Genomic DNA, 144,179 nt, shown 5'->3' with positions numbered 1-144,179 from the left:
CGTGACCCAGTTCCTTTTGTTTATTCCAGGTCATTGGTAACCAGATGAATTCTTGTTGTATAGAAGGTTTAGTATTTGTGTAGACATGGGTTATGCTTCAGGTCTGAGGCTTTGTTTGAAAGCATTAAGTTTCTCAGCAAAGTAGGTGAAGCCTTGAGGGTTAGTGGGCAACAGGAATACATGTATATTTAACTGTTTGTCCTGGCAAACTTCAACGTGCAGATCTGGCTCTCTTGGCTCCTAGCAATGTGTGGCCAGACTTTTCTTATGCCTGTGATCATATTTGACATTTCATTTATCTCTTGGATGCCTCATTCTCATCACTTCATCCAAGATGGACCTCATATCCAGTTCTTTACTGACAGAACTGACAGAGTGGCTGATAAATCTTCAGTCTAAATGGCAGATTCCAAACAATATAGCCAGAACAAGTACGTCAGAGCTGGAAATATAATATGCTCTCTCGTTCTCAAGGCTCTCTTGTCAAAGGTGGTACACACATACACTGACAGCGGGGCAACTTTTAAGAAACTTGGAGCTCTGCACGAGGAATAAAATGAGACTCTGGGTTTTCTCAGAGGCACTCAGGTATGCCTGAGTCACAGAACAGGCTGCACTCCCGGCTACGCGCAGCCTGTGGCACCCGAATTCTGAAGCTCTCCTAGCTTACTCCTCAATCTGCTTTTCCTGAAGCAATTCTCTCCCTTGAAGGGATCTTTTAATTACCATCCTCTGGACTAGCCAACCAAGCTGCAAAACCCTGAAAGCAGCTGAGAGAGTCCTCATTCCCCGACTGTCGTGCAGCCTCAGCAGGTTTCCCTGCCTATGGAAGCAATTTCTATCAGCCACTTCCTGCCAAAGCACCGAACTGAATGGAGGATGCTGTTTCAGATGCCACTTCGCTACCCATAAGAGCAGGGACCTTTAAAGGGAGCATTTTCAGAATCTGAGAATTGTCACAAGGCTTTTATGTAAAACAAAAACAACAGACACCATAGGCCCTTTTGGGTTAATAATATCCTTTCCTTGTGAGTGGAAATTTCTTTCCTCTCTAGCGTAGTGTGTTACCGTAGGGAAAGCCATACTGTGATTTGTTACGCAGAAGCAACCATAAATTTTGCCTGTTCTAGCGTCGCTCTTGCTGGGCCCTTCCTAAGTCAAGGCATAATACCATTGGAAACGGCAGCGAAATAAAGTAACACTGACCAATATTAAACTTAATCTCCTTAGCACCCTGCGGGGTAACTATCTGAGCAGCAGCCACGTTGCTGTTAACCTCAGATGGATGCAGAAAACATTTGTAAATGAACTTGGATTGTGTGTTTTTCCATGCTTTTGTTGGTACACAATGTTGACACAGAGCCGTATTGTGTACCAGTGAGAACTGGTCAGCAGGGCCCAGTCCAAGTCGCATCTCCGTTAAAGGATTGCACCAATTGCTCGTAGGTTTAAGCTTGGGAAAAGGTTGTGATTACGGTTAGTAATAAGATGAGTCACCACACCAAACTTAGTCATGAAATAGCAGAGCTCGGAGAGGCTTGCAGTCAAGATCCAGCTTTTTTGTCTGTCTCCACGTTAAGTTAATGAAACCATCTAAGGCTACATTTTCCAAGGCATATTTCATGAAACACAAGCCAAGCCATACACTCTGCCAAAAAAAAGAGAGACAAAGAAAAATTCTGGAAAACGTGGAAATTCACAATAACTATGATAATAGTGAAAGCTTTATTATGACCTTCAGTATAGAAAATTTTTTAACTTTGTTTAACCTTGTGTTTCTCAAATGGTTTTGACCACAGAACCCTTTTTATCATGTGACCCCTCTTAACATCCCGTGGAACCACCGTTACATAGAAACATACTCTAAATAACGTTGATCAAATGGTTACAATTGCAGGAAGGTCTCCAGAGAAAATTTTAAATTGTCCTTGAGAGAGTTATGTCATTCTCTGAGAAATATTCAGCATTATTCTTGATTTCAAGGAGAACCTGCCTTATAATAAAGTTGGTCTGAGTATTAAGAAATTGAGGATCCCTGGCTCCTGGTGTTGAGGGGGAGGGGTAATGCTGTTACTCAGCTTCCCCCTATACCCACAGTAAAGATCACTTAGGCTTCCCTTCCTTGGAAGAAGCATGAGAGGAGGGCACTTCCTATCTCTCTCTCTTTGTTTCCACTTTTCTTCTTGGTAAGACTGGAGCAAAATTACTGCTCTCATCTGGCCAGATCTCTTGGTTGTCTCTTTTCGTTGCTACACGTGAGGCTGAGCTGGTGCATAAGTGTCTTGCTTTGTGACCCAACTGTCTCCTTGGTTGGGCTTTGTGTTGAGATTTGTAGAGTTGAGTAGCGGAAACTGAGTGGTGAATGGAGGAAAGAAACTAAGCAAAGTAATAGAAACCTTACCTGGGTCTCAGGCCCAAAGCTGCACCTTTGATGCAAGAAACCACGACTGTTCAGAGTAGTAAAACTGATTCTATCCTTGAATTCTCACTTGGTTGCTTGTGTCTGTTCTCAATTTGGTTCTGGAACTTTGGAAACCGGAAGTGAGGGGGAAAATAATTCATCGGCACCCTCCATCCTGACACCTATTATCCTTATAATACCCTTTCATCAATTGAAAATGATTATGAGGTCACCCTGCAGCAATTTCTTCTCCAGCTCAAATAATTCCAAGTTCTTTTCCCTTTTGTTCCCCATAGGTCCATTTGCCAACACTAATTATTTTTGTTGCTCTTCTCTGGTTCATTTCCAGCTTTCCCAATCACTTAAAAAATATAGAACCCCAAATGGGACAAAGCCTTCTGTTGGCCTGGCTTAGTCTGAGCTTCTAGATGGTTTGCTGGCTACTGCAGCATTTTATGCTTAGTGGTGTATGCAAGCGTATGCCTATGGTGTATGAACTTTCATAACAATAGACTGACACTGATGGCCCCACTCTGGCTTACTATAATTTTACTCCTGTATTGTGAGGGCGCTTTACAACCACAATCTTATGACAATAGCACCAGCTAAGCATTTCTGACTACATATCTATATCGCTTATTTTTCCTAAGTCTCTAAGTACTTCACATTATGTGCTATTCCTAGCAGATCCTAGGGGTTTCTTTTTTTTTTTTTTTGCTGATGAAGATTAGCCCTGAGCTAACATCTGTGCCAGTCTTCCTCTATTTTATATGTGAGCTGCCACCACAGCATGGCTGACGAGTGGCAAGTGGTGTAGGTCTGCACCTGGGATTCGAACTGCAAACCCAAGCCTCTGAAGCAGAGCACACTGAACTTAATCACTAGGCCATGGGGCCAGTCCTATCCTAGTGGGTTTCTTTTTAATTGTATCTCAAAAATATTAATTTTGTTTTGACATTTCCTTTTGGTTTAGTCTAGGAAAGCTTCTCATGCCTTTTAAAACCTCCAGAATATTTGCTAAAATTTACAAATAGTCATTATAATCTCGAGTTTATTATTCAATTCTACATATTGCATTGTTTTGCTAAGGTACACTTAATGCTAAGTACTTTCCATATATAATGTAAGAAATACTTACTTTATAAATACTTACTTTACAGCCTTGCAGTTAGCAAGTTGCTTTCACAATACATCCTCTCCTTTATTCCTTCACTAGACAAATGATTATTGACAGTGTGTCAGGAATTGTGCTGGGCACTGATGGGATAAAGGTGAATACAACGTTATAACTCTCTCAAGAGGCCCACAGTCTTTGGGGGCAACGGAACCCTGCAGAACCCTGTGGTAAGTGCATGGAAGAGGAGGCAGTGCATTTAGATGGGGAGGATGTGAGGAGGGTTTGCAGGGAAAAGAGCAGGTGAGTGAGGTACCCAGTGGTAGAGTCAATAGGCTGCAATAGGGAAGTGGTGGAGAGAAAGCTTAAAACAAAAAGTTTTTGAAGGCACAGATTTCCAAGGCGTTGATATGTTGAGTTCTGACTCACTAGCCTGTGTATTATCATCCAGTTTTACAGAAGACAAATCTATGGACCAGAGAGACACGAATCAAATATTAGAAGAAAGAGAAGTCCTCATCTTTTGACACCTAGACTAATTCTCTTTTACATGAAATGTCTACTATATAAGTGAATGGAAGTAGCCTATACAGAAACTGATATATAATAATGTACACCTGAAATTTACCCAATGTTACAAGCTAATATGACTTCAATAAAATACTTTTGTTAAAAAAGTAAATGGAAGACTGTAAAATGTTTATGATTTTAGTGTCCAATTTTTTTCTAAAGTTTATTTTTTGTTATAGAAATTAAAACAAGTCTATTGTAGGACATTTGCAAAATAGAAAAGAATGACGAATAAATAAAAATCATAAGGTAATAACATTTTGGAATATTTTCTGTCATTTGTATGTATAAATATGCATACATATTTTGTAAAATTGGAACTAATATGCATATATTACATTATATCTTGTTCTTTTCTTTGAACAAATATATTATGAATATTTTCCTCTTGCAAAATACATGCTTCTGTACTATGATTTTTAATGATTTCAAAGTATTCTATTATTTTTAATGGTTGTAGAATGTTCCATTGTATGGTTCTATTGGCACTCATTTGTCCATCTCACTATTGTTGGACATTTAAGCAGTTTCTAATAGTTTGTATTATGAATAGCACTGCTGTGAACACCTTGTTCCCATTTCCTCTTCTTTCTTTAGGATAAGGAATCACTAGGTCAGAAAGTATAGTGCTTGTGACACTTATTGGCAAATTATCCCAGTTTGCAATCCCACTAGAGGTGAGCAAAATGTCAACACTGTTCCTAAGATAAACAACTTCTCTTTGCCAACAAATAGCTTTTGTATTTGGTTCTTTACTAACTTTGGAGGACGTGTATCTCAGAGGTAGCAGGTTTAAGGATAGTATGTTAGGGCCCCAAGGGAGTGGTGGAGTGGCAAACAGGAGAGTGAGGATGCAGGGGATGTATGTGCTTTCCAACTACATTTACATTCAGTGACAAGGGCCCTTTCCATTTGCAGCCATCCTGGGCCACTGTGGGAGATGTCCATTTGGCATAACCATACAGGTACCAAGCAAAGTCTATGTCGTTCACACCAGGCTTGTGACAAGTGAAGCGTCAGAGCGTTAAGTCTTCTCCAGCCTTGTCATATGGCCTGGGGCAGGCAGAGGAAGTCCTTGTTCAAGAGAACACTGTGCTGCCAGAGGCTAGACACTCAAACAAGGCCGTCCCAGCATCCTGTGGCTATCTGCCCACTCAGTCCTCCTGGGCAGATGCAATTTCCTGTGACCATTAATCAGGCTTACCTCCAGCCCCCCGCTATCCACCAGGTCATCTCAGGGCCCACCTCCCCACCTCCCCTCCGCTCCAGAGCGAACACATTAGTCTCCTCTCCATGACATTTAGCAACAGAACTTTAAAAAAATATATCTAAGGAGTTTTAAAATTATGAAACATTTCAAACACACATAAAAGTACTGAGATTGATATAACAAATATCCTTCTACCCACCACCCAGATATAACAAATATTAATATTTTGCAAATGTAATTTGGACATTGCTTTCTTTTCAAGAAATAGAATGTTAAAGATACTGTTGAAGCCCCTTGACACCACTCTTTGTTCTATCCCCTCCCCCCTCTCCTCAGAGAAAACCACAATCTTGAGGTGGTGTGAATCCTTCTATAAATCAGGCAACAGTCAAAGGAAACTGCTTATTCTTTTTCCCTTTTCTGGGTCAATCAGACTTCTTCTCATTTACGTAGTTGAAGATACTGAGTTGGGCACTAAAGAGAAAAGAACTGCTTATTTGGAAGAGAAGCATTGTTTTCTTACTGATATATCGTGTCATCAAAATGAAACGGCCAGAGGAAGCACCTTCATTCTGGTCCTGACCAAATGACAATGGTCAAAGAGACAATAAAGTCATTAAACATTATAAAAATGAAGATCAGGACACAAATGGTTGGTTGGGGTGGCAGACTTATCAGAAATACAAATCTGGAGCAGTCTTCAAAAATTAAATTCTGAATGAAACGTTTAATGTTCAATAATAAAAAAATATGTAAACAAAATATGGTCAATATTTTGATGACATATTACGTGGCTTTAAAATCATGTTTTTGAGGACTACTTAATAAATATAAGAACGTGCCCAAGACACAATGTTGAAATTTTTAGAAAGGAATAAAAAAGGAAAAATGGTGAACTGCATATATAGTATAATCAATATATATGTAAATACATATCCTTATATGCAAATAGACAGACATAAATAGATAGATGGATAGATAAGACAGATAGATAGGAGCTATTTTGTTTACATTTGTGTGTGTGTGTTTATGTTTATGTGTCAGAAAAAAGACTAGGATTAAAAGCAAACTAAAATGTTAGTAGTTGAGTGATAGGATTACAGGTAAATTTTGCCTTTATAATGTGTGTATGTGTGTGCATGTGTAAGAAAGGAGTGAAATTAGAGAAAAGTTTAACTTAGTTCAATATGACAGGCAATTTCGCATTCCTTTGACAATCTTCAAGGAAACCAGTTTACCTGAGAGCTGTACTTCGTGATCTGCAGTCATGAAAGCAAGAGGAATTTTGATAAATTTAAATGAATGAATGCAAAGTTGACCTTTATCCTGGGTTTATATGAAGGAAGATCTATTTGCAAAAAAAGCTGATTTCGTGATTTCAATTATCTTTTCACTGAATCAGGTTGAGTAAGTTACCAATGTGATCCATTGAGCATAACTGAATCGTCAAGATACAAAAAAAGAGAGAGAGAGATTAAACTAAAAGTAATTGATCCAATAGTCACATGTAGACACAGAATCAATTTCAGGGATCGGATACCTGCACACAAAATAGCCCATTTTACCCCAAAACAAGGTAAACACTTGTTTTGTAAAATTTATTCAAATGTGCTTGGGAACAATATGGATACTCTTGATTTTCCATACAGCAAGTACTCTAAAATTTTAAACTATTTGTTTATAATGCTTGGTGACAGATAAAAAAATTTTTTAGACCCCTTCTTTTGACAGTTTTTGTGGTTTTAACTTCATTTCTTCATTTTTGAGTGGTTACACTGCCAATCGCTTCAGAACACACAACATCCCTCCTTTCTTCCTTCCCTCATTACCCAAACCACCAGAAATCTCAGCTGGATCAGTAATGCCGTGTTCTCAAAGAATTTTCTGTGAACAGAGGAGAAATATTGTCCTACATTCTTTCACATTTATTGCTGTTGAAATAATTTTTGCTCACAAAATTTTAATCTCTGATAAATTTAAGTGAAAGACTAGAACAGCTAAAACTGAGTAGAAAGAGTCATTCATAAAATGAAACTTAAGTTGAAAGTCATAATAAAAGGGATCTCACTTTGGGTGAAAATGAAAATACCTCAACAGATGAACACACATAAACTCATTGCCATCCATTAACGTATTAACAGGCATTAGCATGAATTAATAAAATCATAGCATAGACATTACTTACTTCAATTCCCTCCTCATTTTTTTAGGTAAGAAAATAAAGGCCCAAAGAAAACTGACCTCCTCAGATTGTAGCCAAATTTTCCTAAATCTCAATCTACTCTTTTAAAAAGAAAGCAGTCTCTTCCAAATAGTTGCATGTTGCACATTGTCATCTTTTTGTTCAAATTACACATTGTCTTAATCCTGGGCAGCCAGCACCAAGCAGATGCCACATCATACAAACCAGCAGGGCTTAGTGGAACAGACACCTCTCTGAAAGCTCCTGTGACCTGGGGACCTTCTGCCCATCCAGACCATACTGCAACTGACCGAGACAATTTTGTCTGGACAGCAGGTGACTCTGATGATGTAAAAAAAAGAGACACTTAAAAGTCAATTGCTTTCAGAAGGGCTTCTCTAATATTGGAGTCCACTATAAAACTGGTGATTATTGTATGTCATTATAGGAGGCCAATTTTTATGTGAAAGATCTATTTTGTTGATTAAATGAAATTCTTTTTAGTGCCATTGGGTCACACATAACATATGTCCAGTCAATTATTTTAGGAGTAGTTGAAGATTTCTCTTTTCACAGTAATAGTTTTTTTGGCAATCAATAGAGCTTTGAAGAACCATTTTTCTTGATAATGACCTAGATCTTTTTTATAGGAGTTTTTTTCCCCCCGAGATGGATAGAGCTGGGTGATGGAAAAGGGCGCTTAAACATGCTTTATAATAATTTTTCCAGAAAGATCGATGGTTTTGCATTCCAAAATGATAACATTAAACAATAGTTTTTAGTAAGTTGGATGACTGAAAACAAATGTTGGTTTGACTTGACAGATGTCAAATAAAAATATTGATACTAAAGAAATAGCCATCCTTTTTCCAGGAAATCTCATCTCTTTTTATCTTACTTAGATCAATAAGACAAATTTAAGCTATATAGTGGTCAATAATCTAGCCAGGTAGAAAACTCAATATTAGATATTTGGAGATTTAGTTTCAGGTCTAATTCTGACACACTAATTTTCTGTGGAACAATCGTTTAACTATTAATTGCTTCACAAATAAGTTGTTCGTTTTTAGCTACCACTTGCGTTTATGAAAAAAAAGTTACACGTTTACTAAAAGAAACACTTTCATTTGTATATAGTTCTTCGTTTCCAGTTTGTGCTCAGAATAAAATAAACAATTCCAAGGATATGTTGACCTGCTCTTTAGTTCATACTGCAATTGACACTGAATGGTATTTTCTCCTGAATGGGTTGAAGGACTTGTACTGAATGGCTTAACTAGCAATCTCCTGTTGATATAAACAATACTTACATTGACGATTGGGGTTAACGTCTCTGCCAGTTCTGTCTGAGCATCATCACCCGTTCTGTTCATGACCAGAGAAATTTGCCGACCTATCCTATCCCCCTCCTTCCCATTCTCCAAGCAAGATACTTGACTTTGTAGCCTGTCATCAAGGCTGGTACCTACGGACTGTGGCACTAGAGGACAAAACAGAGAGGTTAAAGAGCACCTTCACGCTGTACTCACTGCCCAGGTGAGAAGGGGAAAAATGTGCTATCTTGTGTGCAGGTACCCAATCCAAGAGTCACCAACCCACTGAAGAAGGGAGCAGGCCAGGCCTTCTTTCATATCCTCATCACACCCTAGGTGGACAGGAGAGACAGATGTTCTGCATCCCATGGAATTAAAGCTAGAAGGGACCCACATCCAATTCTGATCCTGAAAGACTCAGGCATCAGATAGCTGCTTTACCCACGCTCTGATCCAGTGGACTCAGCAATTATCCTAAAACCTATCTGTGTTCGTGCCACTGGGCAGGGCCACAGGAGCTGGAGTTGGGAAATCTGATCACACAAACTAGGTGTGGGAAACTATTCTGTGTAGCTGCCTCTGCCCATCACACAGGTTTTTGCTCAAGAAGTGTATTCACTTTGTACATATTTGAAGTCACGTAGATAGAGACACATATTTAAAGCTCATTAAACCCCATAGCATCCCTTTTGGTAAAGAAAAGAAATGTTTGGGGTTTCCCCCCAGGTCTGCCAGAGCCATAACGAGATTCCCTTTGAGGACCATTACCTCTACTTGAACCAACCCTCGGGAGGTCAGGGCCATCTGACTCCATCTGACTTGTGCATCTGCAAGCTGAACCCTTGATCTGAGAGGATGGCAAGTGCAAGACAGTTTTGCAAACTTTGAAATGCACTGTAATTCCATTAAGTGTCTCAACCGTTGATTCTAAGGATTCTGGATCAAATCCAATTATAAATGTTGTCATCCTGATGTGTATCATTGAGCTCCTTTCCACCAGTTCTTGATTGGGACTGTTCTAAACATAATGCAACTATACCATCTCTACACTAATACCGAACATATTGAGAAGTTTGGAAGTAGCATTTTTAGAACAATACAAATATCACTAACTGTGGAAGAGAAGGACAATCAAAGATGGTGAAGAATTCCCGGGATTTTCTAGATATAAACAGTGGTTCATGCCCTACCTTTTCATTCTGACCATGCCAATAAGGACATCCTCAGGAACTGAAATGGGTAATCTGGCTCAGGGATAAGCCTTCAGCGTTCCAGTAGTTGAAAACTGACCCTTATCGAGGCACCACCTAACATTCCACCACAGCCACAGCTGATACTCCAAGAGCATCCTGGTAAGAGAAATCTCAGTGCCCACATCTCTAGAAATTTGGTCCTGCCTGAAATCAACACTGCGTATGAAACAGGAAATTCTGGCAATCGATGCTAAGTTTGAGTCAGGTCTCTAGACAAGTGATGATAAGGCATGTAAACACTGCAGCCTACAAAAGCCAACACCATCAGACTAGACAGGTGACATGAGCTATGTTCTTTAAATGCTTCAGCCTGCACACTGTCTAAATCTTGGGCAGTCAGCACCAAGCTGATACCATTTCACACAAACCAGCATGACTCAGTAGAACAGACACCTCTCAGAAAGCTCCTCTGATCTGAGGACCTTCTGCCTATCCAGACCATACTGCAACTGAGCAAGGCAATCCAGACGGGGCAGGATACAAATGCCTGATCATGTCAGTGCCTAACCGAGGTATTAACTAGAGTCTTTCTCAGACTTTACAGGCTCCCTATTAACTTAGAAAAGCAGCAGCATATCCCAGCAGAACCATTAACAGCAGCTGCTTATTCTAGGCATGTCCTGGATCCCTGCCTAGACCCCGATCTATTGCTCTGCTCTTTGTCTATCTGGCTCCATTTTCTAGCTTTGGTATCTGTTGACCCTTATCATTTGGCAACTTTCCTTTTGGCATTTTGGGCCATGGTTTCCTTCGTATTGTAGAAAAATGAGGGAAGGAAATAAAAAGCAGAATTTAGAATCCCATCTTTCCTTTCAGAGATAATCACTGTAAGCATGTTAGTACTATACTCTTCCAGATGTTTTCTAGGTCTATTAGTACACACACACACACGCAGGATAATTCTCCACGTATATGTACATATGAGATCATACATGAAAGGTATGTATTGCAGTTACTGGCACACAGGAAGCACTCAGTAAACATGAGCTATTTTGTTATTTTTCTAGCTATACTGTTATTTTTCTGATTTGTAACTTGCTTACATCACTCAGCAACATATAGTAAATACGCTCCATATTGATCAATATTTTTTCTATACGTGATTTTAATGGATGCAGAGGATGCATCAGAATTTAATCTTCCATGGTTGGACACACGCTGTTTACAGTATTTTGTTCTTATAAACACAGCTACAATAACTATTATTCTAGCTAAATTTTTATATTCCAGGATAAATTCCTGACAATAGAATTACTGGGTCAAAGAGTTTGCATCGTTAAGATCTTTGATATAAAGTGATAAACTTGCCTTATACCAGTTTATACTCTCATCAGCAGCACATCCAGAATGTCAATTCTTTTATTCAACAAATGAATTTTATGAACTATGATAAATGCTACAGCTACTTTGGGGACCAAACGTACAAGTACCTCGCTCTCCTGGGTGTGCAGTTTAAAAGGGGGAGAATAAACATTAAATAAATGCCACAATGATCAATACAGATATCACAGTGATCGATTACAAAGTTTAAAAAATATCATAACTATAGAAAACAAAGTGCTGTTAGATGTGTATTGGTTTCATATCAATGTGTAACAAATTACCCCAAACCATATTGGTTTAAAACAACACAAATTTATTATCTTACAGTTTCTGTGAGTCAGGAATCTGGTTGCAACTTAGCTATATCCTCTGAAGAAATTTTAATATGTATATTTTAGAGAATGACAAAGCAGGCCTTAGTGAAAGATGAAATGTGAATAAAGCAGAGCAAGAAAGTAGAAGATATTCCCAGGTTCCTGGCTTCAGCAATTGACTATAGGCACTATAGGCTTATTATTACTATTTTATTATTGTTATGGTTATTCGCTTATTCAATAGGTAAAAATTATTTTCTCGTTGGATTTTTATTTTGCATTTCTTTTCATGTGTTTTTTGGTCAACGAGATGTGTTGGTTTAGTTATTTTATGCCTATTATCATAGCAGTTATAATGCTAATTTCCAAATGGTAGAATTCATGTTAGCATCTTGCTCTTCAATGTCCTTCTTAGTAATTTACCATAAGAAACTTTTAACATATATGAATAAGTGAAAAAGTAAGGTACATAACAAAGTGTTTAAAAATGTGTATATAAAAATAAATTTATGTTTGTAGAGGTTCATGTGTTTGCAAAAGCTTAGATTGTCTGTAACAGAATACATATAAAACTGGTATTAGTAGGGATTTCTGGAGAGGAGAGCTGGAAGCTGAAGGACAGAGAGAAACTTCCTTTCCTTGTATATTTCGTCTGTCTTTTAAATTTAGCTCCTCATGCAGATATTATCAATTTTAAAAATTGCGTTCTGCTAATAAATCAATAGGTGTTTACGATGATTTTGTTGAAGCAAATATATGACAGACTTTAGTACCCATTCTATCGTTATCTAATGGCTATTTTACCAAATGAAAAAGATATATCCAAGGGCCTCCAGGAAAATTCATTCTAGAATACCCTGGGTCAAAAACATGGATTGTAGCATTGTCAGAACTGAATATAAAAAGCCATTCGTGGTGCGTGGTAGCTGGTAACCTGAGATCCTTAGTAACAATAGTATTTTGCTCTGTATATCAGTGTCCTCTGTGTATTGTCTACACCAGGTATCAATAATTTAGCCCTCACTATTGAGTTGGCGCATTATCTAGACTCTTTGATTCACGTCCTTAGCTCCTCTGCCACCTGCCTCTTAATCATTTTCCTGCTCATTAACAGCTCCAGTGGGCATGGTCGTAAAGGGGAGGGAAAACTCGAATAAATTTATTTATTATTGTTAATTGTGTATATACAAAGGCTTTATGAGGAAAAGGTTGAGTTGAGGGATTAAAATGAGATTTTTAATAATTGTAATGTATTTTTTTATTTTCATTCTTAATTCTTTCACATCTATGCACTCTACTTCCTACTAAGCACTGGTTTTTCTCTTCTGCTACCAAAAAATATTACCTGCATAAAAGACTACTTAGATGTTTACTGGCCACTCATTCAATATTCCACATTTATCCCAAATCTGTACAATATAAAATGAAGAAACAAATATATTAGCAGGTGTTAAAATGACAAGTTTTAGGATAGTAACCAAAGAAAACAACAACAACAAAATGTAATAGTACACAAAAAGGACAAATTAAAGTGGTGTGGGCATGACGCAAGAATGAATACAGGAAGGCCACATATAAGACCGCTGCTCAGATGCAAACAGTTCCAAAGAAAACAGAGACAGACTGTTTAACGTGCTTGCTAAAAGAACCGGAAAAGGAAAGAGAAATGGAAAATATCCAACGATTGGAAGGAGTAGAATGGATAAGTGACATGGCGCCATAGTGGAGGCGTATCGTTCAGCAGGTGCCCAACATCCGTTCATCCTATTCTGATAACTGCTTTCCAATTTCTCTTTGGGGATCCGTTCCCTCTCCAGTCCCAGTTCTTAAAGTCCCTGATGAGAATATGCTACCCTGACTCCAGAGGTGGCACGTGATCCAGCACTGGCCAATCAAAGCATCACATTTTCCTGGCAACAGTGATTGATTGCCAGTGATCCCATGGCCCAAATCAGGCCAATCAGAGCCAATAACATGGATTTGGGGGAATTTATATTGATCCTTCCAGGAATCAGATTTGTCTTTTTCTAGTGGACTAGGAATTTGGGGAATTTAAAGCCAGGAGATGTTTCCACCAGGTTGTCTATGTGAGTGAAGGTGAGAATGAAGATGAGAATAAAGCAAACACAGCGTGGGTGGAGAACAACATCCTGCCAGGAGGCCTGAGAGAAACCTGTGGGACTCTACTTGAGATCTTGCCTAAACCAGCCAAACCTGACCCCATCCCTACTCCTGGACTTCCCAGGTACATAAGCTAATCAATTCAAGTTTTTACCCTGCTTACAAGAGTCAGGATTGAGTTTTCGTTGTATAGAAAAGAATCCTAAATAATAGGTTTTATTCATATAAGGTGCTGAGAGAAAGAAAGATGATCTTGTTTTTGTCTGACTAACCAGTAGACACAGGTAGGGGTCCCATCCCCTATGGAGAAACTTGCCATTCATTCCCTGAGAAGACCCAACCCAGCTCTGGTGGGGCCATGAGGAACAGCTCTTCTACTGAGCAATAAATGCTAGTGGTTTCACTTTCAAAAATTTGGAAAGTGGGGAACCCCGATGTCGGATCTCTAAGAAAATATTTGACACTGGCTTATCTAAAATTTTGTAGTAGGAACTATTGACCTGCAGAAGAAAGTGATTGGAGACTGAATGAAAAAGTGGATAAAACTGGAGGGCAAAGAGATGGGACAGCGAAATTCAGAGCAGAAAAGTGGGAAATGCAAAATTATTTCTCTCTCTGGTATAACTGACATCTTTGAACGTAGCAGGGTAACTGATGCCTGGGAAACCTGGTAAATTTCAGTGTGTCATTGAAACTTGCTGATTTGAAATACTTTGCTTCCATCACACTTTGAAATCATCATCCTAGACTTCAACTTTTGGGAAAAGTTGAACAAGATCAAAAACTCTGAGTCACTTGTGTGATAGCTCCATGCCAGAAGCGATGACCTCTTCAGAAAAGTGGGACAGTGACAACAGTTTGCATTGGGTCACTAGGTATTGTCCAGGGTGGCCAATTTTTGTGCACTATCCTGTAAAATGCTTCTTGCATGAAATATGAGACTAGAACTCTAATTCTAACAATGTTACAAACAAACCTATGCAATTAAAGCCTGGTGCATGACTGGAAGCAGAGATAAGCTAATAAGATTATGAACCAACTAAATAGATCCTGAAGCCATATGATGACATCATGAAATTTTAGAAGATACAGCTGGCTCCCCGTGGTATTTTTGCAGTTGAAAATATGTAGCATCTGGTCTTTCGTTTATCATTCTTTGCTGAAGTAGTTGTCATCTTAAGTTTCTTTTTATCATGTAGATGTGTTAAGTTTAAAAATAAGGTTGGAAAATTTCAATAGAACATTCCATCCAATTTCAAGTAAAAAAATAAGCAAAAATTAGTTAATTTTTGGTAAACAAATTCTTTGCAAGGATGGGCGGTGCCCTGAGCCTTTGCACCAGCATTAAGCAACTTTGTATTCTTGGAGCACCATTAACCTAGAGAATGATCTTATGCAAGTGTGGAACGCTCAATCATTCATTCTTGCATACTTTAAGTTCAGGGAGGTAGTGTAATATATGGGTGTAGGTTTTTTTGGTTCAAATCCCAGTTTCACTACTTACTAGCTGTGTAACTTTGAACAGGTTATTTACACTAAGTTCTAGTTTACTCGTCTATCAAATAGAAATAATAGTAACTCCTATTAAATAACACAGCGTTTGAAAAGTATTTTGCACCGTGTCTGACATGCATAAGTCCTGAATAAATATAATTTATTATTAGTCACTCACTTAACAAATATTTATTGAGCTCTAAATGTGGGCCAGGCACTGTGTTAATCCGCGGGAACACTGGCCAAGAAGAAAGAAATAGTCTCTGAACAATTAACTGGTGTGTAGGGATGATCTCTGACATTTTAATTGTCTGATACCAATCTGCTCTGGTCCCTGACCTTCAGCTAAGAAGATCCTTGGGAAACCATGTTTCTGGCATCCAGTTAAGAGATGATGAAGGATTCATCCAGAGGAAAAACTTAAGTGACACCTCTATGATAAAATGAATGTGTTCTAAAATTGCATGTTATTATCAAAAACTTAATTGTAGGTGGTAGCAATGGTGTGAGAGGAGGCATGGGAATATTTTCCAGTATCTGAGTCTGCTCCTGATGGACGGACCTGAGGCCAATCTCATCGACTCCTCTTCTGGCTCCACTTCTGTTGCATCTTCTCTGCTTCTTCAACCCCTGCCACTATTATGCCTGCTGGCAACTTTTCCTTTGCCACAGGCCCTGCTACCCTTGCCACGTGTCTTGTCATCTCCATTACACCACCTCAAATGCTGCCTCCAATGACACTGCCTCTAGCTGCTCCCAGATCTGGCAGGGTTCCTGCCTTGCAAGAGTTCGCAGTCTAACGGGTTATAGGGCATTTGGAAATTCAACCACATTCAAGCCTGGATAAAGTAAGTACTAACAAAGGAGTATAAGAAACATACTGTAGACAAAGGAAAGTTTTATGTAGAGAGTGGTATTTGAGCTGACTGTCTTTTGACAGACAAAAAATAAAAGGAAGACCAGCTCAGGCTATGGTAACGGCATAAGCTTCTAAAAAGGTCATCACCTTTGCTGTTCTTTTAATAGTACAAAAACCCAAAGCCAATGAAGGCTTTCAATATGATGATCTAGCCACTTAGATCTTGCAGAAGGGCACATTCAGGTCAGTTTTTCCAAGTATGCGTGTGTGGATGACTCTTCTGGTTTTGCAGATTGCCAGAAGAAGCTGAAAGTATAGCTTTTTTGTTTTGTTTTCATCCACTAGTTACTTGCCTAATGTATTGCAAGTGATAGGTGTTCACACAAAGTTCATTATGATATGTGGAAGGCGGGGAGGGGTGGTGTGTATGTATGTACACACACACAGACATACATATATAAAACTTGAAACAGTAATTTCAAAACAGGAACCACTTTTAATTCTAAAACAATTAGTCTAATTTCTACAAAATAATGGTATATAGTGATAATATGAGTTATTTCTATTTTCTGCTAGGATTAGCTACTAGATTTATTTTGTTTCACATGCCAGAAATAGTGTGCTTTCATTTTAACTACCATAGGCTAATTCAAAAAGCATAAACACAGTATTTGAGCATTAATTACCAACTCTTTTTGTGATAACTTGATTAATATCGCTAATCCTCATTACTCACCTGAGCCTTATAGTCATCGTGCCTTTGATCCATAAAATATAAAGAAACAGGACATGACTAAATGAGACAGTTCAGGCTCATGGTATTTAGATATGTCAAGGAAAAACCTTTCATGCCTTCACAATAACGTTTCTTATCTCTCTTCACCAGAGGAGAACACAACAGAGCATGAGAAATGCATATGCCCAGGTTTTAACAAAGAGCTCATTTCCATATTAGACTTAGTTGTGCTTAGTTAACTCTGAAGGATCAAAATACAGGCAAGTGATCCAATGGGTGCACTTTATTGCCAAATGTTGTCCAAATTAAATAGATTATTTTAGCAAATGTTTCATTAGTGTTTGACTTAACAGACAAACCACTATTTTCCCTGTGAGCGTGTTTTAATCAAAATGGAGAAGGCAACAGATGCTGCTTGATAGTTTTCAAACCTATGGTAAAATTTCTCCCACCATCAAATACATTTCAAGTTCCTTTAAAGGTGATATTAAGAATGCCCGAATTATATAGCTCAGTTCACTTCAGAGCTTTCCTGCTATTTTATGTCAATTCTCTTTCACACATCATTCAAACAGGATTAAATTATACATGCTTTAAACATACAATGCGTTGAAGGAGTGAGAGTCAGTCTGGCTTCCTGCAAAGATTAATTAAGCGCATCAGCTTCTTCCTGGGTAGAAAAAACCTGTAAATTTGGTTCTTTGATGCTGGATTGAGCTACTCCCTCCAAAATGGGTGGGAAAAAAAGTATTGATCACGGGTAGGACTATCCTATAATTAGAATGTCTTGTTCACATTATGTAATTGAAGAAATTTGAGAAAGACTGACTGGCAAAAACTAACCCCTTCTTTGGGCGATGGAGTGTCTCAAATTCCCACTGTTCAATTCACTCCTTGTGAATTTTCTAAGACCTCTTCTGAGAAGTCCAACACAATAGCTAGCCAACTTACTACCAGACATTAGTGGATCTGAGCCACTGGTATATCTATGTCCTTGAAAGAGAGCAGGCTTCCAGTAGAATGAGTGAAATCAAAAGTTTTAGTATTTGTTCAAGAAATGAAAGTCTTGTGGCAAAGCTTTTTTCTTAACACCCTGAAATGTTGCTACCCTAAACAAAAAATGACTGTATGTCTTGTGTAAATTCACTATCATATGAATCAAGGTTCTAGTATGGTCAAATGGTAGCAGAAACTAGGTTTAAACAAGAAATATGAGACAAATTTGGTTTAGAAAACTGGTAGCTGATTTTTCCCCCCTGCAAACTGGAAAAAGATAGTTACGATTTAATTTTGAAAAGCAGGAAATCCTGACACATCATATTTTTCTAGAGCATGGTTTGTGAACTGTTGGATTAAATTTTTCAATGGTTGAGGATAAGTGATGGGTAGGAGGTTGACAATCACAGTGTAGGGCTATGAATATCCAAGAAGCATGATGAGAAGTAGCATGAATAGGTGGAAAGAGACTTGGATTATGAATAAAATGCCCCAGTTCTACCAAACATAGAACCAACTCTACTCCTTATTAACTTTGTCATTGGGGCAAGTTACTTAATTTGGGGGACATTCAGTACTTTACTTGTAAAGTGAGAATCAGTGCTTACCTGACCCATCTTACATTATTTTGATGATACTCAAGAGCACAATATACACAATAACACTTTGGAAGTTATCAAGTAATGCCATATGTCTTTGATTCTATGTCATATACTATTAATTCATCATTTAATGATTTAACATCCCTGAAACGGGCTGTGTCTCACAGTCACTATCTGCGGGGCTCATTTCCGATGCATCTACATTAGAACATGCCCAAGGGAGGTCAGCAGACTGAAAAGAAAATCCCAGAGATAGTAGTGGATCACTTTTTAAAGAAATGCTGCATTGCCAGTCTTCCTATGGAACAAAAGATTAAGTTGTCTTTAAAAAAAAAACCAAAAAAACATTGAGCCAGCCTGATGGTCTAGTGGTTAAAGTTCCTCACTCTCCACTTCAGCAGCCGGGGTTCATTTCCTGGTCGCAGAACCACATCACTCATCTGTCAGTTGCCATGCTGTGGAGGTGGTGCACATAGAAGAACTAGAAGGACTTACACTCAAGATATACAACCATGCACTGGGGCTTGGGAAGAAGAAGAAAACAAAGGAAAAAAAGCATTGGCATCAATGACTGAGTCAAAAAGTGATTCTCGGGAGACAGACTCAATGTGAAAATGTTAGGAAGGTCCTAAAGAATGTATTTCACTTATATTGTCCTTTTATTTATACATAAGAGTGACAATAGATTTTTAAAATCTATACACAAGTAAATTTAAAAGAGTTCTTCCAATAAGTATAAAATTAAATTTTATGTGATAAAAAAAGCATTGTGTCATTATTTGATTTCAATTTTCTCTCTTTGTAGTACATAAAACAATTGATGGTTTGTTGGAAAGAAAATTAGTACATAAATATACAGTGTTATTATGAAGCTGCACTAAAAGCAACTTAGGAAAAGGGCATATGTTGGTATCTAAGGTAAGGTTGGCACATTTCACAACTTGTTTAAGGTTGTCCTCAATACCAATGAAGAGATCATGGAAATAACAACCGCCACCACTGCAAAGAGACCTGAAAAGTTTTGATGTGCATGCAAGCCGTCTGGCTATTAGAAAAACAAACTTTACCCTATGGGAGGAATCTGAATCTGCTTCTAATTGACAAAATACCATTCTAGCCCTATATATTGACTCATTGACAATCAACGAAGCTTCCTGGAAGGATAATAACAACTGTAAAATATGATTTGATGACAGGATATTATAGTAAGTAGCTTTTATAAAAGCTAATTAGTGAAGACCATAAGAAGAAAAGCATGCTGGTAAATTCATCATTCATGACCTATTTCAATAATCTCTTCCTCAAAGGAAGAAACCTTTCCTTGAACCCCCAAATATGAACCAATGCCTCCTTCCCTTATAACACCCATTTTAACCACATCTTTATTAAAGAACATATCAAACTAAATATTAGCTGTCTCTTCCTATGGGTGCCAAAAGCAAGTAACCATGGTTTGTTCATTTTGTATCAAGAGAACTTGTTATAGTGTCCCACATGGTGCCTAGTAGGCAATCAATAAATAATTGGTGAAAGAATGAATATGTTTAATGTATCTTGTATATAAGAATCACAAGCTGTAATTTGCAGGCAGTTTGTAAATAAGATTAATGATGTCATTACAATATTATGTCTTAATTTACATGGCATAAAAGATAATGTCTGTACTAGAAACATTAGTTAATTGATCTACCGCACCTATCTTACCCTTCTAGTTCTACCAACCCTATTTACAGGCTTGGGAATGTCAATCCTTGCGTCCTGAGTGAACTTTCCCTCACCTCCACTCCTAGCTATGGTTGATTAGACCAAGGGTGAATACTTGCCCACATAAGAAGTAGTCCATTGACTGGCCAATAGTCAATCAAATTTTCTCTTTGGAGTATTGGACCAATAGACAGTCTGCACAAATGGAGGCTATCATAGATACATTATTGGTAGACCATCAGGATGAAGGGCTATGGTCTTCTGAGGGCTAGTGGCACAGCATTTTCTTAGATTCCATGTGCTTTATGCCTTAGAAGCCCCTTTTTTCTCAAGTTAATTGGCATAGGTCCCTCTTCCTTAAAACCAAAGATGCCCTATGCAAGCGTAAGTACACTTTTGTATACCATCAAGACCAAGATAGAGTATACTGGTTAACATGGTTGATCAACTTTCCAAGGGCTATAATACACTGAAATATGACTAGTGCAAAATTTACTCAAATTTAATAATTCTTGGATGAATTATTGCTCATTTTACAATCTAAAATACTTCATGTGCTTCAGAAACTTTGGGTGTTGCTATCTACCGGAAATAACCGTTTGACCATTGTGACCAATATTTCAGAATGACACACTAAACACCACTCTAATTTCTTTGTAGCATGCTTTCCTGCGTACTAGACACCGGAAAGCTGAATGTTACACACATTTCTCAGACTCAGAGGAAGTAGAGTTTCACATATGACCTGGTTTCTGTCAACCAGATGTACCTATATAAGACATGAAAGGTGGATATGAATGTCATAAGGCAATGTTGAAAAAGTCATCTGCTTCTGTGACTGAATGTGAAGAAGTTTTAAGCTGGGTCCATGAAACTACAGTCTTAGGAGGAGGTAAGACTCTTGCTTTGTCATAAAGCAACAGTGAAATTGCTGGCAAGAGATGATGAATTGTATTGCTTCCTCATCTAAGCCTGTTATTTCAGATGCTCTCAAGGTAGCCACCATTAATTTAAGGGCTAGAGGGATGAGCAGAACACAGAGTTCAGTAAACAAAAGATGAGAATCTGGAGGCTTAAAAACCGTGTCTGGGCAAGACTTTTGGCTATGGTAGTTTGTACATGGAATAGAATAGAGACAAATCAAGTTTGTTAAATGTTTGAAGGAACTATCTTTCCAAAGGAATCCCAAACTTAATTTACAACAGTCTGTGACTGTTAAAACTTTACAACAATCCCTGTGCCCCAAAAATTCAAAATTCACAAGGTCTCCAAGAAGGGCATCCTCTCCTGGACTCTCCTCAGAGATCTTTGTTGAGGAAAATTGACAAGGATGAAACTCCCAGGAGCAGATCCAGGAGCAACAGAGGACAAGGCATGAAGAAATACGTTCAAGAAAAAGACCCAGGAGCTGCCAGATTGGCCAACCAAGGAACTCCCCGAAATGCTATGGCAGGGAGTCCTGGCCATTCCTGCTTAGCAGGTTTTGATAATTATTATGGACTAGTGACTAATGTGTTTCTCATTCCCCCTTTTCCAAATGGACAAGTTGAGTGCAATGATCCATTCCTCCTCCACCACTGAAAACTCGAATGTGCTGAAGGCTGAAAACACGTCTTTTGTTTCTTGGTTGCCAGCCTATAAGGAGCCCCATCTGGGCTTCTTGGAGAGGGCTGCATATCACCCAGAAATCTTAGTCAGTAGATTTGGTGCAGTAGTGGGGAGGAGACTTAGGTCCCTTGGAGAGATGGTGAGACTGTTCTATGTATAAAAACAAAGGCACGTATGTTGGTTTGGAAAAACAAAAGGGCAGACCATGACAGAAAATGCTAACAGCCTATTGCAGTGGCTTTAAACTATGTCCACAAATTATCTGATACACTTCCCTTCAAGATGACTTTCGCCTTAAAAGAGAAATTAGTTCAGTGACTTACTTCTAATTAATAGAATAAAATGGAAGTATCCTGTGTGAATTAGGGGACCAAGTCATAAAGGACACTGTGACTTCATCATTGCTGTCTCTTGGACAGCTCACTGTCGGAGGAGTTAGCGGCCACATCATTAGGATACTCAAGCAGCTTGTGGAGAGGCTCATGTGAAAGGACCTGAGGCCTCCTGCCAACAGCCATGTGGGGAACCGAGGCCTCCTGCCAACAGCCATGTGAGGAACTGAGGGCTCCTGCCAACAGCCTTCTGAGGGAGCCTTCTTGAAATTGGATCCTCCAGCTCGAGACAAGTCTTCAGATGACTGCAGACCCTGCCAGCATCTTGACTGCAACCATATGAGGGACCTTGTGTCAAAACAATTCAGCTAAACTGTTCCTGAATTCTTTACTCCCAAGAAACTGAGATAATAGTGTTTCTTGTTTTACACTATGAAGTTTTGCTATCCAGCATGAAATGACCAATACCCACTCAATATCAAGTCCCATCTTCTTCCTTAGAAACAAAATCTTGATTTTATTTGAATATTATTCCCAGCTAAAATACTGTATTCCCCACATTCCCTCTGGATACATCCAATGAGATGTTAGCAGGAGTTGTTGGATGGTCTTTTCAGGAAAACTCCTTAAAAAGGAGGTAGGCCACTCACATTCTTCCTGCCTGGAATGCAGACTTGACGACTGGAGCTCTGGTAGCCAACTAACATCATGAGGCAATCTTTAGGTTGAAAACTGAGAGTTACAGTGACAGAACAGAAATAATGTGGATGCCTAATAATGATGGCATTATCAGCTCAGCCCCAGAAATGCATTTGTGGACTTTTTTTACATTGGAGAAAAGCAAACTTCTATCTCTATTAAATCACTGAGTTCTTGTCTCTGTTACTAGCAGCCAAATGCAGCTGATGGAAACTGGAATTAGAATTCTTAGACACCTGGCTTTTAGGAAATATAGTTCACTGAACTACACAACAGGAGTAATTATTTATCTTTGTAGGGATAATTACAACTACAAATTAATAAGTTACGTATCTGGCATAAGCCAGCTTTGTGAGACATGAATGGTATATATTGTTTATCCAGGATTCTCTTCCTTGGTCATGCCTGGAGTTCCATATTGGTATTGCTGAAAGACCACACACACACACACACACACTCAGAATCATGCACACTATTACTGACACTTGGGTTGTCCTGATAACACCATCCTTTACCCTTACTGTCCTATGTCACTCATGAATCACGAATCAAAAAGTTAATTTCCAACATGTAGTTTTCTGGTTTTATAAGCATATACATTATTTTGTTGATTCTTGGCAAATCATATCAAGCAAAAATAATTTTGAATTGTGGCTTTTTTAAACATTTACAGACTTTATTTTCTGATACATGTCAAATTTGTTTTTTTTCAAAATGAGAAGATAGAAAGGCCCTTTAGTGTTTATTTTTTTTTACAATATATAATAGCTTTATTTAAATGTTCACGTACCACACGACTCACCTATGTAAAGTATACAAGTCAATGTTTTTCTAGTATCTACAGAGTTGTGACAACATCCTCACAAGCGATTTTAGAACACTTTTATCACTCCAAAAAGAAATTCAGCACCCATTAACAGTCGATCTCCACATCTTCCCAAACCCCTCCTCAGCTCTAGGTAGTTACTACTCTACTTTCTGTTTCTAGAGATTTGCCTATTGTGGACATTTCATATAAATGGAATCATACAACGTGTGGTCTTCTGTGACTCGGCACACTCTTTCCAAGTTCACTCATGTTGTAGCCTATATCAGTAGTTCATTCCCTTTTCATTGCCGAGTAGTATTCCATTGTAAGGATATACCACCACCTTTTGTTTACCCATTCATCAGTTGATGGATATTTGGGTTGTTTCCCTTTTTTGATATTATGAAGAGTACTGGTATGAAAACTCATGTAAGTTTTTGTGTAGAGATAAAGCTTTCATTTCTCTAGGGTATATACTTAGGAGAGGAATTGCCAGGTCATGCGGTAACTCTATGTTTAACTTTTTGAGGAATTTCCAGACTTTTTTCCAAGGTGGCTGCAACATTTTAAATTTTCACCAGCAGTATATAAGAGTTCCAATTGCTCTACATCCTCGCCAACACTTGTTCTTTGTACTTATTTATTTTTATTATAGCCATTCCTAGTGAGTGTGAAGTGGTATTACATGGTAGTTTTGATTTGCATTTCCCTGGCAGCTAATGATATGGAGCATCTTCTCATGTGTTTAATGTATATCTTCTTTGGAGAAGTGTCTATTCAGTCTAATATACCTAGTTTTCCTTTTTTCATTTGTGCTTTTGGTGTCATTTCTAAGAAGGCTTTGCCTAACCAAGGTCGTAAAGATTTATTGCTATATTTCCTTCTAGGAGTTTTATAGTTTAGTTCTTACACTTAGGTCTATGATCCATTTTGAGTTAATTTTTATGTATAGTGCAAATAAGGTGTCAAATTTCACTCTCTTCCATATGGGATAATCAGTTGCCTTAGCACCATTTACTGAAAAGACTATTCTTTCCCCATTGAATTGTGTGAAATCTTAGGAGTATATATGTATGCGTGTGTGTGTGTGTGTTTGTGTGTGTGTATTTGAGGGTGAAAGTAATTTTAGTTTGGTTTTGTGAAAAGATTATATAAGAATTTTATGATTCTTAAACCAAACAAATCTAAAACAGATATGTCAGAGTCTATGTCTATTTCTTTTGAGGTTCAAACAACTGCACAGATGGTAAACATACATCATGTTTTCTTTATAGCTTTCTCCCCTACAGAACCCTGAGTCATTTGGAAAAGCAGATATGTGCCTTGCTTTAGCTGTAGGTTATCTGAATAAAATCTCTAAAAATTAATAGGATCAAGTTTTATCCAATTGACTTACTATAGGGGTGTATGTTTGTGAAATCACAAAAAGAAATTTTGTATTCATTTATGAAACGACTGCTTAATGAGAGCTACATAACCCATTTCTACATAAAAAGGATTCCGCGTAATATTTACTTTCAATCGTTTAGACATATTAAACTGACATATCGTCAAAACTGACAGGTTTTCCTTAGATTCATTGGGATTTCTTGGCTTTTTGGATCCCTTAACTATGCTAGACACTTCCTTGTTTGGGGAATGAGAAGACATCGTCCACATTTGCATTTCATTGAAGTATCTGCCTTTTGCTTCCACACTTTCAGCTGCTTGTATGCAATCATTTTCAGACTTTTCCTTTAAGATCCAGTTTTCAGGATTCATTTTAGTGTAGCAATTGAGTGCCCTGGTTTTGGCAGTCCTTGGCGCTGAAGCCTCATCGAAAGTAAAAGGGCTCCAATCTTGTTAGAAAAAACTGCGCAGTAACCTGCAGACAGGGTGTGGAAACATCTTCATTGAGCTCTTTAGACCTTCTCAGTACTCAGGTCTCTGCAGCACATCCTTACCACTGCAGCTTCGGGGAGGTACTGCCTCGGACGAAGGCTGGGTGGATTTTATAGTCCACAAGTAACTGGGCATGGAAGAATGGAAAAGCAAAACCCTGGGCTTCCAGGGCCAAGAAGATCCTTGACAGTAACTAGCATGGAGGTAATTCTGTGATCTAGGGAAGCCCTTTTTAAAAGCTTATTCAACTCAAAATTTATAGTGTTTTATTTCTGCCATAAAACTGGTTTACGTTTACAGTCTACCACCAGAACTAATAGAGATAGGAGTAGCTGTAACTACAGTGTGGTTAATGAAGACACACTACATAAAATGTAAACCTTGCTGAGTCTCTAATTGGCATAAAAGCTGAGAGGCAAGAAAGCGGTCTTTATAACGTAGCATAGCTAAACGCCAGTAATCAACACAAATAAAATCTGAGGTTGAACAAGATTTAGATTTTCATCTTAAGAGAATTTCCTTTAATTGTGCTACTAAAGATTTCATCTATTCTCTGGAGGTGTCCTGTCCAATATGGCAGCCATCAGCCACATATGGCCACCGAGCGCCTGAATTTCACTAGTCCAGGTGGAGATGTCCTATGAGTGTAAAAGTCACATTGGAGTTTGAAGACTTAGCGTGAATAATAAAATGTAAAATATCTAATGAATAATTTTTATGTTGTGTACACATTGAAATGATAATATTGTGATACATTGGGTTAAAGAAAGTACATTATTAAAATTAATTTTACCTGTTTCTTTTTGTTTTTTAAAGGTGGCTACTAGAAAATTCAAAAATCCATATGTAGCTCACATTTGTGGCTCGCTTTATACGTTCTTATTGATCAGCGCTTCTCTTGAGATTAAGGGACGGTAACAGCGTAACTACCCTGGCATTTCAGCTGAATACATTTTTGTCAGTTGTAATTTATTAGTCATGAGTTCATAGCGTACAATGTGGGTTCAGTACTTCTCAATATGTATTTTTGTTTCCTTCACACCTCTCTACTGTTAAACGGTCTTTTTCCTCTTCTTAGAACTCCCTTCCCACTTTGCCTATTTGGCAAATTCTTACCTTTTAACAGCCAGCTGAAGCATTATTTTCTCTATAAAATTTTCTCTGAACTCCTCCATCCCACACCCGTACCCCAAATAGAAATAAACACCCTGTCCTCTGGGCTGTGACAGTATCTTGCCTGATATCCTCTGAATGTCTACTGTTTGTGGAGCTCAGGGATATGGACTCTGTGCCTGTAGCACTTGCAATTAGAGTGAGATACAGACAAGTAAACACCATCACAAAATGGTGTGAAAAATGCTATAACAGGAGAGATTCAGGGAGCACACCACAAGCATACCTCTCTTGGACTACTTCTTTGTGGTGGATAAACATCTTGAGCCTGAGCTATAAGTGTCTGACACCATAGGGACCCTTGGTTTATAAAAATACTTTTGTGTTTAAGTATATAAACAGAAGGACATCTTCGTTCACATCACAGTTGGTTAAATAGGAGTTGTGTACAAAATACAAATTACTGAATAGGCCTTCTTATATTACATATATGCCCCAGCATCCTTGCAATGACTCTCTGAGCCAGGAAATTTAGGTATTGATTTTTTAAAAACAAAGAACAACAACAAAATAGCCCCAACACAATTAGCATGATTAAGTAAAAATGAGTTCCACAAAAGGTGTGCAATTTACTTAACACTAATGTACTATCAAAAAGAGTTCAAGGTTTCAACGAGTGGTTTTCTGTGAGGTTGAGAAAACAGATTAATAATAAGAGGTGAGCAGATTTGTTAAGCAATCTAACATATGGTAGTGGACTTTTTAGCACTAGTGTTGCAGGGCAGGACCAGCACTCGGCTTGCTGGGTTAATTGTGTACCTCTTACTTTTTAGGAGGTTCTTCATCTACCAATCTCAATGATACAAACCTAGTTAAGATGTAAAGAGAATGCTTTTCAAAGCAACATTTGAGTAGTCCAAGTACGGGTCCCAAAGTCTGTGCACTAAGGTTCATGTGCCTTACTCCTTGGTGAGCACATCAGTTGCTCACGTGGGACCTATTTACTTTAGACTGAATTGTGACAAGTAAGGCTATCTGGATTCCCATTCCCAGTCTGCACCAGACTAGAAGCTGCCAGTCAGAAAAGGTGGAGGATTTTACAGGCAGGCACACTGGCAACAGAGAGGAAGGACCACAGATTGTCAGTTAGTGAAGGGGGAGAGAGAGAAACTACAAAAGGCAGAGATCATCACTAAGTCACAGTACCCTGGAATCCTTCAGAGCAGCAATTGATGGCTTATATACCTCCTGGGAGCACCCCTGACAACTAGGAAGAAGCCCAATAGAGAATAGGAAGCCGAGGGATCTGCCGAATCCACTACAACCTACAACAATAAATACTTTTTAAATAAAATTAACCCTGACTTTTCAAGAAAAAGCCAAATGAAGTCCAATAAACTACTTAAGAAAACAGAAACATTTTAGAAAATCTTTGTAGAACAGTTAAAAACAGTTTTTTAAAAAAGGAGTTTGTTAAAGGGCCAAGCTCCAATTAGGCTGATCATCCATTAGTTGGAACAGTTCTCTCATTTACCCAATACAGGATAAATGATGGAATATGGAATAGCAGACTTTACTAAGCTGCCTTAAGGAGATTTCAAACTGTGGTATATGCAAATAATAAGTGATCCTATGAAGTTTAAACCATATAAGACGGCAACAGATTGCACAGTTGAATCACTAAGCTGATCTAAAATAATTGTTCGAAAATGCCTCATCACTATTAAGCAAAATATTCCTACCGTGTGCCGAGCACTGTGCTAGGTGCTGGATGTACTAAGCATTAATTTGAAGAATTGCTTTCACTTTTAAGATTGTGAAGGTATTCCAAAACTCTCATTCCTATTTTTAAAGGTTAAATGAAATTTTAAGTGAACAATACAGCCGTTACATAACAGGCATAGAATACTGTTTTATGACTTGGATAGGTTTTTTTTTTTTTTTAAAGTGCGCTGGCAAATCTATTTTCAAATGCTATCAGATTCCTAAGGTTATGAAAACCCACACAGAAGAATGGAGTGCCTCATCCACGCACTTGTTTTGGGTAATAAGTGTTTTAACATAGGCATACCTTTCAGAGTTTAGGGTGAGGCTAAGCTGTACTTTAGCGTTCTCGTTATCAAGCAAAAACAATTTCAGCAACGGCACGCATTTCCCCTGGCAATTTTTTTCATGGCGAGTTACTAAATGCTAGAGGCTGGAGTCAAAAAGAAACCTGACATCTGGGGAGGTGTTGAAGGGGTGTTCATAGTGCTGGTTAGATGTTTGGGGAGCGTTGAGGAAAAGATTTGAAAACAGCAAATACAAGGAGAAGGGGGAAATTCTGGTTTCGTCTGACTCTCTCCTCCCTCCACTTTCCCTCTTCACCAATCCATATCCCCCCCAAGTGAGAGGCGGGTTCAGCGAGATTCGGCTGCAGGAAACCGAGAGGCTCCACAGCGCTGCCTCCCCGCCTCGTGATGTAATTGTTATTTCTTATTTGGACACTGAACCGAGGAGAGCTGCCGAAGAAGTGGCAGCCCTGTTCCTTTCGCCTTGTCTTGTAGGGTCAAATTCTTCCCAGGGAGGATGTCGATTCGCTGACAGGCTCCGCGGGAGACTTCGCAGTGACAAAGCAGCTGACGGGAAACCCTGCTCCTGGGTCCTACGTCCGTCCGAGGAGCTGCCCGGGGCACTCCTCAGGTCTCCCGCCCAGCTGGCCTCTGGAGTCCCTCCACAGTCATTCCTGGGTGCCTACTACGTGCTGGGCGTCGAGTCACAGTGACCTGGAGTTAGTGCCCGTGCCCCCCCGATGAAAGCAGGACACACAGATCACAAGGTGGTGGAAGTTGGGGGTGGGTAAGACGGAGCCCAGGAGGTGACCTGGGAGGAGGGGGGCGCCTAAGGCGCCAGCACCCAGGCGGGGACCCGGGGTGTCCGGGCCCCCAGGCTGTGTCCCCAACGCGAGCCTTTGGCCTGCGTAACCCGCCCGATGCCCGGGCCCCCGGGAGGAGCTGTCCAGGCGCCGAGGGGCCGGCGCGGGCGCTGGGGCCCCTGCTCTCCGGGTGCACGCGGTCCTCCGCTGCCTGGGCCCGGCAGCCCCCGCCCGGTCCTCGGGAGGGCGGGCCGGGAGCACGACCGCGGGACCGAGGGGACCGCTGCGCTCCCGCGGGCTGCCGGGCCCCGAGCGGCTGCCTGTGGCCCCGGTGACAATGGGAGGGCGGGGGAAAAAAGGGTTAAGAAACTTGGCCGAAGAGCTGAATGGCGTGGAGCGCCGAGGGGAGGGACCGGCCGCGGCGGCTCGGCGGCGGAGGGAGGAGCGCGGCGGCGGCGGGCGGGCGGCGAGCGAGGCGCTCAAAGTCAGCCTCGCAGACATTGCAGCAGAGCCCCGAACTCGGGAGGCGGCGGCGGCGGCGGCGGCGAGCGCAGGGACAGCCGGCCCACGCCCGCCCGCCCGTGGCCTGGCGTCCGCCGTGCGCTCGCGGCGCTGCCGCGCGGAGGGACGAGCCGGCCGGGCGCCGGGGAGGACGGGCGGCGGGCGCCTTCGCAGAGGGAGCCGCGCGGAGCGCGCCTCGGAGCCGCGGCGGCCTCGGGTGAGTGGCAGCCGCGGCCGGGGGCTCCGGGGAGCGGCCGCCGGAAACGGCCGGGGAGCGCGGCCCGCGGCGGGGCTGGCGCTGGCGCTGGCGGGCAGGGCCGCGGGGCGTCGGGGCGGCGGGAGCGATCGCGGCCGGCGGGCTGCGCTGGCGGCCGGGAGGAGCCGTCTCCGGGGAGATCCCGCCTCCCCTGTCGCGGCCGGCTGTCCCCGGGAACTCGGGGGCCCGGGCGGCGGGCCGGCCAAGTTGTGGAGTTGGCCCCGGGCTCGCCGATCGTGGGCCGGCCGGCGCGTCCGCGGAGCCGGGCTGGGCGCGGGGGGCCGGCCGGGGTCGCGCCCCGCTCGGCTGCCCCCCTCGGCCGCTCGCCGCGCTGCTCGCGGTCCTGCTGCCCGGGCGTCCTGGGCGGCGCCGGGCGCAGCTCCCCGCCTCTCGCCCGGGGGCCTCCCTGCGCGGTGCTCGCCGGATTCGGGGCCGGGAAAAGTGACTGGGAAAGGGGACCGCGCTCCCGGGCCCCCAAGACCCCCAGGCCCGGCCATCGGGACTTTTCCTCCGCCTCCGGAGGGCGAGGCGCCCTGGACCCGAGGCCTCAACCATCACTTGCTCCCTGAGCCCGAAACCGGGCTCACATTTAGGGTGAGCCCCGTGGAGGTCCTGGGAGGCTTTGGGAGCCTTCTTTTCTCTCCTCTTCTGTCTGTCTTCTTACTACTCGTGAATATTCTTTAGTGAAGGATTTCCCTGGAAAGATCCTACAAACCCTCCCATCCTTTCCAAAGTAGTTTCCAAATTTTAATCAAGAGTTGCTGTTCAGTCTGAAGGAACAAAGGAATCAGCTGTGTCTTCGAGGCGAACAGACTGGGCGGCTGTGACACATGTTGATCTCTGAAGCGTTACAGGAGTTTCTACCTTCTCTCTCGTTAGTGATTTAATTGGGTTCTGAAGATAATCAAAGAACAGAATGAGAAGTACTTTTGCGTTTTTAAAATATTTTGTTGATCGGACGTTTTATTTGGGGAAAAAATGAAGACCTTCCTAGCCACAAGGACTTTTCACTCAGTTGGTGGTGGAGCAGAGTTGGAGTTTGTCTCTGGTGATGTGAATGATTAAATGTGAGGTGGTGTGTGTGGGGGGATTGTCTTTAGAGGAAGAGAGACCGTCGGTAGTCGTCCAAAGTAAAAATGGTTGTCTGTCTGTTTGTATATGATAAGTGCTCTTTGCCTTGGAGGGGGGGCATTTGTGAAGCAAAGGGCTTTGGTAATTCATTCTTTAAAATTATGAATCGCATGGAACCTGCTTATTAGTGAATCACAGGTTTAGCAAGTAGGTGGCATCTTCCTGATGTGATTATTCAATGTTTAATCACCAGTTTGCCACCTTTGTTGAAGAGACACTGAAATAAGTGGACTTCTTAAATAAATGGTGCTTCAACTGCCTGGCACCTAAGTGTGGGTTGCTGCCTGGTGTATGTTGAAATGTTTTTCAGCTTTGAAATTAGTTGCTCTGTTTTTGCCCAGCGGTTTGATCATGTCGAGTGGGTTTAACTGGTTGAGAGAGTAGTGGCTTCATGACCAGTAGTAACTTTTCTCTGCTTGGAATTAGTTCCTAGAGACAAAGAAGAGGCAGTCAGTGGAACAGCTACTACGCTGCAGGCTGTAGGGTTTGTAGTCTAGTCTGTTTCATACACTCTGGTGGAGAAAGACCTCTTTCCATACTTACCCCTGAAAGTGCTCTAGGAGTGTGAGTAGCATATATATTTGGAAAAAAAAAAAGACTGTTCATTGCTGGTTTTAGTCAAATCAGTTCTCTACAGTGCCTTTGAGGTCACTGAAAACCAGGTTTAGTGCCTATGGAAAGACTTGAGTTAGACTCACTTCTTGCATGTGCCTGCACACTGCAGAACTCGCATTTTACTAATGTAAACACCCTAAAATATTATAAGTTTGCAATAAAGAAGCGTCTGTAAAAGAGGCTAAAGGCTCCTCTGACTCTTGCAGTTTTAAGAGCAAAACATCATGATAAAAAATAACCTATACCACCACCTAGAGTCTGTTTGTTAGTTTATTGCTCCTGAAGTTTGCTTTAAATTGACATGTCTCTTGCGGTTCCAGTATAGCCAAAAAATGATTAAAAAGTGCTAGCTTTCAAAAGGCCATCCAAGAGAACCATTATTTGTGTAATAAACAGTAAGTGCCAATTGAAATTATCCTAGCCACCTTTAGAATTGAAAATTCTCACATATCAAGTTGCGTGGGCTTTTCTCCAAAAGATATTAATTCAAAAGAATTTAAAACAGGGAATTTTCAGTTTGTGCTCCAGGGTAGCTCTGATTGCTTAAAGACTTTCTGCATTGTTCCCAGAGATTCAAGAAATCTTACAGATTAAGTGCCATTAGGACTTTTTGAGGTCCAGGTGAAATGAAAACGATGATGAAACAAAAATTTGAAGGAGTGTTAAAACTCCAGAAATTCTGAATGTTCAAAACGTAAGAGAGAATGTGGACTATAGTAGAGTTGTGGTTCAGAGATGTGCAAAGTGAAATCAACATGAAATAAAGTGGTACTCTGTCTTGCTGTGTACAAACTGTACACAGTAGAGCAATCTGTTCAATGGGAGACCTCAGGAAGGCAGCTTTGTTGCCATGTGGCTTATCACCCTGTCAGTGGAGGAAGTAACATTCCTTTAAATGGTGTAACCTGAGAGAAAGATGGCCTCCCAGATCTTTAATTAAATACCAGTTGAACAGAGAGAACTAGAACACTGTATTAATTCTGTCAAACATCACTATTTTAGAACATTGAGGACAACTAAAAATGAATTAACTTATATCTGAAAGCAGAGTTTTATGAAAGGTGACAGATGAGGCAAAATATGTCAATCTAATGGAACAAATAGGGAGGTAAGGAGATATGTCATCCTTGACTCTTTAGAAAGATGAGAGGGAAGAACGTTATTATTAATTGTACAGATTCCATTGAAAACCAACGCTAGAAGACAATGGCATAGAAGTAATTTTAAATCAGAGTGTCTTAGGATATGTGATGGTAAAGGGAGTAGGTTTCTAATTTTAAAACTTTAAGATTATAAGAAACTTGAAAGCTCATATTTTAAGTGTTGTTCTGGAAAAGCATTAGTGGTTTAGTGTATTGGGTTGAAAGATAATTCTGCCCATATTAAGTTCAAAACATCTAATTTTTTTCAAGAAAAATATTGTTCACTTTAAATTGTGAGGGGTTCAGTTTTGCTCTTCAAACTTTAGATTGCCTGATACAGTTAGTTTTTAAAGTGCAGGGTAATGGAGAAGAAGGATTCTAGCTTATCTGTCTACACTGCACCTCTCTCTCCCTTTATTGCTCTCTCACTCTCTCATCCCCTTTTCTGAAATAAATACCTTCTACATCTTTGGATGTTTTCTTCCATGAACATTGCCTTCATTTGTAGCTTCCCTTCTTGGCTGTGATGGGTGAAGGTTCCTTCCTCTTGTGCTTTTTCCATGTGCCCCTTCATGTGGTTAACACACAACCAGGGTGGGTTTCGTTTTCATAGTGATTTACTGTCACATGGATGAAGACTGGAGGAAAAAAGCATTTGCTATCTTACAAAGTCCTTCGTACCCATGTCTTCCAACTGGAGAAATATTGTTATGAAAAGCAACTTTTCATTACTATTGAAAAGTCAAAGAAACATTTTCTGTTGAATATGGGGGGAGGGACCTTTCAAGATAATGAGTTTGAATCTGTGAATTAAATTGTTCAGGGTGCATTTCCTTAAGTTGCGGTTCTTTGAGGGGACTGTCTGGGTGGAAAATGAGCAAGCCTATTCTTTAGTGTTTATGTAAGGTAATTGCTAGAGAAATATAACACCAGAATGGTCACTAGAGTTGAGAAGGTAAAAATCAGGAGTATTAACAGATGAAGCAGCCAATGGAATGGAGCTGAAGATTATGTCCAGAGGTTGGAATGAACAAAAAGTAAATGCAGGAGAGAGATCTTGTTTCTGCATCCTGTTTGCATCTGATGCTGAAGCAAGGACATGAATTGCTTGGTAATGGATTCCCTTTTGTGAGGGCAGCAATATTGTGTAAATAGTGGTTGTTTGAGGAGGAGAAACGACAAATTCCCCACTGGTGTGTGTGCATACTTTGTTTTTGAATGTCTCTTAAGTATATTTAATGTAGAGGATCAAAACTGGTACCAGAATAGAACCAAAGGTTAGAGTCTGTTTGGAAGAAAATGAGTTAGTAACAGGTCACCTTTTCTTTGTTCTTTTAAGATCTGGTGTTTTCCAAGGGTCCTATTGAACATGGAAAACAGAGTGCTGATGTTTGGGTGGTGAACTGGGGAACTCTTTCATGGAATTTCTGATAAAGATAACTTGATGTAAATAACTACAGAAAGAATATTTTTTTTAAGCACATTATCTTATGATTCAAGGGTAAGGGGAGAATTAGGACCAAAGAGACCTCTGAAGTCTTGTCAGGGTTTCTTTACAAACTAAAATATAGAGTCTATCTGGTTTTTTTGTTCCTTGAAATTTAATGTTCAATGTGATGGATATTGAATATTTAGGATTCTGAAAATTAGAGTGCATTTGGAACAGAACTTTCTTTTCATTTTGCTACAGGTATAAAGGGTAGTTTTAATTTTTCATAATAAATATAAGTAGGATGTAATACTAATTGTTGTCACTACTATAGTGCGTACTCTGCATTATGAACCTTGAAATTCAAATTGATTCCTGTACTATCTTGCAAATATTACAGATAAAGCATTATAAGACTTGTGGTATTTTAGCGTATCAATACACCTGAAACATAAGATAATTTTTCTTAAATTCATAAAGCATTAGAAGAACAAGAATGAGGAAAAAAATAAATTTGATCCTTTTTACCATTGTATTAGGATTTTGTTAAAATTAATATCTTGAATGATGCTAGGGATAGCATTTAGCCTGGAACTCCAGAAGTATTATAATGAGAAACAGATTTGAAGAATTTAGACGACAAGCAACTCAAAAGTGTAGAAAAAAGTCACTCTTTGGAGTTATGGGAAAAGGGACTCCACTATGTATACTTCCAAATTTTAAGATATTTTATAAAGGCTATTCCTATTTTGATAAATTGTTCTTGAAGATAACGTTATGGATAATTATCTGTTAAAGAAATTATAATTCATCTGCTTTGGTTTTTGGTCAAAGTAAATTTAAGAAGAACTCCAGAATATGTTGAAACTTTGGCTAGGAATATGCTTGTGATGTCCCTCCATCCCTCCATCCCTCCATGCCTCCATCCCTCCATCCTTCCATCCTTCCATCCCTCCGTCCCTCTGTCCCTCCGTCCCTCCATCCCTCCATCCCTCCATCCTTCCCCATCCCTCCATCCCTCCATCCTTCCCCATCCCTCCATCCCTCCATCCTTCCATCCTTCCATCCTTCCGTCCCTCCGTCCTTCCATCCCTCCATCCCTTCATGCCTCCATCCTTCCATCCCTCCATCCTTCCATCCCTCCATCCCTCCATCCCTCCATGCCTCCATCCTTCCATCCCTCCATCCTTCCATCCCTCCATCCTTCCTCCCTCCTTCCTCTCTTCCTCCCTTCCTACTTTTTTTTCTTCTTTTCTTCCTCTTTCAATCAATAGGACTAGGGCAAAAAAAGCATTTTGTTAAGATACTTGGAAGTAGAATTGCTTCTCTGACAGGGTTAATAGTTGTGTTTGAAATTCAAAGCTAGCATGGTTCACTCTCCCCAGAAAATTTTTTAACATGGTACACCTCAGGGAATAAACACTCTAAATTAAAACCCCTCTTGCCTCTTTAACTTTGTGTCATTTAGCAAAAATATCTTGAAGGATGGAAGGAAGAGACCCTTATTTGCTTTAAATTCGAGGTCACTGTGTGACTAAGCCCAGCGTTTCAAGAAATATTAAACTGGAAGCCTGCTGGGAATTTGAGTCATGAGCTTAAGATACCGCTGGGACCAGGACAACTCTGACCTGATGTTGGTGTTTATTCAGAGCTTTGGTGGGAAGGAATCTTTCACCCTTGTACTTCTAATTAAGAAAGTCGTTTTTCAGTCACCTGTGAAATGATAGGGCTACTCCTTGTTTTCAAATCTGTTATTTGCTAATGGGTTGAAGACAACTTAGGAACCGAGGAGTTAGGAACTTCTGCTGTTAGTAGGGTGCTTTGATTATTTTACTTTGACCTCCTTAACCAGCTGTGTGAGGGTACTAGGTAAAAGTCAGGCCGTTAGCTTTAGACATTAGAGAAAAGCTTAAGTCACATAGTGGCTAAGCTTGCTTCTCCTTGTAGTTGTGTGCTTTTAATTGTTGAATTTGTCTGTACGGTACATAACATGTGAACATGGTAAATATGTTACTGAATTAAAAAAAGTCAGATGATAATTTAGCATTGCAGTAGTGAGGAAAGTAGGTTTATATGCAATCTTAAAATGGGAGTAGTATTGTAATTGTGGTGGTGACTTACTGACATGGTGTGGGTAAGAGAGCCTGACATGCAACAGGACACAAATCAGAGTTTGAGAATTACAAGTTCAAAATAAAAAAGGGGCTTCTTTCTTGAGGAATCTATTTAGAAATCGAGAGAGATGAAATGTTTAAGGGATGGTAACTGGTTTTTGAAAAGCACGCTTTTTAAGATTTTTTTCCGATTCCTGAATTTATGGATTTATAGCAATCTACAGTAGCGTGTTAGATTTATACACTGGAAAAGAAACAAATTAAGAGAAGGAAGGAGGACAGAAGAAAGTGGAGAACATCAAGAAAAAGTATTTGGAAACATGAAACACTCCCAAATGGGATGTAAGAAAGAATCCTCAAAACGAATTAATCACAGTTGCAGTGTTTCCCCTAAAGGGAATATTTGCACAATGGGTCATGTCGGCTCAAGTGTGATTTTTGAAAAACCTATTTTAAAAAAGTATTTCTGTGTAGTTATTCCCACACACGCTTTTCTAGCTTAGGTCCTGCTGCTGAAACAATGTGTGATACGGGCAAGGGGAAAGTCCTTTTCCCTCGTGAGCAGCAGCTGTGGACTCCAGAACAAGGGAGTTGGTTTGATTTCCCAATACTGAAATCCTGACTCTGTACATCAGTATACGCTGTGGTTGACAGTCAACAGTCAGGAGTTCAAGCCTGTGGTTTTAGAAGGAGTAGAGATGATTGGGTAAAAACCTAAAATATAAAAAAAGTTGTTATTTAGTTACTTGCCTTTTCCTTTTTCACTGGATGTAGGGGCAGGGGAAGGAAGAGGTTTGGGGGCTACCTGCTTTGTGCCACGCAGGGTGCTGGCTGCTTTGGTATCCCCTGTGACCTGTGACCTGGAGGTACATTTTCTCTGTTTTGCAGATAAAGAAACCTAGTCTGATAGCTGCCTGAGTAACTTGCCTGAGGTCACAAGGCTAATTTCATTGGTGGTAGTGTGCGTTTTCCTGAGAATAGCCATCTTTTGAGGAGAAAACCAGTCTCTATCCGATTTTTAGCAAGTCCTCAAAAAACCCTGCTTGCAGCCTGTTAACCACAGAAGGCGTGCAATGCATGCAGTCCACCCAGCCTGGCTCTCCAGGGCCAGTCTCACTGGGAAGGCACAGTGTTTCCAACTGAGACGCATGCAGTTGATGTTCTCAGAGCTGATGTCCTGCTCCCTGCGCTTGCTCACCAGAGAACTGTGGTCCCCAAGGGCAGCTCTCAGGCCCTTTTCCCCTCCCCAGATGCCAGCCCTGATGCAGTGTACCACAGAATTACGGTAGTGTTCTGTGAGGCAGAGAAGGCAACTATGTTTCTTGATATAATTCATTAAAATAGCTTGTCATGGTTTTAATCCTGGGTATTCCCAAGGCTAATTATGTTTGTCCACTTGAAGGAGCGGTTGCAGCAAATACAGAGCCTTAACTCTTCCTGGTTGAAAAGTTAAAACTCTTGACTATTACAGTTCTCCACGTGATTTTTTTTATTGCCCTATTTTCACCCACAATACTTTTATTTTAAAGACTACGCTATGCTAATAAACTAGGCTCTGTGACACAAATTGGAAATTGACAACGCATTTGTGAATTTATCAGAAGGAAGCGGAAATAGAGAGATGAGACGTATTTGGCTTCATTTTGGGAGTAGACCATGGTCAGGAAAGAGATTTTTGTGTTAGGGACGTCTGTGGCATATAGTGTATTTTTAAGTACACGTCAGGCATCTTCTTTTATTGTTGAGGCCTTGAGAAATGGAGTTATAAACCTCTCCACCTCTTTTTACTTACCTCATTTAAGCTTTATGGAATTTTGAACCCAAAAGAATCAAGCTGAATGGTTCCCTCTTCACTAAAAGGTACAAATTGAAACTATACTGGAGACACAAGGATGGGTAAGAAGGCTCATGTACATAATATTTTCTAGCATGCTTTGGATTTTGCATTTCCGAGTAAATGTTGGATCAACAAAAGGATTTGTATAAAAACTGCAAAAGGAGTGTTTTACTGTGATCTTTAATTAAAAGAATATATTGTATCTGGCCAAATAAGAAACTGTGTAAGTGACCAATCTGGGAAAAAGTCTTTCTGGAGTTCAGATTTATATTTATATGATTTCCTTAACCTATCATGCCTTTTAAAAAAATTTAATTGAAATAGACTGAATCTGCATGAGGCCAAGGATTGAAGATGGAAGCGTTTTATTCACCATCTGGTTCTTCCCCAGTATCCGGATGTTTGGTGTTATTGAGGCAAAACTCAAAGCAGTGCATTGTTTGTTCTGTTAGTGAAATGCTGCTCTGACCCATCCTGGTAATGCTCGACTGACCTCAATCAACGTGATGTTTTCTTCTCTCTCTTTTTTTTGTTTTGTGTGTTTTACTTTGAATTTCTTTTGCTTGGGCTTTCACAAATTGAGGTAATTTCATACGATCCTCAGATTTTCAGGTTGGAAGGGAATTTCATAAAAGCTATGGATGCTCTGGGTTTAAATGTACTTATCCTAGAGGTACCTTGTCCTGCTTTCCCATTTTCAAACAGGTTTGTTTCTTCAGACATCTTGCTTAATGGAAAAACACAGAGGCTAGGTGGTTGGTGTGGACTGTAAAGCAAATACTGATAAATGCCACCATTTGGCATTTATACACCTTTTTTTTCCTTAATCCTCCTCTTTTCTGTTTTTGTTTCCTCTTTTCCCCGTTTTCCTTATTTCTCACATGACCTTTTCTCTTGTTTTAAATTGCCGGGGGTATCCACCTGATACAATTTTGTTATTGTTGTTAATTTAAAATTTCCAAAATATTCATCGTCTACATTTTACAGAGGAAGAAATTGAGCTCCTAAGAATTTAAATAAATTTTAAAACTCATACAGCTAGCAGTTGGGTGAACCCAGGATGAGAAATTCAGGCTTGATTTATTTCACACTTTTTTGTTTGTTTGTTTTTGCTGGCAATCTCAGAAACAGGGCTTGTGTCCCAGGTGTTAAGGAGTACTTAGTCACCAATCACTTCGGGGGTGAGTCCAGCAGTAAGGTCCAAACCAACCTCAAGGAAGGAACTGTGATAACCGGAAGGACTGGGTCTCAAAAGTGGAATGGGAAAGACCAACTACAGCACCCTTGTTTTTATAGCCCTTTCTTCTCCTGCTGTTAAAACATGGTCTTCAGAACAGTCTTAGGATCCATTTGACATTCTAGTACTTGGAGTGTACTTTCTAGGCTGGGAATTTAAAAAGAGGAGTTTTACAGTACAGGTGGGCATCTGTTCAGGCAGTGGCTTTGTTTCTACATATTATATACATTTTTTAATTCTATTTAAAAGTCAGTAGGGGAACTTCTGTTTGTAGATTAACAGAGCCACGTGCCTTTAGTTGACCAGTGTGATCAGAACATTCACAGGCCAGCTCTACTTATTGTTGACGAGCAATGTTCTAAAGCCATTAGTGGAGGTGTTTGGGTCCGTTGGTTCAGTTGGGAACGTCATAGTCAAAGGTTGTGGACCCCATTCCCATATTCTCCTGTGAAAAGGTAACAAGGGGAGAGGGCACTGTTAGTGGTGATAATGTGCCCTGAACCATGTGCAGCTAGGTCCACCCCCTAGAAAGAGAGCGAGAGAAGAAACCTAATGGTAGCTGTTATGTGGACCACAGACTGGCCACATTCCTGACCTTAGGAAGCAAACTGGAAAGGAATATTCTCACTCATGGGACAGTGGGCAAGAGAGTGTAGATGTCTCCACAGTCCCTAAGCCTGTAACAAGATCAGATTTGTCTCTGAGAGTTCTCTGTCCCCCTGATTGTGATAGTCACACTTGCTGAGTGTCTGTCTTCCTCAGTAGATGGTGAGTTCCGTGAATAGAAGCTTATTCATGAGAGTGTTGTCAGTGCTGTAGGCGCCTGGCACGTGGAAGGCTCCTGTAAACATTGCTTGAATTGAACTGTACCAATCACAACTATTGGTAAAATCTGGCTTTTTGGGGTCAGAAATGGAGCCTTTATGTATTTATACATAATAGCTGCTAATTATTATGCATAACTTATGCATAGTATCTGCTGTCCTACATTTTTTTCTTCAGTCTTGTTAAATTAGAACTTGTAAAAGGAATAATATTTCTTCCTTAAAATTTATCAGCTTCTTTCCAGGCATATTAATTATGAAAGAAATAGTGAAACCGTTGGTGGCATTATAATGACTTGGCGCTTGAAATTGTTTTGTAATGCTAAGTTTCTTAAAAAACGCACAAACTACAATATATTAGAAAACATGTTCAACAAAGTCTTTGGGGGCAACATTTAATTTTTTTTAAGGAAGCGAAACGAAATATTTCTAGAGCCTTAAAGGCAGTTTCCTTAGCTTCATTCACAGTGGGCAGAGGATCCACCAGCTCGACACATGTAATTGCATTGGATTTGGTTGGTTGGCCATATGGAGGCATCTTGAAATCACACGTCTAGAATTAATTTTGGCATTCAGTAATCTTAAAAGTTAAAGGGTACCAAGAATGACTTTATGATTCAAAACCTGATAAATTATGGGACTTAAGTAGTACATGAAGCCCTTTTGTTATTTTTTTAAAAAATTAGGGTTTACTCTTCACTGGAGGTGAATTTCTCACTGTTAGAAGACTGTTATGTTCAACTAGATGAATAATGCTAAGGCAGAAAAGAATATTATTTTAAAATGGAACTTAGAAATTTCTAGACTAGCAATTCATTTTGAAATGCTAAGGAAAATGTATAGATTATCTGGGATATATATTTACAGGATTCAGATTTAACCAGTGCTCTCAAAGTAACTTTAACCCAGTTTCTTGCTTTGTGAACACAAAGTTTTTTCCAAACTTAACGTTATGCATGCTTGGAAGTGGATGTCTTTGGTAAACAGAAAAACATGTCTCATGGCTCACATATTTTTCTGTGTATTCGCATGCTTATAAATCATAGCCAAAAAAGACGTGCAGGCTATTTGGCTGTTGTTCAAAGTAAAAGGGTAGAAAATGAGCACCTTTACTCTTTATGTGGTATATTCTACTGGGTGCCTTCCTCGGCACGTATCCTGAGTCTCTGAACTGCCTTTTCCTTCCATTGTCCCTTATTGTCGGTCAGTATGGTATAGGGTGCATGAATTCTGTACATTAGTATGACTTTCCCACTCTTGGATTCCTCCGCAGAGACCCACACTTAATTTCTATTTTCGTGACCTGACTCTTGTAACTAAGGCATGATGTCTCATTTAAATTAACATTATTATCCTTTTCAGTGAAAAAGGCAAACGAGACTCAGGATTGGTTTGCTAGCAGTGGTCCCTGCCAGCCGTGTTTGTTTAAGCTTTGACTACTTGTCCATCCACCGTTTGACGTTTTATACATCCTTGTGCATATTCCTCCTGATGCTGCCAAGCGATATGCTTTCCTTTGAAGGTATCGTTCTAGTAACATGAACACATTCATTTATAGTTTTAAACTCTTGTACCACATTGTCTTTTTAACTCTTCAAAAGTGGTGAATTCTCTCATTGGAATTATTTGTCATTTTAACACAACTCTGAATGATCTTTCTTTTGAAAATTATTATATGTTCCATTTAATGGCATATTGCCTTAACCTGTAAGGTTCTGAGTTGCTAAAGGCAAAAATGACGATATTAGTTAATATTGAAAACAGGCAAAAATGGACTTCTGGGCAGTCAACAAAAAACATAAAATTAAAATCTGACTTTAAGTCTTTTGAAAATCTAAAATTAATATACATTTCCTCACGAGTCATAGATAGAAATCCAAACTTTGTTTTACATTATTGATCTTTAAATTGTTTTCATGTGTCACAGCGAGAGCAGTAAAAAGAATTTTCTAGCTATGTGAAGTAAATGGAAAGAGGAATAATAGCACACATTTCACTAAAACTGAAAAACCCCTGTGATGACGGTGTGTTAGGTTGGCTTCATTTGATTTTATTTTACAGTGAAATTTAAAGTTTTTTGTTTTTATTTTTTGGAATTCTGGTAAATATAAATAGCAGTCCATATACATATAGGTATAAAAAAGATATATTTTTAAAGACATCCAGCTGTGAATTTGTCCACTGGGGATAAGTAGCAAGTTGTTTCTCTGTAGCTTAAGTCATTTGCTGTCTTGAATACTTGAACAAAGCATCAGGAAAGAAAAAAAAATTGTCTTTCTACATGTTGCCTTGTGTGTGTCACAGAATTTAGCAGTTCTCAATGACCGTTGTCACTTTTAAAAAAATAAAGTAGTGGTGAGGGGATAGAAAGTTTTGGTGTGAGGAGGAAAGGAAAAATGACTTCTCAGCTCTGTTGATGTGCCCGTTTATTTTGCTTTAGGCCTATTTGTGTACTGTATTCTAGAGGGTGGCTGAAGGTAATAATTGGTGGTGAAAATATTAGTATCCTTAACACACTGCTGGGCAGTTTAACTATTAATCAGAGATACCATGGAGAAGAAAGAATTAGAGCTAGAGATTAGATAGGTTTCGATGCGGCTGTGAAATGGGCGAGTCATTTGATGTTTTCTGGCCTCAGTCTGTAAAATAAGGGAGGTGGACTAGAATGGTTATTTGGTTCTTCTCGACTCTCTGAGAATCAGTATCACTCCAAACGGGAGGTTTACTGTCACATGCAGTGAGTAACAGAGTGCACAGAACTGAGGGCTGAGAGGGTGTCCCTTATGATTTTTTGAGCTTGGCATTTAATATTTTACAGCAAAGTTTTTAGTTGAACATAATTGAACTTGTACTAGATAGGGTTAATAGGCTAGAACAAAAGGTCAAAGCATAAGGCATTAGGCTTAATTAAGGGAGCGCAGGAGTGGCAGGAGTGTGTGACAGTTAAATGGGTTTCCCACAGACTAATGTCGGTTCCAGTGCACCCATGCCTCAACTTAAGTGGGCGATTTTGTGCAAAGGGCAGCAGTGATTAGCAGTTTGACATGCCAGACACTTCTGGCCAATCCCATCTGTTTTAGAGGTTAAAAAAGCACACCTTTATGAGCTGATGGATTGATTTGTGTGCCGGTCTGGTAAAGATTAGAAGTCCAAGGCCAAGGCAGTAAATGTCAGTTAGAGAATATTGTACTTTCTTCGTTGGCTCATTGTTTTAACCGTCAACTTTTATAATGGGGTAACTGCTGTTTATGGAGCTGGACGAAGGATGGGTGGGGGAACAGGTGAGAGAGGAAGAACAATATTTCCTAGCTGGAATTGGGAATGAACATACTCTGTAGCAGGTGTTTCAAATGGAGATATGGCCTACTCCAGATATGCTTGATTTTGTGGAGTGTTTTTGGCCTGTTCCTTACAGTTTGAGTCACCTTGTTCTTTTCTGAGCGTTATCTGAGCAACGCCATCAGTCCAGGATTTAATTTTACAGAGAAAATTGGTAAGTTTCTTTCTTTAGGCACTTCTTTTTCAGATAGATGGACAATTTATCTCCATACCATTACATATATTTAAAAAGTGTAATATTTTGTTCTTTGACCCTCCTGGGCAAGAGGAAAGGGAAGAGAAAAGAGAAAATGGAAAGAGGCGCACGCACACACACACAGGTACTTGCTTTGTGGGTGGATTCACTGTGCTCACCTGAGATTGATGCCTGCTGTTAAAATGAAGTGTGTCTGAACCTAGACTCGGACGTGTTTCTTTCTTCCACTCTGAGAGCTGTAAGTGATGCCATTAATATAGTTCATTTTCCGTTCAAGGTTGTAGCCCATATAAAGATACACAAAGGCTAGAGTGCAATTATAAAAGTTGGCTTTAACGTATTCTGATGTCCAAGGCAAGAAAAATCCTACGTTTATGCGAATGAAATGGAACTTTAGATGTTGTGATCATAATCGATGAGCTTTAGGAACATAAAGCCTTTGGTTTTTCAAGAGGACAGAGGGAAGTGTTTGAGAAATAACAAAAAGTTCTCGTCTTTATCAGAAAATTATCATCAACCTGAGATTTAAGTTCAAATAAAAGTGTGACCAGAACACTGGAAACAGTATTAGAAGATTCTGATTGACCCCATGCTTTTATCCTTGTCAAAGGATGGGAACCATGAATTGCCTGTTACATAGTTATAAAGATTATATATATCATGTCAGACCCTCGATTGCTTCTTATAGCAAGAAAATTAAAATATCTAAAGAAGATATGGTCACTGAAAGTTATATGTGGGTCATAATAGTAACTAGTATTTAAAATATATGTATGCATTTATTTTACTACTAATCTATTCCAAAGTGAATAGAATTAACTTATAGAGAGAAATTGAGATATTTTATTTCTCATTTAAAAAGGACAGAGTGAGATCACGGTATTGGGATTTCTTTGGGAATATAGCACTTAAATAAATATGTATTCATCCTCGTGGCTTTGTGGAGTAGCATCAATTGAAATGATTTGGATCTAATACAGATTTACATGAAAAAAGTCTTGCCCTTCTATGAAGGGAGAGAAGGTGAAGGAGCATAAATTTTATAATATCATTGCTTCTCTTTCACTAAATCATTTTTAAATTGCAAAATATTGGCTTGAGTAGTGTAAAAGCACTTGGGTAGTAAATTAAATGTGGGAGATTTATCTAATTCCGTGGACAGAAACTTCTTAAATGAATCTCCTGGTGATGTTGTATTACACCTGAAACAAATATTTGATGCTCTACATGTGTACTAATATAAACATTTTTAGAGTACCCTAGATTCTATCCTTTTAGTTTCCTTCTCTTTTCTCCTTTAAATTCAAGTGCCAATAATATATAGTTTGTCTTAGAATTTTACTAAACTAAAGGGAAATACTTTGTAGGGTTAACTTGTTTATGTGTGTTTTGATATATTTCTGAGGTTTTTGAAGAATACACATTGTCGCTGGTAATTTATGGTAGTCAATTTCTGCCAGTCTATTCTATTTCACAGCTTTTACTAATGTGATATTACTGGCTTTGAAACACATAAAATCTGCTCCTCCAAAGCAAATTAGTTGAATGTATGCTTGTTTAGATTATAAAAAAATGGAAGTAGAAACTCTTAATATACCTAAGATCCTGTGTTTGCAATTCTTGTCCTAAAAATTGGTGTAGCTTTGTAACCTGAATTTTAGTTGTGAGAAATTTTTGTGAGACAATGGAAAAAATACTGGCCACATTTCACATTTTCATGTTAAATGCTCTTAGGGCATAGAATTGTCCTTTGCCTCTGTTCAGGCAGATTGATTTTAATGGGAAAGCCATAATATATGATGGACTTATTCAAATATATCTTCATAATATATTTGATATATACTTATATTTATAAAATCAATGTGTATTTGTGTGCTGTATTTCAAATAGAGTTGTCTGCACCTGTTGATTGCAATTTTTTTATCCCCTAATGAGGGAGGGAGGTTTGCAACCACACTCTCGTCCTCTGTATTGCATACATTTTACTTTTTTCTATTTTGTGACCTTGCAGTCAGTGACTTCAGCCCAGAATAGTTTCAAAGTCATGTAAATGAATGCAATTAAGGTATTGCTTATCATCTTACATAGTTCAGATGGAACCTTATTGGATAGAGAGGTTTGTTTGCTTTATGAGGAAGGTCAAAATAAGGTTAAATTTTATTACATAAAATGATTTGGTAATGTTTTTATTTAGCTGCTGAAAAAGTAGTGTCCTAATAGGAAATGATAATGCTTTTTTGTTTAATCACTAGGAGATCTCTTCAGGGTTTCTTTTGTTTTTTCTCTCTCTAATAGTTATGTTTCTATTTTAAGGGGATGCCTTCTGTCTACTTCTAAAACTTGGGGAACATTCTGCCCTTAGTTATGATTCTAGATATCTTTGACTTACACATGTAGTGACATTCCCTGCTGCAATGGAGGGTAGCTTAGGAGCTGATGATGTATGTGCTTAGAGGATTTGTGTTAATGCCCAGTTATCATGCCAGTTGGTGCAGGACCTGAGACAGCGGGACCAGAGTCCCAGTTCACCTGAACAGAAAGTTAGCCTGCCACCTGGCTGAGCTGATTGTCTTTAGGGGTTGGGAGAACATTGACATGGATCCTTGAAGTGTCTTGCCAATGAAGAACTGAGCGTGTGTGTGTGTGTGTGTGTGTGAGTGAATTAATTAAAAGAAAAGCAAGTATTCTTCATTGTAGTTGGCCCATATATCTATCTTCTTTCCTTCTATGGTATTATTTTTATTTCACCATGATATATTAATTGTTGAAGTCTCTGAGATTCACTGATTCATGGAGCAGACATTTACTGAGCATCAGCTCTATGCCTTGTTCCTTGCTGGGTATTCAAAGATGGAGGAAGGGTTCCCAGGGAGACTAACAATAAACAAGATACAGAGAAAGTGCTCTAGAAGCGTAGTGGTTGAGGAGCCTGCTTTGCTGGGATGTTGAGGAAGCATTACTCAAAGAAATTTGGGGGGCCATCCCAGTGGTGCAGCGGTTAAGTTTGCACGTTCCACTTTGGCCACCTGGAGTTCGCCGGTTCACATCCTGGGCGCGGACCTTTGGGCTGCTTATGAAGCCATGCTATGGCAGGCGTCCCACATATAAAGTAGAGGAAGGTGGGCATGGATGTTAGCTCAGGGCCAGTCCTCCTCAGCAAAAGGAGGAAGATTGGCAGCAGATGTTAGCTCAGAGCTAATCTTCCTCAAAAGTAAATAAATAAATAAAATTAAATAAAAGTTACTCTTTAAAAAAAGAAATTTGGTATCCGTGTATGGTTTTAAGGAAACTGAAGGGCACTGGTAAACTGAAGTGATAATGAAAATAGCTACTTTATATTGGGAGGTTAAAGTTGAGGTTTATGGATATATTTGGGGACTAAGCTATAATTCTTGAGAACTGATCATAGGCTATGGGATAGGAGTTAAGAATTCTAGAAACGAGATATACGTAAACCAGATACAAGTGCCGTGGCTGACACAAATGGCGTGGTGCTAGAGTGGAATCGGAGTTCGCATCATATCTTCCTTATCACCTGCTGGCTTCACTGTCTCTCGGCCTGTTGATCAATATAAAGTTTCCTCAGCCACCGCAGTATTGGAGTGTAGGCTGCATCTCTTGCTGGCTAAAAACTTTTTCTCTCACTGTTTTGTTCTTGAAAGTACAGACTTTCCCACATGTTGATGTCATTCTGCATCTAGGGTGGCTCCAATTCTGAGTTTACCTTTTTTTTGTTCCTAGTGGTCCGAAAAAAAAAAAAATGAGGTATTTCAAACTCTGTGTTGACTGCCAAATAATTCTAATACTTTTCCTCCCAGAATTCTTGATCAGAATTCCTCTTCGCCATCGATGTTAACTTCTCACATCCTTGAGAAGAGGTGATAGTGTTTACGCAATGTGAACACAGATAGGTAGTGTATTTTAGTAAATAATTTTGTAATGCAGATTTTTGTCAGATGTGGTCAACAGCTATGCCCAAGGGAAGCATATATAGTTAAGAATATTTTTTATCTTGTGATACATCTTTTTTGTTGTTTTTTGAGATAATTTTAGTCAGTAGTTAAGATTCCATGGTAAAACGTGCTATTGAAATTCTTTGAGATAAGATGCACTCGAAGTAACTCTTATTTCTCTTAATTTTCAGGGAGTGTTTGGATTCTGAGCTATTTCAGAGCTCTTTCCTCAGGACCCATTATTGTGACATTTGAGAGAAACACATCCGGAAGGTATTGTATTTTGTCTCATTGCTCCATTTTTTAAAGAATATAGTTAAGCCTTTCCAGTTATAGGAAAGAAAGAATATTATGCCATATTTCGTTATTTATTTTTCTTTAAGTTTCGCATATTGGTAAAGTAGTTTGACGTTTGTAACAGAGGAGAGTGATATCTTTCAGTGTTGGTAAATTCTGAATTTTGTGTGGGTAAAAAGAAATCTGGTTTTGGGGCCGGCCTGGTGGCACATCAGTTGATTGCGCACGTTCCGCTTCTTGGCAGCCCGGGGTTCGCCGGTTCGGATCCCGGGTGCGGACATGGCACTGCTTGGCAAAAGCCATGCTGTGGTGGGTGTGCCACGTATACAATAGGGGAAGATGGCACGGATGTTAGCTCAGGGCCAATCTTCCTCAGCAAAAAGAGGAAGATTGGCAGTAGTTAGCTCAGGGCTAATCTTCCTCAAAAGAAAAAATAAAGAGAGAAATCTGATTTAGACGGAACAGGTTTTGCCTATTTTAAACACCTGAAGTATTTGCAGTTTACCTTTTCAGTACAGAATTATTTTAAAGAATGTTTTGATTTGAAAGTGAGATGTGAAATGTTCCCGTTTATCTAAGACGGTGTGAAATATACATTAAACAATCAGGCAGTCTTAAAGTCCTTCCTGCCTATGACAACATTACCTGCTAGGGTAGGGATCAGCTGCCATCTGTATTTCCATCAGAATCCATGGACATTCAACCAGGTCACCTGACTGTGCCTCTGAACGTCCATGTCCTGAGTTCCCTATCTGCATTATCACGTAGATTGGTGTAGCGTAATAATTCATCTGCCTGCAGACCCTGAGGCTCAGGACATATGATGTATTACTAGGAAGGAAGGATATTAAGATCATCAGTGGAGACACTTACCTGTTTTTGTCTTTTGCAACCCAAGACCCCATGTGGATACGCCTGCTGATTGGACTAATGTCAGCAGTGAGCTGTCCCCTTCAGCTTTATCCAAGGTTTCCTGCTTAGTGTCCATCTTTATACCTCCCCTAAGTCTTGTGTTTTCCTTTTAAAAAACTTGCCAGCTGTTTTGCTTGGAATAGAAACAGATGAAGGAAGGACATATAAATACATTTAATAAAATAATGTATTTGTTAAAGTTGTAGAGAACAGGTCAGCTTCTTTGAATACATATTTACGTTATTGACCGGATATTCATGATTTATATTCACATTATATAACACAAAAACCAGCTTTACAGATTTTCTTAATCACTTGTCAAGCAGTTTGAATTTCTAGGATTGGATGAATGTAGTTTGTATGTTTCTATCGCACATGATATTGAACTTTTAAAGTAGAAACTCCCTGTGTTGAAGATTATTCACTGTTGGCAAAACAGCATTTTCCTTCCTCCTGTCAGTTATGAGGGGCCGGGTAAAAGCAAAAAAGAAATTTAAATACGTACAACAGGACTGTAAGAGAACTTGTAAATGAACCTCCAAATATTAACTTTAATTTTTAATGTATATACTTTATAAGTGAAATGATATCATCAGAAACTCTGGATTTTGTGGAATTTAAAGTTATCTTTTTAAATTGAAGAGAAGAATTAACTATTAAAGTTAAATATTTGAAGATATAAACATTCAAATAGTTTATATTTGTTAGTTATAAAGAGGATTGTTACACTTTTAAAGTCATTATGTGAATCATCCCTTTATGAAAGTTTATCATGTAATTTCAGAATTAAGAGTAGATTTGAATAAAGTTGAACTGGTTTCTTTTTTCTTGAGGAAGATTGTCCCTGAGCTAACATCCGTGCCAATCTTCCTCTATTTTGTATGTGGGATGCTGCCACAGCACGGCTTGATGAGCAGTGCATAGGTCCACGCCCAGGATCTGAACCTGCACGCCACGGGCCATTGAAGCGGAGTGCACAAAACTCAACCACTGCAGCACCAGGCTGGCCCCTCTATTTTCTATTAGAAAGAAACTGCAGAGAAATTAAATTCAGCTGCAGGGTTAAGTAGAAAAACTCTTGTGTAAATTCAGCATAGGAATTGGTTTAAGTAATTATTTTGAAAATAACTCATTGGGTGGTGAACATGATGTAATCTACACAGAATTCGAAATATATTACCATGTACATCTGAAAGCTATATAATGTTATAATCCAATGTTACTGCAATAAAATAGAAAAGAACTCGTGATATGTCAGGCCCTTTTTAAAATAAAATAAGTTACGTATTTTAAAAAACAAAAAACCTTTGACTGAAGTATAACTTCATGTAGTCAAATAGATTGCTTGCCAGTTCAGTGATTTTTCACATAAGCACATCCTATGTAACTAACACCCTGCTGTCTTTCCTGACCAGTACTGCTTCCACCCAATGGAAACTAATCTTTGGCATTTTTTACCATAGATTAGTTTTGCCTGTTTTTGAACTTTATACAATTAGAATCATGTAGTATGAACTCTGGTGTCTGGATTTTTTTGATCGATATTATGTGTGTGAGAGTCCTATCATTTGCCCCCCCACCATCTATATTCCATTGCGTGATTATGCCATCATTTATCCCTTCCACTGTAAATGGACACTGATCTCTTTCCAATCTGGGGCTACAAATAAGACTGCTGTGAACTTCTTTGTATCTTTTGGTAGAAATAAGCCTTCATTTCTGATAAGTATGTGCACAGGAATGGAACTGCTGAGCTGTGGAGCATGTGTGTGTGTAACTTTAGTGTAATAGATACTGGGTGCTTTTAAGGACGGTTAGGAAATGTCGATCAGTGTATCTTTTATTAATGATCGATCTTATTGTGAGATCGAATTATTTTCTCCAACTTTGTGTAAACTCTACAGTTGTTTGTTAGGAGTTATGAAATTTTCCCATCTATTAAAAATGAATTGCCTGTTCTCTGATTCCATTATGATATGTATTTGCTTTATGAAATTTATATCTATCCTAACCCTAGTGAAGGAAAATAGGACACAGAACTCTCCTATAAGTACTTAGGACTGTGGAAATTCTGAGGGCGGATTTTGAAACAATTTAGACATTTTGTGTAATGAAGGCTTTTATTCCATTGTTGAATTTTTGGATTTCTCTTTGAATATCTAAAATAATAGATACTCTTGAGTTATAAAAAAAAATTACTTCAGCATTTCTGATGAATGTTTCTTGCTACCTTAACTGTGTTTGTGTTATTCTGTTTGACTCTTGATTTCAAGTTGAATTATTCGTTCTAGACCATAAGTACGAAAGAAGTTTTACATTAATCTTTTTCTCAGTCATTGCTATAGAGCAATGCTGTTCCGTAGAAGTGTAACAGGAGCTACACATGTGATTTTAAATTTCCTATAGCCATGTTAAAAAAAGGGAAAAGAAACCGGTAAAATTAATAAAATATTTAACCCAATATCTGCAAAATATTATCACTTCATTGCATAATATAAAATTACGAGATATTTTACCTTCATTTTCTGATGCTCAGTGTTTGAAATTCACTGTCTGTGTTCCCTCACACCACATCTCCACTCAAACCAGTCACTTCTCAAGGGCTCAGGAGCCACATGTGTCTAGTGGCTTCTGTATTGGACAGCACAGCTTGAGTTTTTTAAAGAAATGCTTTAGTCAATTTCATATCTAGTTAAAATTATCCTTAAAAATCCAATAGAGGGGGCTGGCCCAGTGGGGTAGTGATTAGGTTTGCACGCTTTGCATGCTTTGCTTGGTGGCACATGGCTCGTAGGTTTGGATCCCAGGCATGGACCTACGCACCACTCATCAAGCCATGCTGTGGCAGCCTCCCACATACAAAATAGAAGATGGGCACAGATTTAGCTCAAGGCCAATCTTCCTCAGCAAAAAGAAGAAGATTGGCAACAGATAATAGCTCAGGACTAATGTTCCTCAGCAAAAAAAAAAAAAAGAAAAAAAATCCAATAGAAAGAAAGATACCATGTCGGATGCTGATACACCATCTTTTAGTAGGTCTTAAACAACTTGTTTTCCCTTCAGTGTTGGAATAAACAACATTTTCTTTGGTTGAACACCAGATAAAGCAATTAGCCAGCGTTTAGGGGACATGTTGTATGAAAAATGTGTATCTTTAAACTGTAAAATCAAAATCCGTAACAACAGATTCACATCTTCCATCTTACTCTATGCTGGGCAGAATTTTAGTTTGTTTCTATTTTTTTTAAAAAAAAACATGGCTGATTTAGTTTGAATGTGATAAACCTTATGATGTAACTCTACTATCTTCTGAATAAAATAGAGCAGTTTAAAAAGAAAAGGGTGTATGTATACATCTAGAGCTGCCTATGGCTTTTCATTAATTAGGATATTTAAAGATTACCTAAATTTTGAGGATTAATGTTTGTTCATGTATATATTTGCGGAGTAAGAGAAATCGAGAACTATAATCTGTCTCACATGAAGTTGGGTCAGATTTTGCCACCAAATTGCTTTGCTTTAAGGTTTTTAGTGTTCAGGATGCAGAATCTGGACACAGGACTACTGGCCTGTGAAAGTGGTCACACAGGGAGTTGTTGTGGTGGGTAAAACCCCGTGAGTGCCTCTGCCATCAGTGCCTGTGTCAGCTGTTATTCTAAGTTCCAGATCGGAGATAGTTGTTTCAAAGCCTTACCCACCAACATGTTTTCTTTGTTTATAGTACGCCCTCTTCCCTTTTAAATGAAGTCAACTATACTTTTTGACATTCATTTCTAATAGTGCATCTTACTGGCTATTAAAAAAAAAAGGAAAATTATTCCTCTGCTGAAAAGCCTTCATCTCGGTTGCAGTAAAACTAAGGTGCATGCGGTAGCTGATAAGGCCCTGGCATCTTCTCGGGGAGGCCCAGCCTGGCGACCCCTGCACTCAAAGTGGAGGCCCCCTCCCTTTCCTCTCTCCTTTGTTCTTTTTCCACAGCACTTATCACCTTTAAAAATACCATGAAATTTTTTTTTTCCCAAACATTAGTTGTTTGTTGCTTGTTTTCCCCTTCTAAACTGAAAGCTCCCTGAGGGCAGGAATCTTTTTCTGTCCTGTTCATTACTGATATGTATCTGAAAGAACCTAGAGTAATGCTGGGCATCAGCTGGTGCAGCCACTATGGAAAACAGTATGGAGGTTCCTCAAAAAATTAACAGTAGAACTGCCCTGTAATCCAGCGCTCCTCCTTCTGGGTATATATCCAAAGAAATTGAAATCGGGATCTTGAAGAGAGTACCTACACTCCCATGTTTATTGCCGCACCATTCACGATAGCTAAGATGGAGGCAACCCATGTGTCCGTCAGTGTATGAATGGATAAAGAAAATGAGGTATTTACATACAATGGAATAGTATTCAATCTTAAAAAAGAAGGAAATCCTGTCATTTGTGACAACGGGGATGAACCTAGAGGATAGTATCCTAAGTGAAATAAGCCAGACACAGAACAAGTACTACATGACCCCACTTATATGAAGAATCTGAAACAGTCAAACTCAGAGAGGCAGAGAGCAGAATGGTCTCCAGGCACTGGGGGAGGGAGGAGGCAGGGAAGTGTTGGTCAAAAGATACAAACTTTCAGTTATGCAAGATGGATAAGTCCCAGAGATCTCCTGTACAGCATAGTACCTATAGTTAACAGTACTGTAGTTTATACTTAAAAACTTGCTAAGAAGTAGATCTTATGTTAAGTATTCTTATCACATAAAAAACCAATAAAGAGGGCGGGAGTAAACTTTTGAAGGTGATGGAGACGTTCATGGCATTGATTGTGGTGATGGTTTCACAAGTACATACTTATCTCCAAACTCGTCAAGTTGTATACATTAAATATGTACAGCTTGTTGTGTATCAGTTATACCTTCATAAAGTGTTTTTTTAAGAAAAATGCTGGGCATGTAGAAGGAGCTCATAAATTTTTAATGACTAAATATTTACTGAATGCAGAGAGAAGATATACTTTTTTCATTCCTGCAAATTTACCTTAATCGATTTTCTGGGGGAAGACTATTTAAAGCAAGAGAAAATGAAATTTTTGGTTGTATATATAATAATATATTTTGATAATTTGCATTAGTTGAAGTAGTTTATTCATCAAATTGTTATGTATATCCCTATGAAAGGTAATATGTAGATATGAGATTTTTAAAAAATACGGTTTATTGTTATGGTCGGGTAATTTATCTTTTTGGTATACATATGTGCATTTTTCTATTTGGGTCATAAAATAATGTTGGTAATCAGTTTGAGAAGTGCATTTATATTTCTTTTGTTTCTGTAAACTATAGAGACATACATTATATTTTGGTATTTTGGTATGAATCAGGCAGACCTTGACAGTTTTTAAGAAGTAATTCCTATATAGTGTAGATTGTCTTCATTTTATACAGGTATTTTCTAATTGTAGTTTTTGAAAGTTTTCTTTTTAGGCCACCTACAATAAATGTTTTTAAAATAGTACAAAAGTATAATCAGAGACATATTCAGAAATGGTGTATGACACCTTAGAATACTTTCAAAGGAGATGTTATGAATCTTTATACCATTATAGAATAGGTAACTTTATGAGATGATTTAAGTAAAGTTTTTCCTGCAAGTCTATTTGCAAGTTTTTGGTTTTATATTATACCTTTATATATTGAACACATCATCGCAGACAACCATGTATTGTATATTACTCTTTCAATAATCATTTTCATTAGAACAGGAAGAATTATGAGTTTTGGTTTATTTCTTTCTTTCCACTGCCATCTTCCAAATTTAAGCTTTAGTGCTTTGCGATTGTTAGTTCCTGAAGTAGCTTTCTAACTGGTCTTTTGCCTTTTAGTTTTTATTATCCAGCACAGTCTGTGTGCTATAACACAATAAAACTTTCTGAAGAAGGTGTCATAACCCTGAAGAAAGACCTTTGCCCACAAGATAAGGCCAAGTCCTGTTTCTGTCTGGCTCGTGCTTGTCCCAGCATCGTATTTCATCTGTCTTCTCCTTAAACATGTTACTTGCATGTTTCTTATACTGCCGCACTATTTTTGCCATCTTCATCTTAGATGTCTTGTGATCCCCACCAGTTTTCTTTTACCAAAACGCTACCCATCCTGTGATTTGTATGATCATCCTAAAGAAAGGAACATGTGTCATCTTCCACTCTCCTTAGTTGTTGATGAGTACCGTTCACACTGCGTTTATTTTATTCATCTCTTCTGCAAGATTGTAAACTTCCAAAGGGAAGGGACCATATCCTTTATAAATTTGTGATTTACAAAGCACTCAGCTTGATGCCTCACATAATGGGTGATCAATCAAAGTGTTGATGAAAGAACAACTTTAGAAACAATTAAAAAAGGGTAAAAATTCATCCTGTATTATATTACACAAGTTGTTTAAACTTATTGTTCAACTGTTTATCTGTGTAGTTTGTGTGAAGAGGAAATGACAGCATGTGTGTTAGAAATTTGCTGGTTCCAAAGTGTGATGTGAGTATTTGTGGTAGTAGCCAAACTGTGTTTTGTTGAATATCTAAGTTTCTTTGGTATGACTTAACGTGAAATATGCAGAATTTTGTTTTAATGTTCCTCATCTGAATAATGGCAAAATTGATTTAATTTGTTAGCTGAATGTTGGCTATAGTAAGTCTCTTTACTATTCATCTGAAACAAGAAAGAAAATATAGATGCCTTAGGTGGAAGTAATAAATTACCTGTTTAGAATGCAACAGTTTTCAAAGATGAATGAATTTAAAAGTTTTGTTAACTTTCCAAAATTGATCCTTAATTCTTCATATTGAATTACATTGGGGTAAAATACATTTCTTGAAGGACATTGTTTCACAGATCTCCATAAATTTCTTAAAGGCGACCCCATCCCTTTCAATTCTATTTCTTAGGAGTGTTTAAAACGAAATAGCTTACCTGGCTAGTGGAGATTCTGCATAGGACTGAATTTGGGATGATGAAACTTTTTTAATTTGTTGGGGTATAGTTCTGGTGCCGAGAACAGTATCTAGGAATGGAATTAGTTTCTGACTTTCAGAGGTTTCCCCCCCTAAAAAACAGAACCTGGGTATCATGTATGTCTGGGTGGTAGCTGTAAATTAGTTCAAAGAAAGAGATGGGTTGAGGTTCAGGGAGAAAATGAGCTTCATAGAAGCAGCACCTTAAACCATGAATACTGTCATTACACATAAAATGCTGGCCCTTCTGGTCTTGTGTGTTTCAGTGTTCAGATGTTGGTGACGCAAAGTGGTAACAGACTGAATTTGTAAGGAGAAGGCAACGATTGTGGTTTCTGTGTCTTCCTTACCCAACAGAATATGATGTGCAATTTGGATAATATTCTTTTGGCAACTAAATAGGTTTGGGAAGTTAACCTTATAGGCTACCCAGATATATTTAGGCAGCCAGTACCCAGAGCCCTTATTTTATTACCTGGGTCATAAAGTTTAGAAAATATTTAGCTGCTTTTTAATGGCGGCTAAAAAAAATCAATCCTTTGGTTTTGTTTTATATTACAGACAAAAATTCTGAAAGAACGTCTAAGTGTTATCCTAATAGAAATGGATATATCTTGACAGTGAATGTTTTTAAAGTTACTTTGGCCAGTGTGTTAAAAATAGGTGCGTGGAGTTTGTATTAATACTGACTTCATGCTAATTTGCCATTTTCCCAGTAATTTCAGGAAATAAGAAATGGGTAACATTTGCATTTTATTTAAGTACTCTCATGAGTTTCTGTTAAGGGTGAAAAATATCATTACAGTATTTGTTGGAAAGTCACATACAATTTAAACCTAGTCTGGTGACCACAGAATGCTGTTTTCTTAGTTTGTAAGTCTTTTATAATTGTGTACCCTTTCTTCATTTTGGTTACTTTAATATAAAATGGAGATTATCATGCTGCCTTTTTTTTTTAACACCAAAACTATATGAAATGAACATACGTGAACTGTTTCAAACATTCGCAGTCCAGCATGTACACTGGTTTTTGATCGGCTTATCACGTGATCAGTGGTCATTAGCTTGTAAGTTTGTATTTTAAAAGAAAACATTTGTTAGGGATGGGATTCCTGTTTTCTCCTGAGAGAAGGCAGAAGTAGTTGTTCCGTTTCTGTGTTTTATAAAATGAAATTTAACCCAAAGGATATAGTTCTCTTTTACCTCTTGTGTAGACACTTAGAGTAGCTGCCGTCGTGGCCACAGTTTAATACAGTGGCGTGGAAAATGCTGGTCTTAGAACCGTAAGATTTAGATTTGAGCCGTAGCTTGCCACACAGACTGTTAGCACATCATTTAACCTGAGTCTCAGTTTCCTGATCTGTAAACTGAAGATACAACACACATCACGAAAATTATGCAAAGTAAATGAGGAAACAAAGTTTGTTGTCACCAGTGTCATGTTTTAGAAAAATAATATGTTACTGACAATATTGTTAATTCTGTGTTTTTCAAAAGAAATAAAATAGGTTTGTGGATGCCCGCTATTTTACTCAATAGCACACCCTTCTGACTTAGGGCCTTTTCTTCCACAACATTTTGCGTTTCTCTTTCGTCGCTTCCACAAACCCTGGTCCATGCTTTTGAACTCCTTTCGAGTTTGAACCAGTTAGCCTCTACCACCTGCTAACCCAGTTGTCCGCACCTCTCCAGCTCTTCTCCCCCCATTCGCACTTGCTTGTTTTTATCGGATGATTGAACTGGACTTCATTTGATTTCTCCAAAGATCTAGATTAATACAGGCTTCAAACCGGCAGCTTCTGAACGCATTTGAACTATAACTATAAGGCAAGGTGCATAGGAGACAGTAGTAATATTCTTTTTTTCGCCTAGGGAAAACAGTTTTGAGAGAAAACAATTAATAAAGCCCCACATCAGCTTGCTTTTTCTTGCATTGTGTGGTGGTTCTAGGTTTTTCACTGATTTCTGCCTACATATCCAGGTTAAAAAAGTTTTCAGTATGAAGTATAAGCTTGTGAAGTGACTCGCCGCATATGCAGGTGCTTCAAAATGTGTGCCCCTATTTGAATTTGTATAGGTTTGTAGTTTTGCTGACTGCAAGAAAAGAAAAGGCCTAGTGCCAGTTCTTACTGGGTCAAGATTTATTTTAAAGTATCAACATTCCCTCAGCTGTTTGATACTTACAAAGGTCCTAGAGATTTTCCTGCCAAAAGGTTTAACAGGCTTTACTCCAGTAAGGAAAATTCTGGGTGCTTATGCCATGGTAGTAACCAAAGCAATGTCTTTGGTGAATTCGTTAATAAAAGTTGCCAGAAGCTTCTACCCTGGAGATGTATGTCTGTTTAAAGAGGCTGGTGAGGGTGGCAAGGACTAGTGGTTCTGTTTGTGTCCTCAGCAGAGCACTAGTGCAGAAGACTTGACCAGTGATTTAAAAACAGGCTCTTAGTCTTTCATGAAATGAGCAGGAGACAGTTGACCAAAGCAATTGGTGCGACACTGTGGAGGCCTTCTTGGGTAGTGGGTTTGTGGACTGCGTCATAGAAGCACATGACCTGAATCTGAGTCCCAGATCTGCCCCTTACCTGTTGTACGACTGGGCAAGTCACTCCCCTCTCTGAGCCGTAGTTTTTTCATCTGTAAGGTTGGATAATATCTATTTTTATAGTAATGATTAAGTGAGATAACATGTGACTTAGTGCTGTTGTCAATAATTGGTATATACTTGCCATACAGTTAATAAAAATCATAACAGCTGGGACTTAACCCTCCAAATAGTTGTTTTAAAAACTTGAATTCTGGGGCTGGCCCCGTGGCGGAGTGGTTAAGTCTGCACGCTCTGCTTCGGCGGCCCAGGGTTCGGATCCTGGGCGCGGACATGGTACCACTCATTAGGCCATGTTGAGGCGGTGTCCCACATGCCCCAACGAGAAGGACCCAAACTAAGATATACAACTATGTACTGGGGGGATTTGGAGAGGAAAAAAAAGCAGGGAAAAAAGAAAGAAGATTGGCAATAGTTGTTAGCTCAGGTGCCAATCTTTAAAAAAAAAAAAAAAAACTTGAATTCCATGTTGTGTCTTAAAGTGTAGAAATATATTTGAGGTTTCTTAAAAATCTTTAGGAAACCACATTCGAGTCATAGCAGTGTTTACAGGTAAATGAATTGAATTTGACAAGTACTGAGACACTGTGTTGTGGTGGTTTTAAACAAGTGTTGAGTGCTAGCTGTGTCACTTACTGGGTGACTGTTGATTTTGGGTTGATTATCTTACTTCCTAAGGATCAGTGTTCTCATCTGTAAAATGGGAATAACTTTATAGACTTGTGGTGAAAATTAAAGGAATTAAACCATAGAAAACACTTAATGCGGTTCCTGGCACATGGTACGCAGTAAGTTTTGGTTATTCTTGTTAATCCATAGATACCCTTTGGGCATGGCCTTGAGTACTTGTGGGAAATATAGTGCTGAATTTTTTGATGTAATGGTTAATGTTGAAATTTGGAGATTAAGTACTTTTTTCTTTTCATTTGTGTAATGCTTTATCTAGTTGACTTACATGAAGATAAAATACTAAAATATTCTGACTTGCTGGTAGTCAAAACAGCACTTGATTTATATTTTGTAAAAACAGATTTTTACATTGCATCTGCTATGGTCTGAATGTTTGTTCATATTTGTTCAAAATTCCTGTGTTGAAATCTGAACCCCCAAGACAATGGTGTTGGATGTGGGGCCTTTGGGAGGCGATGAGGTCATGACGGCAGAGCCCTTGTGAATGGCATTAGTGCCCTTATGAAAAAGGCCTGAGAGGTCCCCTTTCCCTCCTGCCATCTGAGGTACAGCAGAAAGATGACTCTCTGTGAGCCAGAGAGCTGGGTTCTCACCAAACACCATTCTCCCCACACCTTGATCTTGGACGCCCCAGCCTCCAAACCTGTGAGAAATGACTTTCTGTTGTTTATCAGCCACCTGGTCCACGGAATTCTGTTCTGGCAGCCTGAGCGGACTGAGACAGCATCCACTTTTTTGGTCATTCCATTTCTCTACACTTTTCCTGCAGTCTTTGTTCATGCATCTGCTCCCCTCTGGCTTCATTTCCCGTTTGTAGAGTGACCCAGAGCAGCAGGGGTGAGCAGGAGGAAATGAGGGTCCTAGTGAGGTCAGCAGATGGGCAGCCTCACCGGGGTCGCGCGTACTCTGGACTGAAGTCCTCGCTGAGGTTGAGTCATGGTGACTTTGTGAAGTTTTGCCAACAGAATCATTTTTATTGCTTTTGTTTACAGTTGTAGAATATGGTGAGAAGATTTTAAAGGAAATCTCTACTTTTCTCAGCAGCTTTCAATAATTGTTTTTGAGTCATAATTCATCCAGTAATTTTTCAAAATGACAGCTAATAAAAGATTGGTAATTGAATAGTTACCGTCTATTGTAGGTATTATATTAAGTATAGCGTTAAGTTTAACCTGTATAAAGTTTGTTTTTTATATCCTCTATTTTGGTTCCATTATGTCTCGAGTAACTTATTAACGGCGTAGGGATTTTATGATTCTAGGAATGTTCAGAGTTTATGAGACTTTTGTGGGGAGGCGGTGTAGGTGGTTGTACTGAGAACTTGAAGACTGAGAGTTTTGGACAGCTATAGTCCTGGCCTTGTTACTGACTGATGGTTTGGCTTTGAGTTAAAAATCAAAACCTGATGACTCTTGGCCCTTTGACTCACACCATGGCTGATCCACAGCTTCCCTTCCCTTCCCGCCTAGGGTCACTTCAGGGATGAAGAGGAGCGTCCCAGATGAATGAAGGTGTCGCCCAGCTGCTTTCCAGTGCGTGTGCACCCACAAAGGAAGCATGATTATTCCTGTTCCCTTCATCATGTCCTGATTTATTTGGCCCCGTGCCCTGCTCCTTACCCCCTGACTTCCTCTCCCTCCTTCCCTTTCTCCCCCCTTTGCATGAGCGCTAATGCGCTAATAGTTCTGCACAACCTGGTTAGCCGTAGAGTGGTTACGAGCACAATTTTACTATTTAAATTATCTTAAAGCTCTATATTTGGACTGCGTTTGCTTTGGTCAGATGTTTATTTTCAATTCTTAATGAAGAACCAACACTATTTATAAAATTATTTCTATGAGAAAATATGGCACATTGAGAGATCTTGTTTCGTTGTCACATGACATCTTCTCTAGGCATGCAGCATAAAAAAGGGGGAGAACACCTGACACCCGTCTTCATTTTAGTTTGACTTAACACATTGTAGGAAACTGTGTGGATATTTGAAAATATTTTTGTATCAATTAAAATATAAGCACTGGAAGACCTTACTAAAATAGCTCAAACAATGAGGGATATATCACCTTATTCAGCAGGAAGTTTGCACTGCGGGTTGTTAATTGTCATAATGATGGTATCAAGAACCTGCATGGTATTTTCCATTTTTCTACTCTGTATCTTGAGTATTTTGGCAGTGTCATTCTTCATGGTTGCAAGATGGCCATTTTTCCGTGCACTTTTTTTTTTTTTTGGTGAGGAAGATTGGCCCTGAGCTAACATCAGTTGCCAATCCTCCTCTTTTTGCTTGAGGAAGATTGTCACTGAGCTACCATCTGTGCCAGTCTTCCTCTATTTTGTATGTGGGATGCTGCCACATCATGGCTTGATGAGCCGTATGTAGGTCTGTGTCAGGGATCCGGAGCTGTGAACCCTGGGCTGCTGAAGCAGAGCATGGGAACTTAACCACTATGCCACTGGGCCAGCCCCTGCTTTTTTTTTTTTAAGCGAGGGAAACATTTCCTAGTAAACTTGACTGGCCATAATTGCATCATGTGCCTGTGCCTGAACCCCTGATTGTCAGAGTAAACACTACTTGTCATAGTGGCTTGACCTCCTCAAGATTCACCTCATGAGAGGAAGAGAGTGAGCATTCTGCCAGCATGTAAGGAAGGGTGAGGATGTCTTTGAGAGGGCTACACAGTGTCTGTCACAGCTAAGGAAGATCACAGTTTGTTAATTTCTGCAGACTTTCCTATGAGATCACAAAGTACAGACAGTCATGCCTTGATTCATTCAGTATCTATTTACTCTTCTCGGCCCTGAGGATAGAGCCGTGAACAAGAGGGGGAAATGGCTGCCCCTTGGAGCTCACATTCTGTTGGTGAGATAGAGAAACAAGGTAGAGAAGTTCAGTTTCGTGGTCTCTCATGAACAAGTGCTAAATAAAAACTGAAGCAGAGAAGGGAGCACGGAAGGTCTGGGCAGGGGCTGTGTGAGGTTTCAGATTATGTCCAGGGAGGGTCTCACCTCGATGACTTGAGTAAAGTCTAAGTGGGTGTGGGAGCTACCACTTCAGCTCTCTGGGGAGAGGAGTGTTCTAGTCAACGGCCCTGTGGCTAGAGTGAGGCGAATGAGTGAGACACACAGGAAGTGAGCTCAGAGCCGGGAGCTACTGGACAGTTCGGAGCAAAGGAGTGACCCAATATAACAGTTTCACAGAATCGCTTCAGCAGTTGTGTTAAATAGACCCAAGGACGTTAAAAACAGAAGCAAAGAAACGAGTTAGGAGGCTGTTGTAATACTCCAGGAGAGATGATGGGGCCTTGAATGGGGGCAGCGAGAAGTGGTTGGCTTCTGGATGTTCCCAAGGCAGAGCCCTCAGAATTTGCTGACAGACTGGATGTGGGCTCCGAGAGGAGGAGAGGCATCCAGGATGGCAGCCAGGGTTTTGGCCTGAACAATGAGAAGAATGGAGTTGATATTATTTGAGATTAGGAAGAACAAGGACTCAGTTATCGACATGTTAAATTTGAGATGTCAATAAACAATTTATGGATGTCAAATGGAAATGTCAAATAAACAACTGGATTTATATTTCTTAAGGATGGATCAATATATATTTTTAAAAAGGATGACATTGGCCATTAATAATAAGAAATGGCTCTTAAAAGAATATAAATTCAAAAAACAACAAGAAGAGAACAGGAAATGGAGAAATAAAGTGTTATATGGGGAGGGATATTTTATGTTCCATTGAACAAATACAGGGAAACACTGGAAGTAATTTTAAAATAGAGTATGCAAAGAAGCATTTGTATACTCAGCATTTATTTAGCGCCTGCTATATTCTGGTTTCAAAAATTGCATATTAAATATATTTTTTCTTTGCATCAGTGTCTCATTTTTAAAGCCCAAAACCATGTTAAAAAGATTCGTAAAGAGCTGGGGGCCGGCCCAGTACTGCAGCGGTTAGGTTCACACATTCCACTTTGGTGGCCCACAGTTTGCTAGTTCGGATCCCGGGTGCAGACCTACACTCCACTGGGCAAGCCATGGTGTAGTAGGCATCCTACGTATAAAGTGGAGGAAGATGGGTACAGATGTTAGCTCAGGGCCAGTCTTCCTGAGCAAAAAGAGGAGGATTGGTGACAGATGTTAGCTCAGGGCTAATCTTCCTAAAAAAACAAACAAACAAAAAAATATACATAAAGGGGTCAGCCCCGTGGTGTAGTGGTTAAGTTTGGCACGCTCGTGTTCGCAGGTTCGGATCCTGAGTGCAGACCTATACCACTCATCAGCCATGCTGTGGCAGTGACCCACATATAAAGTGGAGGAAGATTGGCAGAGATATTAGCTCAGGGCTAATCATCCTCAGCAAAAAAAACCAAAAAGAAATAAACAAACAAAAAATATATTTATACACACGCACACACATAAAAGGAGAAATATACCAGAAGGACCAATGGTATGGATTTAGTTTATGTCTGTTTCCTCTGTAGTAGGATGCAATGATCCTTCTCAAGGACGTGTGTTGTTAACAAATATGTTATTTTCCCTCACCCCAACTTCCTCAGTATTGTAGAGCCTACAGTTAATGCTCAGGCATATCATTCGATGGCAATCCAAGCCAAGAGAAAGGATCGGTACGATATATCTTATGTGATGTATAAATCAAGATGAGTGGCTTTTCTTTTGAAGAGGAATTAGTCCAAGATGCCTTTTAACCAGATTGTTGTACTTGTTTGCATTTAATAAGGGTGCAGCACATAGCTAAGATTTTCAGTCTGTGTGCATCATGTAAAATCTAAGAAGCACCTTGCAAAGTACCTTTCATATGGTAACTTCTCAAGAAATATGTAGATAGAAAATCTGGCTTAGAACATCAGTAACATTTCTAACTTACTTTAAAATTTTTAAAATATTGTGCTACATAAAGTAGGTGTTGCTTGATAAGATGTGCCCTACCTATAATGCAGGGTTGTTGAGAAATTGAATTATATCTGTCAGATAAAAGTACTGTATAATAAATTCAAGGAATTATTTATTAGGCAGAGAGATCTTTCTCTTTAAGATGAGTTAGGCTTTTCTCATCACATGTTTGGCCAATCAGGATAAATATATGACCACTGGTCTATATAACCAATGAGGGGAAGTGTTTATGTTTAGAGGGGAAACACTGTTTGTTCACAACCTGAAGTATATGGAATTACTTCAGTTTGCCTGTTTCTCATGTTAAGTAATTTTCACAAAATGACCATCTCCCATGAGAGAGTTCTGCAAATTTGCAGTAATTAAGGAAGCATTTATGCTTAGTTTTATTTGAGTCCAAATTGATGGTAGTTCTGAATTAGCCTCATTCCTTGATTGACCAAGCCATAAGTTTTTATCTGCAAGTCTATTTTCAAGTTCTTGTGTGTATCTCTTTGTAGACTCCTTTGTTTTTGTTTTTGCTTCTTTTGGGGGAGGTAGATTTGCCCTGAGCTAACATCCATTCCCAATCTTCCTCTTTTTTTTTTTTTTTTTACCTTGAGGAAGATTGGCCCTGAGCTAACATCTGTGCCCATCTTCCTCTATTTTTTGTATGTGGGATGCCTCCACAGCATGGCTGATGGGTGGAGTAGGTCCACACTGGGGATCCGAAGCTGCGATCCTGGGTGACCAAAGTGGAGCGTGTGGAACTTGAACCACTCAGCCACGTGGGGCCAGCCCCTGTTTTTGTTTTTAAAAAAGGAGTTAGGAAAATCTCTTGCCTCGTGGTTAACATTGTTCATTAGTGCAAATTATTAAGATGCATACCTCAACAAGATTCTTGTCAATGTAAAACTCTGATTTGCCACAATATAGCAGCTTATTTTTATGTCTACAAGAATAAATTTAAATTATGAAGCACAGTATTAAAATGATCTCCCAAGAACCCAGCAACCAACATGGCGCCAGAACTTTACTCAGAAACCCGAGTCTCTCAGCATGTGCCTCGCCTCGCCTGTATCTCTGCCCCTACTGCCCTCCTGACCCCCAGCACTCTTCAATTCTGTATTAATCATTTGCTTTCTTTTTAGTAATACTGGTTTTATCACATGGATCTTTAAAAAATCTGCTGTTTCATTTTACTTTTTTGAGTTTTGTAAAAATGGTAGCTTTATGTAGTCTTCTGAGACTTGCTTTTTTCATTCATTGTGGTTTTTTGAAATTTATTTATATTGTTATATGTAGTGGTTTATTTCACTGCTGAGTAATAGTCCATTGTATAAACTTATTTACTGTCTTACTGGTAGACATCTGGGTTGTTGCTGGATGTTTTTGTTTGCTTGTTTTATTTATTTTTGATAATATATCTGTACATTAATACAGGTATCTGTGTGTATATATACTGTATATATAGCTATTACAAGCATTGCTAATGTCCACTTTCTTTTATGTGTGTTCTGGTGCACATGTGCAAGACTCTAGGATACACTTCTAAGAGTAGAAGTGTAGGAATGTTCAATTCTATGAGATAATGCCAGATTGTTTTCCAAAGTCGTTGGACCAGTTTATTTTCCACTAGTAATATATCAGAAGCTGCCATTGAGCCAAATCATTGCCAAAATTTGGAAATGTCAGGCTTCTTAACTTTTCCCAAATAGTGGCTGCAAATTGGCATCTTACTGTGGTCTTAATTTGCTTATCTGTGATTGCTCATGAGGTTGAACATCTTTTCATGTGATTATTCTTTCATGGTATTGCTTTCATTGTGGTATTGGTATTTTTCTTCACAAAATGCTTGCTTATGTCTTTTGTCCATTACGTACTTAAAATTTTGTCCATTACGTACTTAAAATATGCATTAAGTGCATTTCTTTTTTGTATTTTTAAATTTTTGAATAACACACTTATAGAAAAGTTGCAAGTACAATGAAGAGGAAATGGTTTTCTTCTGAAGATTTGATTTGATGCCCCATCACCCATGAATAAACGAGTGTATGTTTTCTACAAACAAGGACGTTGTCCCATAAACCAGAATAAAACCATCAAAATCAGGAAATTAACATTGATGCATTACTATCATCTGATCCTCAGATCTCGTTCAATTTTTACAGGTCGTCCCAGTAACGTCCTTTATAGCAAAAGGATCCAGTTTAGCATCACGCCTTGCTTTTTACTTGTCATGTCTTTTTAGTCTCCTTAAAACTGGAACAGTTCTTCAGTCTTTGTTTGACGTTAAAGACCTTGGCACTTTTGAAGACTATAGAAGCCAGTTATTTTGTAGACTGTGCTTTCCTTTAGGTTTGTCTGCTGTTTCCTAATGATTAGATACAAGTTATGAAATTTGGGAGGAATGGCAGAGACATTATGCTGTCTTATCTTTGTGTTTTGTCAGGTGGCACACAATTTTCATTTTGGCCCATTATTCTTGCTATTCATTTGGATTGCTTGATTAAGATGGTGTTTGTCAGGTTTCTCTACTGTGAAAGTACTCATTTGCCCTCTGTAATTAATGATTATTTTGTGTGGAAGTGCTTTGAAACTGTGTACATATCTCCTTCCTGATCAAACTTTAATTAATTGATTTATTTGTATCAGTGTGAGTTCATGATTCCGTATTTTATTCACTGACCTATAATCCATTACTACTGTTACTTATTTTGATGCTCATCTTGCCCTGAATTAGCCAGCAGGATCCCTTTCAAGTTGGCTTCTGTCTTCTTTCGAGGTGTCCTTCGTCGGTCATACTGCTACCTCCAGTTTCCCTCCCACCCTGGAGTTAAATCACATTTTCTCCCTTTTTTGTACCTCCTTCTCTAACAGTGAGAAACTTGCTTACCATTAACCCAAATTTACTTATTTGAGCAGTCTCACTATCTGTAGTCAATCCACCATATCCATTGCACCCCTCCCCCAAATTCTGTTTGGGCTTCAAAGACCTTTCACATAGAAGGCCTCCCCACTCTGCTTGGACTCCTCCATTGCACAGCTTGGTGCATCTTTCTGTGGGCACCCTCCTGCCCCTGTGTGGGCAATGACACCCAGTATTGGACCACTGCTGTGCAGGGTCCTGCTGCCCCCAAACCTCCCTTCCAGAGCTTGGGCTCTGACTCCCTCCGCTCCTCTGTGGACACCCCCTCATCCTGCTCGGGCTCTGACAGAATGCCCCTCTGCGTTTTGCCCATTTTTAATTCAAATGTTATGGGGTACACACACACACATTCTGGATATCAAAATCTCTTTTGGCAATGTGCTTTGTCGTGTTGTAGTTCATCTTTTCATTTGTCTTTGTTGTCTTTGTTGATGAATATAAGTTTTTGATTATAATGTAGTTGAATTTACTAATCATATGCTTAATGGTTAGCCCTTTCTGTGTCTTAAGAAAGCCTTCCCTACTCTGACTTCATGAAGATATTCTCTTATAGTTTATTTTTAGAATATTAAAAGCTTGCCTTCTCTACTTAAAACTTTAATCCCTCTGGAATTTATTTTTTATATGTTATACAGTGAGGACCCAGTTTCTTTTTTATCCCCCAAATAAATAACGAGTTGTGTCAGCACTATTGAATGATTCCTCCTTTCCCCAGCGATCTGCAGCGCCACTTTTGTCAACATCGCTCTCCTTATATGTGAAGGTCTGTCTCTTCTCCAGCAGACAGTTTCTCTTGTCCAAGAGTAGGCTGACTTCCTTGGTGCAGCTTTAGAATTGGTCTCAGCATAGGGAGGGCAAGGTCCCTACTGTATTCTTTTTTGGTTGAGTGACTTGTCTGTTATGGGCTTTTACTTCTCCTTTGTATACTTTAGAATCGACTTATAAAACCTTTTGGATTTCTATTGGCATTGCATTAAATGTATGCTTTCAATTTAGGGAGAATTGTCATTTTATGATATTGAGTCTTTCTATCATGAACACGGTATGTCATCCCATTTATGTAGGTTGTATTTAGTGTCTTCCACTATATTTTCTCCATATAGAACTCACAGTATTTGCAAGTTGCTGCTTTTATTCATTAGGTACTTTTTGTTGTTGGATATTTTTAAAATGCTATTTTCTGTTTGTTACTGGCATGTAAAAATACAGTTGATTTTTAAAAAGTGATTTATATTTAACCACAATGAATTGATACTAACAAACCTGTTCAGATAAATGTGAGACATGCTCAAAAGCAAATAGGTAAGATTAGAAGTCCAGGTTTCATGCTGAAATTACTTTCAGTGTTTTAGTAAATACTGGATGAATAGTCACTTTTTTTTTTTTTAAAGATTTTATTTTTTTCCTTTTTCTCCCCAAAGCCCCCCGGTACATAGTTGTGTATTCTTCGTTGTGGGTCCTTCTAGTTGTGGTATGTGGGACGCTGCCTCAGCGTGGTCTGATGAGCAGTGCCATGTCCGCGCCCAGGATTCGAACTAACGAAGCACTGGGCCACCTGCAGCGGAGCGCGCGAACTTAACCACTCGGCCACGGGGCCAGCCCCGAATAGTCACTTTTTTTTTTACAGCTTTATTGAGATATATTTCACATACAATAAAATTCACCTGTTTGAAGTGTTCTTTATGGTCACACAGGTGTGCAACCAATACTACCATCTAATTTTTGAACGTTTTTATGACCCTGAAAAGGAAACCCATACCCATTAGCAGTCACTCCCCATTCTCATCCTCCCCCACCCCCAGCCCTACACAACTACTAATCTATTTTCTGTCTCTGACTTCGCCCATTCTGGACATTTCACATAAATGAAATCATACAATGCATGGTTTTGTGTGACTGGCTTCTTTCACTCAGCGTGATAATTTTCAAGGTTCTGTTGTAGCATGTACTGCTACATTCTGATGTACATTTTAGGGCTGAATAATATTCCATTGTACTAGATATATCACATTTTTTTACCCCTTCATCAGTCGATGGACACTTAGGTTGTTTCCAATCTTTGGCTGTTATGAATAATAACTGTTATGAGCATGCCTATATAGATTTTTGCACAGATGTAAATTTTCATTTCCCTCCTGTTTATTCTTAGGAATAAGAATTTCTGGGTCATAAGTTAACTCTGTGGTTAACTTTTTAAGCAACTGCCAAACTGTTTTCCTTAGCAGTTGTACCATTTTACATTTCCACCAGCAGCACATGACAGGTGAATAGTCATCTTAAGTCTACTTTGCATTCTCCAAAGAGTAATTGTTATACATTAGGCTTATCTTACCTTATGATTATTATTTTAAATAGAGAGAAATGACAACTTATTTTAGATCGGATTCATTTTAAAGCAACTTTTATGGTTCTGTAAAGAGTATATCTTTTTAAAATTTTTTTACAGCCTTATTGAGGTATAATTTACATACCATACACTTCACCCATTGTAAGTGTTCAGTTTAATGATTTTGAGTCAGCTTATTCAAATGTGCAACCATCACCACAGTCTAGTTTTAGAACATTTTCGTCGCTCCAAAGAGTTCCTTCATGCTCATTGCAGTCAATTTCTGCTTCCTTCTCCTGTCCTAGGAAATGATCTGCTTTGTCTCCCTGTAATTTTGGCTTTTCTAGACATTTCATATATAAATTGAATCCTCCAAATAGAGTCTTCTGTATCTAGCTTCTTTCACAAAGCATTATGTTTCTGAGGGTCATCCTTGTGAGTGAATTATTAGTTCATTTCTTTTTTTTAGTTGTCACTTTATGCTTATCTTTTCATTAGTTGATGGATATTTGGATTGTTTACAGCTTTTGGCTATTGTAATTGATGCTACTAGGATCATTTTCATACAAGTTTTGTGTGGACATGTATTTTCATTTCTCTTGGTCAGATATCCAGGAGAGAAATCGCTGTGTCATATGGTTAAGTGTATAAGTGAATGTTTAACTCTTTCCTTTTTTTTTGTTTTTTGTGTGTGTGTGAGGAAGATTGGCCCTGAGCTAACGTCTGTTGGCAGTCTTCCTCTTTTTGCTTGAGAAACATTGTCACTGAGCTAACATCTTTGCCGCTCTTCTTGTGTTTTATGTGGGATGCCTCCACAGCATGGCTTGATGAGTGGTGCTAGGTCCGTGCCCAGGATCTAAACCCACGAACCCTGGGTCACTGAAGCAGAGCCCACAAACTTAACCACTACACCACTGGGCTGGCCCCATGTTTAACTTTTTAAGAAACTGCCAAACTCTTTTCCAAAGTGTATATACCATTTTACATTCTCATCAGGCAATGTACGAGGGTTTCAATTTCTGCCTGTCCTCCTCAACCTTTGAAATTTTTAGTCTTTAAAAAAAAATCATTCTAGTGGATGCGTAGTGGAATCTCATTGTGGTTTTATTTGCATTTCTCTAATAGGTAATAATGATGAGCATCTTTATTAAATATTCATGGGTCTTTGGTGAAATGTCTTCAAATCTTTAGTCCATTTTTAAAAAGTGGATTATCTTCTTTTTCTTGAGGTCTGAGGATTTAATATGCTTGATACCATTTATTTATCATGTATATGATTTGCAGTTATTTTCTCCTATTCTGGGGGCTTGTCTTTTATCTAAATTATGTCTTTTGAAGAATTTGATGAAGTCGAATTTTTCCTTTTTTTCTAATGGATTGTACTTTTGTTGTCATATTTAAGAAATCTTCTCCTAACCTAAGGCCACAACACTTTTTCCTATGCCTTCTTTCAGAAGTTTTGTAGTTTCAGTTCTTACAATTTGAATTATGATCCATTCCGAGTTATTGTTTTTGTATGTTTTGAGAGAAAGGTTTACATTTATTTATTTTTGCATGTGAATGTCCACCTGTTTCAACACCATTTATTGCTGTACCATTGAATTGCTGTAACACATTTGTTGAAAATCGAATGATAGGGGGCCAGCCCCGTGGCCGAGCGGTTAAGTTCTTGCGCTTTGCCTCGGTGGCCCAGGGTTCCACTGGTTCGGATCCTGGGTGAGGACATGGCACGGCTCATCAGACAACATTGCAGTGGCATCCCACGTGCCACAACTAGAAGGACCTGCAACTAGAATATACAACTATATACTTGGGGGATTTGGGGACAAAAAACAGAAAGAAAAAAAACAGAAAATTGAATGACCATGAATGTGTTTATTCTGGGCTCTCTATCCTATTTCATTATCTGTGTGTTTATCTCTGTGCCAGTATCACACTGTGTTGGTTATTATGGCTTTATAGTAAGTTTTGAAAATAGATAGTTTAAGTCCTGCAATTTTAATCTCTTTTCCAAAATTGTTTTGAATAGTCTGGGTCCTTTGTACTTTCATATATATCTTAGGATCAATTTCTACGTAAAAAAGCATGATGGGATTTTGATAGATCAATTTGGGGATAATTGCCATCTTAACAATATTGAGTCTTCCAATCCATGAACGTGGAACGTATCTTCCTTTATTTGGATCTTTTTAAATTTCTCAACAATGTTTTGTAGTTTTTAGTATACAGGTTTTGCACTTCTTTTGTTAAATTTCCTCTTAAGTCGCTTATTCTTTTTGCTACTATTGTGAGTGGAATTTTTTAAATTTCACTTTTGGATTATTTATTTCTAGTATATAGAAATGCAATTAATTTCTGTATATGGATCTTGGATCCTACAACCTTTCTTACCTTTCTTAGTCATTTTAGTAGCTTTTTTTAGACTCCTTAGAATTATCTACATACAACATAATGTTGCCTGCAAAGAAGGACAGTTTTAACTTCTTTTCCAGTCTCTGTGTGTTTATATTTCTTCCCGATGGCAGTGAGTAGACTCGCTGGTACAGTGTGAGTAGTGGTGGCTAGGACAGGCGTCCCTGCCTTTCTCCCAGGGTTGGAGGAGAGACCGTTCAGTCTTTCACCATTAAGTATGGTGCTCACTGTGGACGCTTGTCCCAGAAAGGAAGAATTGTTTTCACGTGGAAACAATCAACTAATGTAATAGACCTTATGAATATAATACAGGACCAGAAGCCCATGAGTATCTCAGTAGATGCAAATAAAAAAATCAAGGAAACAGAGAACAAATAACATAATTAAAGAGTTTAAATAAAGTAAGAGGTAGAGAGGAAGCTACTTTACATAAAGTGGTGAGGAAATGCTCCTCTGAGGAAGTGACGTTTAAGCTGGTATCTCCACAGCCTGAAGGCCCTCAGCATGCGAGGAACGTGAAAGCAGCTCAGCACTTCCAATGCCTCGTCTCGTTCACCTTTTGATGCCCACACAAGAGACAGTGCTTCGCCCCTAAGGTTGGTTCATCTAACAAATGTATAGCTTAGTATCTTGCTTTCTTAGCATCATGTTCTGATCATTTTGCCATGTCTGTCATTAAATATTCTTTGAAAACATATATTTTAATGCATAATATTCCACAATATAATTGTAACCAAGTGATTTAAATGTTTTCTTATTCGTAAACGTGCTTTCTGTCTTCACGATTCAGAACACATCTGGCACATGCTGGTCATTGACTTGGATTTAAGGCTAATTTGCCCATTTATTAATATAAGACAATTTTTAAATATTCATCTGTGAGAGTAGTTTTTTATATTATCTTTTGCTAATTTTTTAAATATTCTTTTAATTTATCTTTCATGTGCTCATATGTTTAGCTCAAAAGGGTTAAAACAATGCTTTAATAGAGACCAACCATTAAAACAAATAATTCTAGAACATGGCAAAATACCAGACAAAAATTGCGAGCTCTGGATATTTTTAACTCTTTACGTGGAAAATGTAGACCCGTGAACTTCATGTACCGTTACCACAGGTTTCACTCTACTTGAATTGAGACCATTGTAGGCGGGTAATACTACAGAAAAGTCAGGATTTATGTTCCAGAGAATTGCCAAGGCCTCGTCTTTGTTTCAAGTAAAACATGCCAGAGTTTGAGTTCCGTTCTAAGCTCTTATTAATTTTGTGATTTGGGGTAGCTTACACTCAGTTTCCTCATCTATAAAATGGGGGTGAGAATAGTCATCACAGAGGGTTATTTTAAACTTCATGAATCAAAGGGCTAGCGCAGTGTCTGACACACAGTAACAGGCCTGTACCTGAGAGCTCTCTTTACCTTTTAAATCTCTCACATCCTGGGAGTCTTGCTAAGAGCAGGGGATGTGAGGGTTCATGCTTCAGCCCTCACCAGCTGTTCCTGACACGTGCATTAGTAATGTTCCTCTGAAGAGGTTTGCTTTTCCTCTTGTCAGGAGTTGGTCATTTTCTTCATGAAAGTGTCGTGTCTGGAGAATCTTTCTTGTCTGCACGTGTACCAAAAAAAGATTAGGCCCAAAAGGTGGTATTTTAAAGTACCATTCAGTTAGATCTTTTGACATCAACTTGTGGGTCACTATTTGTAGCATTCGTAAATATAGTTATGGTTACTTTCTTTTTCCAACTTAAAATAAAAGGTTATACTTGTTTATTTTTCAAGAAGGAAAGAAATGTAATTGAAACTGAACAATTAAATTCTACTTGAATTTCAGTGGTTTAATAGGTAATTTTGAGAAGGAGCAAGATTGCCTTGGGTATAGATTCTGAGGAGGGGACTGGGGATTTAGGAAGTTCCCAAGTCCCTGGCACATTCTAATAGGAATACATATGATTGCAAATGCGGTTATTTTTAAGTTCCTGTGTAAATTACTGCCTTCTAGTTAAAAATAATCAGGAAAAGAGGTTGTTCCCTACTCCTGTTAGAATTCCTATCAGAATTTCTAGTCAAGGTCCAATCTGATTCCAAGATCTCTAATTTTGGGGCATGACCCTTAACCAGCCCTTCTCATTGTCTGTTTCTCTTCCGTAAAATGGGATAATGCCTTCCCTGCTCATTTCACTGAGTTATGAAACTCAAATGAGGTCATGTCCATGAAAGCGCTTTGTCACTGGTAAAGCATGTAGCTTACTAATTATTTCTCCGGTTCATCCTGTCGGACCTGCCCTTTTCTCACTGCAGTTTGGTAGGTCGCTGGTGGGGTGACGTGACAGCCCAGGACTCTGTAATGTGCAACACCCCCAGGAGTATTTCTCCTATACTTGTACTAGGGAGTGGACAGTTGTGGACTGTTGCTACTTTCATCTTTTAATTTGTTTTATTTATTAAAAAAGTAATACATGTTTATTGTAAAGAAACTAGAAAATATAAGTCACCACAAAGAATAAAAATTACCTCTAAATGTAGAAGTAATTGCTACATTTATTTTGTATACCTTTGAAACAAAAATTCAGTTATACTGAACATATATATGTTCAATTATACTGACCAGTGTTCTATTTCCTGTTTTTATCACTTAATAATACGTAATAAGTTGTATGGAATGATATGCTATACTTTTTTAAATAATATTTTAATGGCTACATAGTATCCCATCATGTAATATATCAGAATTTATTTAACTAGTCCCAAACTTTTTATTTTGACATTTAATGCTGTTTTTTAAATTTTTTACTATTAGAAATAAATAATGTATATAATGATTCTCTTTTTTTTTCATTAGGATAAATCCTAGGCTTGGAATGCTACATTGAGGCATATAACGTTTTAAGAAATTTTATTTTTTTCGCAGCTTTATTGAGGTATAATTGACATATAATAAACTGTACATATTTAAGGGGTACAATTTGATAAGTTTTGACATACGTGTACACCCATGAAACACAATTAAGATAATGCCTTTTTGTAATCCCTGCTTCCTGCACCCTCCTCCCCTTCCATCCCCCGGCAACCACTGGTCTGTTTCCTCTCCCTGTAGATTAATATGCATTTTCTATAATTTTATGCAAATAGAATCACACACTGTGTGTTCTTTTTTGTCTGGCTTCTTGTACTCAGCATAATCCTTTTGAAATTCACCCATGTTGTTGTTTATATCAATAGTGTATCTTTCTTTGTTGCTGAGTAGTAAATATTCCATTGTATGGATATATCATAATTTATTCACCTATTCATAGGCATTTGAGTTGTTTCCAGATTTTGGCTATTAACAATAAAGCTGCTTTGGACGTTGGTGTACAAGTCTTTCTGTGAACATTACGCATTTTGTGCTGAAATGGTTACGTAGGTGGTATTTTGAAACAGAAAAGGCTTAATATGAAAGAAACTGTACCTATTTTTTTCTTCTTTTTTTTCCTTTTTTGGAAGTATACTTATTGGAGAATTTAGAAGTTTTAGATATAACTTAGTTGAATTAATTTGACAGAAATTTGAAATTAACAAGGTTAATAAGTGCATCCTAGCAACTATATATCTTTCTCACAGTTTTTTTTTTAAGAACTGCTTTTATTAAGTAAATATATTGTCTAGAAAGCAAAAATCTCTCTTTCCTTTAATGAACAATTGATATTTCATAAACAATCCATGTCTCGCTGTCAAATGACTTCTGCTACATTGAATTTGAGCAAGAGAAGGTATTGGGAAAAGTTTATAGAACTTCACGAAAGATATTCTAGAATCTGATTTGGAATATATGCCAAACTATCCTTTTCCTCTTCTTAAGATGCTGAAGGAGGAGCGGGCAACCCGAAGACTCTAGATGACATCAGAGCGACTTTTCAACAGCCCTCTCAATTTCCTTTCTCAGAAATCAGAGACTCAAATTTTGGAGATAGAGGGTGAGATAATTTTTCCTGAGTTCTTAAGTTTTAATCATTGTGATTTTAATATATTTTAGACAATCCTTTCTTAGCTATAAATTAGCTTGTAATCACTAGATTTGTATTTTGAGTTTTATTTACGCACAGTATTTCATTTAGGCAATATGGTTTTTTAAAAAAGTGAATGAGATACAATTCTATAGCTAAGGAACTTACAAGGAAAGGATAAATATGGTAATATTTAATCAAACAGTAGAAAGCGGTTAAATGCCGTAAGAAAGACACAAAAAATATTCTTGAGAATTCAAAGGTGTGGATTACTCCTGGAGAGAGGCATTGGGAAACTTGAAATAAGAAATAGTATTTGTGTTGATGATACTTAATTTGTTTTTACCAAAAACCAGAGAAAATGGACAGTTAATACAAAACCTGAAATAGCAATCTGATTTCAGATAAAAAGTTAATTATTGTTTTGAGGAAAAATAGAAGCATGTTTGGTTATTGTGGATTTATTGTAGTCAAAGTCAATGATTACTTTTCGAATTATATAAAATGGTTGCCTCTTACAAGGCAAGTAGTATATTAGCATTTCTGAGAAATAATAGAATAATCTAATTAAATTAACGCAAGTAACTGGGCAGTGCAACAGAAAGCGATGACTGAGTGGTTAATTCTACTTGGATTAACACTCCTGTTTTCTAGTATAGCTACAACCTAAACGAATTTGTCATGTCTTAAGCTCTTGGACTTACGCTGCTCCAAGTGAACTGTGAAGAGACACAGTGATTGATCATTGTGCTGCTAATTAGTTGTGAAGAGTTCACTTTGAATTTGCAAGCCGAAAACTCTGGTCAGAAGAGAGAACAGATAGAATCTCCCAAAATGCACAGTGTTTTCATGGACCGTGATGTTTCAAAAGGGGCACGGCCACTTTGAGCCAGATCTGTTCTTTCCTGAATATGGTTGGCACGGTGATAATACTAACTCCTTTTTCTTCGCTGTTCTGATTAAATTCAGAAAACCTAATGATGAAGTTGTTATTTTAATCATTCTGTTTATCTTTTATTTTCATCACCCTGCTTATCCTTTTTGATAATTTCAGCAAGAAAATCTTTAAAACATTATATTTATTAAGTAAAAAGACTATAAAATTGTTAGTAATTATTTGGTTGCTAATCATTCTTCACATGCTCGTATATTATTTTTTTCTCTAAATTGATATTTTTAAATCACTCAGACTTATTTATAAATACTGAGTTCTTTCATTCAGGTATAATTATGTGTTAATGACTATTTGATATCCTGAAATCTGCTTTTATATTTGGTGAAACATAGTTAATAGTGAACCCCACTTGTCAACTTTTATTTTTGTTAAAATGAAAGTTATAACCATGCGTATTTTTGTGACCTGCAAGATATAATTAGTTTATTGTTCTTAATTTGTCAACACCCTGTTCTGCCACGTAACCAACAACCGCTTATGACAGTTGGATAAATAAATCATGGATAGCCAGCTGGTAAATATACATAGCCAATAAGTTGTCCTTGAAAAATGATCAAATTTAGATCTTTCTCCCAGATAGAAAAGAACACAGATAATTTAGATAGAAAAGAAGACAGATTATTTAGAATGTACAGTGAACAACTTTGAAATCATATAAAAATGAATTATTAGTGATTATCTATATCATTTACATACAGTTTTAAATATTTCAGGATTTTAAAAGTGAATGTGTTATGTGTGTTTTTTGAAATATGTCAGTTAAACAATTTTTCTGTTTGAATGAGAAGCCCGGGGTCACATCATTTTGGGGAAGTTGAGTCACAATATATAGTATCTTTTCAGTAGGCCTTCTGTTAGCCAGGGGCCTGTCAGTCTCCAGGAGGATCTTGTATATATCTCAGGAGCTAGTATTCAACAGAATACAACTGAAGACTCTGAACTAGTATATTTCATGAGGTTTTCCTATAGTTTGTCTGTCATACAGCTACACTCCGAAAACAGTCATGTTATATATCTTTTTTGTTTGTTTTCTTGAGGAAGATTAGCTCTGAGCTAACATCTGCCCCCAATCCTCCTCTTTTTGCTGAGGAAGACTGGCCCTGAGCTAACATCAGTGCCCACCTTCCTCTACTTTATATGTGGGACGCCTGCCATGTCCGCACCTGGGATCTGAACTGGTGAACCCCGGGCTGCCAAAGCGGAACATGTGCACTTAACCACTGCGCCACTGGGCCGGCCCCAGTCATGTTATATTTTTAAGGATAGGAAAGTCCTGAATGAGAGGCCTATGGGTGATTAGAAACAAAGGAAAAGATCTTGATGAAATATGTAAAGCAAACCACATAAAGTGTGAAGTGCTTATAAAGCTCTTTGGGGTCTGAGGCCAGATTTGCCTTGCTCACTTGTTAGCTCCCTCTTTTGAAAGAAATAGTCATCCCATATAACTAACAAAATAAAATCACTCTTTATTGTATTTCATAGGACTCCAAAAACTTTCTGTGCTCTGTTTATCTCAGAGTGTAACATTTATTAGGTAATTTTGATAAATATTTATAAATAGTACAAAAAATGCAGAATCTCTTGGTTAGAATTAGATAATTGACCATAAATCAGTTTAGCTTAAACACTTGAATATACTCATTTTCTCACTAAATGGAATTTTTATTGTTATATCTCATGATTTCTCATTGGGAAGAGTTCTTTATTATGCATTTTTTTCTAGCTCAATTAAATTGTTGATGACTATTTCAACAGATGTCTTAAGTGCTAGAACTTTTGTATCAGATACAGAAGTATCTGTGTGAAGAGATAAAAGTGGCCGGTGATTCAGCTGATCTGACAGACAGAGTTACCAGTTGGTAAAGTGAGGCTAATTGTCTACATGGAATGCCTTCTCCAAACTTTAAAAATCACTTCTCGAAGTAATGTTTTTAATTTAAGAAATAACACTTTGAAAATGTGTTTAACACAAAGTTTTCGGTGAGAACACGGTATTGGTGAAACCAAGATCAATCCAGAATCTGAGTGAGTCCTTTAGTTGGGATTAACTGCAGTAAACTGACTTGGCCTCTCTCCTTGCTGTTTTCCTGACTTCATGAACCACCAGGCGAGAAGATCTGGATGCTCCGCTCACGTGAAGCGTTGTTAGTTTCCAACACTGCTTCCACCCATTCTTTAATTCCCTTTCCCACAGCCAGCTTCTTGTTCAGAGTTCATTTCTCGTTTGGAGCGCTCCGTGCTGCTACGCCTCCTTACTTATGTCCTTGCTCTCATCTCTCACAGCTACCAGATCATCCTAAAACTCCAATTTGCTTGTGCTACTTTTCAGAGCAAAATAATTCAGTGATCCCCATAGCGCAAAGACCATAGAAAAGTAACAGGCCTCTCTTAATCAGTCCTAATTTACTATTACAATGGGAAACATTAATATAATTAACCTTTTTCTGAATTTGCTGCCTTTAAAGAATTGATTTGCCTCGTCTTTTACTTAATATCTTAGTTGATATAACTAACATCATTTTTGGAGGAAAATCCACCACTAAACCAACCCTCCATTTCAACTCAGGTTTTTCTCTCTCCCATGAAAGCTTTCAAGTGAAATAATTAAAATAATTTTAAAGTGTGTTGATCAGAGTGTCAATTCACTTTCTCTTCTTACACAAACGCTGGTCTGTTTCACTTAAATTGACTGTGACGAGCCTGATATGCTCCTTGATTCTCTACCATGTTTGCCCTTCAACCATGTGCACATGGGTTGCACCTCTGAAATTAGTGTGATTCTAACAGTAGAGCTTATTATACCTTTTATTTAGATAACTAGAATTTCCCCATTCTGGGTTAGGGATATACTGGTCATTTTCAGACCTCGCTTATTTTGTTTTTTGCATCTGCTTTAGAAAATAGCTGGTAGTATAACTTGTGTAGACTTCTAGAAAGCTTCAGCTTTTATCTCTTGCTCTAGCCACTCTTCCTCCCGCCATCTTGCAGCTTGTTCTCGGAGCTTCTCAAAATATCTGGGGTGAAGGACCAGTTTTTGTTTGTTTTCACTTCATTTTTTAAAATAAATTACTTCCATTGTATTTTTAAAAAGCTTCCATCTACAACAGATTGGAAATTAAGAAAAAGATATACAAATTGTAAGTCCAAATCTTTCATCATTAGATTCAACAGACTTTCAAATTCCTTGGTCAAATTCTGTAAAAGTTTCGAATGCCTCGCAATTTCTGTACTTTGAGTAGGTTAAAGTTTCTGAAACATACTGTGCACCTCTGTGCCTCTCTGCTGGGACCGATACTCCTCCCACTGTCTAAAGGATGTGTTTTAGCTGCTTTTCCAATTGGCAAAGCCTTAATCATGGCTGGAGTCAATTCACAGGCCAGCTCTGTGACGTGTCTTCGCTAAGAAAAGCGTCTCCTACCTGTTCACCTGTCTTCTTCCCAAGAGTCTGCCCTTCCATGCCTTTTCCACATAGTTTAGTAGTTTTCTTAGTAGTTTCTCACTATGGTGCTGATCAAATTTTTCCTGACAGGATTGTGACCCCATTAAGGGCTGGTTTATCACTTAGTTATCTTTCTATCTTCAGCTTTCAACATGTAGCAGCTTCTTCATAAATATGTGCGGATTTGTTACTTCTTATATGGTAAATTCAGAATAGCAGTGACTGTGCAAAGATGGGAGATAGTACATATCTCCTTTAGTCTACTAATCTTTTTAAAAAGGTCATTGTTTTGTTTCCTCATCTGGTCTTGGAGATATTTCTGCACAGAGAACAGTATTTACCTGGCATAGTTATAGTGTAAATTCTTGAAAAATTAGAAAGTAGAGATTTTCTTTGAAGATCAAAACCAAGATTGCACTTCTTGACTCTACTTCAGTAGTCCAGCAGCAGTTCTCAAACTTCTTGGTCTCAGGACCCCTTTATGCTCTTAAATTATTGTTATACTCTTAAATTATTTTATTAAAAAATAAGAGAATTTTGTTTACAAGGGTCATATAACCAATATTTACCATATTAGAAATTTGAACTGAGAAAAACTTTAAAACACAAGAATATACAAGGATGCATTTCATTAGCCATCAGTGCAGTGGCACATATCATGTAGCCTCTGGACAGCTCCAGTGTACACTCATGAGAGAGAGAGAAAAAAAGCAGATAGTTTAATATTATGAAAGTAGTCTCGACCTCATATGCCTTCTGAATGGAGCATGAGGACCCTTGGGGTCCCTGGACCACACTTTGAGAACTGCTGCTTTACAGGAATTTACTTGTCCAATTGCCAACAGAATATTCCTTATTTTTATTTCAATAATGTTGTAACCTAACTTTGTAGATTAGTAAATTGTTTTTTTTTTTTAAATATCTGCAAGGCTTATCATATTACCCACCATTCTATTAATGTCTAGACATAGAATGTACTGGAACCTATTACCAGAGTTGGCTTGGCAGCTATAAGACGGAGATGCTTACTCAAGGAGAAGTCATTTTATTTGTGGATACTTGGTAAGGTCGTTCCTAGTTGTGCCCTGTCAGTACCCTGGCTTTCAAGTGCTAGCCTTGTTTATGACTTGTGAACCTCCAAATGCTTCTCCTGTGGTGATTCTTCTTACTCCAGAGGGTTTGGAGGTCTGGTCATTTTCTTAGTAATTTCACAGAGTAAAGTCTGTTTCTTCTTAGGGAGAGTGAGAAGTCTTCCCTTCAGAATCTTTGTTTCTCCTCTCCTTTGTTTAACCTTCCCCTCCACTTCCCTCAACCTGATCCCTGATGCTGGCTCTCCTTTTCTGAAAGTAGTCTGTCCTCTGGCAGATAGTTTCTTGGCCCCAGTGACTCCTGTTCTTTTTGACTCCCTCCCCTCTTACCTTGGCTGATATTCTGTTAAATTCCTTCTGAGGTCTTAGCAGGACAGTCAGTCTCTAGAGTATTTAACAACTCTCTTCAAATTACATGGGGACTGGGTCTTCCCAGAGAGTTCTGGAATTGCATTATGTACCTGTCGGCTGCATGGGAATACCAAGATGGCTGCTGGTTAGACTTAAGTCACTGAGGGCTCAATGCTCTTTTTAGTCAGTCTTTTTGTTGTGTGATGGTCTTATGGTGTGAACTATAATTTAGGGTCTTATCGTTGTAAGTGATGCCCTAGAAGCATGAAGCTGGTAGAATGTTGGGAACTTTTTGTTTTTTAATTCTGTATCCAAAACATAGACACGCAATAAATGTTTGCTGAGTTAAATTTATTCTCATTAGTTTTGATAAAACTCTTAACTCCAACAACCACATTATGATTTAAGGTAGGCATCTCTCTCTTACAGCCAAAGGAAATATGCCCTCACGCTGTTCTGAAGAGGTACGCGTTGCTGCCTTAATAAGCCAAATCCACACCTGATACTTAACGAGCATTGTTATTTGAAATGTACAAAATTCAAATCTCCAACAGAATCTGATTCTGACTCTTTGTTAAATACCTCTCCAGGGGTTCTTAGTTTTCTTGAAACTTTGTACAAGTCATGTGAACATAGTGTTTTACAAACTTAAGCTTGAGATACAGTAATTATTTTCATCATTTTTTGATTTGATGAATTTGCTATTAAAAATATCCTATTTTATAGCACTATTTGTGTTATACAAATTAATTTCTAAATATTTAAACCCAGCCTTCCTTGCTTTTCAGAGTTGTCTTTTTCTTCACCTCCTACCGCTGCCGCCTTTCGACCGTGTTTTCTTCTCTACACTAGTTCCTCTCAATTTCTTCTCCCCCACAAGCCATCCACAACCCTCCCGGTTCTGCTTTTGTTTTTGTTTTTGAACATGCATTTAATCATTCCATTGCCTGTAAACCTTCCATTGCCACCAGATAAAGGCCAGCTCCTCGGCATGGCCTTGATTCAAAGTCCTTGGTCCCAACTGCCTTTCCAGCCTGACCTCCAGTCTCCTTGGACCACCCCCTTCCTGCATCGCACTCAGCTCTTCCCTGCTTTTGAGTGCTATTTCTGGAACCTAGAGTGACTGCCATTCTCTTCTGCCTGGCCAGCCCTTCCTCATTTTTTTAACTGTCACTGACCACCCACCTAGGGCACATACACACATGAACTGAAAACCTAGTTACTGCCTACTCTGTTCCTAGAGCGCTTTTTACAGACTTTAGCCATAGCATTTAGCATAGTATATACTCTTTTGCTCCGTGACTAAAGAAGAAATTCACATGTACTGTTCACTCTCCTGTGTGTATTATCTACTTACTAGGGGTTACTTTACCCTTTTCCTGCTCCGTTCAGGAAAGCACATCTGAATTCAAGTGAGTGAAAGTGTGGTTGTTACTCAGCATAATCTTGAATTTACTCAGCCTTTTGTTAAAAAAGGGCATGATTTGCAACCTATTGGACCTTAATAATGACAAACCAACCTCTCATAGGTGGAGATACACTGACTTTAGGATATTGCATTGTAAGTGTTATAGCTGTTCGTTCTCCTAGATGATGTCTTGAGAGGTATAGCTACTAAATTAAACTTCAAGAGCATTGCCAGGGAGACGCACACTCTCTGCTGGCATTTGTACCCCCTCTTTTTGACCCATGCACTGGAAATACTACACCACAATAAATTCCTGCTGATTTCTTATAACAAGACTGAGATGATTTTATCTTCTTTTGCTTATGTTCACTATCACTATTCTGATTTTTTTGCCCTTTTAACAGTGTATCCATCATGTTAGGAATAAGGAATTTAGTAAACATATGATGTAATTTTCTTTACCTGTTGTAATTTTTATAAGCTATGTGTAATATCCATGAAGTTTGTGGCTTAACGATCTAAAAGGTTATTCTTTTAAAAAAAAAAGAAAATTCTAGAGATTAATGTTGATGGAAATACTTCCTTGGTCCCTATCACTGTGCTACAAATCTGAAAGAGAGATAAATAGAGCTCTGAATTTACATTCACTACTATGGTCAAGAGAAAACTGACTGAATTCTTTAATAAGTGCAATGGGAGGCTGTAGTTTTGAGGACTCATAGCGGCCCCATCCTCTGTGATTGCTTGCTTACATAATTTGTTATGAAAGAATGCTTCTAGGTAAACCACCTCTCCAGAACGCTTGTGATTTGTTCCATTCTGCTTGGGAAGGGTTAAGAGGAGACAACATCCTGTCAAAGACCTTGTTTTTAATTTTGCTTCTCACACTGGCACAGATCCTGCTAAGAGCAGCCCAGATTAGTTCGGAAAACCTTTGAAGAGATTTAAGATGTCCTTCAGCCAGTTTGAAGGTTTTTGTCTTGCAAATCCAGTACAAGGGCGCCTGCAGGCATCTCGACCCTTGCTGTGCTGCCGATGCAGCTCAAGGTCACACTAACCCGCCCTGTGACATTCAACAACAAAAAAAAATTATGCAGTGAAACTGCTTCAGCGTTCAGCCAACCAACAACTTCCTTCAGTGAGGAGCTGAGGTAGAAGTCTTTCTTCCCCTCTTTTTCTCTTTTTGGGGGCTCTGTGAATTTTTGCTGTAGGAAATAATCCCGGATTTCTGGTGTGTGTGATGACAAGGTCATCTCTTAATTAGAACACATGTAAAGAACAAAGCTAAATGGCTTCAAAACAGCTTTGTAGTTGATGGAGAGGATTTAAATTATTTAAAGAGATAGTCACCCATGTATGATGGAAGCTGAATTCTAAAGGCGTTAACTCCTTCCTTCCTATCTGCTTGCCATTTCTTTCTTTGAATTCCTGATGTCTGACTTTAGAAGGTTGCATTCTGAACTTAAGAAAATTTATAAATGCCCATTTTTTTAAAAGAGTGAAACGTAATTATAAATCAAATTCTCAGATAAACTTTTAATAGAGAAGTTTTCTCCCCATGACGTTTACCTCCTGGAAGTTTTATCAAATGGCTTGACTCAGGAACTTGGAATTATCAACTTTTTCCTCTGGCAGTTGGAATGTGTTAGAGGGGGAGGAATAGACCACTTTTTACTGCCTCGCCGCTTCCTCAGTTTTACCCATTTGTGATTGAGAATTCTAGTGGAGCAATTTGTCACTGCTGCTTTAGAAATCACAGCCCTGATCGTGCAGCTTCTCAACTTTCAAAAGATTGGTTTAGGAAGACGTGCTTTTTTCTAAGAAAAAAAATAATTTTAGTTTAAAATGGACTTTAAGAAAGTTGTTGAACACAGGTGACTGTTTTAAGGCACAGTGAAGCCCTGTCTGTAATCACTTAATAGCTATACTGGCTTCCTTCTCCTTTGTGGGGCTTGCTGCCCCGTCTTGTCCCTCCTCTGTTGCCTGTGCGTGCTCACTGCCAAAGACGTTAGTTGCATAGAGTCCAAGTGAATTGGCTTTCTATGCTTGAGACTTATTGCATGCCACTTCTGCAGGATTAAAGCAGAATAATCTAAGAGAGTAATTTCATAGTTGCTATTTTCTTTATATATATCGTATATAGGAGCTTACATTGCGCTTACTTCTCAATGCACAAAATTACATCGTGTAGAGAAATTTAGCTTCAACATAATCGTATTAACATACCAGTTTTCTCAGAATTCATCCCAGTTACTTTCTTCAAGAGATGTTTCCCTGTAAGTGTGAGTAAAGTAAAAAAGGCAAGTCCTTTATGAAAATGGGTAATATTTTAAGTGTGATTATTTGAACTGATATTTTGGATTTTGTGGTTCACACTTAAATTTAAGTTTGAGGGGATAACATGATGGATTGTATAAGAAGAACAATTGAGAATTAACTGGACGTATTATTCTGAAGGATTTTCCTCCTGTCAAGAAGCAATGTACTTGAGTCCTCCATGAAGATTAAAAAGGTATATCCACTTTTCGGTTATGGCTATTCTCAAGAATTTTAGATTTGCAAGAAGAAAACACTGGAGGGGAAATCTATATGCAAGGAAACGGGTAGTGTGATTCTTGCGTCCCTGCCCTTGCCTGGAGTCTGGGATGCCCTTATGTCATGTATGACCCAGGCTCACCTGCTAGTAATTTCTAATTTACTGTCCTGATTCATCGATTTGTTATCACTAATTGTTCTTCATTTACTTCTGTGTAGTTTCCAGTACCTAAAGGGTTGAAAGGTTGCTGTAATTGGCACCCGCAGCTGCTCTTTCTTTTGACAGGGGATAATTTTGCAGCCTATGCTTTGTGTGACAGCTGCCTAATTGGGCATTCTCCCCTTGTAGCAAGCCTGCCTCCTCCAGCCTCCCTGCTGACAAATGGTGGTGGATTATAGATGAGGACACGCTGACCCATTCGACCTTGCTGAGACAGCGGGGAGGGGCCTCCTGCTACTTGAGGGAAGCTTTAGGTCATTTAGAGGACAAGGTCACCAGCCAGGTGGGGAAATGACATGATATCACATGACAGTAGCCTGATGACATGGTCAGTGTGTCAAGGACAAATGCATCAGTATCGATTAAACATTATTGCAATACTTCATTGAAGGCTGTAGGATTTCTTAATTGTGCCAGCTGAGTTTTGTTTTTTTTTTTGAGAAAAAGGAAGAGTGCAGAATATGACACATGTATTTTAGCAGTGTTAAAACAGTTGTTTACGTGAAATAGAGCTGGTTTAGGAAGCCTCATAAGTTTTTTCATTTATCTAGAGTATTCTGTTCTTAATTATTGCTCTGTTTGCAGCCCTTTGACTGTCAGTACTTTTCAAGAGTTGTTTGCAAATGAAGGCAGGCAAATTAAAATGATGTAATGTGTGTTGTTAAAAAATATTGAACAACTTCTGTCATCACCCTACTCAGCGGTAGGCGTACCTTTTCCTATTTTGAAGAAAAGAGAAATAAGCCAAGCGAAAATGCTTAAGTGAAAGGAAGCTTACAACTCTGGATTCATGAGATAAATATACTGCCATGCTACCATAATTCTAAAGTGTTAAAGATGTTTTTGAGACTTGAAAATATTTTTTAAATAACTTGGGTTTATGCTTCATGTAAAACTTCAAGATAAGTGCAACTCTTTTGGACATCTTTTCGTGATTGGTGACACACATGCTTTTCTTGAAGAAGTGAACTTGAGCTGTTACAGCACCTTTTGAAGTTGGAAATCTTAAGACTCCTTGCTGAGTCTATTAACCCTGTGTTAATACTTGAAAGAATAAGTCCATGTAAACCATACTGAATAGTCTAATTTAGAAAAATTTAGAAAAACTCCTTGTTTTAAAAACAGTGAACCATTTAATGCAGAGAATACTGATCATGATTCTCATTTCTGGAAAAACATGATTGTTGTTGGGTCCTATTGGATCTAAACCCTCAGTTCAACAGGAGGTAATTTTATGCCCCTAAGATAAAAAATGATCAGTGTTGGTAAAGTGTGATGAATTAGTTCACCAAAGTAGACACATCTGTATTTTCCTGGCACGTGCGTGGTGTGTGTATGTGTTTGTGTGTGTGTGTTTAATTTTGGCCGTGCTGTGCGTGTGTTTAGCTGCTCTCAAACCCTGACTCAAGCTTGGTGGAAGCTTAATCCTGTGCCCTTGGACACGTAGACTTGATTAGTAGTTGTGGGTATCTCCGCAGACATACCGCCCTCCTCCTTGTATTGGTCGGGACCCGGGCATTGGGGAGTCAAGGCAAAGGAGAAAGAAAAGAGATTGTACATTAGTATTCCATGAAAGCCTTACTGTCTGCAGAACAAATTGATTGCTCCGGTGTACCTGTGCTTGGCACCACTGCTGTGAAAGAAAGGTAGGGTTGTAATCTGTTTTATTGTATTCCATATTGTGACACTTCAGGAATATTTAACATGCGCTCTTTCTGTGGCACGTGCTATAAGTCTAAGTAAAGAAAAAGGAAATAAATGAATGGGAAGCGTGCGAGAGCAGTGGGCTCCAGCTTTGTTTACTCCGGTCCCTGAGAGTTCATTCGAATAAGATAATTTTGCGGAAGGCGTCACTGGGAACGTAAGCTGATTGATATCGAAACCCTGTAAAGTGTTCTGAGGCTCTTGTCTGCTTCACTGCTTGAAACGTGTCAGGCGGAGATGCACTTGAAGCTCATATTGTAAGGTTTTAACCACAGGATGATCGGGAGAATTCATGGAGGTGGTTATGGACCTAATTAGTTTAGGAAATGATTTTTAATTATTTTTCAGTGTATTATACTGTTGAAGGTCCTACATAACACAGTGCAGAGAATAGGAAAGAGGTTTTCGTTAAAAAAAAGAGGTAGCCACTCTACTACCTTAAACTATATTAAGGAAATTAAGAAATGTGTTATTTACTTTATTGTTCTAGTTTCATTTGTATAAACATTGTACTGTTTGATTCTCTTGTGGGAAGGGAAATTGCAACATTTCTTCTAGGTTTTTTTTCTGTGAATGTTTTTCTGATGGAGACTTGAAGTGTAAAATTTAGGATTACTTAGTATGAACTGAATTAATGTTTTAATATTTCACAAAATGATTGAAATATCTGTGATCAGGGTTTGACCCCTTCCCATTTTCAGGCATTCTTGAAATGTTGTTGTAGCTGCACTTTTTAGGTTACGTATAAATCCGTGTGCTGTGGGGAGAGGAGAAATTCCTCTTGTCCAAGCCTCTTGCCACATGTGAACTGCAAATGCCCTTTGCCTCCTCTGTCCCCATCCTGATCCTTGGATTATAGTCGGAGCACTTCATTTAGGAGAGAGGAGGCAAAATAGCTTACTGATGGAATTAAAGTTGATTTCCATTGTTTATTTTTGTATTCTTAAAATTAGTATATAGCGTTACATTTTTTAGATTCACTTCCATTTAAATGTGTGAATAATTGTTCTGTATATGCTAATTATACATTGTGAAGACATTCCGATACAGAAGATCAGCGTAATCAGAGGCCATGGACATTGGTCTAGCCTTGCTCCTAGATACTTTTATAGAAAATGGGTGAATGGAGAAACGTTTTTAAGCATCTCTTAAATAACAAATAAAATACCAAATCGTGACATAAAACATTGATTAAAATTAACTATTTGAAGTCACGTTATTTATAAAGGAAAGGAGACATTTTCAAAGAACTTTTGAACTCCATGGCAAAATTAAGATTATTAAATATGTTTTCAGTTGAATATAAGCCATCAAAATTAATAGTACTATATTCTTATACACTTAGTTTTGTGGGAGTTATTTTTTCCTTATTGGAAAATGTAAATTGAGGAAATGTAGAAGAAAAATAAACCATAAAAGTGAGAATCAGAATATTTTATTTTCCAGAATAAAACATGTTCTAAACTCTTTGTAGTTTTAATTTCCTAATTACTTACAAATTTAGAAAATTCTGGATCTTTCACCCTTTAAAAGAACTGCATGGCATGCATGTATTTAATATTTAGGCAACTCAGAATGGGAGATAAAGGAGGGAACCGAGTAGAGGAAATTGGTATTGATGTTTTTCTTTTGTTGTTTTCTTCTTGCTTTTCTTTTTTGGTGGAGTAGGAGATTGTTTTTTACAGTCGAGAGCTGTATTTTTTGTTTACCAGAGTGTCTACAATGCTTAACACTGTACCTGGCGCATAGTAACTGCTCAGTAAATATTTGTTGGTCAGATGAATAGAGAATACTCAACCAGCCCCCTGAACACACACACTTTGTTTTTTCTCTGTCTGTTTACAGTTTCAATTTGTGCTGTGCTCATGGTAGTGAGTTTTGAGCATCAACTTCTCTTCTGAAAGCATTCTAGGTGTTGAAGGAACAGGAGTTCAGTGTTTTAGAACCAACCCAGGAACCGTGTTTATGGAATGGTTTTCCAGGCAGAGTAGTTCAAGTGACTGACTGTGCCTTAAATTATTCTTCCTCTGAACATAGACGAGCTGGTATTGACAAACGTGCTTAGAGTTCTTGCTCACCTTGCACTGCCTCCATCCTTTTTCCTCACGTGCTTGACCTACCCTGTTGTTGAATTTTTAAAGCTATGAAATCTACTTCTTATTGGATTTGTTTTGTGAATCTAGGTACATTACGCTTGTTAACCAATATCAACAAATTATTTTGAACATCTAAGAAAATTGCATGTTAACCTTAGTCGGAGAGGTCTAGGTATATTCAATCTATGGAGAAAACAAACATTTGGCATGTTGTTACGACTATTCATTTAAGCCATGAATGAAAGTCATTCATGAGGACAATGTTCAATATGTGGGTGACACTTTTCTAAGCTCAGTTAATGAGCGAATGTTTTTATTGTTTGGTGTCCAACATTAGCTAGGCTTGACCCAGTGTTTTTGAGTGGTAGGAACCTTAGAAATCATTGTAAAGAGTACATTTAACAGATGAGAAAACTCAGCTTTAGACAGGCTGCTACTTGGCCACCCTCATAAAACTTCTTTGTAGCTGAGCTGGGGCTAAAACGCAAATTTCCTAGCTTTATAAAAAGTTGAGGGGCCAGCCTGGTGGCACAGGGGTTAAGTTCGCACATTCTGCTTCGGTGGCCCAGGGTTTTCTGGTTCGGATTCAGGATGCAGACCTGCGCACCACTTGGCAAGCCAAGCTGTGGCAGGCATCCCACATATAAAGTAAAGGAAGATGGGCACGGATGTTAGCTCAGGGCCAGTCTTCCTTAGCAAAAAGAGGAGGATTGGCAGCAGATGTTAGCTCAGGGCTAATCTTCCTCAAAACAAAAAAAGAATAAGCAATGTGATAATTCTAAAAAAAAAAAGTTGAAGAGTGATCCTTTTCACATGATATCAACTCTTTACCCAATTTTATTTTTCCAAAATAATAATTGTTCTGTTGATAGTAGCCAAATCTTATACCTGTAGCCACAGTAAAATGTAATTTGTAGCCAAAGAGACTGCAAATTAAAGCAAAATGATAATGATATAATGTCAGTTTGCTTTAATTTACAATCTATTTGGTTATGAATTATATATTGTATATTTCATATATATATATATATATATACACACACACACACACACTATTCTTGATTGCTCCCAATAAATGTGGACCTAGTGTACTTTTATTCCAGAAAGAGTGACAAATTATTGGATATCACTTAAGAAAGATATTAAAAACTAGGGAAAAAACTTCATATACAATTATAGTGTTTATATTAGAATAAATTTGTGAATAGTAAAATCACAAATAAATATACTGTAGTCTATTAATATTTAATATTTTATGGCAGTGTTTTATTTAATAGTGTAGTCATGGCTAAGCAGAGAAAGGGGTCAGAGACCTCCAAGGATAGATCCTAGCCCTGCATGCCTCCTTCGAGAATGATTACATGTTGAATTGTCAAATTCAAGAAACACTCTAATTCAGGTTGTTCATGGAAAGATTAGACTCCAGGGGGTGAAGTTGGGTTTGCAAATAGGTCCCAGACGGGTGTCCAAGCTAGGTCAAGAAAGTCTATCCAAAAATCAGTGTCTGACAGGACTAACTTGCCTTCATCCAACTGAGACTCATAACTAGGTTTTATTTCCAGCAGAGAAATGAACCAGAAACTAGAGATACTGTCAGGGAAGCGAATTGACCAAACCTGGGGCAAGTGGGGAGACTAGCGGGCAGAGGAGGTGTGATTGGCGACTTGGCTGTCTCATGCTCAGAATTAAGTCTATATAGGGATGGCAGTGAACTGTTTCTAAGCCTTTCCCTCCCATGAGAGGGGAAAAAAGTCTCCAGACCTCATTCTTTGGTTCAACAGTTGGGCAGAGCAAAGTTTGCAGGTAAATTATTTAACCTCTTTAAACTTCAGTTTGCCCATCTTCAAAATGGGGATTATTATGATATCTACCTCTTTAAGTTATGATGAAGATTAAATGAAGACACGTAGAGTGCCTGGACCGTTATATATCTCTGATCATTATTTGTTTGTGAGTTTGTGCGTCTCGGTGTAAGGCAGCCATGGCCTCTGCAGGTGTGTGCTTGCTACTACTCCTACTAACAGAGGACTTCACTAGGTGACCACAGTCTGATGTAGTGCAGCCGTGTGGGTGTTTCACAGGCTGATCTAGTCTCTCCATCTTTTATATGCAGCATGGTGACGCTAAACTCTTATTCCTATTTTTTACCCGTTTAGTCTCAAATTTCAGCCTAAAAAAAATAGTTTATAACTTTAATATGATTCCCTCTCATAAACGACATACTCTTTGTCTTCACCAGTTATGTGATTTTTGTTTGTATTGACTTTATTAGAATATGTATCAAAAACTGTGCATAATTGTGCCCAGCCTGGTAGCACAACAGTTAAGTTCGCATGCTCTGCTTTGGCGGCCCAGGGTTTGCCAGTTTGGATCCCGGGCTCTGACCTACGCACCACTTATCAAGCCATGCCGTGGCAGGTGTCCCACATAGAAAGTAGAGGAAGATGGGTACAGATGTTAGCTCAGGGCCAGTCTTCCTCAGCAAAAAGAGGAGGATTGGCAGCAGATGTTAGCTCATGGCTAATCTTCCTCAAGGAAAAAAAAAAGATAAAAAAAACTGTGCATAATTTTCAGTGACCACCTTTGCATCTAGCAGTGTAAAATGTCTAAGTAAATCATGGATCTCACTTTAGAATTATAATAAATAATTAGCAAAGTGAGAAGCCAGAGCCAATAAAGTAGAGTTTAATTTGTTTAAATCTTAACTGAAAAGTTTAGCTTTCTTCAAGTGCTGATCATAGTTGCTAGACTTTTCTTTTCTTACTTTAATTGTAGAAATCACTTAGCAATTATAGACTGTGGACTTTTGTAGATCTTTAGGAGACTAGGGTGATCTGAGTCTACAAATGTGAATGCCAGATACGCAGCAGTTAGCATAGACTTTTCTCTGGAAGGCACAGAAAAGAGGAATATTAGAAATGCCTTATGATTTGATCTGAGTTTAATGTTTTACTTTTCCTTGGATAGTATTTGTAATTTTAAATGAAATGATTATTTCTTTTGATCTTTATAAAAACATGTTACTTGAAAATCAGAAGGATTTCTTATACCTTGTAAGAATCTTTATTTGGCTTACATGATAGTTTAAATAATTGTATATATATGTTTTCTGTGCCACCAGTTGTTTTTCAGTATCAGGTATAGAAGTAAGTGGTTAAAGAGAAACTAAGAATGTGTATAGACATCTACTTATTCTGCAAAATCTCAGTGTCTCAGACGTGTGTGCGACAAACAGAGTACAACTCATCCTTGTTCTTGTGGAGGAATAATTACAGTGTAGTGGTGGAAGACAGGCGAGAAACAAGGGTTAAAATAGCAAGGAAAAGTCAGCAAAAAACAGTTACAAAATGAGAGAAATCCTCAGACAACTGTGACCTCCTCAGTCCTCTGCTAGGGAATGAATGGGGAGACCTGTTTCCCAAGGCCCCTGGGAACAGCTTGTCTTAGGACGTGACATTTAAATTGAGTCGAGGAAGGAGGCAAAGGAACAGCCACGAGAAGAGCCAGGAAGAGCCTTCCAGGAAGAGGGAACCGTACGTGCAGAGGCTGGTCAGCCGGAAGGAACTGTCTGTCCTGGGATGGAAGAAGACAGTGTACCTGGAGTTATGCTGCCCCGTATAGTGACCACGAGCCACATCTGGCTTGTTCTGATGGAGCTGTGCTCTAAGTGTAAAATACATACAAGACTTCGTGTGACAAAAAGATTATAAAATATCTTAAGAATTTTATATTGATCCCAAAATATTTTGGATATATTGGGTTAAATAAAATATATTCAAATTAATTTTACCTTTTTAAGAACTTTTTAAAAATAATGGCTACTAGAAAATTTAAAATTACATTTGTGGTTCTCTTTACGTTTCTGTGGGATAGCAGCTGAGTTGCGTATAATGAGCAAGGGACTAAGTGACATGAGATAGGATTGGTTATTCGCTGCAGCCAGATGTGCAGGGCCTGGTGGACCATAGAGAGGAATTCAGACTTGATTTGAAGTGAAAGAGGAAACCATTATGGGTTTTTAGCCAAGAGGATTTACCTTTACAAAGAGCATTGGCTACAGTGTGGAGAATGTTTTGGAGGGACGTCAAGTAGAAAGCTAGTACAGTAGTACGCACACACACACAGAGCTAAACTAAACCAGTTGTCACCACGGTTGTCAGACAATGTTCTATAAAAGATAGTCCCCCTAATCATCAGTGAGTTTCTCAGTCTTATTTGCTGGAATTTCTTACGCTATGGGTGTAGGCATTGGTTTAAGTTTACATGTCTAAGAATTCTCTTCCCCCCGTGTTCATGGAATATTAAAATTCTTACAAAATTCAATTTCTCCCAGCCTTCCACAACACTAATTTGTGGAAATAGTAATACTTCAAAATCATTTATAATTTTAAATAGTTTCAAGAGTTTTGACAAACCTGCAACATTTTTGAATATTTTGGGGTTCAGGTAATTGATGATTTGATGGATGCTGTTGACATAGCAGATCCTGCAGGGGGATACAGCCAGCTTTCAGGGGCCTTGGGTCCCCAATTTGAGAAACCTCATCATGCTGGACAGCCTCTAACCGTCCCAACTAGTCTCTGTGGCGGAGCAGCTTCTCCTTCTTTTGTAAATGGAGAAACTTGAGACTTCGAGTAATTAAGCAAGTTGCCAAGGGTACAGGATGGTAGATGGCATACCTGAGGTTAAAACTCGGTACTTTCAGGTAGATGCGTGTTGTGATTCGCTCTTACCCAATAGCTCCTTTTATGTAGTACGTTTGTGTTTGTATTTGTGCGCACGAATGTGAATTAGATTTGCCGTTTGTTTTATTTGGCTCAGAAGCTATAATTGTAGTACCACTGTTTAATTTGTATAAAATTGCAACGCTTCTTAATCTTTGGCTTTTTATTGTTACCTCTACTACTCTGTGATGGTACAGGTTCTGGATTATTTTTCATAGTACCGAAAAAATGCAAGACATGTCAATATATTTTAGGGTTTTTTTTTTTTTTTTTTTGCTTTTTGGGAAAAACAAAATTTATTTGCTGTAGAATCTGCTTCTCCTTATGAGTACTTAGAGGTTACCAGATACAATACTGTGTCCTTTGCATGTCCTATTTCATTAAATCTTTTTTACAGCCCTATCAAATAGATAACGTTATTCCTAGAATCTCAGAAAAGTTATCCTAGTGTCTGAGCTAAGATGCAAAGCCCAAACTCCTAGCTTCAGTGTGTTATCTGCTTTTTAGGTATCTTTGCAATTGTATCTTTACAGTATCCCTGTTAGGGAGCATTTACCGTGTCAACAATATTTTTCGCTATAAAAAGCAAAAGTCACTTGAAATTCAAATGAAAAGTTTAAAGTTTTTAAAAAAATTCTTTAGCAAAATTAAATTTGATCCATGTCTTATCACTGACAAGGCTGATACATTTTGGTAAACTAATAGTTACCTAGTTAAATGAATATAAGAAAAAAAGTCAGGTAGCACTCAAGGAAACTTACTATACAGCATGAAAATCCAGCAGTCTGCTTTTAATGTGTGATCTTATAAACAATGGGATAGTGGGATCAACAGGCCTAATGTGACTGAGCAGTGTCGTATAAAGTACCAAGTCATGGTAAAAGACAATACATGGTTCTACTGTAGATTTCAGATTCTGTTAGTAGAAATTAAAAATAAATGCCAGATAACTTGATATGCGCTATTATTATATAAAAGATAGTTTAAAATACTTGAGTATCCAAAACATTTACAATGAAGTACTACTTGCTTTAGTTTCCAATATACTCTTTGATTTTGGAAAGGATAGATTTTGCCTAATTAGTCTAAAATTATGTTAAAACAAGTATGTAAATTATCATCAGTATCTACCGGAAATATAAGTAGCACAAAGAGGAAGAAGGTAAATTAGCATTTCTTGAGGACTTGCTCTGTTGGATGTTTCATGGACGTTATTTAGTCTTCACAGCTGCCCCAGCAGATAAGTAGGTATCGTACACGTTAAACTGAGGCTCAGGCAGCTCTGCTCAGAGTTCCAGAGCCAGTGCAAGAGCCCCAGGGTTCCTGTTTGTAAAGCACCTGGTATCCTTTAAAAATGAAAACAGGAAGGAATTTTTGATGGTACAGATTGTTGGAAGGTGTGAAAGAAGCTCTTTCAGAAGTGAACTATGGAAAATCTGACTTAGGTTGTCTTCATTTTAAATTGTTGAAGTTGCTTGCTGATGGATAGAGTGGCATCTAGCCGGTGAGTAGAAGAGTTTACGAAGTCCAGTGTCTCGGTCCTGATTTTTTTGTTGTTGTTATCATTCTGGATTTTACTTGGTTACTTCCAATCGTCTTTTGTCCCCAGGCCATCACTGATAACACAAAGATATGCATCCTTAATACTGCGAAATACAAAGACTATCTTCTGCAATTGTAGATGTGTTTTCCTGCTCACATTTTTTTTTTAATTTAACTAAAAACCGATGATTGAACTGAGATTTTAAGAAGGTTTAATCATTTTTATCCCTTCTCAGTCATAATTTTACTAATAAGATTTGACTAGTATCAACTATTTGAGGACTATTTTTCTTGATTATTAGCAAGATACGTTCTTACTTAGTTTGGTTCCAGTAGGCAGGTTTTAGTGTATGATTTTGTTCTGTTTTGCTGGTTATGCAGACTCCACCGAGCCCTTTTATTCTGAACATGACTTCTAACTAGTTCTTCCTCAGAATATTTATGATACTGAATCATTTATTTAGAACAAGAATATTGACAAATTTGGGGCCTTGTTTTAGTATACTGTAGATGTTTTTAGTATGCTGAAGGAGGTTTTTTCTCCCCTTTGTCCCTCTTCATGAAAGTTCCCGCTGTGAACATACTTTTGGGGGTGAGGAAAACACCTTACTTGATAAATCAACTTTCGGTAATTATTTTGTAGCAAACCATGTTTACAGTTAGGCTTTTTTTGGAAAATAGTAAGTTTTTGATTTTGACAGTTTGAATAGTATTCTCTTATGTAAATGAAATGCAGAAACTTATCAACCGTTTCCATCAATATGTCATAAACCACAAAACTCATTGAAGCTGAATTTGTAGGTTAAGTTGTTTCACTGATATCCGTGCCTCTGTAATTTATTTCAAAAATAGACTGAGTTCTTTTATTTACTCTAAGATAGTCAGAATAGAGGAGAAAACATTTGTCAGAGAAAGGGGGAAAAAGAAAAATTTCTTAAAGGAAAAGCCGCTTTTTAATCCTGGGTGAGGTTTCTCACCATCTCAGATGTAAATGGACAATATTTTTAGTCATCTTCCTTTTTAATACTGAGTGTATTTTGGCAAATCTTTGTCACGTACCTGGACTCTAAGAACGTTGAGCAGAAAGGAAATGGAACAATGAGCACCATGTTTCCTCTGATTTCTTCCTTCTCGGAGGAGAGTACATTTCTTTATTATAGTCACTTTTTAGAAATTTGGTATCATTTATGCAGATGTTTTTATTTCCTTTTGATATCCATGATAATTATTTCTAAAACTCAACTGCAAAAAATTTAGAGTGACACTTAAAAGTTTTCCTTCTCTGAGTAAGAAGGAAGAAGAACGCATTTTGTTCCATCTAGAGTGGGAAGACAGACTCACCCCCAGAAAGGAGCATCAGTCCTGAAAGATGGAGGAGAGAAAGAAAGGTGGAGTGATTCGGCTTAGCTGTACTAAGAGCAGCTCTCAAGAAGGACCTTAAAATAAGGAGCTAAGATAGCTAGAGCCTAGGCGATGGGACAGAATCTTAGAGGGGGGGTCTTGTCCAGCCTTCTGCTTTTAAGTGAGTTGTGAGGCACAAAGAGATGATGACACATGGTCACTTTTTTCTTTCTTCAGTTTCTCTCATAGCCCCAGAGCTCTGGGAATTGATCCACATGGCCAGATTCAGTGTCTTCTCTCTGTTGAGCCCACCCAGGTCCTGATAATAGAAAGAAACATTTTTCGTGATATGCAAGAAGGAATTAAGTGAGAAATAGTGGGAGAAGTGTAGGAGTGGGCCTTCTGCCTCTTTTTCTTGTTTATTCCACCATGGAATAATTGCTATTTCTGACCTCCTTCCTTTGGGCAATTGTTGTCGAAACATTTTGGTCCAAGGCTGTTATCTAGGACCAGGAGCCACCAAAGTTTATTTAAGAAGAATTGGAGGCAGATGGAAACCCAGTAGTTTACAGCAGCAAACAAAACAAGAGAAGCACCTGGAACCCTTAGGTACAACCCGGCCTTACCTGACCCAGGGTAACCCTGCCTCCCACCCACCTGCCCCAGTGAACTCTGACTGCAGGCACCTTAGCAGTGGGATGCCGCTCACGGTTAGACGCCATGCCCCTTTACTATTAGAAATAGGGGCATGTTTTGCTAGAGATGGTAGAGGTTAGCTGAATGAACATCTCCTTATCTAATATTTTGCTAGCTAGCCCTCTGAGCAAGAACCATCTGGTCTTTATTTGCTTGCCAACTTCAGCATAACCCGTCTACTCGCCCTCTGTGCTAGGTTTACCTTTAGGAATTCGTTTCCCAGATCTGCTCACACATATAGCTTGAATACTAGCGACTTCCTTAAGATTTCATCACCTCGTGGCTGGTTCTTTCTGTAGCTCCCTGACATGGACCCATCCCCTCTTCTAATTAGTAAACATAGTACCTAGATTGTGTATTGGGTAAAGGCATGCCCTCTAATCTTGCCTTTCTTTCATCCATTCATTCTTGAGGCCCTGAACCTTGCTCAAGGCTCATTATCTAGAGCTTGGACAATCCTAGTCTGACCCACAGTTGGGCATTAATACTTGCATTATTAATTATGAATAACCCACCCCATCCCACCCCTATACACAATTCCCATCATAGGGAATGTGGCTTTCATGTCAGTATCAGGAGCCTTTGTAGTTTTGAATGTCAGCAGCATTCATGATTAAGTCAGGTAGAAGTAGTTCAAGACTGGAGAATTAAAAGATGGAAAAAAGAAGAAGAGAGAGTAAACCATTGAGGGGAGGGGAGGAGTGGAGGGAGGCAGGAAGAGAGAAGCTGATGGGAGCGGAAAAAATACATGCCTAAGGGCTGGAGCAGCTCTTGACTGTTGCCATAGGCTAGTGGCACTAGAGTCCTGGTGTGAACCCACTTGATGGCTGTGAATCTCGCTCTGAGGTCTTAGGAAGTGCTCTCCAATGGAATAGTCCAGATTTGTTGTCATTTTAGCAAAATTACACAGTGAAGAAGTTAAGAAAGTGGACAAGGAAATAGACTGCCTGTGTTCTTTTGTGGTTCCTTTCTTCCTTGATTGAGAGGAAAACCAATATTTTGTTTTACTTTTCATGCGAAAAGAACAACGAATCTTTACTTCTTTTCTTGTGGCCATAGTCTAAATGAATTGCTCCCTTTTTGAATATGAGAAATGGTTTGTTTTTTAGTTTTTAATTTTTTTTTTCCTTTTTCTCCCCAAAGCCCCCCAGTACATAGTTGTGTATTCTTCGTTGTGGGTCCTTCAGCTTGTGGCAAGAGAAATGGTTTTTGACATCAGAAAATTTCAGCCTCCTCTGCCCACATGCACATGTAGCATATATATGTTCATATAGATTCAGTAACGTCAGAGTCAGTGAAACTGCTTGGCTAATATGAAAATAAAGATTTACCTACTTTTAAATTCAATAGAGTAGAGGGAAAATGATAAGCCAAATTAAACTGTAAAGTTCTTCAACATCAGTAAGTTTCACACAGCTGCAGGGTAACTTGACGAAAGGACCTGTTCAGCCAGATGGCCTGTGCTGGCCTCCTTCCCATTCCTGCAAAAGATATGTTATTCACTCCCAGGGTAGCTCAGGGAAAGGGCTGATTATGGAATTAAAACAACCAATGTCCAATTAACCCCTGTTTTGGTCAATGTTTCCTACACAGTTTGGATAATTGGCATACTTTAGTTCCGTCAAGGGGGGCAGCTGGTATATTGGTTAGTTCCGGCTCCTGGGAATAAGAAATCTGAAATTCTATTATCAGTTCTGCCCCTACAAACTCTAAGTATGACCTTGGATGTCTTACTTACCTCTTTGTGTCACTAGCTTTCCCCATTTGAAAATCAGAGAGCGGTTGCTCCTCGACCGTGCATGAGGTGGAGGTACCGCAGGAAAGGTGAGGGAAGAGTGTTGATGTTTGCAGAGGTCTGTGGGACCGTGGGTTAAAAGGTGCGGTTTTGCACAGTGTCACAACAGTGGCTTAGGGATGCTGTGATTGCAAAGCTCGAGTCCAGGGGGACTTAGTCAAGGCGTGCGCGAAGCGCTTCAGGAACCAGTGAAGGAATGCATCGCACCGCCTTGAAACTGGAAAAGCAGGCAGCAACTCCCAGCCGCCTCTTCTCTCTGTCGCCTTTTGCCTCCCTCATCTCTGCTTCTCTCCATGTGCCTACTTCATTCTTTTCTCTCAGCCTATTGCCTCCTCCGTATACTAACCTGTGAAATGTGGCGTCAGTAAAGCAACCCGAAAATGAAGGTTTTCAGTCTCTTTGAATTCCAGATCCCAAGAGAAGAAATGGATTAGTCCGGTTTAGTCAGGTGCCCAACGTCGGTCCATTCCCCTGAGGCTAGTGGTGAGGGAACAGGTTCCGTAAGAGAAAGGTCTAGAGGAGAAAGAAACGATAGGCGTCTTTTGTACGTGAAATTCCTCTTTGGTTTAAGCAAACATATCTTACAAAATTACAAACTTGAGGAATTCATTAGCTAGCTTATTAAATTATTTTACAGATCTAAAGTATTTTTTTAGTTTTGCAGGATATGTATAGGTTTATGTTAAAGCATTCAGCAGATAATTGTGAGCACCTCAAAACTATCTAGGATGGAGATACAAATGCAAAAGTCAATCCCAGCTCTCAAGGAGCTTTATGTGGGATGACTGGCAAATGAAGAAAGTTTTGTTGAGAAAGTCCACCGTTCTGGTGCTCTTTCCCTGAGTGATAGGATAGTTAACATTAATTGAATGATTAGAAAATGCCAGGCATATTTAATTTAATGCAACAGCTTTATAAGGTGGTACTATTATGATTCCTATTTTACAGCTAAAGAGACTGAACCCCAGAATGGATAAGTGACGTGACCAAAGTCCCCCACTGGTGAATTGCAGAGTCAGGAATCCAAAAATTGTTCTCTCGTCCGCTGCGCTTTGTGGCCTTTCTAATAAAGACAGGAGATTACAAGAGAGACAAGATTTTAGACAGGAGAAGTAACCCGAACTCCTCAAGGTGCTGCGAAGGCGTTTGCTTTGCCAAATGTTTTCAAGTTCACTTTTGTTATAATCTGTGGAAATTTAAAATAATAGGAAAGGCTGGAATTCAGAAGATCCTAATTTGGTTTTGGGTGAGCCACTTACTGGTCAATTAACCCATTACTCAGTTGCTTTGAGTTTTAGTACCCTTGTTTGTTAAAATGTGAACGGGGATAATATGATATTAACCAACGTGGGAAAAGAATCAAGGGAAATGTATTTCCTTTGAGGAGGAGGAGGAATGGCTCCGAGCTCTTGGGAGAAAGCAGGCTTGTTTAATGTACAGTAAGGTCTGGAGGAGTCAACAGTCTGTGGCCGAGAGCTCTCAGGAGCTTTTATTGCACACTTCGCCCAGTCAGGAATGTGTAAAGAATCACATCTTTGCAGCACCCACCACAGACTGGCGCCCAGGAGCATTTGTCTTCTTTGGTTTGCCCTTCGCCAAACTCCTGTCAGCATAGAATGTTAACTGTCTTATCTAGACCTTAGCAAGGTGATAGACTTAGTGGAATACGCCAGCAATTTTCTAATGTGTGACGGATAATTGAAGGCTTGGCCTTGTTTTCTGTGGCCCCAAAAGGACTAATGATCAGACTAAAAGGAGAGAGATTTTAGCCCAGTGCAAGGAAGAATTTTGTCCTGTTGTCATTGTGCAAATAGAGAACGAATTCTCTGAATAACAGGTGACCCTTACTGACCGCCTGTGTTGTGCCCAGGCACCATGCTGAGCGTTGTACAAGTCTTGTCACATTCATTCCTCACGGTGGCTCTGGGAAATAGGTATTGGTTTTTGCACGTTTATAAATAAAACTTTACACAGTTGTTTGACTTATAGATCAAACAGTTGGTAAGTGGAAGAGCCAGAAATTGAACCCAGAACCATCTGATTCCAAAAGATACCACCTTGGAAGACAGTCCATGGTCACTAGAGGTTTTCAGAAATAAACTCGACAACCAGAGTTAGGAGATAGGTTATAAAGGAGTTTAAACATTAGTTGAGTGATTGGTTAGGCAGCTGATCTCCAGCTCTCTTCTAACCTTTAAATTCTGTGATCCTATTGTGTTTGTAGAATCAATTTGCAAGACGTACTGTTAGGAAAATGATAGCTGGTGATAGAATCTTTATAGGAAAATAGGTTTCTCTTCATAAAATTAGCAGCTCTGCCAATTCTATACAAGTTCTATAAATTTGTATTCTCGGTGTTATAGAAGCTAGGATGTTTGTCATTTTAGCTTTAAAAAGAAGCCATTAGTCCAAGTGAATAAAGCGTCTGGCAAAACCCCCCACAACATTTTATAATGATAGACAAGGAGATTTGATTTGATAGTGTAATATCTTTAAAACAAATGTCTACATAGCTTTTGGAATACAAAAGACATATTTTGGGGTTTTTTGTTTTTTAAAGATTGGGACCTGAGCTAACATCTCTTGCGAATCTTCTTTTCCTTTTTTTTTTCAATTATTCTCCCCAAAGTCCCCAGTGCATAGTTGTATATTCTAGTTGTGGCATGTGGGATGCCGCCTCAGCATGGCCTGATGAGCCGTGCCATGTCCGTGCCCAGGATCCGAACCAGTGAACCCTAGGCCGCCGAAGCAGAGCAGGTGAACTTAACCACTCAGCCACGAGGCTGGCCCCTGTTTTGTTTTTAATATATATTAAAGAGTGTCTTACTGTACATTTTTAGAAAACTGGGTTTTCAAAATGTTATCCATGTACATCAACATTAGGTACTTTCTGGACCCACATGACTTCTCAGCCTCGTCAGACCTGAGAAATATTATTTAAGTGTAATTGCACATGCCACCAAGCAAGAGGGAACCTGAAGCTTACCCCTTCAGTGTGGGTCAAAGGAGTGAACTTCCCTCGTTTTATATTGCTAGTAACAGCAACATGCAATGTTGTAATGTGAGAAGTAGAAAGGACAGGCCAATGACTCGTTGACTCCTCTTGCGTCAGTATTCAAGACCTGTTTGGACAGTGTCTGTTTTTGTTGAATTGCTTGTTAGTTTTTCAGGTTTAAAGTCTTTAAAAAGTAATTTGATTGCTTTTACATATTCTAACTGAATCACTTTATGGCAGGATATTGTTTTTATTTAGCCAAACACAGTGAAAGCTCATACCTGAAGCTCTTTAACAAATACAGGTTCAAATGAAAAAGATCATCCTAAGAATAACTTTGGCCAATTTAATTTCATCTTTATTACAAAATTTAAAGGGTTCAAATACTTCGGTATATGATTATTATCTACTTCAGTGATTGATTTTTCAAATGGGCATAAAGAAACAGTCTCTCAGTTATTGATAAACAGTATAAAGTTAATTCATAAAGCCTTTCTTTCCCCATTTTATTATAACTATTTTTTTGGATGAGTTTGATTTGTCTGTTTTAGGGATTAAATCTTTTGATATGATGCTTCATTTCTTCATACATCCTCCATCATAAGAAAATTTAACAAAGAAATATTTTAACATTAAATAGATTTTATTCAGCTTCTTATAGGGTGAGTAGTTTGAGAAGGAAAAATGGTGAAAAGCTTTATGGTACCAGTATTTTGAAACATTTGCTCATTCTTGATGTAGTCTATGGGCATATTAGATCTTACAAACCTTGACTTGGGAGACACTGACTAAAGGAAACTAAATGAATATGGTCGGTTTTTTATAAACGTGTTAAAGTAAAGATCCTCTTATAAAAACTTGAAAATCTTCTAAAAATGTATATATTCCTACAATGTTTAAATCTTGTGTTTTTTCTAAGAGAATATTAGTCACACGTGTTTTCCAAACCCACAGAACTGCCTGCATAGGATAAAATACTTGATTACTCTTTAATTTTGTAATTTTCGTTTGTTAATTTATGTTTGGCGGGGGAAGGTGTCTTGAATTTGAAACCAAGCATTATAAATAGCATTGTATCATTTTAAATCTGAAAGTAGCTTAGAGTTATGTCTGGTCACCCCTCATATTACAGACTAAGGCTCCAAGAGGTTGACTTGTCGCATGTTCTACTGGGAATGCTGTCTCTGCCAGATGCTGGGATGTAAGGATGACAAAGATGTCATCCTTGCCCATAAGAAGTTTCCACTCTAATTGAGGGCCAGGCATAAACAAACCAAAATACAATTTGTAATGAGATGATTGAAAGATCTCCTGAGTGCTATGGAGTCCCCAAAATGGAAACTGTCCTCAGCCTGTGCAGTTGAGGGAAGGCTGCCCAAGGAGGGAGGCGATAAGTCCTCAGCTGAGACTTACAGAATTAGAAAGATGTCTTATTCCTTTAGCTTGATTGTAGGCAAATGGAACGTATTATATGATTCAGAAATGTATTATATGATTTAATTTTCAAATGATAATGATGGTAGGGATTGCGTGGGCAAATGAGAGAAAGGACATGAGCAGAAAGTTCTTTACTCTTTATTCTATACCACATTATTTCTCCCACTGTTATGTTTTCCTCATATCCTCATGTAATGACAAAAATTTTTTAAAAAACAAATTATTCATTTTATATAAATGTTATAATTGAAGGCACAATCCTTACTGTACTTAATCTAAAGCAACGAAACAAAATAAACGTAGTAGGAAATGTTCATGTGAGAATTTGAGTAATTGATATTGGAGTTGAACAAACTGCTAAACAGGGACATGATCGATAGAGTATGTATGTAGCATTCCTCATATCATCATTCTATCTCAAAAAACCAGAACAATGATGTACATGATAGAGATTCTCACAAAGCTAAAGCATTTAATTTTTTGGTGTTAAAATGTTTTAATTTTATTAAACAGTACTAACAGTAGATAGTAGTAGTTGTTTTTAACGCTCTTAATTGCTAAAGGAAAAGTTGTCCTGAAATATTTTTGGTCCAGTAAGTGAAGTCAGAAAGGCTCTGAGCACGTTACCTAGACTGCTGTTCCTCCTGCTGCTTCTCCAGCTCCTGGGAGCCTCTTCTAAGCCCTCCTTCCTGTCCCCACCTCAGTTTTATCTGTGTCTCAGTGTCAGATGCCATGGCAGGGGCCAGGCACGCTGTCCCTGCTGCCTGGAGTGAACATGCCTGAGACCTGATAGCTGCAAAGATGGGTCCCCAGATTGGTGGTCACTGGCCACGGTTACTCAGATTATTACTTCAGACATTTGCCTGTGTGTACCCGTGGGCAAAAGAGAGGTCAGGGAAAAGGAAGGGTGGCAGTTTCTCCAATCAAAATGAAACCATTTAAAGTAAATAGCCTGCTGATGGTATGCCAATAGCTTCATCTTCCTAGTTGAAGAACATATTTTAATGTTACCTGTTAATATTTAAAGGCATGGAAATTCTCCAGGTACACTGTGCATATTCTTTTTTTGTTGTTCCTTAATCCCCTGGGTGGGACCCTCTCAGGGTTATTGACTTCTTCCCTTTATAGATATTGTTACTATGTCTGTCTGTCTGTCCTTGGGTTGTGTCTGTGGTGATATTTCTCTGCCACAGACTGACTAAAACCTTCAATCTAGAAAGCTTCGTGTTCTGGGCCAGTATGGGCAAGAGTGGTGTCATATTGTTTATCATTTCTGGAAAATTAAGTCAGAGTTCGTGGTCCGTTCTCAGCAAGGCAGCACTTTCACCCAGGCAGCACATAAAGAAAAACGTATTTATTAATTGACAAGTGATTCCTCCACATAGACTTTAATAGCGTATTTTATAAGAAGTTCTATTTGTGTTAAAAGAAAATATGTCAGTAGATTCTGTGTATCAAAGTTTGGTGTACAAATTAGTGCCCATTACTGGTAATTTTGAAATACCCACAGCCTGCTTCTGCCTCATCAAGGAAGTTCCTGTTTTCAATGGTGTTTAATTTGATGTATATTTTTTTGCCTTTTTCCTTTGTTATTGAGAAACTAGCTGTCTTTCCAGGATAGTGCAATTTTAGTATTTTCCTTCCAACCTAATTTATCAAAAATAATTTTGCAAAGTGAAAACTTGATAATTAAGAACATTTACATGTACATGTATCATAATTTGAAAAGTAGATGAAGCTACAGCAGGTGATGCTTGATTTAACAAGGAGAGCTTTTATATTAGAAATATATATAGCATTTTGCATCCTTAAAAATGATGTCTTGATCAGAATGCTTCAGTAAGAACATTCATCACATAACTCTTGGTTTCATAAATGTAATTTAAGATAAATTCAATATCTTGTTTCAACAGCTGAAACAAAAGGCATGGTTTTTAGATAATTGCACTGTTCAATAATGTATTCCATTAAGAATCACTTTTGTTGTTGTTAACCAAAGTTTCTTCCTGTATGTATAATTTGGAAATTATCGTGGAAGACCATGGATACACTATAAAACTTTCCTGGTTGAACCAATTTTTAGCGGTTTAATCTGTGTATTTGAGAAGAAGTGGGCCAAGATATTGAAGAATAGACAGTTCATTTCCATTTCAGCTGGGTAAAGGCTTGGAGGTGTGGAGGAGCATGCTCAGTTCAGGAACCTGCAAGTTAAATTAATTTCAGAATTGTCACATGGCAAAGATCACCTGTAACAAACAAACAAACAAATAAGTATGCAAGCATACACGCACACAAGTAAGAACTGTGATTCTGAAACAGACACACGCTAGTCTGCTTTCTTACTCTGTGATCCAGTGCAACATTTTGGCAGAACATGCGTTATAACCAAAAGTACGTGAAGATCTTGTCTTCCAAGATGGGGAACACTTTAAAAACAGAGTGTACCCTGTACGTAAATGCAGAGTGTACTAAACTGCAGAGTGTAAGTGTACTAAAAACCCCAGGAGCTTTGATCAAATGCCAGCTGTTACATCAGTTTTGTTGGTAATCTTTCTTACTGATCTGTGACCTTGACCTTGTGCTTGTGTCTGTATATCAAATCTATTTTAGAGATGGGGAGACCATAGTTGAGTTTAATAGAATTTATGCTCCAATCTCAAAGGATGTTCATCTATATATATATATATACTATAAACCCTCAAACAATTCCAGGAGAAGAAAGCACCATTTTCCATTATATTTCATATTTTGATAGAAATTGGAAAATATTATGCTTTTCAAAACTGATAGAAAGCACCATAGTTTGAAAAGCTATTGGAAGAGGTTAGGAGAAGATATGCCCTCTGTTAGTTTTATACCCTCTGTTAGTTTTATATTTAAACCCTTTTTTTCACACTTGTGTGCTACCCAAATAATTTGTTATTATTTTGTGTTTCTTCAGAGATTCTGTTGTTTTTTTTGAGAACAGTAGAAGTCACTGAGCAGACATTAATGTTAATGCTAAATAAATATCACGTGTTCCTTATCATATAATAATTCTCTTCCTGGATTTTTAAAAATTACATTAGAGTGAATTTTATTTAACAGTATTCTGGTTTCTGTGTTTTCAAGATAATGCAACAGCATCCAGGAAGACATTGCGTTTTTGGAATAGAAATTGTGTGACAGTTAAACTTTTTCTCCAGTTCCCTTGCTTCTGTCAACCTTTTTAACTTAAAATCTCCAACTTCTTCATCTTAATTTTGATTTAAAATTAAATTTTTTTAATAAACTATAGAGGTAGAGTAAAATGGATAGAGGGTTTATTGAATCTGATTCACATACGCAAGCCTTCTGAGGATAATTCAGAACAAAGAAGCTCGTCTTTATTTTGCTATATCAATTATAAGGGATATTTGTTTCTGTCAGCAGGACAGTTATTTCACCTCTCTCATGCATTTATCTATGTCATCAAGTGTCTTAAATCTTCACTATTGCTTTATATTCAGTATCTAACTACTGTGAGATAAGCAAAAGCTCGAGTTTGAATATAAGCTCATATTTAGCCTTTAAATAGACATCTGTTTAAAATTCTGTGACCCTAGTGAAGAAAATAATGAAGATAAATAACTTTGGGGATTAGGTGGGTAAGGTGTATGACTATTTCAAAACCATCTTCGTCCTCTAGAATTCACGAAAAAGACTCTGAGACATATGGGTCAGGGCTGTTTTCACAACTTTATTACAGTATATCATCTTTCTGGTTAAAATGCTTGTCATTTTTATCAACTACGATTTGATAAATTACTTAGAATCATAGAAATAAAATTTTAGAGTTGAAGAAGGCCTCAGATACATATCTCCTAGTGTTGAACGCTTGAGTTGGTCAAGCACTGGTGTCTCCTTGTGAGCCTCTTTTAAGGGGCAGCGTGAGTGACACTATTTTACTCCTGTGGAAGCAGCTGACAGCAAGGTAAAGCTGATGGGCCTGGAAGTTCGGAGCAAATATGGCTTTGGACAAAAGTATGTACGGCCCTCAGGTTGCAATGGAGAGCAGTCTGGGCACCTGCTTTACTTGCTACCGTGTCAGTGGCTTCTGTCACCAGTCTCTGAAGAGCGTTTATATCTAAACTGAGAACCCCTGGGAGAGGGTAAGAAGCTCTTATGGTCTAATTTCAAATGTTGAGGGCCGTCACTTGAGAAAATGTTTTAAGATCGGTTTAGTTTCCTGGCACCCATCCAAATGTACAACCACTCATTCACCTTTTGATAGCTAATACTACAAAGAAAGTTATTGTCTTGGAATTCAACTTCTGGCAGAGGATATATACTAATTTTGATTTTTTTCCAAGAAATTAGAAATATATTCTGATAAATGAAATTTCAGGCCTACTCCTTTACTATGCCCTTATTATTCCCAGCTATGAAATGGCAACAACTGAATGTTTCTTTTATTCTTAATTTTTCCCAAAAGCTAACTTTTCATTTATAATAGAGGATTCGCTGTAGTCTTCACTTTTCAGTGAAGCCCCAGGACCCTTATTTGAAATGTTACTTTTCCTTTCTTGTTCTATGAAGTTAAGTGCTGGGTTTTATGTATTCTAACTTTTCATCGGCCCTTGGTTTGGAAAGCTAATCTCGTCCATTTGGATAAAATGTTTGGTGTTACATCCTCTCGGTGAATTGTTCTTGGGTTTTTGTTTCCTGTTCAACTTTTACAACTTTCTTTCCAAGTCTCTCCTTAAAGAAGACCAAGAGTTCTCTGAATTATTTACCTGCATTTGTATTGCTTAAGTAAAAATTTCAATAATTAAGACTTTGGAATCTTCAGAGTACTTAGATATTTTTCTTCTGATCCTTAATGAAGCATCGTAATGTTTTTCTTGTCCTTTTGTATAATAAGCATCTCCAAAATAATCCACAGTGGAATTTAGATAATATTGTTCAATAGGAGTTGTTCTTGAATGCCACAATTAAGTAGCCTTTCAGTTACTTCTGCATTTTGAGGAACCAGAGCCAAGAATCCAAGTGCTCATCGAAGTAGCCTTGCAGAAATACCTTTCAATTCAATACTCCAACAGGTGTTACTTGATAATGCAGAAGAAATTGGAGTAGATTTCATTGAAACAAATGGAACTCATGAGGAATTCATTAGACGTTATTTAAATAGCATACAAAGTGGCTTCCTAGATGTTTAATCATTAAAGTCTGTTTTTAATGGAGAATTTGATTGCAAGTAAGATACTGAATCTTCTCCTTATAAACAACTGGAAAAAGACCTTTCTCATTATCTATTCTCAACCAAAAGTACTCCCACGTATAAGAATCCTGTTAGATGCATCCTTTGTTTATCTAAGTAAAATCTTATTACTTGGACTTTACCATTTCAAAAAATGTTTAAATATTCAGCAGACTTTCCCTTTGCTTAATAAACCATTTCCAAATAGAAAGTGAAAAACATATTGCAATGGAAATAGTTTACTTCAGAGAATCAATGTAAGACCTACTTAGGAACTGTTAATATGTGAATTATTTACAACTGTCTTTTATTGATTAAAGCTCTTTTAAAAAAAAGTTACACTGCAGCATAATTTCATGGTTTTTAGGTACTTTAAAAAAAAGAAAATGTATCTTTTCAAGAAATATACCCCGAATTCAAGCGTTTTACTAGATATTTCATTAAACTAGTCTATGTGTTGAAACTTAGATCTTTCCCAAAATCTATCTATGCATATGGTCAAGATTCTGTGGAATTTTTTCATGGTTTAGTTTTATTCTATTATTTTGTTTAATATTTCTCCCGTGCCATAACAATAATTTTTTTCACTGCTTGCTAGTGGACCAGTAAAATCTCAATTTTATGAAATTTAAAAGATACTTTTATGCTTATAAACAATTTTCAATTAAAAGGAAGATTCGGTTTTATAATTTTAACACTGTAAAGTAGTTGTACATGAATTTTATTAAATTGTCTTGAAATGCATTAACCTTTGGTGTACTATGAGGGTTCTTTGGACCCAGTTTTAATTTTTGAGGTCTGTTTTTTGTGGGGGTTTTTTTTTTCATGTTTCTAACTAGTAGGAAGGATTATATTACATGACTTTTATTTTTTTTAAAGTTTTAATGAATGTGTTTTTAATAGAAAAAACATTGTATCTTGTTATTACAGTATATGTCCATTGGAACCTTTTATATAAATCAAAGATACATTATGGAATCTTAGTGATCTTATTTTTCCTGTATCTTTAACCATTTTATCATCTTGAGAATTAATTTATCATTTATTCCCAACTGTGGCAAATAAAGACTAAACTACTAAGCCAAAAGGAAAATAATGGAATTGCCTAGAATGATGATGCAGTAATGAAATGTTGTCATTATTACATCATCTTCAGTTTTCTTATTGCATAGCTCATTAATATTGTATTATCTTTCAAGCATGTAAAAAAAAGTCTGGAGACGCTATCTTTGTAGTCTTTCTATTTTGTCTTAACTTTTAGTAAATACAGTAGAGAATTCACTATTTTTCATTTTCCATCGATAATGTCAAAGAGAAGAAAGTTGGCTTAGGGAGATGCTCCAGTTAGATGAATCAGAGGATGAATGGTACTAGCACTCTAGACATGATTGAAGATGGTGACGTTGATTGTATAAGCAACACCTCTGACTATTGTTTTCAGATGACAGTATCCCAGATGAATTTTCTCCAACTCAAGAATCAATGAGTGAACAATATAGTTCTTTTTTTCTCCAGCTTTATTGAGATATAATTGACATATACAACATCGTATAAGTTTAAGGTATACAATATGATGATTTGATGTGCATATATATTGCAGAATGATTGCATAGTAAAGTTGGTTAACAATCCATCACCTCACATAGTTACTATAATAATGTAGTTCTAAAGACAAAAGGGAAATATAGTATGTTCATCCAGTTAGTTGCTTAATAGGAAGGACGTCATCACTCAGTATTTTGTGACAAGAACCTCTATGCTCTGTTTTGCTCAAAAGCTGCAAAGCAGTATTCTTTCTTCTTTTATGATGTTGGCACACCCAAATTTATTTGAAATAGTTCATAAGTGGACAAATACTGAAGGCTGGTGTGTAGAAAGATATTGGCAGAAAATAGATGACATAGAAATGAAATAATTCATTGGATTGATCATTGTTAGTAAATCTAAAAGTAAAAAACATTTTGCAGTTATGGAACAAGGAAGATTTCTGTCCTTCCTTCAACATAATTATCAGCTGTTAAAGTTGTCCAGAGTAAGATGTTTTGAATTATACAGGTACCAAAAGAAGACCCATAAGTGATGATTAAGCTAGAACATCTTAGACATATATTTGAAACCTGGAATCAGCAAGGTATTTCCAGGTTCATGTGTGACACTTAATGAGCTGTCCGTTTCAAAATGCCTTGCCCATTTTGTGTATCTTGTCCTTTAAAACCTGGAAAATATGGAATTAAGAATTGGATTTGCTACTTGTAAGTCCTTATTAAAAATTCTGATGAAGTTGTTTTACATTATCCCTTTATTCTTCCTCTGTAAATTATTGATAAGTTGATTTAAATATTAATAAAGTATTCATTAGACCCAGGTGGTAAATTTTTCTTGGTATACTGAGGGTTAAATGAACTCATTAAAATTATAAAGAGCTGATTTTGATTTAGGATGATAATTCTAAAATCAAAATTAAGTCACTGTTTAGTATACTAAATGTTACACTAAGTTTTTCTTAAAATCAGTTTTTCTAAATACTTTATGGAACCACCCTATAAAAATAACAACTAAGTTGAAACAAAACTGCTCCATCAGCTTTTATTTTATCACTGGGTAAGTTTTAGTTTTTTCCCTTCATATATGTGTTTTGGGTGTTCATTAAAGAAGTTTTTCTTTACTTTACCTGTCGTATCTACCAACCTAATGTTTAAAGACAGGATATTAATACAATCTATTTTAGTTCCTAAACTAAAGTTTTCCTTCTAAAGCCTCATGAGAGTTACAAAATTTGTGAGGCCATTGTTTGTTCATTTGTATTTTTTTCCTGTTTTTCCTTTTTTTTTCTGTCCCCTCAGTAGTTTTACTCTCTTTGATCCCACTTAACCTCCATAAACCATATGTTTTGAGTAATTCTGTTTCCTTTACACAGAAATCGTTTAACAAGTGTGCGCCGTACAAATAGCATCTCTTCCTTGTATTTATGGAGAGAATGTTGAGAACCATTACAGAGCCATGTCTGCAAGCTCTAATAAGATCGTTATTGAAATCAGTCATAAACCAGTGGATCCACTGACAAGCCAGTGAATCACACTATTTTATGAAATACTCCAGTTTTAAAATACATTGCTTGCAAATCTCTAAAGAAGCCACACACATTTAGATATTTTTAACTGAATGTACTTAAGTAGTGTTAAACACCTGGTAACACTTAAGTGCTATGTATGGTGGTAATATTTTACATTACACTCTGATATCTGTAGGGCCCAAGGAGCTGATCTGCATCGAAGTATCATGGCTCCTTTTCTTCTTTTTTCTAAATTTCTCAATTAAATTCTGTAGTATAGAAATGAAGAAGCAAGACTTGGGAAAGGCAGGAAGGATCGTTAATTATTTCTACCACTTTAGATGTTTAAGGGATAGAAAAGGAAGTGATCTGAAGAAATTTGGCCCACTCAGTTCCCTGAAGAGTTGTTAAAAGTAGGGTCTGAGTGAACTCAGGCCTTCAGGAGTCTCAGAACTCCGACTTTCTTAGGCATTTCATTTTCTGCTAGAATGGTGGTAGTGCCACATGAAGCAGCATCTCATAACCACAGTCCTTCAAATTACAGACTCATCTTATTAAGAAACAGGTTTCTATGAGGAGCTCTTTTTCCTCTCATTGCTTCATGTAATTGGTGCTGTTTATAGAATTTCTTTGCAAAGAAATTAATGAAAAGTAACCACCTTGACTTAGAATTTTCTGGAAACAGTTATTCATCTTCCCTTCGAATCTATTCTAAATTTGTCTCTTGCCCCTTTTCTACAGGATGATGTGATGGTTTAGTGTATACATATAGTTATGTTTATATGTATTATAGTAACCACGTTTTCTAAACTAAAAATTGGTACAAGGGCCTGAACACATTTTTGTAAATTATTTTCATTTTAAAATCTTTTGAAAAATTTTTTCAAATCACATATAGGGTCTTAATTTATACTTATAACAAAGTCACACAAAAAGAAATAGCATGGGTAGGGAGAAGAACATTTTATATTAGGAACACCCTAGAAACTTAGGGTTACAGGTTCACCTGTAACCTGTCTTCTGCATCTGCTAGGAGTGGTCCTCACATTAAAATGTCTACATAGAGCACAAAGCTATGTATGTTTTAAAGCCTTACTTTAAAAACACATGCATTAAATCTTTGATGGACCTGAGTGAGCATCTAAAGAATCACTCTCTTCTGTTTTTTACTGTCGTGGTAAAAGTTATGGGTGAATAAGCTTGTGATCATATTTAAATGTTTATGAACATAACTAAGACTGTCACACTTTGCACGGGCCTACAAAATCATGTTATGTTTTTTAAGTGCTTCCGTTTCTTTGAAAACAGAAATTCTACCAATTACTTACGTAACATCTGATGTTTGGAGGCGGATGTCCAAAGTGAATCTGTTCTGTGGGCCCCAACCCCACATCAGACTCATCAGATGAGTCCATGTCATGTGCATCTCTTTTCCTCTTTCTCAAGTTCTGCTTTTGTTCCTTCCTAAGCTCCCAGTAATGTAAGGAAGCTCGTTCTAGCTCTCATATAGAGCTCGAGTGCCAGATAGGAGAGTTAGCATTCACATTACTTTGCAGAAAAGTGCTTATGAAAATTCAAAACCTTAGTGGGCTTTGCAAGATAGTTATATAACATTAAGCTGTTTTCTCTAATTGATTTGGTCATTTTAAGAATATGGATTAATCCATAGTATTTCCAGTAGAGATTTCTCGTTTAGTAGGGATGGCAATAAAATAAATTGCTAAAGAAGTGACTATAATGCGTATATATGTGTATATACACCTAAAAACTAACAAGTATTATATTCTTTTGCTTATAGGTGTCATAGCATAATCCTAGTTCTGCATCTCATTAACTATGTTTTATTTTTATTTTTTTTTTAGAACTGATGTTTGCATTTAATGGGCAGCAAAAGATGAAGAAGGAGAAGCAGTATATTCACTAAGGATTCTGTCTGCTTGCTGCTGCAGACCTCTGTGTTACAGAATTCTGCTGCTGCTTCTCGCTTAGGAGTTGGTCAGCTCTGTGGTCAGACTGCTCTAGAGTTTGCCTACCTTTTTCTTGTCATTGCCAGCAGAATTCCTGGACAGAATGTGACAGTCCATCTCTAATTACTATGGAAGGTGATAAACTGCCGCTCGCTTGTTAAAGTTACGTCTCCATCACCCACAGAAAACCATTCTTTAAAGTGACTAGAAACCAAGCCCTTGTGAACACTTCTATTGAACATGACTCATGGAGAAGAGCTTGGCTCTGATGTGCACCAGGATTCTGTTGTTTTAACTTACCTAGAAGGATTACTAATGCATCAGGCAGCAGAGGGATCAGGTACTGCCGTCGACAAAAAGTCTGCTGGGCGTAATGAGGAAGATCAGAACTTTAACGTTTCTAGTAAGGCATTTCCCACCTGTCAAAGTAATGGGCCAGTTCTCAATACACAGACGTATCAGGGATCTGGCATGCTGCATCTCAAAAAGGCCAGACTATTGCAGTCTTCCGAGGACTGGAATGCGGCGAAGCGGAAGAGGCTGTCTGATCCCATCGTAAATATAAATGTGAAGAAGGAAGCTTTGCTAGCAGGCATGGTTGACAATGTGCCTAAAGGCAAACAGGATAGCACATTACTGGCCTCTTTGCTTCAGTCATTCAGCTCTAGGCTGCAGACTGTGGCTCTGTCACAACAAATTAGGCAGAGCCTCAAGGAGCAAGGATATGCCCTCAGTCATGATTCTTTAAAAGTGGAGAAAGATTTAAGGTGCTATGGTGTTGCATCGAGTCACTTAAAAACTTTGTTGAAGAAAAGTAAAGCTAAAGATCAAAAGCCTGATACCGATCTTCCTGACGTCACCAAAAACCTCATCAGAGAGAGGTTTGTAGAGTCACCGCATCATGTTGGACAAAGCGGAACAAAGGTCATGAGTGAACCCTTGTCATGTGCCGCAAGATTACAGGCTGTTGCAAGCATGGTGGAAAAAAGGGCTAGTCCTGCCACTTCACCCAAACCTAGTGTTGCTTGTAGCCAATTAGCATTGCTCCTTTCAAGCGAAGCCCATTTACAGCAGTATTCACGGGAACATGCTTTAAAAACACAAAATGCGAATCAAGCGGCGAGTGAAAGACTTGCTGCTATGGCCAGATTACAAGAAAATGGCCAGAAGGATGTTGGGAGTTTCCAGCTCTCAAAAGGAATGTCAAGCCATCTTAATGGTCAGGCAAGAACATCCTCAAGCAAACTAATGGCTAGCCGAAGTACATTTCAAAATGCAATGGGTATCGTTCCTTCTTCCCCCAAAAATGCAGGCTGTAAGAACTCACTGGAAAGAAACAATATAAAACAAGTTGCTAATAATAGTTTGCTCTTACATCTTCTTAAAAGCCAGACCATACCTAAGCCCATGAACGGACACAATCATAGTGAGAGAGGAAGCATTTTTGAGGATAGTAGTACACCGACAACTGTCGATGAATACTCAGATAACAATCCTAGTTTTACAGATGATAGCAGTGGGGATGAAAGCTCTTATTCCAACTGTGTTCCCATAGACTTGTCTTGCAAACACCGCACCGAAAAACCAGAACCCGACCAGCCTGTTTCTCTGGATAACTTAACTCAGTCCTTGCTGAACACTTGGGATCCAAAAGCCCGCGATGTAGATAGCAAAGAAGATCCAGATACCTCAAAGAAGTCTAAGCTAAACTCACACCAGAAGGTAACACTTCTTCAGTTGCTCCTCGGCCATAAGAATGAAGAAAATACAGAGAGAAACAACAGCCCTCAGGAAGTGCACAGTGATGTGACAAAGTTCAGTACACAGAATTACACAAGGACTTCTGTGATAGAGAGCCCCAGTACAAATAGGACTACTCCAGTCAGCACTCCGCCGTTACTGGCATCCACCAAAGCAGAGTCTCCCATCAATCTTTCCCAACACTCTCTGGTCATCAAATGGAATTCCCCGCCATATGCCTGCAGCTCTCAGCCTGAAAAGCCAGCGAATACCGCCTCCAACCACTTGATGGACCTTACAAAAAGCAAAGAGTCGCAAGGAGAGAAACCAGCCCAGAATGAAGGTGCCCAAAACCCTGCAACTTTCAGTGCCAGTAAACTGTTACAAAATTTAGCACAATGTGGAATGCAGTCTTCCGTGTCAGGGGAAGAGCAGAGACCCAGTAAACAGCTGCTCGGTGTGAACACAGATAAACCTGTAGGTATGATTGATAGGTTAAATAGCCCCCTGCTCTCCAATAAAACAAATGCAGTTGAAGAAAATAAAGCATTCAGTAGTCAAGCAACATGCCCCGAACCAGGACTTTCCGGTTCTGAAATAGAAAATCTGCTTGAAAGGCGCACTGTCCTCCAGTTGCTCCTGGGAAACCCCAACAAAGGGAAGAGTGAAAAGAAAGAGAAAAACCTTTTAAGAGATGAAAGTACTCAGGAACATACAGATAGAGCTTTAAATGAACAAATACTGATGGTAAAAATAAAATCTGAGCCTTGCGATGACTTACATATACATAATACAAATGTGCACTTGAGCCACGATGCTAAGGGTGCCCCGTTCTTAGGGATGGCTCCTCCCGTGCAGAGAAGCGCGGCTGCCTTACCAGCGTCTGAGGACTTTAAATCGGAGCCCATTTCACCTCAGGATTTTTCTTTCTCGAAGAATGGTCTGTTAAGTCGATTGCTGAGACAAAATCAAGAGAGTTACCTGGCGGACGATCTGGACAACAGTCCCAGAAATAGTCAGCTGACACTTGTAGAATCAAAGAATCTTTGCATGGTCCCTAAGAAAAGGAAGCTTTATACTGAGCCGTTAGAAAATCCATTTAAAAAGATGAAAAATAACCTAGTCGATGCCACAAACAGTCACAGTGCTCCGGACGTACTGTATGGGTCCTTGCTTAACCAGCAGGAGCTGAAATTTAGCAGAAATGATATTGAATTTAAATATCCTGCCAGTCATGGTTCGGCCAGCGAAAGTGAACACAGGAGTTGGGCCAGAGAGAGCAAAAGCTTCAATGTTCTGAAGCAACTACTTCTCTCAGAAAACTGTGTGAGAGATTTGTCCCAGCATGGAAGTAACTCTGTCGTCGACAGTAAAAAGAAAGGACACAAAAATAACGTGCCCAGTAGCAAACCTGAATTCAGCATTTCTTCTTTAAACGGACTCATGTACGGTTCCGCTCAGCCCAACGCTTGCGTGGATAACAGGACATTTCCATACCCAGGAGTAGTGAAAACTGCCCTGAGTCCTCCTTTCCCTGAGTACTTGGGCTGTGCGGGGTCTAGACCGGAATCTGGGCTCTTGAATGGGTGTTCCATGCCCAGTGAGAAGGGACCCATTAAGTGGGTTATCACAGATGGGGATAAGAATGAGTATGAAAAAGACTCTCCAAGACTGACCAAAACGAACCCAATACTGTATTACATGCTCCAGAAAGGAGGCAATTCTGTTACCAGTCGAGAAACACAGAGCAGGGACATGTGGAGGGAGCCTTCGTCTGCTGACAGTGTCTCACAGGTTACAATCAAAGAAGAGTTACTTCCTGCTGCAGAAACTAAAGCTTCTTTCTTTAATTTAAGGAGCCCATATAATAGCCATATGGGGAATAATGCCTCTCGCCCACACAGCGCCAATGGAGAAGGTTATGGACTCCTGGGAAGCGTGCTAACAATAAAAAAAGAATCAGAATAAAACGTACCTGCTATCCAGCTTTGGATCTTTTTAAAACTAATTAGTATGAACTTGAGATCTGTATAAATAAGAGCATGATTTGAGAAAAGCATGGTATAATTGAAACTTTTTTCATTTTGCAAAGTATTGGTTACTGGTGACGTTTAAATATGCATACTACTTTTTGCTTTGCGTTAGATGTCATGAGGAAACTACTGAACTAGCAATTGGTGGTTTAACACTTCTGTATGCACCAGACAACTGTGAGCAACCTCCGACTGAAATTCTTTTATAATCGCAAATAATAGGCATCAATTAAAAGGTAAACCTCCATCCACGGTGGATTAATGCATTTTGCTGCCTTTATTAGGGTACTTTATTTTGCTTTTCAGAAGTCAGGCTACATAACACATTTTTTTAAAAGTCCAAATTGTTAAATAACTCTTTAAAGGATAATTACTGAATAAAAACCCTAGCGTTGATGCACTTCTCATTATCGAATTCAAAAATAAATTAGAAAAATTCTGCTTACATTTTTCACTTTTGCTAAAACACATATTTATTTTTAACTCTTGGAAGGGGTTTTGTGGTTCCCAATGTGTCTGCCCCACCCAAGTCCTTTTCAATATCTATTTCTTTAAACCTTGTACTACTTAGTAAAAATTGCTTACAATTGATGGAAGTTTGATAGAGCCTTAAAAAAAGGCAGATTTCCATTTTTGTATTTTAACTACTTTACTAAATCAATATTCCTCCTTTTACAGAATTAGGAAAGTTAACATTTATCTTCAGGTGGTTTCCTGAATAGTTGAATATTTAAGAAGTTGTTTTTAACGAAAGCAAAATGGCTTTTCTTTGGACAATTTTCACCATCTCTTGTAAAAGTTACTTCTCACCATTTCTGTGGTACCTGTGAGTCTTATGACCAGGGTTTCTTAAAGCTGGACTCAGACCACCTGCATTAGAACCATCTGGAGCACTTGTTTTAGAATGCAGATTCCTAGGCAGCATCTCAGATCTACAGAACAAGAATCTCTGCTAAGTGGACCTGGGAATCTTTCATCTGCATCTTAACACTCCCTAGGTGTTTCTTCTGCACACTGAAGTTTGAGAACCATTGCTTATGACTTTTCTCAGAACGCAGGACTATAAAAAAAACTATTTGATGCTTTATTTTCCCCAATCCAGTCAGACATCAACTCAAAATTTGCAGTATTGTAGTTCATATATTACCGTTATGTCTTTGGAAATCGGGTTCAGAATACTTTTTATGACAAAAAAATTGGGTGGAGGGAACAACTTTCATATCTGGCTCAACATCTCAGGAAAATCTGTGATTATTTATGTGTTCTAATGAGTAACATCTCCTTAATTAGCCTTAGGGATGGAATAACAGGGCCACTTACCAAACTCAGGTGATTCCGGGATGGTTTGGAAACTCCTCTTGAATATGTCCTCACCTTCTATTAAAATCATTGCCCTAAGAACAGTGCTGACAATGATGAAAACATTTCTTTCAAACCCAAGAAAGGCACTAAACTCAGATTGACTAAAGAGGAAAGTACAAAGGGCACATATGCATGACAGAGTTGTACACAGTCACTCCATCGGATCTATTATTTTAAAAGAGTGGTTAAAAGTAAACACTGATATGGTCTTGGAAGAACTTAATGTACTATTGAGTCACGTGGGGTTTCAGTCTTGAAAGAAGTCCATGTTTTTAAGTTCAGTTTTTATAATCCACAATTCATTCACCAGATAATATTTTTGTTTTTAATTGCGAACCAGGTTAGCAACTGACCTGTCAAAAAACTGTTATATAATCAACTGTTAATTAGAAGGAAATCTATTTGAAGTTCTACTTGAAGTTATTTCTAAGATTTTTATATTAAAAATGAGTGTTATTTCCTAATATGATCTGAAACCCTAAATGATTATTTTTTTCTCAAAATGATTTGTAAATAGTTACTGGATATATTATAAAATAACAGTCAGGAGTGAACATTACGCTACATCATGGAGAGATGAAGGCATATGCTTATTCTGAGATGAAAATTCCACTGGCCGGCGGATATATTCTTCTCCATCCCGTCTTTACTCAGAGACAATCTTATTGTCTACACAATACAAATAAGCTTTGAAATAAGTCATTTTTTTCCTGCCATTGTGAAAAGTCTGGAGACTTAGAGGTATGCTAGAAAAAATGTTGATGTTCCCCTTTGATTAGGGGAAAACAGGCTTGACAAGGAAGGGAAATTTAGGTCAGGGAAAAGAATATCAAAGGCCAGTGTTGCTGTTTTTTTGTTTGATTCTTTGCTTGGTTGGTTGTTTTTGTTGTTGTTAGCAGTTAAAGGAATAAGGATATGTAATGCATAAATAAACATGACCACAAAGAATGCTGTTCTGATTAACTAGAGAATGTCCCCAATTTGAGTTTAGTATGATTTGAAAGAAGAGCAGTGAGAAAGGGCATCCATCCATAAATTCACTTTGTTTATGCATATGTAGATACAAGGACACACATACACACATTTTCAAGGACTATTTTAGATATCTAGACAATTTCTTCCTAATGAAGTCATTTGTGAAAGGGTACTACAGCTCTCATTGACATCGGTAAGGTAGCATTACCTGTTTATTCTCTGCTGCATCTTACAGAAGAGTAAACTGGTGAGAGTATATATTTTATATATATATATATAATATGTATATATATATATATATTGACTTGTTACATGAAGATGTTAAAATCAGTTTTTAAAGGTGATGTAAATAGTGATTTCCTTAATGAAAAATACATATTTTGTATTGTTCTAATGCAACAGAAAAGCCTTTTAATCTCTTTGGTTTCTGTATATTCCATGTATAAGTGTAAATATAATCAGACAGGTTTAAAAAATTGTGCATGTATGTATACAGTTGCAAGTCTGGACAAATGTATAGAATAAACCTTTTATTTAAGTTGTGATTACCTGCTGCATGAAAAGTGCATGGGGGACCCTGTGCATCTGTGCATTTGGCAAAATGTCTTAACAAGTCAGATCCGATGTGCATCCCAACATGGCAGTATTCCATTTCTGGACATGACCTGTGGTTTAAGCTTTGTGAAAGAATGTGCTTTGAATCCAAGGGTCTTAAAACTTTTTAAAATCAAGTCAACCTCTCTTCAGCATAAAGAGTTCACACAACTACTTTCATGAATTTTTTAATCCCATTGGAAATGTAATCTTATACCAGGAGTATTCCAGTATCCTGGAATATAGGCACATTACCATTCATGGTATGAATTCTGGGGTTTACACAACCAATTTTGATGCTATCTGCTCAGTAATATAATTTGTCATTTTTATTAGAAATTTAATTTCTTCATGTGATGTCATGAAACTGTACATACTGCAGTGTGAATTTTTGTTTTGTTTTTTAATCTTTTAGTGTTTACTTCCTGCAGTGAATTTGAATAAATGAGAGAAAAATGCATTGTCTGTGGTTTGAAATGACTGTTATTTTGTGGGCTTTCTCTGGTTTTTAGGTTTTCCATAAACATAAGTCTCTGGTCATGAAAATAGCAATAAGTTTTCAAGGATGCTTTGCCCTTCTCAGAAAAATAAAGGAAAAGAAGAAGGTGACCAGCGAGTTAGTGCATTTAGAGACAGGGCAGTTGAAACACAGCTCAAAAAGACAGCCTGTGGCCTATCTTCCCTAGCTTGAGTCTCCTATTTGGTGTGTAACTCAATGATCACTGTAGATTTTTACCGTGGAAAAGAGATGGTACGTTGTTAAAAAAAATAAAGTTGATTTGATATCTACTTGTTTTAAGATAAGATTTTATTAGCTTTTTATCCAAGTTGCATCGGGGCTTAAGTTTATTTTAAATAAAAAAGACCTTCAGTCATTTTCCAAAAGTGAATGTGTGTGTACACACAAACATATATGTAAATATGTACTGAATGTGTATAGGTAATGAGTAGTTGAGAATGATAAGCAATATACATATGTAATAAGTAATAGAGACCAGTTTATTTAGAAAAAGGAAAAACAGACGTATCCTTGTGAACTGATGGCCTGGGAATTTTTTTATTTTTACAAAATTATATTATTAATGATAAAGGAGGAAGGCATTTTCCCAAAGATAAGTTTGTATTTTCTGACACTAAAATAAGCGTATTATAATCCAACAGTGAAAATTTTGCAGCTTTTCTCCTAACAGGTTTAAAAACATTGTCTAGAAAATATCGAAGTAATAGAAATAAATCCAGCTGTTCTACGTTATCAAAGTGTTGAAAAGTTACACCTTGCTGTATGTGCAGACGCTGTCATCAGAGTCAGAGATGCAGAACCATGTTTTGTTTTGTTTATTGATTCATATGGTGGAAAAGCATAACAAGTGCATTGAGTTATAAATTGTCTAAGAGAGAGTTTTAAGAAGAGAACCAGCAGTCAGTAATTCTTGACTGCAAGATAGTGCCAATGACTTTAACATGGAGAATCTTTAATAATCAGATCAGATTATGATCATTCATGCTATGCAAAGTTCTATTTTAAGCATCTTAATGTGGAAATCTCCTTAACAAATAATTTTGATTTCTTTCCCCCTACCACTGGTATCACTCAACTGTGACCTGTTTGGTTACAGAAAATAGGTTGTAACTGTTCACTATTAAACTTGCCGTTTTTCGTTTATTCCATAAAACTTAGGGAAGTAGTATCCAGCACTAGCACCTTGTAAGCACTGGTGGAGGAATCTATCTTGGTATCATTTAGCATTAATTTACTGCTCCATTTCTCTAAATGATTGGTACAATAATATTTACAATATTTTAAAGATTCCATCTTCATAGCTAAGTTAAAGACCCCAGCTCTGAAAAATCAGAATGAATGGACTCTTCAGTTGTTAGCATAATAATCAGAAATAAAATTCAAATCCCATAAATTCCAGTCCTGGAGAAGTGCTGCTGCACTTAAGATGCCCTCTTTTGAGTGTCTAAAAGTAAATATACAAAGCTTTCCAGCAATAACCTGAATTTTAAGATAGTATACTTAACAGTCAGTCAGAAGAAGAGGATTTTCAAGCCAATCCAAACAGTCTTTTTAGAGCCTTTCTTCTTGACACAAAGACCTAGACAAACTTCTATTTTCCAGTCTTTGCTTTTACCAAGCTTCATGGGTAGATGCTCTAAACTTTGAGAAAAGTGTACGATCCTTTTGGACTACCCATTTCACTCATTTTTGCTGATAAGCCTTCATCTCAGAGGTCACATCTGGAAAAGGAAACAGCCTACCATCGTATGCGTGTCACAGCCTCTGGTTTTTGAAAGCTACACCAACAGGCCTGTAGAGGAGAGCCACAGTGCAAGTCCGTTGTCTGCGATTATATATTCCCTTAGCAAATTTTATGAAATAATTTAAGGATAGAACGGTGAGATGATTTTCTCATAATTAGAAAACTTCAGTCTTCTCCGAAGACTGGAAGGGTTGCCTCTAGCAGCCATTGCAGCCGATGTTTCCATAAGCAAGCTGCAAATCCTCACAAGACTTTTAGCACCTCGTAGGGGGTGCCAGCTAGCCTTGCTACATCTTGTAGTGTGCCCTTTGACTTCTGCCTTGTCTGCCTTTTCACATTTTCAACTCATTGTCCCACCATCTAACACCTTTCTGCCTGCCCATCATCACCCGTCATGCCAGTGTTCAGACCTTCACAGTATGAATCCACGTTTCCTGAGCACATCTGCCTTCCTGGCATCAGTGCCTTCAGTCATGTAACATTCTTCACCAAAAATCCCCATTCTCAGCCTTGTAAACTTTTGTTTCTCTTTACAACATACCAAATATTACCTCCTCAAAGAAGCCCTCGCCCAGTGATTCCTCCAGGCAGAGTGTGGGGTTCAGCCCTCCACCATGCCATAAGGCTTTGTGTAGCCCTCCCTTATTGCACTCAGAGTGGTTAAGGACATAACTTGTATTCCTTTTAAAGACAAGAAGTGTGTCTTAATCTCCTTATATTCAGTACAGAGTCCAAATCCTGATACATAGCAGTTACTCAAGAAATGTATGCCCAATTAAAGCATGAATGAAAGGAGATCTCTTCACACAAAAAATGGAAGGCGGCCTTCCCCTCTGTGGACTGGGAGACAAAGTAATTCCTAAGGTAGACACATCCATTTACCTGAAGCAATGCCTAATCTCCCCAGCTACCTCTAGCTCTAGGGCTCATGACCTATGTGGGCCAAACCAGGCATTTTCCCTTCTGCCCTCTCTAATCTCCTGAAGAAGTGCTATCAGCCCGGAAATTCCTGATAACAGGAGCTGGTTCTTGAAAGGAGAATGGGAACTTGGGGTTTTTGCCAATAAAGGTCTAGTTACCTGTTGCACCATATCTTTCCATGAATAGCAGGGAGCCTTCAGCAGCGACACTATCAACCCTTCCACACACCACTGTGCCGAGACGAGAATTCGTGGCCTCTCCTGAGCCAATCATAAATATGTTTATGTTCCAGAGGGCTACATTCTCCTGAACTATCCAGAACCAAACCCAGGCAGAACACGCTGTCTTGGTGAGTGTGGTACAACCAACTGCTTGAAGATAAGACCCTCACCAGGGTAGGAGCTGCACGTAGCATTAGGCTATTTCAGATCCTCAGGGAAATCTGGGTCCCTGTGGGTGTGGAAATACAAGGAACCAGCGCCACATAGGGTCTGGTTCACTAGCACTAGTGTTCATTCATTAGAGGGCTTTGACAGTGGCGACTTCTCTATAAGATCTAACTACTAGGTTTTAAGAGTATTAGAGAAGTAATACATGTGTTCGGTGATTCAGTAGATGCTTAATAAAAGTGTCAAACTGATGTGACAGCAGAAGCTCGTCTCTTTCATATGTGTGGAGTGGGCTGAGAGATGCAATTTCCTTTTACTCTGATACCATAAAATTAATGTCATGAACATGTGTTTTAACTGTTGCGTTTTTTCATCCAGAAAAACCACATTTCCTATCCCAAACACCCAAGAGAGGAAGTATCATCTTGGTTGAACTTGTTCTTATTTAACGTGCAGCAGCAGTGGAAAATCCAAATAAAAGCATATTCAGGATGAGGGGATGGGTTAGCAGTGGGGATGGAATGGTCCCCTTTCCATAGACAGGTAGGACTGAGAAACATGACTCATGATTTCTGTCCAATATAAGGCCATGGGGAAGAAACAGACACAAGCTTCTGGCTTCAAGGCTGTCTTTCTCAAACAAAGGGGACATTTTCAAGTGGATGTTTATGTAATTAGAGGGACCATGGAGACAGCTAGGTGTATTTAGAGGGAGAACAGAGAAGTTTGAAACAGTGTCCCCAGTTTTGCTAAAGTAGAGGGGACCCTCCCTAAGCTGTTTTCTTCCTCTGAGCTCCTTTCTAGCTTAAGCAAATCAGGAAGGCTTCTGATCTTAACTATATTAATAGAAGATAATCATACTCTTATACTCTCATCAGAGATAAGGAGTTTGTTGTGAGCCTGGACATTTAAAATCAGATTTTTTTTCCAGCATCTCTTCATCCTCAGGTCAGGCTGTAGACTTGCAGAACTGGAATCTGAAACCGTGGCATACAGCGTGGTAAGAGGCCTTATCAACGTAATATTTCCCCTCAAACTAAACCAAACAGCAACCTAACAAACACATTATTAAAACATCATGCTTGTTGGGGCTGGCCTGGTGGCACAGCGGTTAAGTTTGCACGTTCTGCTTCTCGGTGGCCTGGGGTTCACCAGTTCAGATCCTGGGTGCAGACATGGCACCTCTTGGCACACCATGCTGTGGTAGGCGTTGCAGGTATAAAGTAGAGGAAGATGGGCATGGATGTTAGCTCAGGGCCAATCTTCCTCAGCAAAAAGAGGAGGATTGGTAGTGGGTGTTAGCTCAGGGCTAAACTTCAAAAAGAAAAAAAGAAGAAAAGTAAGAAAGAAAAACATCATGCTTATTTACCCGACTGGCCTTAACAATTAGCAAAACAGTATTAAGGGTGAGGTGATGATGCTAAGTTGTACTCCAGAACTCTCTTTTGCTCCAAATCATAACTGATGGCAATGTGAGAAAGGTTCCCAGAAGCCAATGGTCTTTGAATAGTTAAAGGGCAACTTTCTCAAATAATGATGTTGATGCCACTAGGTGAGTGGGACTTCAAGGCTGCTTTTGATTATCACCAAGTAAACCCTTTTTTTAAATTTTTTTTCCTTGTGATGAGAACTTTTAAAATTTATTTCATTTATTTATTTTGACGAAGATTAGCCCTGAGCTAACATCTGCCACCAATCCTCCTCTTTTTGCTGAGGACGACTGGCCCTGAGCTAACATCCATGCCCATCTTCCTCTACTTTATATGTGGGACACCTGCCACAGCATGGCCTGACAAGCAGTGCGTAGGTCCACACTAGGGATCTGAACCAGAGAACGCCCTGGCCACCAAAACAGAACGTGTGAACTCAACCACTGTGCCACCGGGCCGGCCCCACCACGTAAACTCTTTCCGAAGCAGGAACATTCAGGCCAGAGCACACTCACATCATCCTACTTATCAGATTGCTTCTTGCTTGCTTGCTTCCTCCCTTCCTTCCTTTTCTCCTTCCTCTCTGTCTCTCATTCTTTGTCTGTCTTTCTTTTTAATGTAATAGATTTATGGAGATATAATTCACATACTGTACAATTCACCCATTTAAAGCATACAATTCAATGACTTTTAGTATATTCATGGAGTCACTAGATAAAGCTAATTCGATGTAACTGAGATACAGATAATACAGTTTCTGTCTCTGTAGATTACATGTTCTGGGCATTTCATGTAAATGGAATCATACAATATGTGATCTTTTGAGAATGGCTTCATTCGCTGAGCTTAATGTTTTCAAGGTTCATCTGTGTTGTGGCTTGTACCAGCACTTTCTTCTCTTTTATTGCTGAATAATTTCCCATCATATGTATATGCCGTATTTTATTTGTCCATTTAGGATAAATTTGGACATTTAGGTTGTTTTCACTTTTAGCTATTATGAATAATTGTGCTATGAATTTGTTGTCAGAACCACTCCTCAAAAACAGGAGGGACGACCAATCTAAATTTGGTTTGGATATTCCCATGCATGCAGCATGAGGGTATACAATCAATTGACTGTGAACGAGGAAGTTTCTTTCTGGACTCTCAATCCTCTTCCATTGATTTATATGATTATCCTATGCCAGTATCACACCATGTTGATTACTGTAGCTTCATAGCCATTTTTGAAATCAGAAAATGTGAGTCTTCCAAACTTGTTCTTCTTTTTCAAGTTTGTTTTGGCTATCGTCGATTTCTTAAATTTGCATATGAATTTTAGGATAAGACTGATAATTTCTGCAAAAATGATAGCTGGTATTTTCATAGGGATTGTGTTGAATTTGTAGATCAATTTGGGGACAGTTTCCATCTTAACAAGATTAAATCTTCCAATCCATGAACATAGGGTGTCTTCTCGTATATTTAGATCTTCTTTAGTTTCTTTCAACAGTCACCCTCGGTGACATTGATTTTAGCAGGGCCCTTTCTGACTGCCTCTTTCTCTGGTCTCTCTGGTAAGCTGTCTGCCTCTTGGTGTCACACCCAGCTGTTAGGCTCCACTAATTGCCTGCTGATTGCTCTGTTGTTTTTGACAATGCCCTGGGGCATGAATAGCTCCATTTTCCGATCCAATTACATTTGGGCCCCTTTGCAAGAGCAGTTTTTGAGGCCAGTCTGAGATTTGTTCTGTTGCCAGGAGGGCTCTTCTTAGCGGTCTTTTCCTAATTCTCTCTAGTAAACTAGCCAGCCTATCATTTAGCTTATTTTTCTCATGGATTTACCAGCCCACTCTCAATTGCTTACCACCAAGATCTTCATTGTTTTCGAGAACATTTTCTTCTTGGACTTCCTCACACTCTGTTCTAAATGAAGGGGAAAGTTCAGAACTCTCTGTTCTTACGGCCTGCCTCATGCCCTGGGTGAAATTTCTCAGCCACTGCTCCCTTGCTGAGGCAGAGATAGTGACCTGCTTCTCTCAGATTAACACCCCTGCTTTACGAAGGTGCTGGAGAGTGCTGGGTGGGGATGATAGCCTTGGGTCTTCTCAGTTTACCATTCCCAGTGGGGAACATCTACCCTATGAATGAGCTGGGCTTAGGGTAATCAGAGCCAACTATCCTTGACCTGCTGCACTTAGGGTAGATTGTCTGCCTTTAGAGTGGAGGCTGGGTGGAGAAAGGGGGCCCTTGACTTTCAGTGGCACTCACCTGGAATTTAGCCTCTGTAACACAGAGCTCTGCAGAGGATAAGAAATGCTGGTGACCTGGCCCTTCCAAGGAGATACTGATGCCCTTTACTGGGGCCTGGGGTGAGGGATCCTCATCTTCTCAGCCACACCCTACCGGAGTGGACCTTCCATGCACTAAGCTGTGGGGGGAGAAGGAGCAGGTCGTCACTCAAATGCCGTAGACCGTCACTGTCCTTACCAAGACTTAGATTTTCTCACAATGAATATTTCTTCATTTGCTGTATACCCTTAGGAAAATTTTCAGAGTATTTTTTTAAAATAATTCTCACCAGTTGTGTTGTTTTGCTTGGGAGTGGGTTTGCAGAGCTCCTCAGGTTGCCATTCCCAAAGTGGTTCTCTCCTTCTTATCTTATTTCTGATCACTAAATAAATGTACTCAAAGCTGCATGCCTCCAGGGTCACCTGCTTAAGCAACACTGTGCTGCAGCATTGTTTCTAACCCGAGGATGACATGTTTCTGGCCCTCAGGACGAGATCACATGCTATTTTGAGAGACTCTTTTCCTCCTTCCCGTTAAGCATAATTTACCTAAATCGATTATCTTCTCTCCAAGAATTTCATTTAATTTTTTCATGTCCTCTCCAACATGATGTGCAGATTCATAACTCTTCTTGCTCATCAAATGTTCCACAGTTAGGGGCCAGCCCTGTGGCATAGTGCTTAAGTTCATGTGCTCCGCCTTGGCGGACAGGCGACCTGTGCACCACTTATCAAGCCATGCTGTGGCAGGCATCCCACATATAAAACAGACGAAGATGGGCACAGATGTAGCTCAGGGCAAATCTTCCTCAGCAAAAAGAGGAGGATTGGCAGCAGATGTTAGCTCAGGGCTAATCTTCCTCATACACAAAAAAGAAAAATGTTCCACAGTTGAACCCACCAGATCAACCTCAATGCAACCACCTGCCCCACTTACGTATTCAATTTGTAATCTTTTAAATGGTTCCTTGGTGTTTAGCTCAGTAAAATTATTCTTTGTTTCTTTCAAGATTTTTTTTTAATTTTTCACTTAATTTTTTTGAGCAGCTTCAGGTTTACAAAAAAATTCAGCAGAAAGTACAGAGATCCCCTCTATACCTCCAAACAGCATCCCCTCTCTCACTTTTCCTCACTATTAACATCTTGCATTAGTGTGGTACATTTGTTACAACTGGTGAACCAATATTGATATTATTATTAATTAAACTCCATAATTTAGACTGGGGTTCACTCTTTGTATCGTATACTCTAAGGGTCTTGACAAATGTATAATGATGCGTACCCATTATTATAGTACCACGCAGAACAGTTTCACTGCCCTAAAAGTTCCTCGTGCTCCGCCTATTCTTTCCTCCCATCCACCTCTGCCTTCCTCCCCACCTCTTCCCAACCCCCCGCAACCACTGACCACTTTACTGTCTCCATAGTTTTGCCTTTTCCAGAATGTCGTATAATTGGAATCGTGTAGTATGTAGCCTTTCTGGATTGTCTTCTTTCACTTGGCAATATGCATTTAAGGTTCGTATGTTTTTGTAGCTTGATAGCCCATTTCTTTTTATTACTGAATAGTATTCCATTGTATGTATGTATCACAGTTTGTTTATCCATTCACCTGTTGAAGGACATCTTGTGCTGCCAAGCTTTGACAATTATGAATAAAGCTGCTATAAACTTTCGTGTGCAGGTTTTTGTGTGGACATTTTTTCTTTCATTATTTTTGATTAAAAATTTTTTGATACACTTTTTCTTTTTTGATTTTTTATATGATTGATTTTATTTCATTTTTCTTGCTTTCTTTTTTTTTTTGATATGTGTTTTAAGATGACTTAGCTTACCTTCCAGTAATTCAAATTTCCCACCACTCCTGTGCTTAGAAATGCTTCAGTGGGGCCAGTCCGGTGGCGCAGCGGTTAAGTTCGCACGTTCTGCTTCTCGGTGGCCTGGGGTTCACCGGTTCAGATCCTGGGTGCAGACATGGCACCGCTTGGCACATCATGCTGTGGTAGGCGTCCCAGGTATAAAGTAGAGGAAGATGGGCATGGATGTTAGCTCAGGGCCAGTCTTCCTCAGCAAAAAGAGGAGGATTGGCAGTAGTTAGCTCAGGGCTAATCTTCCTCAAAAAAAAAAAAAAAGAAAAAGAAATACTTCACCATCAATTCCAAGCCCATCATTTCATTGGATGTATCAATCAGGATAGGCTAAGTTACGCAGTATCAAACAACCCTAAACTCTCAGTGACTGGAAACCACAAAGGTTTATCTTATATTCTTGCTACCTGTCCAATTTGAGTTGGCGGGGGCTCTGTTCATGGTCATGTCACTCTGGGACCCGGGGCAGTGGAGCCTCCACTGCCTGGAAGTGTCACTGGTTGCCATGGCAGAGGAGAAAGAACATGATGAACTGAGCACTGACTTAGAAAAGACCTAACACCTCCTCACCTCATACCAACCAAATTATTGGTCTGCTGAACTTCAAAGGAGCAGGACATGTAATTATATAGTGTACATAGAAGGAGATCAGAAATATTGGTGAGCATTCAGTAATTTCTACTTTTAAAATTCAATTTGCCTGAGCATAGAACGATGATCTTTTGATCACTAAATTTTTTTTTAAAGAAAGATTGGCACCTGAGCTAACAACTGTTGCCAATTTTTTTTTTTGCTTTTTCTTCCCAAATACCCCCAGTACATAGTTGTATATTTTAGTTATGGGTCCTTCTAGTTGTGGCATGTGGGATGCTGCCTCAGCGCAGCCTGATGAGCCGTGCCATGTCTGCGCCAGGATCTGAACCAGCAAAACCCTGGGCTGCTGAAGTGGAACACGTGAACCTAACCACTCAGCCACAGTGTGTCCCTGATCACTAAATTTAATCTGATTATATTTTAATGTTTGCCTTCCCTCTTCAGACTATAGACAATAGGCTAAAAGCTAAAATTTACTAAATTTAAGGGCTCAAACAAAGTTTACTAATCCAAAGGAAAGGGTTAGGTTGTAACACCAGCTCTACAGGCTTACCGTAAGGAAGATAACACGAGTGTGCGCATGACTCATTAACATGTGACTGGTAGAGTTGGCACTGCTGACACTGTAGGACTCAAAATAAATGAGGATGAGTTCTTTTCATCTAGGCTCAGTATAATAATAGAGAGATGTTCACTCGTGGTGGCACATAACTGTATATCCATATACATTTATTGATACTGTTATTTCAGTTTGTTTATGTGATTAAAGCTGTTCTTCTCTCTCTAAAATGGGATATTCCATTTGAACCTGAGCATATCTTGAAGCAAACTTCAACTAAAAAGGCAATTTGGGTTTAGGGCATTTCAAATTCATTTAATTGCTCTTGAATTCTTAAGCTAAATAGAGTCTGCCTTGGTTTCAAGATTGGCTGGCAATTTCTGACTTACCAGCACCCACGTTATGAAAATCTTTCATTTATGTATGAACAGTTCCTAGAAATAGGTGCTTCCTCCTTTATTAGTCCATCCCCAGAAACTTCTCCTTTTCCTTACAGAAACCGCCGTCCTTGGGGAATTCATCCCTGCTTCTGTTTTTCTCAGCTTTCTTGTCTCAGCAACACCACGGTCAAGATCAAGACATGCCCCAGTCCAGAGCTGTGTTATCTGAGCCTATACTCAACAGGAGCCCAAACCATCCCTGTACTCCTGCTTATGTTTCCCACCTCAAGAGAGTTCTCCTAAGTCCCCATCCCAAACTTCTGCATTCCGCACTCATTTTTCCCTAAACCTTTTCAGGAACTTCTCAAGGCTTTTTAATTTTCCTCTTCCCCGCTCTTACCTCCAGAGCAAAAGAGGTGGCATAGAGAGGGAAGAGGAATCCTCTTTCTGTCACTGTGGCAATAAGGAGCAAGAAGATGGTAGAAGAGGCTGTCCCCTAGAGGTTCTAAGAATATTAGTTGCAATTTCCAACCCATTTTTAAGGAGAATCCATGGGAACGCTGGTACTATGGTAAATAAGACTTTGGGATCAAAAGCCTGGAATTTGAAGTGCAGATCAACCACAAACTAGCAATGAACCTGTCTTACGCTCAGATTCTTGGCTTGAAAATTAATTTAGTGCCTCTTGCCCACCTGATCATTGCTGGGATCATGTGATGTATTACATGTGAGAATGCTGTGTCAAGTGCTGCTCACATATTCTCTTTTCTAAAAAGGATGTTTATATTTTCAATCATAACAATTTTACTTACTCATAAAATGGATGGAGAATTCAGAAAGAAAATAAAAATTACCTATATTTCTACCCCAAGATATAAATACTATTAATTATCTCTATTAATATGAAATGTAGTACTACTTTCTTCTACTGCTAGTAATTATGTATTAGTGTTTAACATTGTCAGGATTATGCTTTGTATAAAGCTTATGTCCTTGTGTGGCAGACTGGATTTTCCAAAAATGGCCACAGAATGTTTTCTGGTGCCAGAACCTTGCCTCTCCATCAATAGGTAGACTTTTATTTTCCCTCCATAATAGAATGTGGTGAAAGTGATGTTGTGTGGCTTCTAGGGCTAGATCATAAAAGCCGGTGCAGCTTCTGCCTGGCTCTCATGCTCAGGATACTGGTCCTTGGAACCCAGCCACCATGTTGCGAGGAAGCACATGGAGAGCCTATGTGTAGGTGTTCTGACCGAGGACATCAACTGCTGGACACATGAGTCAGCAAACCTTCAGGTGATTCCAGCCTTTGACCTGCTACAACTGATGCCATGTGGAGTAGAGAGAAGCTGTCCCCAATGAGTCCTGCCCAACTTACAGATTCATGAGCAAAACAAACATTGTCATTATTTATTTCACTTAAATTTCATATGCACGTTTTTTCACATCTTTAATAATTTTTACAACTTAATATGGCTAAATAACATTCTATTATGTGGATATTCTATCATTTATATAAACTTTTCTATGTTGTTGCTTATTTAAGGTTCTCTCTCCCATCCTTTTTTATGCTGTGATACATAATGTTGCCAAAAACGTCTTTGCACACACGTTTTGATTTTGCTTTTCTGATTATTTCCATAGCATAGATTTTTAGAAGATAAAAGTAAACAGCTTCTATACCTCAATTACATTGAATTAGCTTTATGTGGCTCATTAGAATCAAAACGATCTTAAGTATCTATAGAAAAGTGTTCTATCTGAAATTTACAGAGCTGCCTCACAAAATTTTGGAACACAATCCTCTTCCAAAGTCAAGAACCCCTTTTTGCATTGATTTCTGAATCAGAGTCAGCATGAGATTTTTCTGAGAATGGTTCTTTCTTTCACAGCTTGATCTTCTCACCTTTGATTTTCCTTGGATGGCTTGTATCCCAGAAGAAATGTGTTTTTAGTAATTGATGCATTCACCACCTATGGTAGGCTGGATATGGCTCCCGAAAGGATCTCCATATCTTAATCTCTGGAACCTGTGAATGTTACCTTATAGGGTAAAATAGAATTTGCAGACGTGATATTAAGTTCAAGATTTTGAGATGGGAAGATTACTGCAGATTCTCCAGACAGGTATGAAATACAATCTCAAGAAATCTTATAAGTGAGAGCAGAGAAGAGATTTGACACAGACAGAAGAAGAGAAGGCAATGTCACCATGGAGGAAGAAACTGGAGTGATGCAGCCACAAGCCAAGGCATGCCAGCAGCCACCAGGATCTAGAGGCAAGGAACAGAATCTCCAAAGGGACTGTGGCCCTGCTAACACCTTAATTTCAGCCCGGTGGAACTGACTTTGAACTTCTGGTCTCCAGAACAGTGAGACAATAAATTACTATTGTTTTAAGCTTCCGACTTTGTGGTAATTTGTGACAATAGCCCCAGAAAATTTCTACATCACTTGCTGCTGCATAGGAAATAAATGCCATACGAAGGAGTTGATTTTAATGCTCCTAATTCTCTCCCTCAAATATCTTCCTGGGGGAGGTGCAGGCTCCAGTAAACATGCACAAAATACATGAGAGATCTTTGTCTTTTTTATGTGCGTGTAAAAATTTGTTAAGTATCAAGTGTTTACTGTCCCGTGGAGAGTAAGAAAGCAAAGATAAGATACTTGTGCTTGGGCTACTTACATTCTAAGCTGGATATACACAGACACACAGCACACACGTATATAAACATCTGGAGCAGAGTACAGATTCCTGTGTTTCCTCAAAGTCTACCTTGAGGTACACACTTTGAAATATGTCAGAATTCAGAGCACATCAACATGAAAGTTGAATCCTCCCCCTTTGGAGATATAATTGCAGTCGTGGAAAGGAAAATAACAAGGAGTCACAGATAATAGGGCCCCAAAGATCTCCAAGAAATAGGTTAATCTCACTGTGGATCCTAGCATGTCATAAAACATCAGCGCGCACTGGCTTCTTTTCCCCTTCCTTGGTTAAAAATGTCCCTTTATTGTCAAGGTCTAAAAAAAGGCAAGACATAACGAATGAATCCTCAGTGATGTTTGAAAAATATGCCCTGACACATTTGGAACATACCCACTGTTCAAAATCTGCCGGCTAAGAGAAGCTGATTAGAACCCCCGATGGCCCGCGGGGAGCCCCGTCCAGGTGCCTGTTACCTGCTGCTGTCAGCTCTGCCTTGGGCCAGCAGGAAGCCAGAGTAACCAGTTGCCTCTCCTCTTACATAAACACCAGACCAGGAGGCAGCGCTGCTGTTGATATAAACGTGAAGGGAAGGTTGTGCTGGCTGGAGGATGGAACGCAGCCCCTCTCTCTCTCTTCCTTGGGCCTCTTCAGTGATGAAAGCATCATCCTTTTCTTAATGAAGTGCCTTGACTTTGGTAGTTTTTGTGTCTCTCTTCATTTGGAATCAGAAAAGATCCCCTCCACACACTCTCCCAGGAAGCTCAGAACTGAGAGAGACTTAAAATGATCATCTCTGTTGGTACATGGATTTAAAACTGAAAGGACAATTCTAAGTTTGGCCAAAAGCCCTGCATTCCATCCCCACATGGTGGATTTTGAATGTATTTATCATCCACATTTCCTTCCTAAGGGTGAGAAAAGACCTGCCAGATTTCGTTTAGCATGTATCATTTTTTATACTACAATATATTCTGAAATAAATCATTAATGTGATTATAAATAATAAAGCATAGAAAAAGTTTTCTAGGAATGAAATAAGTCAAAATGGAACAATTGCTGCTGTAAGCCATAGACAAATCAGCCGTGATCCATGGTGTAGAGAAATCCTCGTTAGGGGAAAAGCGATTCATGCATATATTCATTCATTTAACAAAATATTTATTAGTGCCCACTCTATAACCGCGTTGTGTAAAGTCCTAGAAATACAATGAGGAATAAGACAGATCTGAACCTGCTCTTAAGGAATTTAAAGTCTAATTAGTTTAAAGACTTAAAGGAGAGACAAACTACAATTACCAGTTAGTGCTACAATAGGCTGTAGTAGGAAAGCATCTAACCCAAATCTGAGCGGCCGTCAGACTTTACCAAGGAAATAATATTTTCTTTGGAATTTAGAGAATGGAAACAGCATAAGCAGTGGTTTGGAGATAGGAGAGGACTTAAAACATTAAAATGACTGAAATAGGATCACAGCGGCTAAGAGATGAACTTCTGGAGGTAAAAACAGACCTCTTTTTGTGAATCTTGTAAGTAAAAACAATGGAAGTTATTAAATGATATTAAGCAGATCAGGGATGCGATCCAGTTTACCCTTTAGAAGGAGCTCTCTGTCTGCAATGTACAATGTACATTGGAGATAATGTAGCGAGAGGTGATGGGGGCCTATGTAATAGTGTTGATAGTGAGGAAGCAGATAAGTGGATATACAAGAGGTATTTAGGAGAGAGATCTGTCAGCCTTGGTGACTGAGTAGGCATGGGGTGAAAAAGGATAAATTAAGGATGACCCCTAGTTTTCCAGACTTCACCATGTGGCAGTTGAAGTGAAGGAGCTCAGTTTTGGATAAATGACCTGGAGATGTCTAACTTATGTTCAAGAGAAGACGTCAGCATAGAGTTAGATAAACAAGTTAGGCCAAAAGTAAAAATTAGTAGCATGCAGTTGATAATTGAAGCCATTGGAGCCAAAGAGATTGATCAGAGAAACTGGTAGGGTAAGAAGAGACGACCACCTGGGTCAGAGCCCTGAGAAGTGTGATATTTTAACGGATGAAGAGAAGAGAATCCTGGAAAAGAGACTACTAGGTGGGAGAAAAACTGGGAGAGTGGTATCATGGAAGCCAAAAGAAAGGAGTGTTTAAAGAAGGATGACATGGTCACGGTGTGTTTAAATGCTGCCTTGGATCAGTGACGCAGGTGTCTAATACCGAAGGTGGCGTCCCTCCTCCACATGGTGAAATTATTTTCAGACATCACCATGTAAGAATCAGTAATCATCTTCATGTTCTTTATTTGGCCTTTAATTTTAAAATAAGTACAATTTTAACAAGAATAAATTTCAATTTTAGAGATATTATTCATACTCAGTAAACTATTTCATGTATGGATGAAAATGAGTACTTACGAAGCAAATAAATAACACCTCACAGTTTGTATTCTGGTTCACTTTTTTCCATTTTAAATACAAATAAAAATTCCTAACATGTGATAACATAAGATGACAAAATTAACTCAATTTCTGTTTCTTTATATTTACAGTCTGTGTTGTCATACTTTATTTTGAATCTACTGATTAAACATAGGAATACATGTACCGTAAGATTGGAGACACAACCACACCCAAAACAAGCCCGAATGATTCTGAGTCATTATGGGTTCACTCTTGAAATGGATGGGGGAGTCACTAAGTCCATGTGTGTCTGGGGTGAACTGTGTTAATGTGGGCTCCTGAAATGAACCTTCAGGTAGTATATGATATTTGTTAAAAGATAAATAATACAAGTGTGCTTATTTGAATTTTGCATACAAACACATATATATGTATAACACACTTTAATATACACATATAATAATAATATATATTATTAAAATGCAACAGTAACCATAGAAATTAGATCAATAAAAGAGTTTTGAGGAGGAGTATTTTATACTAACTTGTTTGGAATCGCTGGTGCATTGCAATAATAAAAAATGACTAGGACTGGCTTGGTGGCGTAGTGGTTAAGTTGATGTGCTCCACTTCAGCATCCTGGGGTTCACAGGTTTGGATCCTGAGCACAGACCTACACACTGCTCATGAAGCCATGCTGTCGCAGCATCCCATTTGCAAAATAGAGGATGATGGGCATGGATGTTAGCTCAGGGCTAATCTTCCTCAGCAAAAAGAGGAAGACTGGCAATGGATGTTAGCTCAGGGCCAATCTTCCTCACCAAAAAAAAAAGAAGAAGAAAAAGAAGAAGACCAACTTTTGTCAGTTTTTTATTATTATTTTTAAATTCTTCACAGACAATTCACCCCCTTATTGCCTGTACAAAGTGGACTACTCTCACTGCCCAGCCTTTCGTATATTACTGGCCAAGATGATAAGCAAAATGAGGCCTGAAAATTATCTTTCTTCTCAGTCTAGGAATGTCAGTGGTGGGCCAGGCCCCATGGTCGAATGGTTAAAGTTCCACGCACTCTGCTTTGGCAGCCTGGGTTCACAGGTTTGGATCCCAGGCGCAGACTTCCTCCACTCACTAGCCATGCTATGGCGGTGTCCCACATACAAAGTAGAGGAAGACTGGCACAGATATTAGCTCAGGGCTGGTCTTCCTCAAGCGAAAAAAAAAAAAAAAAAAAGAGGAGGATTGGCAATGGATGTTGGCTCAGGGCGAATCTTCCTCAGCAAAAAGGATATCAGTGGTGGACTCAAGAAATGATGGGAGTGAAGTGGTATCACATTGGGCTAAGAAACCAGTAGGCGGAGAAGCGGTTTGGACAGTGACCTACCTTACCAGTCTCATTTCCTCTGACTCCCTGGTCTTTCTTCATCCTTTCCTCTTCATCCCTGCCTATACAACCTACTTTCCAGGCATACTGAACTTTTCCACTCTTCCTCAAGCATACCAAGACCTTCCACGCTTATTTGCTTTTATGCCTACTATTTCCCCGGCTTGGAATGAACTTTCTTCCTGGTTAATTCTTATCTTTTCTTCCACCACTTCTCAAAGTCAATGATCCAGTGGAGCTTTCTCTCCTAAGCCAAGTTTCGGTTAGCCCAGTCTGCTCCACCATCTGTTTCCACATCTGGAAGGGCGTGTACCACCTAGTTGTACAACTTGTTTGTCTTTCACATCTGCATCAGTTAGCATCATGCTTGCCTGTTCTACACATAAAGGTTTGTTGCTGGATAAATGGGAGGAAGGGTGAGTAAGAAATTAAATGAGTGATTTAATGAATAAGTGAATACAATTGAAGGAAACCTTTAGTTCTACCTGTGTAAACACATGAAGGCTAAATGGGTTGGTGGCAATGTGTTGACGAGCCACAGTTACAGGTGAAGTTGGTCATTGGTAGATGATTAGCTCAGTCTGAAAATGATCATAGTACTGTAAACAAAACCAGTCAATATGTGGTCCTCACTCAGATCTTCAGCTCTGGGTGCCTCACCTAGACTAGGATTTCTCTGGCCCTTCTGCCTGGGTCTCCGGCATGGTAACCAAGAGGGACATTTTACTTCTGTAGGTGAAAGGAAGCAAGGCCAGGTTTCTGCAAGAGCAGTTTTGTCAGCTCAATCTAGAAAACCAGTTGAGCAAAGCAGGAGTTATTGTTGCTTTAATCTGTCTCACTTGCTGGGAAAATCTCTGTGGGGTTTTCAAAATGAATGATTCAGGTGCATCTAAGTATTTACATTTGTTTGGCAAAGATTGAGATTTAGGGATGTAATTTGATATGTACATTTCCCCTAATACCCCAGCCCCTCTCTTCCTGTGCTTTGTTACGTGTTCAGTGACATGAAATCAGGTGGCACTTGACACTCTAAATAGCTATAAGCAGGTCATTGTTGGCCTTGAAGTCAATCATTTGCCTGAGGTCAGGAAGGAAAATTGGGCTGTGACTTCATTTCCTGATGCTTCAGACTTAGGGGTTTCCTCTGCCCTCCCCTCCCTAGTTTCGCAGTCCTTTTTGGTGTTGTTGTTAAGTTTAAAATGGGACATTTATGTGTCTCGAGCACAAACAATGTGAACTTAGACAGACTTGATAATGGAACTGCTTGAGGTTGCTGTCTGGATGTAAAATTGGGCTCTTTATTCCAAATATTTGTTTTCAGATGGTGCCAATGGCGCTCCCTAGCCTGCTTATGCTGATTCACTCTGTCTCCAACAAGAGCCATTTAAATATTTGCAGTACGGATCTCCTCAGTGAGTTCAGTTGAATGAATAGTTGAATAAATAGTAACAGGATCAATGTCTATGAAGGGACAGTTATGTTCAATAATCTCTTTTTAAGTATAGTAACCTTTATGACTTTTAAATATTAGAAAATCTTAATAATATGCAGCTGGTGAGTGAATGCCCTTTTGATAATTGAATATTTTTCTGGGATACAAAGCTCCAGATTTAATAGCTGTCCAGTCGACAGTGAAAGCTATACTCAGTTGTGTAAACACTGACTTTCCTTATCCAGTTGTCCCCCTGATTTTGTTGATACAAATCTAAGCACTCTTCTTTACTACGGCCTTTCCAAATCTTGAACAAACTTTTGTTACTAGCAGCTCGGCTAGAGTTGGACACATTAAGGCTGCGATGAGAATAGGATCTTGTTATTTGGCGATAATAAATTGCTATTTGGTGATGTTTGAGGGAGGATATTAATGCTAAAATGAAAGGTAGTGATGTAATAGAAAGATCTCAGCTCCAGTCCTGTCTTGGCCTTTAAAGCTGCTATGTGACCTTAGGAAAACGAGTTAACATCTCTGGGCCTTAGTTTCTTTATGATTTCAGTGAAAACTTTGGATTAGGTCATTGGTGTTCAACTGTGTCCTTAAAAGCCCCAGAGTCTTCAGGAGATATTAAGTAACATACTGTTTGTTTTCTCTGTCTTTTCTACAGCATAAATTTCCTTAAGGCCTGGTGTTAAACTTGCATTAATTTTACTTTACTCTATGACTGATTGCCTTGAATTTTATGGTGGAGTTGATGTTCTGCCTGTCACCCCACACCCCCAACCCCATCCCCAGTCAACCTCATGTCTTTCTGATTTGGCTTCTCCTATCCAAGGACCAACTCGAGAGTGACCTCTTCTATGATACCTTTATTAACTAACCAACTCATGCAAATTGTTGATTAAAATGTAATTGTTTCATCTGAACTGCAATGAAATGAACACTTTGTATCTTCTTTCATGTAGTTGTATTTTCTCTCTGTGTTACTCTAGGCTCTGTGAGTAGATTGCAAGTTCCACAAGAGCATGACTGTGGCAGCCTCTTCATTGCCTCCTCAATATCCTTTCCCCGTAGGCACACCTTAGTGGTCCCTCTGGTTGTGTTCTCATCTAAAGCTGGTGATTCATGATCGGTCTAACTCAATTACAGAAATCCTGTTCCCCTTTCTCAGGGTCCCTAAACTGAACTTGCCCCTGTGACTCAGTTCTGGCCAGTGAGGTTTAAACCAGTGGAAGTCTGTAGGGGAGATTACGGGAAAGAAAGCTTTCATTCTCTTGGGGAGAAGTGTCTTTTTACCTTTCTCATTTTTTGGCCTTGACCACAGATAAGATGCCTGGAATAACAGCAGCCACATGGCAATGATTAGGCAACCAAGACAAGGGAAAGGCCAAGGAACTCTCAGAGACGTAGGTCCCTGACCTTGTGAAACAGCAAAACTAATGACATCAATTTACCTCTGGAGTTTTGTTTTGTGAGAAAATCTTCTTTAATTAATGGTTAAAATTTTAAATTCATTCATTCATTCAACAAATAATTATGATGTACCTATAATATCTGAGGCATAGTGCAGGAAATACATTAGTAAACAAAACAGAAAAAGTTTGTATCCTCATAGTGTTTACATTTTAGTAGGAGAGAAGATCAGAAAATTAACAATAGCCGTAATAAACAAATAAATTATGCACAATATTAGAAAATGCTAAGTGTTATGGAGAAAAGAAAGAGCAGGATATGTGAGCTAGGTAGTCCAGATTTGGGGGGTCAGACGTGATTTGTAAATAGGATAGTAGGAATTTGAGAAAGTGATATTTGAGCAGTGACTTGAAGGAGGTAAGAGATGTTTGTCATGTCTTCTGGAGGAAGAGCAGTTCAGACATTAGGTGTGACCAGTGCAAATATTCTACAGCAGGAGCAAGCCCAGTCTGCCCCAAGAACCACGAGCACCCACTGGAAGGTTCTGAGCAGAATTACAGTTCAAAAGGGGAAGAGATGAAGGGAACGCTCACTTCGCCACATTGCTAGCATCATTCCCTGAGCAGAATTATAATAGGGGCTGACTTACGTTTAAGATCATCTGGCCTGCTCTGTTGAAAGATGACATAGAGGCAAGCAAAGGGAAGGCTGGGAGGTCATTAGGGTAATCCACTAGAGACATGATTCTTGCTTGGATTTGGATGGTAGCAACAGAAGTGCAAGTTGGGGAAGCTTTCTTCTTCTGAATATATTTTAAAGGTCGAGACAAGATTTCCTAATGGATTCCGGTGAAAGTTATCAAGCCCTATCAGTTTATTTATTTACACATTATTATTATTTACACATTAATAGCAAAATAAACATCATTAAACACAAAATTCTGGCTTTTAACCTGAGTCAACTGCATGGAACAGTAACATTCAGTTACTGAAAAAAGTTTCATCTAACATGGAAATACAACATAGCAGGCAATATTTATAGCCAAACAAATGTTTATTGATTTTTAAGAAATTATCTCATTATTTCCAATATCAAAGTTTTACCTCAAGAGTAAGTGTAAGAACTTTACGTATATAAGACTTCATTTATTAAGGGAGAATTTATAAAAACTCACAACAGTATAAAATTAAAAATTAGCACAGTTTCTTTTCCTGTTTTCCTAAAACTAATTTGACTGAACCCTAAATCAAAATTTTAGTAGTAATAGCATTTTTTTTGGACAGAATGTGGAGAAAAGAGGGAAAACTCAAGTTAATAATTTAAGGTTTAAAATATCTACCAAAAGTAGGTGGTAGTTATCTAGACTTGACCTAGAAAATTTGCAGAACAACTTTGAAGATTTCATAACTTCCCATCATTGCTCATTTTGGGTTCCCAAGCTAATAATAATGTTAAGTGTGTGTGTGTATGTGTGCCCAAGTTTAATGTTGGCAAATCAACTTGAGTGAGGTGCTGTAAAGTGTGGGTACCAGTGAGACAAGGGTGCCTGTTGAAAAGACAATGCATAAATCTAGGTAGCATTCTAGTTTTCTGTCATATTGTGTGAGGTTGGGCTATGAAAATAAGGACCGTGATGTAATAGCACTTTTCTTATGTGCATGAGATCCATTTATTGGCAGCTCTCAGGCTATAATGAATTAAATATAAACTGCAGGAGAAGCAAAGATATTTGCAAGCTTTTTAAATTTAAATCTATGAGAAGATCCGTAGGGGAAGAAAAAGTTTCCCTCCACCCTCTTGGGGTCCCTGAGAGGGTCTGAAATTAAACTGACAAAGACAGATCAACAGGAGAAGAGCATACAAATTTTATTGAATTTTTACATGTACGTGGGAGCCGTCAGAAGAGAACGGAAATCCAAAGAAGTGACAGGAGCAGGAAACATTTCTACCTTTCAGACAAAGAAGCAATACATTGAAAAGAATTGAAGAATTGACAAGACAGAGGGTTTGGGGCCAAGAGTAGTAAATGGTGAAGAGGTAACTAGGAAGATAAGAGTTAGTTTAACCAGGTTTGTTTGTACAGATTTCTCGGGCCCTGTTCCCCGTCTCTGGTGATAAGAATGTCTTCCTTCTTCCTGGTACAGGGAGGGGACCTGTCACAGGAGAGTTTTATGACCTGTTACAGGAAAGAAGGGCGAAGACAAGCAGGTCAGAATGACCTTCCTGCCTCTGCCATTTTCTCAAATTCCTTCAGCTTGAGATATTCAATCTATCAAGGTGCCGTGTTCTGGGCTAGCATGCCCTGAGCTCCATTGGATCTTTCTCAGAAATTGCATAAATTGTAAATTAAATACTTCTGGCTATTCCTTATTTACTGATCCAAATGCAGGGCTTCTTTTTGAGACATATGGTTTTTATTCTTATTTTTATTTATTATATCTGCGGGCTATTTGTGCATTTCCGAATATTCAACAAATATTTAGAGCCTACCTACTAAGTGCTGAGTTCTGCATACACAATGGTAACTAAGAGGATCATGATCCCTCTTCTCATAAAGTGTTTCTTGTTCTATTGGGACGTTCATGGACTTTATGGAAATGTCCACACAGGATGCAGGGAGCTAGACTATTGGAGCATTAGACCTGGAAGAAAGCCTTACAACTTACAGATGATGAAGCCAAGGCACAACGTGGTTATATGACTTGGCCTTGGTTACGTGGTAGCAGAGCCAGGCAGAGAATCCAGAGTTTTCAACCCTCTGTGCTCCACACTCAACCACAGAGTTACAGTCGGTTGGGAAGAGGAGGTAATGGCGGAG

The 144,179-nt window shown here is 38.5% G+C and overlaps 1 protein-coding gene and 1 long non-coding RNA gene across 2 annotated transcripts; both read left to right on the top strand.

Annotated features, from left to right (window-relative positions):
* The first annotated feature begins 28,965 nt into the window (after nt 1-28,965).
* On the top strand, nt 28,966-72,650 carry LOC139040971 (uncharacterized). The gene is made up of 3 exons (XR_011495347.1): nt 28,966-29,451; nt 48,253-48,334; nt 72,596-72,650. It is a non-coding gene; the product is annotated as an uncharacterized lncRNA (long non-coding RNA).
* Nucleotides 72,651-72,660: 10 nt separating this feature from the next.
* Nucleotides 72,661-121,815, top strand: NRIP1 (nuclear receptor interacting protein 1). Its single transcript, XM_044749824.2, has 3 exons — nt 72,661-72,703; nt 75,944-76,058; nt 114,547-121,815. The coding sequence occupies exon 3, from the start codon at nt 114,892-114,894 to the stop codon at nt 118,357-118,359; it is 3,468 nt and encodes a 1,155-aa protein (XP_044605759.2). The 5' UTR covers nt 72,661-72,703; nt 75,944-76,058; nt 114,547-114,891; the 3' UTR covers nt 118,360-121,815.
* Nucleotides 121,816-144,179: the final 22,364 nt, after the last annotated feature.

Source organism: Equus asinus, chromosome 18 (genome assembly GCF_041296235.1).
Source record: "Equus asinus isolate D_3611 breed Donkey chromosome 18, EquAss-T2T_v2, whole genome shotgun sequence".
In the NCBI taxonomy this organism is placed as follows: Eukaryota; Metazoa; Chordata; class Mammalia; order Perissodactyla; family Equidae; genus Equus; species Equus asinus.
Note: the sequence above shows the minus strand (reverse complement) of the source record. Positions and strands in the feature narration are given on the sequence as shown.

Coding starts and splice junctions, on each gene's coding strand:
- NRIP1 (XM_044749824.2), top strand. CDS start 114,892: ATGACTCATGGAGAAGAGCTTGGCTCTGATGTGCACCAGGATTCTGTT.